The 144,179-nt window shown below is 39.7% G+C and overlaps 2 protein-coding genes across 4 annotated transcripts; one reads left to right on the top strand and one right to left on the bottom strand.

Annotated features, from left to right (window-relative positions):
• Positions 1 to 25,668: 25,668 nt before the first annotated feature.
• On the bottom strand, positions 25,669 to 121,566 carry KDM5B (lysine demethylase 5B). 3 transcript variants are annotated; one of them, XM_037825031.1, is made up of 27 exons: positions 121,173 to 121,566; positions 81,579 to 81,656; positions 78,216 to 78,338; positions 77,336 to 77,506; positions 74,895 to 75,029; positions 72,983 to 73,079; positions 69,461 to 69,570; positions 68,319 to 68,477; positions 66,918 to 67,037; positions 61,333 to 61,491; positions 60,178 to 60,359; positions 54,782 to 54,944; positions 52,589 to 52,708; positions 51,509 to 51,703; positions 48,718 to 48,899; positions 48,438 to 48,562; positions 47,375 to 47,525; positions 47,099 to 47,213; positions 46,420 to 46,775; positions 45,155 to 45,293; positions 38,242 to 38,421; positions 37,457 to 37,615; positions 32,095 to 32,580; positions 30,429 to 30,540; positions 29,467 to 29,621; positions 28,036 to 28,356; positions 25,669 to 27,504 (listed from the first exon to the last, which is right to left on the bottom strand). In XM_037825031.1, the coding sequence occupies exons 1-27, from the start codon at positions 121,374 to 121,376 to the stop codon at positions 27,367 to 27,369; spliced, it is 4,635 nt and encodes a 1,544-aa protein (XP_037680959.1). In that variant the 5' UTR covers positions 121,377 to 121,566; the 3' UTR covers positions 25,669 to 27,366. The 3 variants fall into 3 exon arrangements, with proteins under 3 accessions (XP_037680959.1, XP_037680960.1, XP_037680961.1); XM_037825032.1 differs by lacking the exon at positions 38,242 to 38,421 and having other exon boundaries at positions 121,173 to 121,555; XM_037825033.1 differs by lacking the exons at positions 25,669 to 27,504; positions 29,467 to 29,621 and having other exon boundaries at positions 28,223 to 28,356; positions 121,173 to 121,555.
• A 6,785-nt stretch (positions 121,567 to 128,351) lies between these two features.
• LOC119511702 (alpha-1,3-mannosyl-glycoprotein 4-beta-N-acetylglucosaminyltransferase-like protein MGAT4E) lies at positions 128,352 to 134,019 on the top strand. The gene is made up of 3 exons (XM_037806210.1): positions 128,352 to 128,522; positions 131,357 to 131,525; positions 132,869 to 134,019. The coding sequence occupies exons 1-3, from the start codon at positions 128,352 to 128,354 to the stop codon at positions 134,017 to 134,019; spliced, it is 1,491 nt and encodes a 496-aa protein (XP_037662138.1).
• The last annotated feature ends 10,160 nt before the right edge of the window (positions 134,020 to 144,179 follow it).

The raw sequence follows: 144,179 nt of genomic DNA, 5'->3' as shown, positions 1-144,179 counted from the left end.
TGTAGACTAAGACAAGCTTTAGAAACATTAGATGGTCTCATGAGTTGGTTTTGCCTTGATTGCTGTTGAGTTGGTTGCTTGCTATGAATTCTTGAGAAGTTACTTTCCCTCCCTGAGCCTCAGCCATTTCATCTGTAAAATAAAGCTTGCTCTGCTCAGAGTTTTAAAAAGTTTCTTGAAGCCTCAAAACCCTTTCTTTAAACAGAAACTTAAGTGGAACCTCCATATGCAAGACAGATAATGGCAGAGTTGATCTGGTGAAGGTGGGGGGGGGGGGGGCAGGGCGGCTGCAGCTCTCCCCGGACTGGCCTCTCTCCCTACCCAGGCAGCCATGGAAGGGGCCTCACTCCTGGAGGCCACCTGGATGCTAGTGGGCCAGGTGCTCTCTGAGGCTCCCCCAACCCTGCCTGTGCGTCATCTCTGGGCCAATTTGTTCCATGCAGGCTGCCCAGGAAGGTTGACAGTCGACCCTGGATATCTGAGACATAGTAAATGCCCCTAAGTTCTGCCCTGAGCAGCAAACCCCTGAGAAGCCTGGAGCTCCCAGGGGAGCGTTCACCACATGCCCAGCACCAAGCTGGGCTTTACCTTGGACAGTGGGTTCTCAAAACTTTATGGTACCAAGACTCCTTTACTGAGGATCCTCCAAAAAAGTGTTTGCTTAGTGGGTTACATCTATCAATATTTATTGTATTAGGAATTAAAACAGACGTATTTATTTGTTTGTTTAACATTAACAAAAACAAACCCAGTACATGTTTTTCAGTTTGCTAAAGCTGCCGGAATGCAATATACCAGAAATGGGTTGGCTTTTACGATAGGAATTTATTAGTTTACAAATTTACAGTTCCAAGGTCATGGAAGTTTCCAAATTAAGGCATCAAGAAGATCTGAGGAAAGGCAGCTGGCATTCAGGGCTCCTCTGTCACATAGGAACATACATAGTGACATCTGCTGATTTCCCAGCTTCTGGTTTCAAAATGGCTCTCTCAGCTCCTGTGGGTCCTCCTTGCTTTTCCAGCGGGCAAACTGGATTACATCTCTTAGCTTCTCCGAGCTCTCTCCAAAATATCTCTGCCTTTATCCTCTCAGAGAGGACTTCCGCAAGGGGATTAAAGCCCACCTTGAATGCGGGGCCACATCTCCATGGAAGCAACCTAATCAAAAGGTCCCACCCACACTAGGTCTACCCTCACAGGATTGGATTAAAAGAACATAGGCTTTTATGGGGGTACATAACAGATTCAAACCAACACACATGCTAACACAAACAACATATTTTTTATAAAAAGTAACTCGTTTCCAAAACAAAAAAACCTAGTAAGAAGAGTGACATTGTTTTACATTCTCATAAATCTCTTCAATGTCTGATTTACTAGAAAACTGGCTGGGTTCTCACAGCTGCTTCTGCGTTTGATCTGCTGCAATAGTTGTTTCAACTTCAGTATGAAAGAAAATCCAGCCTCGTGCAGATACAGAGTTGGAAAAGGGAGGAATATTTTAGTAGCCTTTTCTGATTGTTGTGGATATTCTTCTTTGATAGAACAGCAAAACTTTGATAAGTGGTAGTTTTTAAAGGTGAGTTGCAATGTGGACTCTGAAACTGTACATGGAATGAATCTTTTACCCCGTGCATCATTTTGTAATACCATACACTTATCATTTGAAAAATATTGGTTCACTGAGTTGCACAGACTTTCCAAATGTTGACAAGTTTCATTACACTATATCTACTATTAATATTTCCACTGATCTCATCAGAAGTCTTTCTCATGGTAATAGATGAGTTTTCCAAACTCTAATTTTTGTTTGAAAGCCTGAATCATATCATTGGCAACAAATACCATCAGTTGCTTCCCTTGAAGTGACAGCCTCCCTTAGTTCATTTTTGCAAAAATGTCTGCCCAGTCTGAATAACTATAGTTTGTCTGTCAGACTGTCTTTTCAGCAAAAATGGAGTTCCATGAAAAAAGTGGCTGGTTCATCTCACAATTCACACAGCTGCACAGGTGCTTTCCTTGAGAAACTCAGTACTTCAGGATGCATACTTCGCGTTGCATCATGCAGAATGTTTAAAAGCTGTGCACTTCTCTTTGTTGCTCCGATATGGCCCTCTCTCTCTAATGAAGCCATCTGGGTGGGTGATCTTGCTGCCCTCCCCGCTATGTGAGGCCTGACTCCCAGGGGTGTAAATCTCCCTGGCAACGCAGGATATGACTCCCAGGGATGAATCTGGACCCAGCATCATGGGATTGAGACCATCTTCTTGACCACAAGGGGGATGCAAAATGAAACGAAATAAAGCTTCAGTGGCTGAGAGATTTCAAATGGAGTTGCAAGGTCACTCTGGTGGACATTCTTACACGTTATATAGATAACACTTTCTAGGTTTTAATATATTGGAATAGCTAGAAGTAAATACCTGAAACTACCAAACTCCAACCCAGTAGCCTTGACTCTTGAAGATGAGTGTATAACAATGTAGCTTACAAGGGGTGACAGTGAGATTGTGAAAACCCTGTGGATCGCACTCCCTTTATCCAGCGTATGGATGGATGAGTAGAAACATGGGGACAAAACCTAAGGAAAAATAGTGTGGGATGGGGGGGGTGGGGTGATTTGGATGTTCTTTTTTATTTTTATTTTTTATTCTCATTCTGATTCTTTCTGGTGTAAGGAAAATGTTCAAAAATAGATCGGGGTGATGAATGCACAGCTATAAGATGGTGCTGTGAACAGTTGATTGTACTCCATGGATGACTGTATGGTATGTGATTATATCTCAATAAAACTGAATTAAAAAAAAAGCTGTGCACTTGAGTTGAGACTGAATAACATTTATCATCTTTGCTGCCTCACCAAAGATATTTTTAAGTGAAACTGGCAGTTAGTTAGTTAGTTAGTTGTTAGTTAGTTAATTTAGCTCGTGTTCAGTAGGAAGAATACCCTGACTACTAGTACAGTTTGGCGCTCTGCATTATTTCATGTGAAGCCACTACTGGTTTTACATGCTATTGTTTTAGTACTGTCACTCCCAAAACAATGAAAGTGACAAATAACCTCTTAGTATTATTATGAGCACAGTTTTGACCTCATGGGCGCCCCCTGCCCAGGAGAAATTCTAGGAGACTCCCAGGGATCTGCAGCCCACACTTTGAGAAGTGCTGTCCTAGGACAGCTCGTGTAATCTTCTCAAAGGCCATGTCCCTTGTGTGCTATGATCTGTATTTTCAGATGAGAGCCCTGAAGCTCAGAAAGTCTAAGTAACTAGCCCAGGGACACCTAGGCAGGAAGTGGCAGATACTTAGGCTGTCCGACTCCCCACCGCCAGCATGCTGTTTCACCTCTGCTGTGGGGTGTGGACCCATGGGGGTGACGGACAACACCTCTCCCTTTTCCCCAGCGCCCCAGGGGAAGTCTGAGGACACCTCCTACTCTCTGCAGAGGTGAGGACCTTGGCTTCTGTTCCTGTCTGCCCCCTGTGCGCCCCTGATGCCCCCCACTGGCAGGAGACCTGACAGGGTGGGGGCCAGGCCATTCTGGAAAGCCCCAGACTTCTGGGGCTGGGCTGCCAACTGCAGGCTCAATCCTCTCTTCTTTTTTCTCCCTTAGCGGCAGCAGCCTAAGACACAGTTGCCAGCATCAAAGAGCTAATCCAACTTCTCAGCTGTGCTTCCCCCTCGCCTGCTGCAATGCCGGGATTGATTTGGAACCAGGGCAGCCTTATTAAAGTGATGCCTGTTCCTCCTTCTGGGAGAGTCCAACTGAGAGGGAGCCCCTCCCCCCTAATTAATTCCATGCTTCCTGCTAACAGCAATCCTAGTCACAGCCCACCCCGATGCTTCCTGGGATTTACCTCTGGCTTTTCTTGGCTCCTGGTGGTGAGGCTGGATTTCACCCTCCAGGTCTTCTTCCCTTCAGGATCCCAGAGCACTTAGCCAGGAAGTTTTGGCTCATCCCCCCTACACTTCTCGGATGAGAATCGGCGACCCCTCTCCCCTTCTCCTTTGCAGGCGTCTAATCTCACGCTCCCATCACTGGGCCTGTGACTTTGGTCCATCTGTAGCTGGCACAGTTGGGGATCCATGGCTGACAGTGGAAATGGGGAGCCAGGCAGCCCCAAGGAGGATGGAGATTAAGAACTGTGTGTCTGCTAAATACGCTTCTCTCCAGATAAACACAGGATGAAAGGCAAGGGAGGTCTCGGATCTCCACCACTCTTTGCCCAAACCCACTCTCCAGGATATCTTCTGTGCTGCCTTGCAAGCCCTCCTCCCCTCTAGGATTTAAGCTGTAGCAGACAATGGTAAGGTCAGGCATCAGAAAGAACTTCCTTTCTAGAAACAGTGTGAAATCTGCTCCCCCAATATATTTTCAAAGTAAGAAGGACACTTCCAGTACCTCTAGACAGTTAGCTCAGACCAGAAGCAATGGTGAAGAAAACATGTTTGTCTCGAACCTTCTAGCCTCCAAGGAGCTGGGGCTGTCTGGGGAGGGGCTGGGCCCAGAGCCCTGGCTGACCTCAGGAAGTCATTTCTCCTCTGAAGGGGGACAAAGAGTCCTCACCCAGGCCCAACCCCACACATCCCCACCTGGCTTGACCCCCACTAATCACACATCCCACCTCATTTGACTTCAGAAGAAACTGAACCTAGGAGTGGGAGTTAGAAAGGAGAGGAAAAAGAAGGGAGAGAACAGGAGGTTGGGGGGAGATATGAGGGTACATGATATTCTCTCTTTAAGTTTCCCCACAGCTGAGCAGGGAGCCAGAAAAACCCTTCTCCCTTAAGCCTCTCCCTCTTGGCTTCAATTACCACCACTCTAAACCACCACCCACCAAGCTACCTGTGTCTGGTCCCGTCCATGCTAAAGAGGCTTGCAAAAGGCCCAGGGTGAGCGTCTATAGTTTTGCCTCAGTCACCTCCTGCATTCGTGATGGGGTGCTGGGCCTCGCCCCCTCTTACATCACCTCCAGGTCATCCCCACAGTCTACTTGGGTTTACAAAGGGTTAAGCTCCTCCCAGCCCCACCCCCTCCTAGTCTATGAGCCCCCCTCTTCCCATCCCTCCATTCACTTCTGTTTTCCCATCTCCCTAGTGCCATGCCCATAGTTACAACCACTTATACTTGATATTAAGATGCATGAAGTAGTAATGGGTGAATTCCACCTCTAATTGCAATATTCCCTAATTGCTAAATTCCAGAGCCATTGCATCAACTCAGTTATGGAAGCCCTGCCAGGGAGGAGTCCCTGCTCTATTCAGAGCCATTTTGCCCTCACAAATGCCTCAAGGGAGCCTCCCTGACTCCCTGTCCAGCCACTGTCCTCTCTTGGTCCCAGACTGTCCACTGACGAGGCCCTTGGGCTCCCCAGTTTCCCTGCAGGGGGAAGGGAGGACATGAATAAGGCTCCACCTCCTGAGGAAAACCTGGTCCTGGCAGGCAGCCATCCTGGGCCAGGGCACCTGGGGGCCCCGCTACCCTGAGCCATCGTGAATGCTCCCAGCTGGGGAGCTCTCTGCTGGGTATTGGGGGGCCCAGGAGAGGAGAAAGAATCCTACGTCCTGCTTTGGAGGAGCTCCCAGCCTGATGGGGGAGACATTCCTGGGGCCTTTTACAGAGTAGGTGCTTAGTCCATCTGAATGGAGAGTGGGAGGAAAAGGAAGAAGAAAGAAGAAGAGCCAGACGGATTAGTGTGCTTTGGTTCAGACCGTGTTTGGTCTATACTTGACCCGCCATGTGAAGGTTCAATTCTGGGCTCTGAGTCCCATGAGGATCTGACTTCTCAAGCCTGGACTCTTGGAAGAAGAGAAGCAGTCAGACACCAACTAGATCCCATTTCCCTCTGCCTGTGCAAGAGGCTGCCCCTCCCCACCCACAATCCCAACACACACAATATACATGCACACGCACAAATAAATGCATGTGCCCCTAGGTCCTGGTGCCACTAGGATACAGAAGAATCACTTGATGACCAAAATGGGAATGTGCAGAGGTTCCGGGTACAGATGACATCAGCATTCCATTACAGATAAGGTGCCAGTCCCAGGGCAGATCCAGTCCAGTGCCCATCATTTGCTCTGGTTCACCCAGCATGCCTTCTCCTGCCCTCATGGAGAGTCCAAGAAAATCCAACACCCAGGAGGGAGAGCTGATTCAATTTCTCCGTGAGAACACTGCCTAATATCTTCAAAATCTGCTGCTTGATTGCAACCACCCAGTCTCTTGCTTATACTCAAAGCATTAATGACCTCCTCCCTGAGGGCCCTGGATGGTGATCGCTGGCTCCATACTGAAGGTAAGCTGGTGAGAAAGTGGGAGGGGGAGGGGGGTTTGGGTGGAGAGGAAAAATACTGACTGATCAGCTACAGTGGCCTGGAAAGCCCCCCAGAGCACCTTCGATCTGGGTCTGAGAGCTTGAGCTGGCCCTTTGGTGGTGTGAGATCTGGGAGAAGCCATGTAACTTCTCTACACTTTTGCCTCTGCATTGTGGAAAGGGGAGCGTGAATGCCGCTCTAAGACCTCATGGTGGTGTGAGGGCCACAGTGAGGAGAGGCGTGGATGACCTTTCTGAACTGTTTTATCAAGGATGGGGGGTGGGAGGTGTTGGGGGGCTGCTTGAGAAAAGGAGCAGACACAGCGGGCAGTGATGACAAGGGCTGCTTGGAACTTAGATTTGGCTCGGAGTTGATCCTGCATTCTCCACGTGATGCACAATTTATGCCGGCTACACTTTTTCTTACACCAACAGCAAAAGCTGAAATCCTGAGTCCCCCAGAGAAAGTGATCCAAAAAGGCCTCTCCTGACTTTACAAAGCAGTCACCCCCTCCTCCTTTCTTAGCCCTGACCCCCAGATTTGGAGGCTGCTTGTTGGCACCAAACACCCTGAAGCAGTTTCCCTGGCCCTAGCAATTCATATTGTGCTTTCCTAGGAGGCAAGACTGGGAAGGGTCACCAGTGACCAAGCTCCCCACCCTGACATCCAGCCAAACTGTCTCTTGACCGGACAGGTAGGGAACTCTGTCCTAGTCTGGAAATTATCCAGGGAGAATGCTTTTACAAGGTCTCTTGACTACTCTATTTGGGAAGTCCTTCTTGATGTCTACTTTCAGAACTTCTTGCTGAAATTCAACCCTCTTTAGGGGAGCGGGTGACAGCTGGTGCTCAACCGCAGTCCAGACTCACACTGACTGTCCAGTTCCTGGGCCAGGATCCTCTTCTACCATCACTGGCTACTTCTCTGAAGTCTTAGTTTCATGTAAGACGAAGCCTAGCTGGGGCAAAGCTTCCCCAGAAATTAAGCTTTAGCAAGAGACGACTTGCTAGGCATAAAGAAGAACTTCCCAAAAGTCAAAGGGCTGAAATACTGGCATGGCCACCAAGAAAGTTACAGCTGCTCCTTACCCTGAGTTTTTAAGAAAAACAGAGGTGGCAAATGCTACCACTGTTCTAAACACTTGACAGGAATTAACTCATTTAATCCTCACTAAAAACTACCTATGGCTTAGATAAGACTTCTAGCTCCATTCTGCAGATGGGGAAACTGAGGAACAGTCAGAGTAAGTGGCAGAACCAGGATGAACCCAGGCAGTCTGGCTTCATGACTATACTGCCTCCTAGAAAAAAAATTTTTTTCTAGATAGTTCTCCAATGAAATTATATTATTCATCATAGGCTTCCTAATCCCATGAGAACCTAGAAAGAATGAACCCCAGCTTCTCTGCCCTGGCTTCTCTGACCAAGTGGAGGATGAATAATCAATTTGTAACCTGTACGGGGTGTATTCATTTGGGGAAATTAGAATTACAGCTGTCCAACTATTTGTTAGTAATACTAACAGTTATAATTTATTGTGGGGTAGGTATTGTGTTTCATGTCTAGTAGGTATTGTGTTTTACAGGTAAGAATCTCCAGACTCAGTTACCGTATTGTTTGTTTGCTCTTGAAGCATGTTATCTGTCTTCATAATACTTGTAGTTATTTGTGCAAATATTGGTTTAATCTTGTGTCGTCCCCTAGACTGCAAGTGCCATGAGGGAAGGAGGCAGGTCTGTTTTGTTCCCAAACTGAATCTCTGTTGCCTACCTAGCATAGCTGCTGGCACACAGTAGGTTCTCAAAAACCAGTAGTTGAATGAATATGGAAACTGTTGCTCAAGTTAAGCTACTTGTGTAGATCTACTGAAATTCAGGCTCCACAAGGGCAGGGATTTTTGTCTGTTGTGTTCACAGTGACTAGAACAGTCCTGGCACACAGTAGATGCTTGCTAATAAACACATGTTGCCTAAATGAATGAATAAGGTCACACACTTTGTCATTAGTGGCCTGGGGCTTAGAACCCAGGCCTGCCTGGCTCCTGGCCTCTATGCTTGGCTGCTTCCTATTTTAATTGCTACACTTCTACTGAGCTCATACCCTCTACCCCTCCCTCTTGCTTGCCATTCCAGTTTTCCTTAAAGAGTATGCCCATCATCCTAGACCTTCTGTACTGTCTGGCTCAAAAAAGCAAACACAACTCTGGCTAGAACCTGCCTAGATCAGGAAAGCCCAAATATAGAAGCCCAAAGCCAAGTGAAACAGCCTTTCTACTCATCCACAGCCTTCGATTATCCATGAGGACGCCCCTGTCCAGGGAAGGATGAGCCACTCTTTCAACCCAGTGAGCCCACAACTTCTTCCCCCATCCATCCTCATTGCCCTTCTCACAACCCTGCTCCCAGTCCACCCACTGCACCTCCATCTACTCTCCCTCTCTGTCATCAGCTCTATGGGAAAAAGAGAAGACCCAGTCAAGATATGGCAAAGTCTGGGTAGGGGCAGAAGGGGCTCTTCAAGGTCAGGTTTGCCTAGGAGCCAGGGGGTATTGGGTACACCTTGCCCCCAGGGCTTGGAGAGGGCAGGGTAGGGGCTTCTCAACCATCTCCAAAGCCTACCCCACCCCCAGGTCTCTGCAGTGCCAGGGACAGCCCGGTCACACCTGCCTGGAAGCTGATTGAGAGGGACAGGGGTTGAATGACCTCCAGCTGCAGTATGAGGTCAGCCCCAACTCCAAACAGGGTCTCCCTGTCCCTGCCATGTACTTCCCTTCAATGAGGTACATGCTTTGCCCAAGGATAAAACCAATTCCAATCATAAGATGAAAACAGTTGCAAGCTTTCCAAGGGGGAAAATGTAATGCTTACAAACACCAACACTGTTCTTTCTCTTCCCCTGGTCTGTTCTGTGAGTATCAAGCCCCAAAGCTGAAACAGTAAAAACTATGCTTGCCAGGGAAGGGTTTGGCACACACCCCACCCTCACCCCTAAAAGAAAGTTGCCTGTTCTGCTGAACAAACAGACTCACAACCAAGTGGTCTGGTCTCTCTTTCTCCTGGGGACAGTGGGACAGAAAATTTGTGTGTCTAGAGGCCCTTCCCTCCCCCAGCTACCCAACTCCACTTTGGGCAAAGTGGTGAGAATCAAGCCCAAGATATCCCCAGAAAAAGCCAAACCACCCCCCACCAGGAGAGTCCTAGAGGATGAGGCTGAACAATCTGATGAGGAGACAAGCAACGCAGAGGGAGAGAAGCCCAGGAGTGGGAGTTCAGCTAGCATTGGTCATTCCCCAGCAGCATGGGGAGGAGAACAGTTGGGGCTGGGATCCCCGGGCCTGGCTGCAGTGTGCCTGGCATGGACCCCTGACGCTGACTCACCCCTAGGGCACTGACACAGGCTGCAGCCTGCAGTGTCTGCCAGGCCACCGCTCACAGGCTGTCACGCACGTCCCACTGCATCAGAGCTGCCCTGCCTCCTCCCACTTGCCCCTTTGGCCCAGGCTGAGGGGCATTGGGCCTGGTTAATTCTTTTCTCCCCACACCTCTGTCAGTCACAGAGATGTTTCTTGCAGCTCAGATGCTGGCCCTGGACCTAAGCAGGGGGAGATGGCTGGAAGGATTATGGGCTGCCTGCTCCTCATTGTCCATCCCCTCTGATAAAGAACCTGCATTATCAAGAACTGGATGGGCTGGGATGGGGACAATCTAATACATATGGGAGACTCCCTGCAGGGCAGTGGTAGTAGAGCAGGAGGAAGGGTACCTTCCTGTTCTCCAGGTCAGACCCCAGTCCACATTCCTGGCTTTCTGCAGGCCCCCAGATCCTAAGGATCTCCTTGTCCTCATGCCCACCCCGTTCCAATCTGGGCCTGCCCACCCCAACCAGCCTCTGCCCTTCTCTCCCCACTGCTGGCCCCCAGCCTTTGCCCCTGCAGTGCCCCCCTCCTGGGCCAACTCCGCTCTGTCCTTACACTCCCCTTCTTTTTGCTGCCATGGGGAAAAGCAGTGGAGAGCACTTCATTCTTTACCTTACAAGGAATGGGGGTTGGGGGTTTCTGCAGAGGGGGAGATGGGGCCCTGGCAGCCAGCATGCACACCATGGGCTGGGGGTGTTATGGCAGCACCTGTGGAATGTGGGAATGGAAAGGGGGGAAGGAGAAAGGAAAATTGGGGGTGGGGAGGGGGTGGGTAGGCCTAAGTTAATGGGATGGGGAAGGAGAAAGCTCCTCTCTTTTGAGTTAAAAAATACAAACCCTGTGCCCTGACACAAAAGAATGGGGAACCCTAAATGGGAAAAGTAAAGTCCAGAAAGGGAATGTGGGTTGTCTGCATCCCCCAAATCTAGATGCCTGGGGCTGGGAACAAGGGCTGAAGCAGACACGGGAGGTCCTAGGACGTGCTGAGTCATGAGATTTGGAGATAGACGACAGGTGCTTCTATCTCCCTCTCACGTCCTGGTCCCAGCTCCTTTTGGCCCTCGTTTCCGGATAACCCCTGTCCACTGTCTCCCCACCCTCTCCTTGATCCAGAGTCTCTGTCCCCGGAACCCGCGACCCCTTCCCTCTCACGACGGCGGGGTCTGGGGGTTCCCGAAACCTAAGGGGGGACAAAAGAATCTCCGCTGACGAACCCTCGGGCGGACCGGAGGGGGGCGAGTCGCGAGTGGGGCGCATCCCGGATATTGGGAAGGAAGGGTGGGGGCGCAGAGCCCGAGGGTGCAGGGGACATCGGCCCACCCCTCTCCTCTGCAGTCCATCACCATGAGACCCAGGCAGGAAATTGCCCTCACCCCCTCCCCAATCCAGCTGAGGACACGATTCCTCCGCCCCGCCCCGGGGTCTGGCTTCCCGAAACGAACCTTCCATCTGGACCCGTCCAAACTCCTCCAAAGGACGGTGCGAGCGCTCGGCCTCCTTGCCCTCAAACTTACCGGACCCAACCTACCTCCCAGGAGCCAGATCCCACCTCGTGACCTCTCGACTCAGTAGCAGAAAACCCGCCCAGGGAAGAGAAACTTTGGAGGGGGAGGTCGGTGCCCCCCACGGGCCGGGATGCGGACTTACCCGGGAGCGACCCGGCGGAGGCAGGAGAGATCCCCGGCCCCCGAGGTGAGGGGGCGTCTGGTTGCAAGGACGCGGCGTTGGCTGCGGTTTAACAGGGGCGTCTGTTGCCCGCCGGGGCCGGGAGTCCCCGCTCCGCCTCTGCCCCAACTCGGCTTCGAAGTGTCTTTGCCGCAAGACTTGCTGAGCTTGGCAGTCTGCGCCGAGGCGGCGGGGGTGGGGCCTGGTCAATGGGCGAGAGCGGCGAGCGCTGCAGTGAGGGGAGGAGACCCAGCCGGCGGGCGCGCGAGGGCGGCACCGGGAGGGGGGCGCAGGGCGGCGGAGGCCGACCTGCCCTGCAGGGACCCTCCTAGACTCGCAGCGCCTCCGCCTCCTGCTCAAGGTCACGGCTGCTGCGCCTCATCTTCCCCACCCGAAATGGACGGTCTCTCTTGAGCCAGCTTCCTCTCCCCAAGCTTCCTAACCCGCTGCAGTCCAAGGCTAAATTTTGGGCTTCCCCCATAGCCGTTTCGGTTTCCCTGAATTCCTCCCTCACTGCCCCCTTCTACAACCCCCAAAAGGCCGCCTCTACCTATAGCTGTCACCTGGATGGTGGGGGCTTCTGAATCTAAAGAGTTGGTGAGGAAGAGGAAGCTCCTTGTGAGAAGATCAAGGTGACTGGGGGCCTATGAGAATGGAGCAGGTGGGTGGGAGCAGCAAGGAACTTGGGAAGAAGGACCTGGAAGGAGGTGGTGAGAAACTACTATTTATTAAATGACAGGGACCTTTCCACGTGCTAGCTTGCTTAATGTTTAGGACATCCATTGAAGGAGGCTATGTGGGCAGTTTGCGAATGGGGAGGCAGTCCCTGTATGGTACATTGGGCCAAAGATCCATATACAGTTAAGTGGTGGCACTGAGGAAGAGCTTGGGGAGAAAGAGGAAGGCTGCAAGCATGAAGTGGAGCCCTTCCTGATCTACCCGGGAGTTGCCAGGGCAGTAAGAGTAGAGGACACAGACAGTGTGAATGTTGCATAAAAATTCCTTACATCATGGCCCTCTCTCTCTAGCTAAGCCAACTTGAAAGGTGAAATCACTGCCCTCCCCCCTACGTGGGATCAGACACCCAGGGAAGTGAATCTCCCTGGCAACGTGGAATATGACTCCCGGGGAGGAATGTAGACCCGGCATCGTGGGATGGAGAACATCTTCTTGACCAAAAGGGGGATGTGAAAGGAAATGAAATAAGCTTCAGTGGCAGAGAGATTCCAAAACGAGCCGAGAGATCACTCTGGTGGGCACTCTTACGCACACTTTAGACAACCTTTTTTAGGTTCTAAAGAATTGGGGTAGCTGGTGGTGGATACCTGAAACTATTAAACTACAACCCAGAACCCGTGAATCTCGAAGACAGTTGTATAAAAATGTAGCTTATGAGGGGTGACAGTGGGATTGGGAATGCCATAAGGACCAAACTCCACTTTGTCTAGTTTATGGATCGATGTGTAGAAAAGTAGGGGAAGCAAACAAACAGACAAAGGTACCTAGTGTTCTTTTTTACTTCAATTGCTCTTTTTCACTCTAATTATTATTCTTGTTATTTTTGTGTGTGTGCTAATGAAGGTGTCAGGGATTGATTTAGGTGATGAATGTACAACTATGTAATGGTACTGTAAACAATCGAAAGTACAATTTGTTTTGTATGACTGCGTGGTATGTGAATATATCTCAATAAAATGATGATTAAAAAAAAAAAAATTCCTTACATCACAACTTGAATATCCACTTGAACTTTTGGAGTCAACTTTTATAAAAGGACTGTAGCATCCTGTCTCTCTCCTCGATACTTATTTGCTGAGTGAGTGAGTAAGTGAAAGACTAAGTGCAAAGTGAGGGGATGAAAAGAGAAGTGGGATTTCAGGGTTTGGGGGAGAGAAGAGGCAGTAGAGGGGGCTTTTTCAGATCATTCTACAAATAACACCAGGTAGACCTCAGAGACCATCCCCAGCCTGCTTGCCACAAAGCAAGGGGGCAAGTGGCTGCCACCTCAGTGGCTGTCATGAAAGAGGGAAAGACCTCCAGGGACTTCTAAATGACCTAAAGCTGTGCCCACAGCTCCTGAGGCACAAGGCCATGCCCACTCACCCTGCATAGCAGGGTAACCAGGGACAGAGGAGGAAGTGGGGCATGTACGAGGAATGAAACTAGAGCTGATGACAGTTGTCAGTCTGCCCTTCACATTCAAAGAGGGGGCCCCAGCCCCACCCTTAGCTGGGTGTATCCCAGGGCTCCTTGCTTCACTATGTGACCGGCCCTCTTCTGTTTGCTCCTTCCCCTTCTACCATCTGCTGCCAGACAATGGGCCAGAGACAGGGCTGCAGCCTCCATGCACAGAACAGAGCTAAGCCAACTGGCCTGATGCATTTAACTCTTCCATGGCAGCTGGCCCAACTGCCCCCATTGGCATCAAAAGTTTGTGTCAATCTGGTGCCCCAACTTCTCCTAAGCACACCTGGGAACCCAAGGTTAGAGAAAGCCAGTCTCCCTTCTCAGAAACTATTCAGTTAATGCTGTAATTTGGTTAAATGAAGAATGTGGTGCCTCTGGCTACAGCTTTAATGTTCTTTTAATTCTTCAGGGGCAGTAGTGTCTGGGTTATAAAACTAATCAGGAGCTAAGCATCCCTTGTGCTTATTTCCCCAGGCTTTTGGAGCTGGGAGGGGAAAGAATGGAAAAAGACATCCACCCCTCCACACCCAGGCAATTATTAGATACTTCGCTTTTCAATTATTTGTCATTTTTAAAAGATGAGCCCTTATGTAGTCAGACCATCATTAACTGAATTTCATGCCCATCTTGGGCATCGGGGCAATCCCTCCGCCTCCATACAAGATCATTTTGAACCATTAAGGTGGGGGAGGGCTGCGTATTTAATTTTGAGAGTTCTCCAGGGAAAAATATTCTACAGCTTCCTTGATTACATTGTTTCCTTACTTTTTACCGAAGACAGTGCTTCTTGGGAGTTTTCCCTCCTTGGGTTTTTGTTTGTTTGTTTGTTATATGTAGAAGAGAGAAGAGAGCAGGGAACCCTGGCACCTTACCCTCATCCCAGCTCTTTCTCTGGACTGAAAGCCTCTATTCCCCTCCCCTGCCTGCTGTTGGTCTTCTCTTACTTAAATAAGTCCATTTGTGTCCATCTGCACTTACAGGTCTAAGTTCGTAGCACTTGAATTTGTTCCCCCTCTGTCCTAGTGAGCTCTTTGTCCTCACAAAGCTTTTCAAAGCTCTGCTGTTGTCATTAGAGCAAATAGAAAGATTGGGGACTGAGAACACTCAGACTGACAACACCACAGGTCCTGGGCAGCCTCTGCTTTCTCTTGACACACACATAGACACAAAGCTCACTCACAAAGCTGTGGTTCCCAGCCTCCCACCCCTACACCCATCCATATCACTCTTCTGGAGCAATTAGTATTGTCTCTGACAATTACGCAAAGAATGGTTAAACTCTCCTCTGAAGCACACTTGCTTTACTGATTGTAATTGAGTAAATTGTTTTAAAAACCATATGTGTCAGATATTTGCACACTGATGTTCACAGCAGCATTGTTCACAATTTCCAAGAGATGGAAACAATCCAAATGTCCTTTAACAGATGAGTGGATAAACAAAATGTGGTATATACATTTGATGGAATACTATGTAGCAGTAAGAAGGAATGAGGTCATGAAACATATGACAACACGGATGAACCTTGAAGACATAATGCTGAGTGAAATAAGCCAGACACAAAAGGAGAGATATTGTTTGTTACCACTAATGTTAAATAAGGGTCTTATAATGTAAATGTAAAATGAAGGGTCTTATAATGTAGAATATAGGGGACCTAGAAATAGAAGCTAACGAAGGGGGAATGATAAGCTAATATGTACAGATATGATAATGAGAGTGAACTTAATGGTATGGGAATGGTCAGATGTGACTATGATTTGTTAATGTGATTATAAGTATCAGTGACATATCAAAAGCAAACATGTTCATAAATGGTTGTTTAAAGGCATGTAACCCACAGATTAGCACCACAAACCTGCAGCTGATAAGAGCTCCAGGAGGTTTTATGTTGTTATAATTGTTTAAAGTTGAGAGTGATGATTGTACAATGAAGTGAAGCTAATGTAAGAAACTGACCATTTATCTTGGGATAGAATATATATTAAGTGAAATTAGAAACCCACTACTCAATAAATCAGGCATTTAAGGTTTGCTCTTGTGAAACTTAGGGCTGTAAATGGGAGGCTAAGCTTTCCTATAATTATGCCTAAGAGGCACCTCCAGGGAACCTCTTTTGTTTCTCAGATGTGGGCTTTCTCTCTTTAAGCCCAACTCAGCAAATAAATTCACTAACTTCCCCCTCTCCCCCAACAAGGGACATGACTTCCAGGGGAATGAATGAATGAATCTCCCTGGCGACGTGGGACATGACTCCCAGGAATAAGCCTGGCCCTGGCAGTGAGGGATTGAAAATGCCTACTTGACCAAAAGGGGAAAAAAGAAAGGTAACAAGCTGATGTCACAGTGGCTGAGAGATCCCAAATAGAATCGAGAGTCTATCCAGGAGGTTTCTCTTATGTAAGCTCCAGCTAGACATCCCAAATGGCCACAGTATGCCAGGCCCTTACCGAAAGTAGTCCCCAGTACCTAGGTTGCTTCCTGAGATTCTATAAAAGATGCACTCACTAAGTTTTATCTCTCAAAAACTGAAATCCACCAGAGTGCTCGTATGCCAGACAAGTCCTAAAACCCAGAGGCAACAGCCCTCTTTAAGAACAACAATCAGATGCAGCCTCCTTCCCCATAAAGTTGACACCCTCTTTCATTATGAACAAGTTAGGGTGGTCACCCCTGAAGATGGAGAAAGAGATTGAGAAAAAGGGGTAGCAACAAGATAAAATTTAACAAATGTCTATGAATACTGAAACCATATATATATCAGATCCCAGGAACTAGAAAATATCAGGGGAACTTGATCTTTTTACATTCTTCTATCCTCTAACTTGTCTAATTTTTTTATTTTTTTCCTTCTTGGAGCCAAAGGAAATGATAACCTAAAATGTCAGAGCAGAGTATTCCTCCTTCCCCAACTAAGCATCAGTGACAGTTTTATGTCCCAGGTTAACTACTCTGAGCCTTAGTTTTCACCTCTCTAATAGAGGAGAGGGTTCTTCCAGATTATTCTGCTCAATGTCAAAACTTCCCTCTCCCCCAGCCACCCCACCCCCCCACCCCGGTCTTTACACTCTTTTGGTGATTCCTAGAATGACAAGATGTAGATGCAGGACAGTGCTTGCCTTCTTTGCAGAGGGCAACTGTAGGCTCTGAAGCTATCCATCACTGAGGAGATGAAACGCAAGTCAGTTGAAACACACTTTCTGAATAATTAACCCTGGCCCTTTAATGTCCCTGCATCCATTAAAAACTCTCCATAATTGGGGAGCATCACAGAACTGGCCTTTGTGATGTTCCTAGACACGAGCACAGAAGCCACAGCAGAAGACATCTGGGGAAGAAGCTCTAGGATTGATATACTCCTTGTTTGGTGCCCAGGCCCATCTGCATCCTTCTCTGGGCCTCAGGAGCAGATCCAAAACAAAATCTCTTACACTTCAGGTTCACTTATGGGCCCATCATCTATTCAGTCAACAAAAATTTACCACCATCTGGGATATTGTCTGTCAGGCACCCTGCTAGGTGATACAGACACGAACAGTTCCTCCCCTCAGGGAGTTCATAACCTAGTTGGGAGAGACACACATGGAAACAGACAGTAACCATACAGGGACTGAATCGTGACGAGTATAGGCTGCCATGGGCACCTGAAGAGAGAGCTGCTAACTCAACCTGGTAGGAGGGCGGGAAACAATGGCAGCTTCCCTGAGGAAATATCCTTTCAACTGCCTCAAGAGGAAGGGCTGGTTTTCCAGCTAGGCAGTGAGGAGGAGAGCATTCCAGGCAGAGAGAATGGTCACAGGATAGAAGTATACAGTGCATTCACTGAAGAGCTTAAGCTTGGAGTCAGCAAGCTTGTGGGACCTTGGCATGTTGTTTCTTAACCTCTCTGAGCCTCACTTTCCTTATCTTTTCAATAGAGATTGTTGTGAAGATTAAATAATATGTTTATAAACACTAAGCAGGGCCTGCCAAATATCATTATGCTTAGGGGAATGAAAATAGCTCCACAGGGCTCGAGTGGAGGGCGGGTTTGGGGGTTAGTGGAAAATGAGAGAGGCAGAGGCAAGATCATGAAAGATCTGTAGGACAGGCTGTTGGGATTTCCTTCAAGAAGGCAATGAAAATCATCAAAGGAATCTAAGTTCCAAGAGGAACTTAATCAAATTTAAATTAAAAAAAAAAAAAACAAAAACAGGCTCATCCAGAGCTGGGTTAGAGGTCCTATAAAATCCCTTCTCCTAACTTCTCCAAGAGAGCCACATAGTTTAGCGCTCACCAGGTTGGGCCCTGAAGCCACCAGATGGCCCGGGTTCAAACCTCAGCTCACCTCTCACCTGCTGAGTCTTTGGGCCAGCTAGTTCATTTCATGGGAACGTGGTGAGGATTAGCTGAGGTCATCTAAGTACCCAGCCCAGTGCCTGACACTCAGTGAGTGCTCAGTTAGTGCTGCATATTACAACACTTAATTATTTCTAGCTCCAGAAGGCCAGTAAGTTGAATAATGATTCTCCATATCATTCGCCCCAGAAGTTGAATGACTTTAGCAGTGAGTCTAGAAGCCATGGGATTAGCTGCCAAACTCTTCACACTCAGCCTATATCTTGACAGGGGTAAGTTCAACAAAGGATTGAACAGCCTGAGCCAGATACCACCCTGGGACATTGCATTGTGCCTGGCCTCCCTTTTGGGTGGAAGGTAGTTGTATGTGTTCAGCTTAGACCCACAAAGGACATGGGCCTGTTGAGTCTTTCATCCAGGTGTGGAGCCTCTGCCCACTTAAAATACTGCCACAGGAGCAGTTTACCTTGGCTGGTCTGCCCGATGCTGTAGTTACTTCCATTTCCCGGGCAGGCCAGTGACCTTGAGATTTTCACTTTTGCCTATGCAGTCCCCATCACTAAAGGTTTTGGTTTTCTTGTTTCAACTTGCTCTTGTTGCCAATAACACAATGAATGTGCCTGGCCTCAATCCCAACTCAGGTATCTGTCACAGAGTGACTTTGCTAATGGTGGGTGGAGGTGTGGGACAGGAGCTGTCACTCCCTACCCCCAGCAGGCCCCTGAGGCAGCAGACATCAGAACCTTATAAGGCAGCCGAAATGTATTTCCAACTTGATTGAATTACTCAAACCAGTTTAGGGGGAAAAAAAATAAATTCCCTCAGTTCTTAAAAAAAAAAAAAAAGCTTCTATAAGCTTCACCCAATTGGCAGTGGGAAAAAAGCCACAGCCTCTAGGGGTGTCATCAGCTACTTTGAGGCATGTTTTGGAATGGTTTGCTGCTTTGGGGAGCTGCATATCCAGAGGCTAGTCTCAAGGGTATTTAGAGGTCTTTCATCTGTTTTTAAGGGCCCAGACTCTGAACCAGACTGTCTGAGTTTGAATCCTAGCTCCTCTATGTACCAGCTGGATGGCTTTAGGTCTTCACTTCTCTGAATTTTATTTCCTGATCTATAAAATAGACATGTACCTACTCACTGGGATGTTGTGAAGATTAAATGGATTACTACATGCAAAGCATTCAGAACAGTTCCTCACACATACAGAATGTTGTGTTGGCTTTTATTATTCCTGTTATGTTCTTTGCTCGCAATGCCTTTTTCCTCAACCTGCCCTAGACGCACTTCTTGTTCTTGCTACACTGAGGGTTCCTGAAGGGGCTGAGCATAGATTCCTGGGACTATTTCCCTGGCTCTTCTCTTAAGGACAGGCAGAGAATTTGTACCTTGCCTCAATATTCAAGAGTGTCACTTTCCAAGGACAAGGCCTGTCCTTATGCAGATGAACAATTTGGAGTCAATGCTCCTGACTCAACTTAGGTGGTGCTTTAGGGAACTGCCATTTTGCAGGGAGGGGGTTGTTGAGGGGAAACTAAGGACAAAATGCCCCTAGGGGATCTGGCAAACCAGCCTTATTTTAAATACACTAGGGCTCTACCCTCAGCTAGGCCATATGGCCAGTTTTTCAATGACCTAGTTAGTGTCAACTTAAATGTTCACCTTTCTAAAATTGCCTCTCTCTTCTCTGGTTCCATTACAATTTGTACATGCTCGCTAGAACAAGAAACTGAAAAGATGTGTTCACACAGTTCCCTTCCACACTAAACTTTTGAGCTCTTTGAGTACATTGTCTATGTTCTATACATTCCTGAATCTATAAAACATAGTGCAGGGCTGAGAACATAAGAGGTGCTCAATATGCTGCGCACGTAATTGGGATCATCATTAGCTTATGGATTGGCTGTCTTGGGTAGAATGAGAAACCAAAGCCTGATTTCCAATTTTAAGTCTATAACCCAAACTGGTGCAGGAGCTGAGGAGAATCTTACCAACCTTCCCTGAAACAGCATGAGAACTGAAAAACTTTGAGGGATTTAACCTTGCAGAAGACAGATCTCCTTAGGCCAGGTCTGCACAGAGGGAAAGAAATGGGGAGTGACTTTGGCTGTCTTAAGTCTATTACCTACCAAAACTATGGGGGAAAGCAGCTCAAATCTTAGTCTTCTACTGCCCTCTTCTGTTGCTTATTGGAAGTTCTTGAGAAACACTGACCTGCTTATTTCAAGCTAAGAATAGCAATTAAGGGCACAACTTTGCATCAACATGCCAGTCCTCCACCCCCATCTACAGGGAAATATTAACTCACAAGTATTATAAGGATTAAATAAAATATGTAAAGCCCTTATAATAATGTCTGGCAGTTAGTGGTATACAAGTGGCTTTACAAAAATACTTCATGAGGTGACAGAAATCACGGATGGGAAAAGCTTGGCCCATGTTTTAACAGGACACAGGTTTCAGCTCTGCTCAACTATTGGCTATGAGCTTTATATAAGTAGTATCCATATCCCAGATCAAGTCCAACATCCTCCAGGACTGCTTTAGTCTGTAAGCCATCTAAGAGTGCCTGTGGCTGCTTCTCCAAAGGCTTAGCCATTCTGGACTCACAAATCCCTCAAGTAATATGTGCAAATTTTTCTCTGAATCTTCATTCAAAGATAGTGGCTCCGGGAAAAGGAATTAACAGTGACGTTTCCAATCAGCACTCCTCAGTTCTCTGATTAAAAGAACAGCCTCTCCCTGTGGTCATCACATAAATTGTAATGCCTGCCCCAAAAGAGCTTTTACCCCTTTTCTCTACGCTACTCATATTCCTTGAATCTATAATTCTATTCAAAGACAGAGGTTGGGGAGAGGCAAACTGCAGACCCAAAGGCTTTCTCTGCTAGACAGGGCTGGGGCTTTGCCCCCCCTTAATAATCTTCAGATTGCCTAAGCACACTCTTAATTTGTTCCCCACCTTCTGGCCAACATAAACGGGGGGACCCACGTTAAAATGGCAAAAGGATGCATGGCACTTTTGGGAACTAAATGGTGCTATCTGGTGGCCAAGTGTGGAATTGCCTTAAATCTGGTAGTGGCTCAGGAACAAGTGCTGAATGAACTCAGTGGAAAATAAGACAGTTGGGCTGAGAGCTTGCATACTCGGGCAAACTTCTTCGAACTCTCTTTCACTTTGCTGTGGTGTCTAGACACTGCTTCCTCTTGATTCAGTAAGTCCCACTCCAAGTTGTTCACTCTTGCTCCTTGAAGTTTATTGAGGGCCAGGGGCAGGATGTGGAGAGGGATGGAAATGTAGTTTCCAGAGCACGGAAATTCATGTGGGCACTCATGTCCATGTGACCTCTGCTAGACAATCTCCAGGGCATGATAGGATGAGGGACTCTGTATCCAGGATCTGCCTCATGTTGAAATTGCCTAACTGAAGATACACAGGGTGGCCCTCAACAAAACACAGCTGTGACTCCATCTTGGGGTGTGCTAAGGCCAGCGTAATTACGGCACACACCAAGGTACTGACCACGTGTTCTCAGTTTCCAAAGGGAAAACAGTGATTGAGGCATTTTGCCCATTTGGGGTGATCACTTCAGACCTAACTATGGCTGCTAAGTTTCGAGATATCGCTAGACAATAAAAGCACCTCACAACCAGGGCCACAAACTTTAGACAATATTTCTCCACTCTACTTCCCTGCTGCCTGGGGGGAAGAGGAAGGTAGAAGCAGGGACAGAGGGATGAAGCAGGTTTTCAATTCTTTGAAACCTGAGGAAAGCCACAGATAAGGAGCCATGAAGCAAACAGAGTAATAGGCTCTCCCTTAGAATAAGGTTAAGACCCAGATCAGTTTCACTGAATTCCAAAGTCCGTGTATCCTAGTGACTGGCTACGTCAAGTTACTTAATCTCTTTAGTTTTCACACCTGTGAAATTGGACTACATGATGTCCACTTTGAAGGGTCATTCTAAGGAACAGTGTCCATAATAGGTAGTTACTCAACATTAAAGATTAAAAAATCAAAATTCCAAGTGTGCCATAACTGGTTGGTGGGTGAGGATAGCTATGGAGTAACTTTAACAGCAGCAAGATATTCAAGTGACTTCAAACCCAGTAGATACATTTTTTTAACCAATTCAATTAACCTAAGTGCTAGATTCTTTCTGTAAAATGTACTGGTAATTTTGACCTGCTAAGCACTTGTGGCTAGCTCTCTTCTGCTCTCACCTATTGAGTGCTGTTCCAGTTGTATGCTTGATAAACTGTCATAGTAATTATGTTTCAATTGACTATTAGAAAAATGACGACAAGTGTAAATAGAGTTGTTTTTATGAAAACCACACTGAACTGCTAAGAAAAAATTCTTATCAGGGTGAAACTCTTATTAAAAAGATCAGAGAATGAACATATACCTCGAGTTCTAAAATCACATTGCTTCACAATGTCTGCATTCTTTATCTACTTTAAAGAAACCCAACTGAAATTCATCAATAATGCATTATAGTTGTAAAAGGCAGCCCTTACCATGAAACTGTATTCTCAATTTTAGTTTATTAAATGAATGTATTTAGTTTAAAATCAAATATATCTTTTCTTCTGCTTTAACTGCCTTTTTAACTGTTGAATTACCTCCCTTAATCATATACAAATGGGGTTTTCTTCTTTTGTCTATGTTCATACTAGAATTATGGTCAACGAAAAAAATTTGGCAGGGGCAGACAGAAAAGTAAATGGTTCAAACTGTACCCCTCTCTAATCTCTAGATAGGGAAGATGCTAGGAGCTAGATTTCAAGTGGGTGTGTCTTTGGGTGTGTTTTAAATAGAGTAAATAACTTGTTTCCTTTTCAGAAAGGCAACTTTTTAACTTCCCTATTTTCCCATCCAACAGGATGCAGGAATAGTCCTTTGGCCTCCACTCACCTGTAAGAGATCAAATGACCTCACCATCTATTCCATTCCACAATCACAATGTAGGTTTATCCTGAAAATAAAAACATACCAAACTTAAAATATCCCCAGCCCTTCATCCTTGTCATTAACCCGGAACCAAAACAGGAAGCTGGATTTGCTGTTGACAGTTGGCTTTAAATGTTCCATTTACATGAAAAAAATGTAAAGGTGCATTCCTCTGTAAGCAATCTTGAAACATGAAAATCTGTTTTACTTTAGATAAATTTGGAGGCAGATGTGAAACATACACTTTACAAATTAATTCTTTATACCTTGGAAATGAATTTACAATAGTATTGTACGCAAGTTCCTACTTTATACAATTTCTTTTTTAGGCAGCTTTTTAATCACATTTCTATTACACGTTACACATGGAACCTCTCAGAGGAAGCTGAGAAGCTTAAAGGAGCCACATACAAGGGAGTAGTGACAGAGAAATGAAGGGGGTGAAGCCATAATTCTGGTGCTTTGGAGTCACTGGGCTTTAAGGAAGGACCCCTGATCTTCATGGAGCTAAAGGCTGATAATGGGATCATCATTGCTTTCCTCAGCTCTTCTTCCCAACAGGCAACCTCAGAAGGGGATTGTATTTTCTGCATCGTGTCAAGGAAAAGCCCATTTAAATTATGGGAATTATAGGCTGACCTAGCATATATATATATACAGTCAGTCTGCTGCTAAATGAACGACCACGACCAGCTCTGGCTTAATGCTTGGCAATGAGCAACGATTTAAAAATTTTTTTTGTCCATACAACTAATGCAAACTATGGACTATAGTTAACCATAATATTTTTTCATCAATCGTAACAAAGGTACCGTATCAATGCTAAGTGTCAGTAATAGTGGAGTATAAAGGGTATGGGATTTTTCTTTTTGTTCTCAAAGTGTGGTGATGAATGCACAACTCTGTGATTATACCAAGAGCCACTGATTGTACACTTTGTATGGATTGTGTGTGTGAATAAAATAGTTAAAAAAAAAAACAAAACACTAAGTATCAATAGAAAAGTTTTTTTTTGTTTGTTTTGTTTTTTAAGTAAATTACAGTTGCCAGGAACTGGGAGTGGATGGGATGGAGAATGACTGCTAATGGGTACAAGGTTTCTTTTTGGGGTGATGAAAATGTTCTAAAGTTAGATTATGGTGAGGGTTGTACAACTCCATAAATAAACTAAAAACTCATTTATTTAAATTGTATACTTTGAATGGGTGAACTTTATGGTACGTAAATTAAACTACTAAAGAATGAAAAAAAATTGTTTAATTCTATCTCCTGTTACAGATATGTATCATTTATAATCCATCCCAGTCTGCATTTATTGACAGGGAAACTAGGCAGGAGTGAGCCCAGCGAAACAACCATGGGCACCAACACCAGTCAAGCCTGCTTTAAGCCAGAAGTAGGTCTTAAATGGACTGCTAAATAGCCACCAAAATAAGTGGGGAAAAAAAAAAGAAGAGGCAGAAACCTGTTACAAAAGGGCCATGAGAGAACAATGATTGGTAGGACTCCTCCTTCCAGGTAGGAGTCCACTCTCTTCTTATCCTGCATTAATACCCAGAGGATCTATTCCTTTTTATGGTGGGATATAATGGCCATTTGGGTGTATCTCAGACCTTCTGCCAAAATACACAGTCCAAAAGCCTGAAGTTCTCATTTTCTTAATCTCTGCATGGCAGAATGAAGCAGATAAATTCAGGTTTTGACCAACCTCCACCGCCACAGGTGCCACTTCTGGTTTTAGGTTAACCTTGGGATAGAAAAATGAGTCCCCAGGACACAGAAATGAAGCTGAGAAGAGGTCAACCTCCTTTACAGTTAGTCCAAATTACACATTCTCCAGACTGGAGGCTACGTACAAGTGAGCCCTTTTGTACATAAATCCCCCAGTCTGATCTGAAAGGAAAACACACAAAGTCACTGAGGTGAGGTGGGAGTACTCTTTATCCACTCTTTGGTGCCAAGTTCACCAGATTCTTTACCCACTGACCCTCCTGGCTCAGATGCTAATCTAATACAGCTCCTCTTCCTCTCTCCCACCTCATATACCTGCAGGACTACTAAGACAGAAAACTGAAGTGTCAGTTTCTCTGTGTTTATCTTCTTTCCTCCGAAGTTCAGAAGTTTCTCCAGAGTACAGGCCAGCTTCACAACGAACACACAAAACCTGGTTTTAGATGACAACACTCTCGTTTAGGGTACAAAACAGAAAGTAAATGTATCTTTGTATGTTTACAGCATATAAGGTAGGAAGAATACTACAGGAGACTGGAAGACAAAGCTCAGGCTTTGTCATTCATTTACTAACAGCAACATTTTGGAAAACTGATACCCGCTTTAACTTTGGGATCATCACATGTAAAAACATGAGTGGTTCTCACCTGGAGAGCAAGTGGTTCAAATACACACATGCCTGCCCTTCCCCACTCACCAGAGATGTGGTCCTACCACACAAAGGTTGCTATTCGTGAGGTACTGTGTACAAAGTGCAGACTAAAAAGAAAAATCTATTATGAGGGGTGGTGCATGCTAGAAGGGCAAAGGTTCTAAAGGAAAAGGATTTATTCTAGAGGCAGTGTCCCCTTTAAGCTTACTTTCTCAGTGGAAGATGAGGACTGGGACAGTTGGCATCTTGTCCAATGTCAGGAGGTTCTAAGAATTTGGATACTAAAAAAGGCGAAACCACTATTTTTCCAGACTGTACTCTGGAGACTATATTCTTCTTTCTTGGTCCCCAAGCCCCAATAATACAAGGAGAAACATGACAACAACTGTGGGAAAACTGCAGACAACTGGGAGTCATTCTTAAAGAAATTTAATTATTTGAATTGCATAAAAGGGGATAGTACATTTAAATCTCTGCTACACCACAAACTGCTACTTTTGTTTTTGCTGTTGTTGTTTATTTCATTAAAAATCCACTACTTCTCCCATCTTCAGGTTTATGGCTATAGAATGTGGGGGAAACATATATTAAGAACAGAATAGAAAAAAGTAAGCAAGAGTCCATTCTGTTCACCAGAAAGCCTTCTCCACAGCAGAACAGAGCCCTTTAAAAAGAAAAGGAGGGAATAAAAGATATGGGCTATTCACACCTAGCAAAGATAGCTCGAGTTAGAAAGAGATAGGAAAAGACATTAGGAAGGCAGATCCTGGGTTTTCACGAGTTTCCTCTCAACCCATACTTTCCCAGTCCTCTGTGAGGATGTCTTCATTAGATTTCCTTGTGACACCTAAACTTAAACCAGTTTCCCTGTCAATACAAACATAAAAAAGGTATCCTTCTCACAGGACTGATCTGAGGATTGGAGTACTTTGCCAACACCCCAAGAAAGCTTATTAAAAAACAGCATGGCTTTAAAAGGGAGGTTCTATTCTTTGAAGACTGAGGTGTTCTTTAGTGGGGGCTGGAGGCCTAGCTCACCAAACAAAGTGGGATACAACAGAAGAATCCCCTAATGTTGTTTGTAGGCTGGCACCCATTGCTACTGCAGCGTGGATGGGGGAAGGCAATAGCGAGCAATCCCCTCGGCTCTGAGAAGCCCAGAAGGTAGAGGGGCAGAAGAAGCTGTAGTCTAGTGGCTCTAAATAACCAGCATTTAATGTTACATTATTATGACCAAGGATTTATTCCACACTATAAACTGCAACATTTGATACAAGCTACCAAGAAAGGAAAAAAAAAAAAAAAAAAAAAGAAGGAAGGAAAAAAAAGAAAAGAAAAGAAAAAAAGGTGAGGGAAGAAGGAGGGGACAGGGAGAAAGCCAAAATACAGCTGTAGCAATTACTTACAGAGCAGTCTCTTTTATACATCACTAGTTCATCAGTGACACTAGAAACTAGATATTTGCATTCTGTACATCAACCAAATGCTAAAGCACCAACACACTGTTCAAAGTTTTGTTTTGTTTTGCTTTTTAATTCCAGCCACTGAAACCAGACATAGAAGTTATTGCTCAGATAAATAAACCTAGTCTATTAGGGAAAAAAAAAAAAAAAAGGTGGATAAAGAAGGAAACAAACAAAAACCCCAAAAGTGAAAAACTTAAGTTCCCCAATGCGGTAACAGAGTAAACAAGAGAGATTCCTCAAATGAGGATTTACTGGAATTCTGGTGCCTTTCTGGGCACTGAAACTGAGTTGGACTCTTAAGCCGGTAAATCCCAGACAGAGGTAAGATTTCAATGCTGTACATGAAAAGGTGCAAGCTTCAATGCCTTCTAAATTGGTGGAAACCCCTGCAAAAAACAGTCAGTGTTTCAAACCTCAACAACCACAAACAGCTCTTAAGGAAAAAAATACAAAAGTGTCAAAAAATTTTTTAGTTGTTTTTTCTTTTTTTCAAAGAGTTCTGGAAAAATGATCCCATAAGGAATAGAAATAGCACCGTTTACAGGCTGGTTTGAATACCAGTCCTGTAGCTTTGCTGAGAAATTGAAGAAATCTTCTTGGTTGGAGTCCTGAATTACAATAAGTGGGAGTGTTTGTTTTTGTTTTTTACTTTCGGTTTGGTGCGTCCTTCACAGTACAGCGCACACAGATGTAGTCTTCTTTCTCTGCCATCTCTGGAGAAACACCAACACAGACCTGATGAAACCACTGATTGCAGCTGCCATCACACTGGACCCAGTCCACCTGGTTACAAAGAGCAGGGAGATGGGGTTTTCAGAGGAAAAAATGTGATTCAAAATTGGGCAGGCCAGCCTCAAGATATTCAGGCCGTATACCACTAACTGTCCCACCATTGGGACCTCTGGCAAAACAGCTAAGCCAAATGAGTGTAGCTGGTTCACCAGCCAAAGCAACCGAGTCAAAGCCATTCTTCAAGTCATGACTGCTTTGGCGTTAAGACAGCGCCGCCCTGTGATAAGTAAGCAAAAGGGCATTACATCAGCATCCCTCCCACCTTCTTAGTTAGCGCCGGGACGGTGAAAGCTGGAGGAGCAAGAAAAGGAAAAAGGGAAGAACAAGAGTTTCTTCAAGAAAAGGGAGGAGACCCAGGATCGATGGTAAGAGCAGAGGTATCAGTGGGGGGAGGGCTGAGCAATCCACTCAGATCAGCTCAAGCAGATAAGCAGAAGAGAAAGACCCAGCGAGATGAGGTCTAGCTTACAGGGTTTCTGAGTTAAGGGAAATCACGTCCTCTATGGCCCAAACCTCACTGACCTCATCTCCTTCTGGCTGCAGGCAGCTCACAGCTGGGCAGATGGCATCTTCATCCTCAGAGTCTTCCTGTTCAGAATAGGATGTATCTGAGGGCAGGGAATGAGTTTCAGCAGAACGGGCTAACTCATAGCTATGCTCTCTCTCTAACTTGAAATTGTTCATGTCCTTGGGATGGCTCAGTTTGATTTTCTTCTTTTTGGGGGTCCGCATTCTTTTAACTCGATCCCACCGCTCACTGGACAGGCCCTCTCTTTCCAGGCGTCTTTTCAGCTTTCTCTCAAGACTGTTGATTCCATCTCGCTTCCCTCGGCAGCAGTCATTCTGGGTAGAAGATGGGCAAATTCAATTTTAGCTTTCAGTTTGCCTACTACTTAAACTAGTGACTCTAAAGAGAAAACACTGTATATTAGAAACCAGATCACCCCCTACCAATATTGAAAAAATACACAGGACAAAGGAAGTGTTAAAGACACGATCAGCCTTCATTAGCCAACCAGCACCAGGAGATGGAGAAACGTTCAAAAAGATTTTCCTTTCCACCAAATCCATGAGTGACTGACTGCTATCAAGTTTCTATCTGGATGTTAATGTTTATGATTTGACCTACAGGCTCCTAAGGGACCACACTACTGCCTTCCTTCTTTAAGGAGTAGGGTGCATTCATTGAACACAGTTAATAATGGTCCTATACCATTTGGGACCATAGTGAGAAATAAAATTCTAAATGACAGTATCAGCCCTGATACTATCTTTACTGAGATTCTTCCCTAATATGGCCTCAGATCTTAGTAAGTTTCAATCCTGACTGTACTTTCAACAGGCCTTAAATGTTACAGTTCAATTAGTTCACTAGCAGGAAGAAGTAGCAGCTTCCTTAACTCTGAAACAGGACATTACATAGTATTCTTTTAAGTAAGGCAGCACTCAAAATGAGCCATCTTCATTCTAATTATCAAGTGTGTACACCAAATGTCTTACTGGGTTGGGAAGAGTAAAATAAAGCATTTGTTAAATGTTGATTCCAGACGTATCTTTGATTTTTTAAGGTGTTATCCCAAAAGGCCTTTCCAGCCATGATTACATTAACATCTCTATAGTATAGTACTCCCATCTTAAAGGAGAAAAATAATCCCATTTCTAGCCATTGACACAGGAAAAATGAAAAGAAGCAAATTTTGCGAAAAAGGAAAAGAAAATTCACACAGCAACTTATAATAGGACCAAAATCCAGGCTATGAGCTCAAACTATAGCAGATGATGCCTGGTGCCTATCTTCTCACTGGTATCAGGGGTTGTGAGGCAGGGCGTTTTACAGTCTTTTCTGTATCTAAGATACCATCTCATTCACCCCACTATTTAGATGGAATGACAGAAGAAAGCATACAGTCCCAGTCAGACTCTGCCTTTCTCAGCAGCTTCTTAGACACCTACCTTATCACTGCTGGATCTAACTAGTGAGCTCTGGTCACTTTGCTGAGCAGGACTTGGCTTTGCAAGTAAAGTCTGGTAAAGTTCCTGAATTTCAGGAAGTGAAACCTGGAGCAACTGGGCTTCCATCAATAGTTCATTCACTTCTGGACTAATGCCTGTTAAACACCAGACCAAATCAAAATTATGACAACACCAACTTTTAACAAAGGTGAGATAAGTGGAAGAAGGCTTGTCCCTCATACTGCTACCACCCTCTCCTTTTAAAATTAAATTCAGTTGAAGCCAGATTCATGTAATGTGCCTAAAGCCACAATATAACAAAACAGAGGCAAAACTAGATTTCCTAACTGTTCCTGATTACTAGGGAAGTACTAATTCCACACAGAATCCCTTCTTCACTTATATTACCAATGCAGAAGAGATAGTACCTCTGCCTTGATGGCTTTTAATAGGAAGCACAGAAACTCTTTGATAGCCCAGGGCAGGGGGATAAGCTGAGTGGATCAAGTAGCTACAGCATTACTAGACATACGCTGATAATGCTCCAGCTGCAGCATTAGGCCAGAATTCATGTGGTAGTCACTGATAGATAGGAACAGGAGAAAAAGAGGTAAATTTCAAACATGGATTACCTTTAAGATCCTCCACAAGTCTCCTAAGTAATATAGCAACAAGGGAGCCCATGACTTAGCATCTGACCTGAAAGCTTGGTATTAAATTATGAGTTGGCACAGGGATTAATTCTTTCATTCCTAAAAGCAAGGGACATAAAGCCTTCCTCTCTGTTTCCTTTGCATTTAGAAACCTTCAAATTAGACCCCTCCCCAACCTTGCAAATACATAGTAACCTATATCCGAAATTATAGGATAAAGGTGTTTTTTATGGTACCTGATCACTTATAACAAAAACCTAGTGCAAAATTCCTTGTTCCAGCCCTTCAAAATAATTTAAAAATACAAACCATGGAGAGGGATACAACTTCGTCCAGTAGAAAAGGGAGAGTGCAAATATGAGGTTCTGTTGTCCCAGTCATCAGGCAAGGAAAAGGATGTTGTGCCAGTAGGTTGAGATACCTAATGCAAGGAAAACATTCTGCAGTAGTAAGGCTTTTTCAGGATTAAAAATACTCCCACCAGTCTAATGAAAGTAGTTTGTGTTGTCAGGCAGGCAACCAGGAAATAGAAAAGACCTGAGTTTCCAAAACTGAAAGGAGCCTCTGGCATTTAGACCTTACCAGATCAACTCAGATATCCCCCTAAGACCAGCCTTTATTAATCTTCCTGGTTTTTCTTGAACTGATTTCAGAGAAGTGAAAGAAAGCCTTTGGAAGTAAGTCACTTTCTCTATGTGAAAACAGATCATCCAGCCTTTTATCCCTATGTAATTGTCCTCATTAAAAAGTATAACACAATGAACAAAGATACAGACACCTTTGAGTAAACCAATTTGAGGAACTGCCAGAACCCAAACCTTGATTTGTAACTCCTTTTCCAATGACAACACTTGGGGAAACTTGTCTAAGGGAAACCGAAGCCTTGCAGTCTCTTGCAGATTGTAACTAAGTTACAAATCAGGTTATACACCCACCTCCCTACCTTCCTCTGTGCCCCTTGAAGGAGCTAGAGAGAATTCTCCTTTAACACAAGTTAGTAAATAACAGCTGTGCCCTTTTCCTTTAATACTAAAGGTAAACTCCTAGCACATCCAGAACACAAATGCCTCAAGTGCATGATGCCAAATAGCCACAACTCATCTATGCAACAAATATTTAATTGATCATCTGCTGTGGCAGATCCTACATTCCAGAAGCCTGGAAAGAAAAAAACAAAAAAGGAACCAAATATGACAGAGACCAATATTTTTATCCTTATCTCTGATCTGCTGAACACTTAACTGATATTATTAATGTGTCTCTGTTCCTATAGAACAAGCAGCTGTGGTATCTGATAAAGAAATCGGTATTAGATTTTTAAGTTATCTGGTTAACTTTATATAAGGATTGAATACTGCCTGCCTGGCTGTACTTTTCTGATGTCTTCACATTCTTTTCCTGCAGCTATCTTCTATAGAAGAGGACAGAAAATTCTCCCTATTCCAGTGATGGTCATAAGAATCTGGCTTTTGGTAGAAAGATTATGGATGGCATGAAAACCCATAGCCTTTCTCCTCTGAAGCAACACAGTGCTCAAACACTTCCAAAAATTACTCTTCCTTAAAGGGCAGATGAGAGACAGAAGGCAGGAAGTACTTTCCCTTTAACTCAGTGACTTAAGATGAAAGCAAGCAACGACAAAAAAATTTTTATCGAGCAAAAATTTTAAAAATACATGTGTACACACAAATACATATGTAAAAATGTTAAATATCTGGGTTAACACCAAAATATTTTATGTATTATTTGAAACGGTCTATCTGTTCTATAGAAACAGAGTGCCTAGGAAACAACTTCTGACCATAAGATCAGAGGAAATGAAAATAACAGGGTAGATATATATTACCCTTGAAATAGGAAGCTATAGAGTGAGAGCTGGTAACAGTAAAGTGATCACCAAGGGAATACCCACACCAGAGGTACAGGTACAGAGCTATGCAAATTCCAATACCAGCAAAGAAACATTCAGACTCACCTTATTTGTCTCTGACACCTGTCCTGCTGAGGCTTGCCATCTGCTAATTAACAGTCCTGATCCTACTCGATCTTGCACAAATTTTAGATTCCCTGATGAAAGCAGTTGCTGAGTTCTGTGTTGCCAGTTCACGGTTCTTTCAATCATATATCGAAGTGCATCTCCCTCAGGAAGGCGAACTCGGATACGCTGCAAGGAGGCCAGCAGGGGAAGAATTTTCTCTAACGGAGGTTTCTCTGACCTCCGACAATGGGGACAAAGCCAGACTCGGGGGCCTTGGGAAATATTCGGTGCTGCCACACAGCTAGTGTGGAAAGCATCTCTGCAGAGTTCACACTGGATCATAGGAGCAGCTGGAGCCTTCTGACATAGGCAGACTTTCATCTCCACATCTTGGACAGGCGACAACAATTTACCTTCATTGGCAAGTCTGAGAGACTGTAAGGCTTCCATTTCCCTTAGACGAGCTTCCCCAAGTGTTGTCATCTGAAAAGGAGTTACAAATCAAGGATAAGGACATAGAGAACCCAGCCTTCCCCTAAAACTCAATGGTCCTAGCATTTAAGAGGATGGGCTGCAGAGTAGATCACCTGCATTCAAATCCTGGCTCTGCCTCACACTAAACTATGTGACCACAGGCAATATACTCTACTTGGCTAAATTTCCTCAAGTATAAAATAGAGATAATTACAGTGCACACCTCACAGGGCTGTGATGATGATCAAATGAGAGATGTGAGACAGAACATAGAACATTCTGCCTGGCACATGGTGAACACTTAAATGTGAACAATTACTTAACACATACCACTTAAAATTTTTTTTATTGTAGTAACATGTACAAAACATAAAATTTCTCATTTTATCCACTTTTGTATGTACAATCATTGGGATTACTTATATTCAAAACATTACCAAAACATTCCCATCACCCCAAAAAGAAAATCTGGACCAATTAAGCATTAATAACTCCTCATTCCCTCCTTGCCCCTGGTAAATTCTAGTTTACTTGCTGTCTCCACGAATCTGCATATTCTAGGTATTTCATATTAAGTGAAATCATACAATATCTGTCTTTTTATGTATGGCTTATTTCCCTAAACATGATATCTTCAAGGTTCATATCTGTGTAGTTGCATGTATCATTATTTTTAAGTCTGAATAATATTCCACTTTTTGCAGAATATTTCACATTTTGCTTATGCATTCATCAGCTGATAGAATTTGGGTTGCTTCTCCTTTTTGGCTACTGTAAATAGTGCTGTTGTTATGAATGCCAGTGTACAAATACCATTCGAGTCCCTACTTTAAGTTCATTTGGGTATATACCTAGAAATGGAGTTGACAGATCATATGGTAATTCTACTGTTAACTTTTTGAGGAACCACTGAACTGTTTTCCACATTGGCCATACAATTTTACTTTCTCACCAAAAATGTGCAAGAGTTCCTATTTCTCTGCATCCTCACCAATACCTGTCATATATGTATATATTTTAATAACGGCCATTCTAGTTGATGTGAAGTGGTATCTCACTGAGGTTTTTATTTGCATTTCTCTAATGGCTAATGATGTTGAGGATCTTTTCATGCAGTTATTTGGCCATCTGGCTATCTTCTTTGGAGAAATGTCTATTCATGTCCTTTGCCCATCTTTTAATAGGGTGGTTTGTTTTTCTGTTGTTAAATTTTGTAGGAGTTATCTATTCTAAATATTAAACCTTTATCAAAAATGTGGTTTCCAAATATTTTCTCTTATTCTATAGGTTGTCTTTTCACTTTCTTGATAATGTCCTTTGATGCACGAAACTAAATTTTGCGAAGTCCAATTCATCTACAAGTTTTATGGCATTGGTGCTTATATTTAGGACATTAATCCATTTTGAGCTAATTTTTATATATGGGCAGGATGCAGGGGTCCACTTTCTTTTGCATGTAGATATCTAGTTTTCCCAGCACCATTTGTTGAAAAGACTGTTCTTTCCCATTGAGTGGACTTGGCATCCTTGTCAAAAACCAACTGGCCAAAGGTATGAAGTTTTATTTTCAAACTCTCAATTCAATTCCATTGGTCTGTGTCCACCCTTGCGCCAATACCACAGTGTTTTGATTGCTGTAGCTTTGCAGAACATTTTGAAATCAGGAATTATGAGTCCGGCAATTTTAATCTTCTTTTTCAAGATGGTTTTGGCTACTTGGGGTCTCTTGCCCTTCTGCATGAATTTGTTGGTTTTCATTTCTGTCAAGAAGGCTATTGGAATTTTGAGTGGGATTGAGGTGAAAACATAAATCACTTTGGATAGTATTGACATCTTAATGATATTAAGTATTCTGATCCAAGAACATGGGGTTTTTCCATTTATTTAGGTCTTCTTTAATTTCTTTTAGTTTTCCATATACAAACCCTTTAAATAAATTTAATTATTTAATTAAATAAATTAATCCTTGGTTAAATTTATTCCTAGATATTTTATTCCTTTAGTTGCTATTATAAATGGAATTTTCTTGATTTCCTTTTTTAATTGCTGGTGAGACTAGAAACACTACTGATTTTTGGATGTTGATTTTGTACCCACCTTTTGAATTTGTCTAGCAGCTTTCTTGTAGATTCTTGGGGATTTTCTATACATAGTACAATGTCATCTGAGAATCCTTTCAATTGGGATTATTTTATTTCTTTTTATTGCCTAACTGCTCTGGTTAGAACTCTAATATAATATTGAATAATATAATGTTGAATAATGACAGTGGGCATCCTTGTCTGGTTCTTAATCTTAAAGGGCAAGTTTTCAGTCTTTCACCATTGAGTATGATGGTAGCTGTGGGTTTTCATATATGCCCTTTATCACATTAGGTATAGTCAGAAAACTATTCCTAGTTTTCTAAGTCTTTTTTATTAAGAAGGTGTGCTGGATTTAGTCAAATGTCTTTTCTGTGTCAACTGAGATGATCATGTGGTTTTTAACTTCTGTTCTATAAATGTGATATATTAAATTAATTGACTTTATTATGTTGAACCACTGTTTCACATGTAGGATAAATCCCACTTGATCATGATGTATAATTCTTTTCATGTTCTGTTTGATTTGCATGTATTTTCGTGAGGATTTTTGCATTTGTATTCATTCACAAGAAATACTGGTCTGCAATTTTCTTTTTTGTGCGGTATCCTTAACCTGGCTTTGGTATTGGGGTGTTGCTGGCCTCGTAGCATTTTAGGAAACAGAACCCTACTCTGTGAATTTTTTTTTAAGAGTTTGAGCAAGAATAGTGTTAATTCTTCTCAGAATGTTTGGAAGAACTCCCCTGTGAAGTCATGTGGTCCTAGGCTTTTCTTTGTTGGATAGTTTTTGATTACTGATTCTCTTTACTAGCTATTGGTCTGTTGAGATCAGTTTCTTCTTGAGTCAGCTTCGTTTGTGTGTTTCTAGGAATTCGTCCATTTCACCTAGGTTATCTAATTTGTTGGCATACAGTTGTTCACAGCATCCTCTTACAGTCCTTTTAATTTCTGGGGTGGGGGGAATTGGTAGCAATGACTCCCCTTTTATTTCTGATTTTAGTTATTTGCATACTCTTTTTTTATCAGTCTACCTAAAGATCTGCAATTTTATTGATCTTTTCAAAGAATCAACTTTTCCCTCATTAACGCTATTGTTTTTCTATTCTTTATTTCATTTCTCTCCACTCTAATATTTATTATTTCCTTTCTTCTGCTCAATTTGGGTTTAGTGTGCTCTTCTTTTTTTAGTCCCACTGGGTATAAGGCTAGGTTACTGATTTGAGATCTTTCTTCTTTTATAATGTAAGCGCATTTACAGCTACAAATTTCTATCTGAGCACTGCCTTTGCTACAACCAATGTTTTGGGTAGACAGTGTTTTAGTTTTCATTTATCTCGAGATATTTTCTAATTTCCCTTGTGATTTTCTTTGATCCACTGGTTGTTTAAGAGTAAACTGCTTAATTTCCACCTAACTGCAAATTTTCCAGTTCTCCTTCTGTTACTGGTATCTAGCTTCATTCAATTGTGGTTGGAGAAGATAATTTGTATGATATCAGTATTTAAACTTTATTGAGATGTGTTTTGTAACCTAACATATAAGCTTATCCTAGAGAATGATCCATGTGCACTTGAGAAGAATATGTACTCTGTTGTCGTTGGATAAAGTGTTCTATACATATCTTTCAGGTCTAGTTGGGCATATCACTTCTTAAAAGTCCAACTTCCCTGCACATTTATCTCCTAATAATTCACTTATCTCGAAACATACAGGCTATTCACCCTCCATGTATGCAAAGTTCTGAGGTTCTCCATTTGTTGTTCAGTTCCATCAGCTTTTGTGTCCTTCTAAAAAGGTACGTTAGGCAGACAAAGTCCCAACAGCAGCCACTATGCAGCAGCAATCTAAATCTTTCAATGTTAAGTGTGCTGCACACAGCAATGCAGACAATAAAACAGGATCCTTCATGAAAAAATTAAATAGTAACCACTTTACCAGACTTTTCTTACACTCACACAAGCTATTAAATAAGATCATCAGGGCAAAGGTAAAAGTAAGTAATCTGTAAAGTCTCTCTTTGTAAAGAAAGCCAAGTTACAGGAAAGTGCACAGTTCAGTTAAACCTCTATGAATGACTTGAAAACACATATACACACATGTAGAATCACCTTTATAGTAAAAAGCTGAAGTAATTCTGAACACATTTCTGAATACTGTTTATAAACTGTCAATAAATGGAACTTTTTTACATGAACAGATTAAGCATCTACTATATACAAGGTATCCAATACATAAATAAGTCCAGGCATTACAAGTTTACTCATTGTGCACACATGAAATAAAAGCAGAGTTTAAAGGTGGCAAATTCGAATCATTAGCCATGTCAGACTTGGCCACTACCACCTCAAATTTAATGTCCAGCTTCTGTGGCTAGTTTCCCCAAGGAAAGCATCAACAGAGCTTACCAAATGCAGGTCATGCTCAAATAAGGATCCAATACACAATTTCAAGTATATTTCTTATTGTAAATTGGTAAGCTGGTATTGCAGTTTCACATTATCTGTTAGCCTTGATCTCCTTAGTCAACATCCCTGGATCAACCCATGGGCAATGACAAGACAAGAGTTTCTGAACCTCCAAGATTCAGACTGGAAGGCTTTCCCTGGCTCTTATGCACCTCTGTGTATCTTCTGTTCAAAACCATTATGTTTAACAATTTTCAGAAAATTTATTTGATAAAATTGGGTAAATTTTAAAGTCTGCCTTCCCAATATTCTTGTAAACAAGGAAGAGTTAGAAATTATCCTTCTCAACAACAGAGAAAGTAGAGGGGCAGGGGGGGAGAGGTGTCTACTACGTACAGCTGAAGCAGTCTCTTTGCTCTCAGTTAAAGCTCTCTCCAGGTCACTTAGACTCTCTAATTTGGTGGTTCTCTTTTTTCCACTTGGCAAGGGCTCCTTTAACTTTCTCTGTTTCCTCTTCAATCCCAAAGGGCCAATATCACATCGAGGACACAGCACCTAAAATGGAACAAAGCAAAACCATTTGTAAAACGGATTACTTGAAATCATTTATTTGAAAGCATTTATGGAGTAACAAAACAAAAGCCTAAGTGGTAGAAAGGATATACATTTCTTAATAGCTAACATTTTCTTAGAAACATGCAGCCCTGTGGCCAAGAGACTTCCCTTAAAAAAAAAAAAGATAGAAAAAAAGTTCTTAAAGAGGATTTTAGTTTCCAGATTCAATTAATAAGTAAAAATGTGATATATGCCTATTCTACTCATGATGCACAACCAATATCAGTTTATCAGAAAATGGAAAGTGCAGCTAGAGTGCTTTATGAGAGATAGGATGGGTAAGATCATTTACCAGTTTGGTTAGTGAAGCATAGCCAAGGTTAAAAGTTCAATTTCAACACAGGTTGAGGAGCATCACACAATAAGAAAAAATGCTAAAGGTACCCAGAGAACATTTAAAGGTTGCTTCACCAGAAGCTTAGAAGTATTTCCTTGGCTCTAATGGAAAAATAACTACAGAACATAGATCAATCACTGATGTCATCTTTGTATGTGATGCGCTGCGCTGCATATTTTACCAAGCTAGGATATCTAAGGTCTGATGGATGCACTGGTTGTAAACTTACCTCTAAGAGAGAATATGGAGAATTCTCAGTCAAGAATGTATTAGCGGCACATTCTTTCCAAACCTGAACCTCAGCTACTAGTGACTCCAGTCTTGGTAAAGAATTCAGATGTACTGGGATAGATCGGCCCCGTGCAACGAGTTCTATAAGTGTGTCTAACACTGGGACACGTCCTCCAGCCTAATAAATTAAGAAAAATTATAACAATTTAGAAAGAAAAAAATAATGACTATGTAAAAGTCAGAAAAAGCACAGATCAGATTGGGCCTACTCCATGATTTCAACTATGTTAAATCCACAGATGTAGACAAAATCTGCCAGCTGACCAAATGGTCATAGGGGTTGGGTAAGGGTGATATTTGCTCATTTATTCAATAAATACTTAAGAGACCCTAGTTTGTGCTGTTTTAAGGATAAAATGATAATTATGACATATACTGTTGTTTCTTTGTTCTGACTATTTACACCCTTCTATATTCACTTGTCACTTGATTGCTACAAATAGTCTGGAAAAAAAAATTCATCAGAAATGGAGATTTGTAATTAACTCAAGATTCATACTGACTTACATAAAGAAAAGCAATGAAACAGTACTTATCTCCAACCCACTATCCAATGATGTATTACAATAATTTGGATACTCAGTATAAATTATTCATTAAACTAAAATGTGTCGAAGAAGCCCACTGGTTCTCAAACTTTAACATGCGTAAGAATAATCTGGAATGCTTATTTAAACAGTTTCCTGGGCCTCATTCCCCAGATATTCTGATTCATTAGGTCAGGACAGGGTCCATGAATTTGTATTTCAAATAAGTTCCTAGGTGATGATGCTACTGACACTAATGCTGCTGGGTCTGGGGATGACAATTTGAGAACCACCAAGACACCCAAACTGGAAGGAAGAATAAAAGCATTATGCTATTGGGGGTGGGGACAGCAGGGGAAAGCAAAGGCTTGTGCTAATACAATGATAAATCTTAACACTGCTAATGGTAAATTATCCAGATACGTCTTCTGATGTGACACAGTATGAAACACATTATAATCCGAAGTTTTGATGTATTCCAGCTAAAAATGTTTAACTTCAAATCATCAAGGCTTTAAAATAACTTCCAAATTGTAGGAAACACAAGGATTAGAACACACCACAAAGAAATAACCATGCAAATCCTGAAGGTGGAAGATACCACAAGACAACTGTTCTAAGGGTGGGGGTGGGGGTGGGGGAGGGGCTATATAACCAATTAGTTGCAACACGTGGTCCTAGACTGGACAAACAACTATAAGTGATCTTAGGAACAACTGAGAAAAACTGAATATGAACTGGGTAGACCGATATCCACTACTTTTAATTTTTGTTACTTTAAGATTAAAACTGTTAGGGCATGCAAGCCCTGCCCCAACCAAGATAGCACAGTGAGACACTTCAGGGTTCCTCACCTCAGGAGCTTTGAATAACCAGCAAGAACTGGCAGAAACATTCTTTTTCAAAGCTCCAGAAAAACAGTTAAAGGGCTACAGTAATAGCAAATGAAAAAAACAAAAAAAAAGACCCCTTAAAAGCAGTAATTTTGTGGTACCCTGCTGGCCCCGCCCCACCCCTCACTGGCTCATCGTGGAGGCAGCCTGTGCTCCCAGTGCGGATCCCTGGTAACCCTCGTGCACATATTGGGAGCATGTGTGTCTGCCACAATCTGTCTGGTGGTGGCCTGAGGGACTTGCCGTCCCAACACACTCCTGTGGCTCATGTAGCTCTCCAACAGGACATTGTGGAGAGCAGTCAAGTCATGTGCCTGGGTTAACAGATTGTCAGCTGTAGCACATACAATGCAGTGCCCGGGACCATGAGGAAACTGTTCTTGAGAAAGAAAGGATATTTCTATCTGTGTAAATGGGGTGATTCCTAGGATCACAGGTGCATGCTCAAGACAAGGCACATGCACAGAAAGGCCCCTAAGCTTTGGCCTCAAGCTATTCTCTAAACTCATTTTTATCAATAAATTCTGAAGGAGAACACTCCCACAGGCTAATCTGCAAAGACTAAGAGAGGTGTTCTCCTTTTTCCTTTTTTTTTGATAGCCCTGGCATTCAAAGTCATTCAAAGCCGTAACACTAAATGGATACAAGCTTAAGGAACAGATGCCTCCGAGTCTAACTGCAGTGATAATATGTTAAAATATGACAATATTCAGGATTCAACAAAAGATTACAAAATGTACAAACAGGAAGCAATGGCCCAGAAAAAGGAGAAAATGAAGGCATTAGGAACCAGATGAGGACTAGACTTGAGACATATCAAACTTTTTAAAAAATGGTCCTAAATATGCTCAAAGAGCTAAAGGAAAAACATGGACAAAGAGCTAAATGAAATCAGGGAAATGATGAACACAAAAAGAATAACAATAGAGATAGCAAGTATGAAAAGGAACCAAACAGAGCTGCATACCACAGTAACAGGAATTTAAAATTCCCTAAAGGAGTATGACAGCAGATTGGAGGTGGCAGAAGAATCAGTGAACTTGAAGCTAAGACAATTAAATCATCCAGTCTGGGGCCCAGAAAGAAGAAGAAAAAGAAAGTATATCAATACACATATTATGGGAGTCCCAGATGAAGAAGAAAAAGAAAGAGGCTGAAAAAATATTCAAAGAAATAATGGCAGAAAACTCCCCAAATTTAAGGAAAGACATGAATATACACATCCAAGATGTTCAACAAACTCCAAACAGGACAAATCCAAATGGACCTAAGCCACATTGTTATATACCATGTAGTAAATATAAAGAGAATTCTAAAAGCAACAAGAAAGAAGCAATTTGCCACATACAATTAGTCTCAATAAGATTAAGAGCCAATTTCTCACTGGAAACCATGGAGGCAAAAGCAGTGGGATGACATATTTCAAGTACTGAAAGCAAAAAAAAAAAAAAGCCAATCAAGAATTCTATATCTGGCAAAACTGCCTCTCAAAATGAGGAAGAGATTAAGACATTCTGAGATAAACAAAAGCTGAGGGAATTTGTCACTACTAGACCAGCCCTACAGGAGATGCTAAAGAGAGTTGTGCAAGCTTAAAGGAAAGGACAATATATAACATAGCTGCATAAAGAAATCAAGATTTTTGGTGAGGTTAATGACATAAGCAAATATAAATGTCAGTACTATTGTTATTTCTGATTTGCAACCCCACTTTTTACTTCCTACAGATCTAAAGGGCAACTGCATAAAAATGTAATGATTAATCAGTGGTTTTGGATTCAACGCATAAACATGTAATTTGTGTCAAAAACCACATAAAGGTGAGGAGAGAAAGAAGAGTATTTGAATGTAATTTGTGTGTACTATTGAAGTTAAGTTGGTATCAAAGCAAACAAGAGTATTACAGATTTAGGAGGTTAAATTTAAGCTCTATGATAACTACAAAGAAAATGTCAGAGGATATGCAAGTTCATAGAGACTGAAATTAGAATACGAGTAGCCAGGGGTTAAGGACAGGAGGAATGGGGAGTTAATGCATAATGAGTATAGGGTTTCTGTTTGGAGAAATGGGGAAGTTTTGTAAAGGGAGGCAGTAATGGTGCCACAAATTTGTGAATGTGATAATCCCACTGAATGGTATGTTAGGGAGTGGTTGAGATGGGAAAGTTTATGTGGTATATTTGTTTCCACAATTAAAAAAAAAAAAAAAAAGTAAGAGCAACTAAAAGACATGACAATTAAATGCAAAACTTGATCCTGGATGGGATCTAATAAGGCAGGAGAAAAGGCTCAAAAGGACATTATTGAAAATGTACAGTGTTCCCATTTGGAATGATGGAAATGTTTTGTTGTTGGATGGTGGTGATGGTAGCATAATATTGTGACCATAATTAACAGCACTGAAATATATATCTGAATGTGGTTAAAAGGGGGAAATGTTGGGTTGCATATATGGAAATAGAATAAATTTTTTTTTAAAGTCCATGGAACTGCATTACACAAACAGTGAACCCTAAATTAAACCATAGACTATAATTAATAGTACAATTATAAAAATGTGCTTTCACCAATTTAACAATGTACCACACCAATGCAAAGTGTTAATAATAAGGCAGTATAAGGAATGCTGTATTTTATGCATGATTTTCTATAAACCCACAACTTCTCTTAAGAAAAAAAATTGGAATGTGGACTGTAAGCTTTGTATCAATGTTAAATTTATAGAACTTGATAACTGCACTTAAGGAAGTTATACAATGAATAAACATGGTAGCAGTAATTGTTCAAGGAGCACTTATGATGTATACAACCTACACTCAAGTGTTCGGAAAATGCATTGTTAAATAGATGTACATAAAATTAGATAAACAGATTTAAGAAAGAAAAAGAAGGAAAAAAACAAAAGGAAGGAAGAAGGGCAAATGTGGCAAAATGTTAAAATTGGTGGATCTGGGTATCTGGGTGGTTAGGGGTATGGGGTTTGTATTATCTCTATAATAGTTAAAAGTTTGAAAGTATTTCAAAATAAAAAGTTAAAAAAACTGTTAGGGTATAAATGTTCTGCCGAACACTTAAAATGAATAAATGACTCAAAATTATACGCTATTTCTATATATTCAATTAAGAAATATACAGAGTGCTTGCTATGTATAAACCAGAACTCTGGATAACATTTTAAAATAAATTATCCAATATGAAGTGGTTCCTTATTGTTAATCATATATATTAGTCCTTAAATACATTATGCAAATAAAGGCTAAGCTAGTATTTCAAAAATGGCGCAAAATTTGCTTTCTGCCCTTATGGACACTGTTCCAAACACAGTACTAAGTAGCACATAAGTACTAAATATAAAGGGAGCCAACCTATATCCAAATGTCCTCTCTTTTTGATTTCACATGTTAGTCTCTCCTTATTGCAATAACTTTACCTTCTGGACTGCTACCAATTATCGAGTGAAAAGGGGGACCATGAGGGTGTAGGAAAACTAATCACTACAGTTCCAACAATGATTGACAAGCACCTGAATCTAAAACTCACATTAAGGAATTTTACTTACACAGTAAATGCCTTCCTTAGTTTTTCTTTGGTTAGCCTTAATTATGTAATCTCCTCAAATAATGTAACTTCTCTTCCCTATATACTAAACAGATGGCCAGATGTTTGATTATGAACATCTGTACTGAACTGTCCTGACATTTCTTGTTAGGAACTGTCTAATTAGCACCACTTAAAATCACACAAATATTCAGAAAATCAAATCTTTCATTTCTAGAATCTGATGGCCTCCACAAAACCAAAATTGAGACCCGAGAACAGTATACATTTTTAAAAACATAGCCTATTAAATAGTTCACAGATCTTGTTTCTCACTGAGTCCACAAGACCTGTTGGTTTTAAATGACTAAAGAGGTAAATGAAGACTCCCCACCACCATTTTCTTCTTTTAAACCTATAGGCAAGACAGTGAGGATAACACCTAGCATAGAGCCACAAATACTTGGTGATAATTCTCAAGGAAATTTTTTTGTTTTGTTGCATTTCTTCAATAGGGTTGCAGGGGGCACTTTTATTTAAGTCACTACTGGTGAAAATTCTGTGCCTTTGGGTCTGATTTGGCCATGCAGTCATATAACTAGATTCACTGAATCTGCTACTCTTGATTGCCTAAACTCCCAACCTTGTTCACTGCCAACAAAGTTCCACAAGGCAATCATACTTATCAAGGATCAGAAACTACACCTCCTCTTACAAGTCCATTTTTAGCCTTTTCTTCAATCCTAACCACGGGTTTATTCAAATTTGCAAGGGAGGTTCACCAGCTCCCAGAAAAAGTTGATTGACGAAAGTACGATTTGTTTTGTATGACTGCGTGGTATATGAATATATCTCAATAAAATGAAGATTAAAAAAAAAAAAAAAAGACATAATGCTGAGCAAAATAAGCCAGGCACAAAAAGAGAGATATTGTATGTTACCGCTAATGTGAATTCTGTGAAAAATGTACAATGTTTTATACTGTAGAATGTAGGGGACCTAGAGATACCAATTAGTGGAGGGGGAATGATAATCTAATAAGAACAGATAAACTATGGAGGGTAATCTCAATGTTATGGGAATGTTCAGGAATGATTATGGTTTGTAAACTTTCTTGGATATAGTAAGATCATGTTGGAAGCAATAGAGTTATTTTAGGTTTTTTTTTTTTCTCTTATTCCTTTGTTTTCTTAGGGGTTGTTAATTTTCTTGGGGTATGGTAGGAACACGTTGGAAGCAATGTAGTTATTTTAGATTATTTGTTTTTCTTACTCCTCTGTTTGGACATGGTTTATTAATTTTCTTGGGGTATGGTAGGAACATATTGGAAGCAAAGTAGTTATTTTAGGTTATTTGTTTTCCTTAATCCATTGCTTTGATTGAAATGTTGTGGGGTTTTTTTGGTTGTTGTTTGCCTGTTTGTTTTTAATTTTTTGATAAACAAAGTTAAAAAATTGAAAAAAAAATCAGTAGAAAAATGGGAGTAAAAACTAAATGACAAATAGGGTGGGATGGGGGGATGGTTTGGGTATTCTCTTTTCACTTTTATTTTTTATTCTTATTCTGATTCTTTCTGATGTAAGGAAAATGTTCAAAAATAGATTGTGGTGATGAACGCATAACTATATGATCATACTGTGAACAGTTGATTGTATACCATGGATGACTGTATGGTTTGTGAATATATTTCAATAAAACTGAATTAAAAAAAAAAAAAAAAGTTGATTGAACTGTCTAAACTTTAAGTAAGTATATCTAAATAAGGCTCGGAGAATTAGTAAACCCCTATGTACTGAATCTGTGGACTGAGATCCAACATATTATCCTTTATAGCTTTTCATGTATTAGTTATTATCGATGCATTTATACATTAAGTCATTTCTTTTTAAACTACCTGCAGGGCCTCTACATCCCGAAGCCAGTCTCTGGCTCTCTGCACTGAGTCTTTCAGAGCCACACCATTGGGCAGATACGCAGGGATCTCTTCAATTTCTTTCACTGCTGTAGCAAGGCTGTTCAGTGAATGCCGTGGTCTATGAAAATTAAACATAAAAAGCACTTAGCATTTTATATGATGGTTCATTTTTCTTATGGTTACTAGAATGACCAAAGAAAAAAAACAAAAAACAAAAAACAAAACCGTTTCAGAGGAAATTCAGTATGTTAATTCTTTTCAAATGGCACTGACTAGATGTCAAATTAACTTGTTTCAAATGGCCACGTAAGACTTAAAAGCATCTAAAACAAAAAAGCAAATGACTCAGTGAAGCATTTAAGTTCCACTCATTCCTGATTTTATGATGGTATTAACCACATACTTCCATTTGTAGAAGGTAACTTGGTAACAGAAAATCCCCTCTATGCTAAAGCTAGACACACTGTCAAGGCTCATAGTTTCACTATGAAAGTTTTAACTCACCAGAATATCAACAAGCCCAATGCACAGAACCAAAAAATTCTGCACTCCTTGCTCAATGACCACTATTTTGAGATTATAAAAGAACATCTATAGCTTAGATATTTTTTGTGATTATAAAGAACATCTATAACCTAAATTTTTTTGTGCTTTATGTTGTCAATTGCATCAATTGACAGAACGCCAGATTAGGAAATGGCTTTGTTCTCTTCTCCCTCACAGCCAGCCTGTGTCCAATCAAATCTCTCAAATCTCGATGAGGAACCTTGAATTACAAGGTAGAATAAGCAACAGCACAAACATATACTCCTTCTCCTGCTGGGAATTATCTGTACTATCTTTACAGAACTGTGCAAGTTAACTCTCTGATATTTTCTCTTTAAGACCCCCTAGACCATCATATGTTACCTGTGGGTTTAAACCATTCCACTTATTTGTAAAACTTTTCCACTCTCAAAGATAGTATTACCTGGGTCCAGAGAAATTTCATTAAACCAATTCTAGAGGCATGTCCATTTGAATCCTTCATTTCATAATCAGTAAATTAAGAAAAAATTAATATTCCACATTCCAAAGCTGCCCTAAATATTTCAGGTATTTCTACATGTATATGATAAATATACAACTGCAGCTAATGTTTATTGAACACTTGCTATGTGCTAATCACTGTGCTCTATGCTTTTAAGATGGATATATATTATCCAACTTTCCCCCAAGGGAGAGATGTGAGCTTGCTTTTTCACCTGGCTTTGAGGAGACTCTTCGCTTTGTCATCCCAGTGTTCTGACACAGTGAGCAGTTCTTGCAGCCGGGCCATAGCTTTCTCCACTGCTGAATATGGGGCCAGCCCCACTCCTAGGTCTATGAGACGTCTCATATCATCTAAAGTAAGGGAGCTAGGATCTAGGCAAGCTTGCTGCACCTCTTCCAACCAACGGGCCTGCTCAAGGCGAATACGCATCTCAGCAAGCTGAGGAAGTTCAACATCAAATTCAAAGCTGATGTCTAGCAAGTCCTGCAGCTCAGCAGCACTGGGCATTTCCTCAGAGAGTAGTTTCTGGCTATGCTGTTGGAAATCCTCCACACGATTCAAGAGGTCCTAAAAAATACAGGTTGCTGCTTTGATCAAAACAGTATTTCAGTAATTGGCTTCTTTCATATTCAGAATCTTTAACGCATATTCAATGTGGTCTTCTCCCATCTCACCTGATTTTAGTAATAATATGGGTAAAATGAGGGAATACACAAGCCAACTGACTGCTGCGGACCTGTTATAATCTCTTTACACACATGCAAACCACTCAATGTGGTAAACCATTCAATGTGTTTTAAAACACTTGAAAATAAATGTAAAATTAACCAAAGACTACTTACTCCTGTCAACTGAGTTTATTTATAAAATAAGGGATTACCAATGGTTACCTTTAACAATGGTGTTTGACTGAGGACACATGGAAGAGCATACAGCTGTGTCACAAACTGTCGGAGCTCATTCACTGTCAACTGATTTTGGGATTTTCCTCCACCAGATCGATATCTATAAATACAAAGGTCCAAGGAAGAAGTCTTTTGAGAACATATATAAGCATCACTCCCAGGTTCCAATGCCTCAGGGATCCAGAAGTAAAGCTAGATTCAAAAAAGGTTTCCAGGTTTAGCCAACCGAGTCCAAACTCAAATAGTCAGAAGTATACATACCTAGTTTGCCTTTTGCCGTTAAGCAACTGCTGTGCAACAGAGGCACACTTCTCTGCATCCTGAGTGACTAAGCGCAGGTGACGCAAAAGATCATTGTCTGGGAATTTCTTCATTTCAGATTCTTCAATTAAAGCCTTAAAGCTGACAAGGCCTAGGAATAAAGAAAAAGTCATTTTTTTCTGTAATCACTTTGCTTTATTACTACTGGTATGAAATACAAAGAGGGCGTTTGTTTTTGTCAATTCTTATCTATAAATAAGAAATCTTAAATACAATGTTTAAGATCATTAATACATTTGTTCATTTGATTTTTTTTCTGTGGGGAGAGGAGCAGGAGGGTAATAAACATGTGTACCTGGAGTTAAACCTCACTATGGGAATAAGACCTGAAATGTCTATGACATACAAAATGGAAAACAAATACTTGTGAAAACAAAGCAAATACAAATTCTTAGTGAGGCTTGAACCTGTATTTTATTTTGCAGTTGGGAGGTAATTAGTTTGCTCAGAAGTAGTGATAATGCTCCCTTCCCCTAAATGAAAGAATAGAGTTATTCTGTTGGGCAACAGAAGGGAGAGCAAGTAAAAACTTTGAAAGAGATGGGAAGAGAAGTAGTAACTGACTTTCAAAGGTAATTACAGGTGACAGAGACCTTAACTTTGACTAGAACTACGAAGTAATAAACCAACAATCCAGAGAGTCCTAATTTAATGTTCATGCTGCCTCTGTCCCCAGATAGTTAAAAAAAAAATTATAAAAAAGCTTTTCTAAGATTCCATACAAAATGTGAAATGTGTTAGTTTCTGAGACAAAGAGGTATAAGAAGATTTCATTAAATAAACTATCTTGAACAATGATATACAAAAGATTTCACTCTGTTGTACGGATGTCTGCCTCATTTTTCCTTCTTTGCTAATGCTCTATAACCTGGCTTGACAGGGACTAGCCAAGAACTAGATGAGGTTATTTCAAGTAATCTGTTTATTGATGACTTTAAGTTGGCTACATTAAAGTCAGCCCCAATTTGTCAATCACCGAGTCACGCTTTTCTATACCACATACTTTTCTTCTTGTTGATCTTTGCCTCCAAAGCTTCATTCACATTCAAGGCCCATTCATTGTACGATTCTGCTCGAAGCTTCAATGCATTCATCATGGGGTAGAGATCATCCAGAGTATATCTATACCTGGAAACAGAATAGCAGACTTAGCTTTGATATATGTGTATGGGGAAAACTGGATTTTTTATACTTAAATCTCAGCCTGCCTGGAACAGGGATGTCACTGAACCTTTACTATGGATTCAGTATTTTCCACAGGAGAAACAATTCTTCCCACTTACCGCAGTTTATATTTATAAGGAAGACAGGAACACAATTCTTTCACATGATGCAGGCAAACAAGCAAACCAGGTTTACAAGAACAGGAGATGGCAGACATGAAGCACGTAGTTTTGCATTTTATACACTGACGCTCATCATCTGGCAACAGTTCAAAATCCATTCTTTCCGAATCAATCACTCCCTACAATAAAGTGTACACATTAGAGGCCTCCAAAGGATTAAATAATCTACCAGCCCCCAAGACAAATGTGCAATAGCTGAGTTTCAAAAAATATAGCCAAAATAAGGAGTAGAGTATATGATTAAAAGTGCATGTAATACAAAGTAACAATGACCTAGCAAATAAGGGCAAGTTCATCTACTTTCACTTGCCTAGGGAGAATGCCTTTGTAAAATTTTCTCCTTTTTGGACAAGGTAAGGTCTTACATTTGGCCATTTTGATCTAAATATGAAAACAATTATTAAAATATATACTAAACTATAAAACTACTGAGATCAGTTGTCTATTCTACTCCAAATTGGCATGGTACATATTTTAGATATGGATAAGAGCAAAGGAAATATATAGTCTTTCTACTTCTGAGGAACTGTTAAAGCCCTATATAGGGCCCTAGGTTAAGATTACTAAAGAATCTATAAAAAGAACAAAAATAAATAAAAAGGAAAGAAAATGAGAAAAGTGGAAACAATTAACATAGGGATGACTGAGGTTGGGAAGATGCTGGGTGGTCTCTTAGACTTTTACATAAAAAGCTGTTTGAAGGGATATCATTCCCTGAAATGGTCAGAAAATTTGTGCAATAAGAAAGACTAAAATCATAATAAAGCATTTTCTAAAAGAAAGGATGTCAAGAAAAGTAGAGGAACTAGAAATCAAAATGGAGGAATCAAGAAAAGTAGAGAAAAATTTCTCCTTAAGGTCTTGAATCAACAAATTTCAACTACAGTTTATACTACCTGACATCTACAGGGCCTTCTTGGTATATACCTTTTGTCATTCAGAGATCACCTTCTACCACCTTTTCTCTTTATCCAGAACTGGATCTAAATCCAACCTGGAGAACTCTAGACGTTGAATACTCAGTTTATGAACCATCAGGCTCCTCTGTTTTTCTCTTTTATCCTGTATTTTAACCTTTTGACCATTTCACTTCCTGTCAATTCTAAGGACCAATAAAGACAAGGAAAGAAAGGAAAATACTAATGAACAGATTTTGGTTTTAATCTGGGATAATGAAAAAGGACTTCATGATGGAGATAGTTGAAACTTTTGTTTAAAATGAGATTAAGGACTATCTCCATAGATTTTAGTTGTGATGTAATCTTGTAGTTCACAAATTTTAATCTTTAAATATCCACATCTGGAAAAAAAATTATTTTCCCAAGTACCAAAAATGAGCTACCATTATTGGTATAAGACTTTGGTAAGTCACTTAAACCCTCTGTTTAAGGTGGGTAGGGTAAACTGCTGATGATCCAAAAAGGGCTCCAGAGAGCCAACATTCTAGGATTCTACCCAAAGAGGACTATTTAAAATAAATCAAGGTGACGCTCTTCACAGATTATATGATTGTCCCCAAAGAACCTACAAAACTAGTACTATTAAGTGAATTAAGCAAGGTTGTAGGATAAAAAGTCAATCATTTCTAAATACTAGCGATAACAATTGGAAATTAAAAATTTTAAAACAGTACCAAATTGTACCATTTACAATAGTACCAAAAAAGCATGAAAGATGTTGTTCTAAATCCAAGAAAACATGTACAAGAGCTGTATGCTGAAATCTACAAAATACCAGTGAAAGAAAACAAGACTTAAATAAATGGTTCTTGCATTGTAAGACTCACTATTGTTAAGGTATTACTTTACAGATTCAATGCAATCCCAACAACATTTTGGGCTATAAATAAAAAACTCACCCTAAAATTTATATGGAAAAATAAAGGAACTAAAACAGCCAAAACACAATTCTGAAAAAGAACACACTACCTGATTTCAAGACTTCCTACAAAGCTACAGTCATCAAGACCATGTGGTACTAGCAAAGGGATAGCTGATGGAATAGAAATAGAATCCAGATATATTTATATGGTGAACTGATTTTCAACAAAGATGCCTAGGCAATTCAATGGAGAAAGGACAGTCTTTTTAAGAAATGGTGCTGGAACAACGACATCCACATGCAAAAAAATGAACCCCAACCCATATCTTGCAGCACATACAAAAAATCACTTGAAATGGGTCAAAGACCTAAATGTAGAAAGTAAAACTATGAAATTCTAGAAGAATATACAGGAGAAATATACTGAGTAACTTTGGGTTAAGCAAAGATTTCTAAGATAGTACACCAAAAAACATGGCAATGAATGAAAGAAAAACTGGACTTCATCAAAATTAAAAACTTCTGCTCTTTGAAAGACATTGTTAAGAGAATGAAAAAACAAGGTGACAGACTGGGAGAAAATATTAGCAGAACATTTATCTGATAGAAGACTGGTATCCAGAATATATAAATAATTCTTATGACAACATAATTTCAAAAAATGGGCACAAGATTTGAATGAACACTTCAGCCAAAGATATATGAGTGGCAAATAAAAAGATGATCAAGATATTCAATATCAGTATTAGGGAAATGCAAAGTAAAACTAGGAGATATTACTACACACCTATTAGAATGGCCTTAATAAAACAGGCCAAGAATTGAATTCTAAAAATGTTATTAAAGTGCTTAAAACTTTTCTAAGTAATACCCAATTACATGCAATTGGGACTCCAAGAAACCTTACCAATTTACGGACAGTTTCCCTTAAGGCTTTCTCATCTTCAATCATAATGGCCATGTCTTTCTGAACAGTTGAAGCCACTACAACATCTAATACATCAGCCTTGGAAGCCATCTTGCAAATCATCTCATCGTGGGAAAACACACAGTAACGATGAAGCAAGCGATAATGCTCCACACACTGTCTGCCTAATGGTAGCTGTGTCAAAAGACAGAAGGAAATATATGACATTCATTCTTTTCCTTTCTATTTCCAAGTACTTCTGACCTTTATTATCAAATTGGTAAATATCACATATATCATTCCCAAAGCCAGACTCTTAAGATTCCTAAGCCAGGCCCCGGGACTTTTTATCTTTGCATCTCAAAATCTGGCATACTAAAAATTGGAAAGTGGTTGAAAAATACAATGTACTAACAATGTATTATTGTCCCCCAAAACGTGGAATCTACTCCAAGTAAATTAGTGCCTTCCAATTTATCTAACTGGAAATATGAATTTACACATTTCCTGAAACAAGTCTGCTGAACTGGTATGGTCAATCTAAGGGAATACTTCAAAAGAAGTAATAATAATAATACAACAGAAAGTATGGATACAGCTAGTACAGTCAGTATTTACCGTCACACATTCTTAAACATTCTTTTTAGATGAATGAGAAGTATTAATAACAAAAAACACTCAACCTTAAAACTAAAACCAAATGTAGAAATGAAACCAAATGTATCATTAATTATAAAATTGCTATGTGATAGATAATTTAAGCAGGTATAAACCAAACTGAAACTGTTACCAGTTTGCAACAGAGCTTGAGCTAATATGTAAATCAACAGATTCCTTTCTTCATCAAGATTTGTCAGCTAATCTAAGCAGTGTGCTTAGCTAGTACATGCTTGATCTACAATGTGGTCCAAGGGCCTTACCTTGTTAAGGACTGGCAATAAACAATTTGTAGACGCAGCCCTTTGAGTAGTCCTTGTTTAATAGACTATATGCATGACAATTTTTAAAGCATTACATACTATTTCCCCAGGGAAAAAAACCAATAAATTTGAAAAGGTTTGCTAAGTTGTAATTACATACCCAATCAACAGTACAGAAGTTAACAGCCTCAGCAAAATTGAAACCTTGGTTAAAACCACTGTGGTAGGCTCGTGGAAATGTAATCACAAACTCCCCAGCACACTGATTAGTTCGGTAAACCTAGGGACACAGAAATTGGAAATTTTTGAGGTTCTTAAACAGTGACATCCTCACTAAAGCAAACCTGAACATAAAACTATCTGACAATTCTTCAGAAAAGGCAGCTTTCTGCCAATTAAGAGACTCAGAAAAAGAAAAAAAAAAAAAAAAGCTACAGTAAAGTATCACCTAAGCTACTCACTTCTGCCACAAGATGGAGCTGTACTTCAGAGTACAGTTGATTAGTACCTGAACAGAAAACAAGGTTCACACTACAAAAGTCTGGATACATCCAGGATCAGAATATATCTTTCTAAACATAGTTATAATGAGGATTATCCCAATGTAATATCATTTCTCCAAAAGAGGATTTCCCAATATCAATTAAAGGAATTCCACTATTTCAAGAAAATCGTATAGAACGCCTCCTAATTTGGACCTCATATTTAACTCACATCATTCCTTCTTGCCACCACCAATCCTATCCCAAAACCACCTATACTGCTCCAGGCACATAAGTCCTCACACTAAATTTGCCATTGTATATCACACCTCTACGTCAGTGATCCTCCAAAGTGAGGTCCCAGCATCAACATCAGCTGGGAAATGCAAATTCCCAAGCCCAGCAGAATCAGAAACTTTGGAGATGGGGCCCAGCCATCTGTATTGTAACAAGCCCTCCAGAGGTTCTGATACAGGTTAAAGTTTGGAGATCACTGCCCTCCACATGAGCACTATTCCTTTTACATGGAATACTTCCTCTCTCCCCCAATTCTTTGCCAAATACACTTTTTATCTTCTAAGTCCAGATGTCACATCACTTATGGGCCCATTTCTAACTCTCCAATAGAATTAATGGATCATGCTCCTTTTGACACGACTGTCAAACCAAAGCACCTGTCCATTTACCTGAATAAACATTATCTATTTTCTCCCTTAAATTGTAAGCCACTGAATGCACAGTTTCATTCATCAATCTCTGCAGGTCCAGAATCTAGCCCCACACGGTCTGGTCAATATTAAAGAACCACAGCCAAAAGTCTAATTTAGAACTGGTTATTCTTATCAAGTGAGAAGGGGCAAAGTACAAAAGAAAAAAGTAGAAAATACCAACGATAAGGTGGTGTTTTCACATTTATTGGTCTTTATGTTCTAAGCTAAGACCCACACCTGATTTATGATCCCTCAAGGAAATGTCCTTTATGTCTGCCTCCATTTTACTAGGCTACAAACACAAAATAAAAAAATTTAAGTCATAACAAGATCAAGAATTCACATGTCAATGCTCTAAATGTACCATATACATAAATTTAGATAATTTAAATTAATTAAGATAATTAATTTAGGCAGATTCAACTTTATACATCACAATCAGAAATCCCAAAAATACCTGCAGTTTTCCCCAAAAGGAAGTCAGTATACAAAAGTATCATTTCATATAGCAACCTCAGAGAAAAGATCACCAAGAGAATCTTACAGTCTAGAGAGGGAAGCCTGAAATACAACCTCAAAAGCCTAAAATAAATTTAATTGCAAAACAAGCTTAATTGGAGTTGGGAACATAATACAGCTGAGATCTACCAAGCATGATATTTTGGTTCATCAGACAAAATTAAATTCATGTAGATTCAATAAATTTAAAATAATTTTTTAAACTAGGGGCAGGGTGTGCAGGATTCTGACAACAGAGTTTAGACCTAATTGTAACAGAATCTAGCAATTTTCACATTAAACTAATTTATAATGACAGTATAAGTTTTGTTCTATTGAGGGGCTGAAGTTGCACAAAAATTATAGTTTAGAAATTATTAGTAGTGATGGTTACACAATCTTATGATAATACTAAAAACTACTGAAACATAGTAGGAAGCTAGTTACTAGCTGCAACAAATTAGTTCTTATGGTGTCTGAGGATGAAGTCCCACTGGTTTGATGCAACTTAAGTTAAGAAATTGCACCAAACAGCTGTCTCTGCTATCAAGTTGTATGATGGGAAATGCATAACCAAATCAATGTCATGAAAAAGTGAGTAATAGGGACAAAGAGAAGTGATGAAATAAACATGACTGGGAGGAGGATTAACCCAGAACCTACAGGCACTTCATGAGTCATTAGAGTATTGGGATTCATGATGGTCACGAGCTGATGGAGAAGATCTGGCTGGGACACAAAGAGCTCTGGAGCCAGTTTCTTCATGACATTTTCTAGCTGCTCAGCTGCATACCCTGGGACTCCATACCAGGTTTTTGGTTCACCCCTGGAAATAGATGGTAGAAATAAATCAATCTGCAACACCAACACAAACAAAATGATTAACCAGTTCATATTTTTCAGATCCTGCTTATAAAACTATGCTACAAAGGCATGTTCAAATCCGAAGAAGTATTGTTAGAAATGTGATCTGAACATATGTAATGCACTTCCCCCCTTCAAGTACGAAGTTTAAATATAAGACTTTCAGTCTGAAGTCCCACCATCTCACCCCTCCCATTTTTAATCTGCAGATACATATAACTTCCAAGAATATATGGTATCAAGTCAGCTATAGGTATGTGGTTACCACAATTTCCTACAGAAATTGAAAGGTGATGGGGACTCTTTCTTTTCCCTTGTCCATTTTGACAGCTGAGGTTAAATCAAACATTAATAAAGCAATTAGCATTTCTAAAGAGTTTATTTTTCAAAGCACTTTACACTGTCAACCAATTAATCTGTAACATCCCTGTGAGGTACGGTAAGTATAATCATCATTTTACAGCTGGGAGCAATTGCCTAGGGAAGCAGAACCAATGCTATACATATATATGCCAACTCCCTCTTTCTTGTGGTATATCCTCTAATTCCTTATCTTCAAACATTTTTGTACTCAGAAAAGCAAGGGAAATAGAAGGGAGGAAACAGACATGAAAGAAGAAATGGCTTTGACTGAAGAATTTAAAAAGTAAAGAGGTCCACACATACACATACACACACACACAAATGATGAGGCCCACTTTAATATGTTTAGGATTTCAGTCCCAACAAAAGAGAAGCTAGTAGTCACAAAGCTTGTGACTCCCAAAGGTGTAGTTCAACTACCACTGCCATCAAATGGGACTTTCCATAGTAAAAGCAATGCCTAAGGGGCAAGTCACCAAGAAGAAATAACAATCATAAATACCTATACCCGTAATCAAGGTGCCCCAATGTACATGAGGCAAACACTGGCAAAACTTAAGGGAGTAATAGATGTCTCTACAATAATACTGGGAGACTTTAACACACCACTTTCTTCAATAGGTAGAACATCTAAACAGAGGATCAGTAGGGAAACAGAGGATCAGTAGGGAAACAGAGGATCAGTAGGGAAACAGAGAAACTGAATAATAAGATAAATAAACTAGACCAAACAGAAATATATAGAACACTGCACCCCCAAACAGCAGATATACATTCTTCTCAAGTGCTCATGGAACATCTTCCAGGATAGACCATAAGCTGGGGTACAAAACAGGCCTTAGTAAACTTAAAAACATTGAAATTATACAAAGCACTTTCTCTGATCATAATGGGATGAGGCTGCAAATCAGTAACAACCAGAGAACCATGAATGTCACAAACACACAGAAGTTAAACAACATGCTCTTAAACAATCAGTGGTGTTTCTCTACACTAGTAATGAGCTCTCCAAGGAGGTAATCAAGAAAAAAGACCCATCTATAATAGCCAACTAAAAGAATCAAATATCTAGGAATAAATTTAACCAAGGATGTAAAGAACCTATATGCAGACAACTACAAAACATTGCTAAAAGAAATCAAAGAAGTCCTAAATAAATGGAAAGACATTCTTTGTTCATGGATTGGAAGGATAAATGTCAGTAAGATGTCAATTCTACACAAATTGATCTACAGATTCAATGCAATACCAATCAAAATTCTAACAGCATACTTTGCAGAAATGGAAAAAGCTATTTATCAAACTTATTTGGAAAGGCAAGGGGCCTCAAATAGCCAAAAACATCTTGAAGAAGAATTAAGTGGGAACCCCACACTTTCTGACTTTAAAGCATATTATAAAATCATGGTGGTCAAAACAGCACAATACTGGTATATAGACAGACATAACGATCAACGGCATAGAACTGCGAGTTCAGAAATACACCCTCATATCTATGGTCAATTGATTTTTTTCACAAGAATTCCAAGTCCATTCAACTGGGACAGAACAGTCTCTTCAATAAATGGTGCTGGGACAATTGGATATCCATATCCAAAAGAATGAAACAGGACCCCATCTCACACTCACACCCTATACAAAAATTAATTCAAAATGGATCAAAGACCTAAATATAAGAACCAGTAACATAAAACTCCTAGAAGAAAACGTGAGGAAACATCGTCAAGATCTAGCAATAGGCAGTAGTTTCTTAGACCTTACACCCAAAGCACAAGCAATGAAAGAAAGAAAAAAAAAAAAGATAAATGGGACCTCCTCCTCAAAACTGAATACTTCTGTGCTTCAAAGAACATTGTCAAAAGGGTGAAAAGGCAGCTAACTCAACGGGAGAAAATATGTGGAAACCACATATAAGAGTTTGATATCCAGAATATATAAAGAAATAATAAAAAGACAACAATAAAAAGCAAACGATCCAATTAAAAAATGGGCAAAAGACTTGAATGGACACTTTTCCAAAGAGTAAATACAAATGGCTAAAAAGCACATGAAAAGATGCCCAACGTCACTTAACTAGTAGAGAAATACAAATCAGAACCGCAATTAGATATTACTTCATACTTACTAGAATGGCAACTATTAAAAAAACTAGAAAACTACAAGTGTTGGAGAGGATATGGAGAAATAGGAAAACTTATTCGCTGCTGGTGGGAATTAATCCATTTTGAATTAATTTTTGTATAGGGTGTAAGTGTGAGATAGGGGTCCTGCTGCTGGGAAGACAATTTGGTGATGTTCATAGCAGCATTATTCACAATTGCCAAAAGATGGAAGCAACCCAAGTGTCCATCAACAGATGAAGGAATGGATAAACAAAATGTGGTATATAAATACAATGGAATATTATTCAGCTATTAAAAGGAATGAAGTCTTGATGCATATGAAAACATGGATGAACCTTGAGGACATTATGCTGTGTGAAATAAGCAAGACACAAAAGGACAAATATTGTATGACCTTACTGATATGAACTAATGTAAACTCACAGATGCAAAATCTAGAGTATAAGTTACGAGGATATAGAAATGAGGCTCAAGAATGGGGACTGGTTGCTTGACGTGTGCAGAATGTTTAGGTCAAACAAACGTCTGGAAATGGAGAGAGGTGACAGTAGCACATTATTCCAGTATAATTAACAGTGCTGAATTGTGGGTGAATGTGGTGAAAAGGGAAAATTTAGTCGTGTATGTCACTAGAAGGAAAGCTGGAGGTTAAAACATGAGAATGTATAAGATAGTGAATCTTGTGGTAGAAGATATGACTGTGATTAACTGTACAAATATAAAAAAATTCTTTCATGAATTAGAATAAATATATGAAACTATTACAAGGAGTTAATAATAGAGGGGTATATGGGGAAAAAATGTACCTGTTGCAAACTATGGACTATAGTTAACAGTAATATCTTAATATTCTTTCATTATGCCAGTTTGGATATTATTATGTGCCCCCAAAATCCATATTCTTTAATGCAATCTTGTGGGGACAGATTTACTCATCTTTCTGATTAGAGTATGACCTCTTGATTGAATGTTTCCATGGAGATTTGACCCCGCCCATTCAGGGTAGGTCTTGATTTACTGGAGTCCTTTAAAGGGAGCTTGGACAGAGAGCAGAGAGATGAAAATGCCCTGGGATATGCTAAGCCAGGAGACCCAGATGCTTGCTGATGCTTCTGAGATGCTAGCCCAGAGTTTGCTCCAGAGAAGCTAAGAGAGCACAAAACACCCCAAAGGCAGCTGAGAGAGACTTTTTGAGAGACACTTGGGAACTGACGCTTAAAAAATGCTTGGAGATGCGGACAGAAGGATGCTTGGAGATGCATTTTGGAGAAAGTCATTTTGAAACACAACCTGGGAGCAGAAGAACAGCCATGTCAGCCACATGCCTGCTGACAGAGGGGTTCCAGATGTCATCAGCCGTTCTTCAGTGAAGGTATCATCCTGTTGATGCCTTACTTGGGACACTTTTATGCCCTTAGGACTGTAAATTTGTAACCAAATAAACCCCCTTTATAAAAGCCAATCCAAATCTCACTGGCAACGTGGGACATGACTCCCAGGGATGAGTTGGAACCCAACACTGGGGGTTGAAAGCCTTCTTGACCAAAAGGGAGAAGAAAAATTAGAGAAATTAAACAAAGTTTCAGTGGCTGAGAGACTTCAAATAGAGTTGAGAGGTCATTCTAGAGGTTATTCTTATGCATCATACAGATACCCCTTTTTAGTTTTTGTGTATTATTATAGCTAGAAGGAAATACCTCAAACTGTTGAACTGCAGTCCAGTAGCCTTGATTCTTGAAGATGACTGTACAACTATATAGCTTATATAGTGTGACTGTGCGACTGTAAAAGCTTTATGGCTCACACTCCATTTTTCCAGTGTATAGACAGATGAGTAGAAAAATGAGGACAAAAAAGTAAATGAAGAATGGGGGGATGGGATGTTTTAGGTGTTCTTTTTGTACTTTTATTTTTATTTTAAATTGTTATTTTCTTTTGGAGTAATGAAAATTTTCAAAAATTGATTGTGGTAACAAATGCACAACTATATGATGATACTGTGAACAACTAATTGTACAGTTTAGTTGATTGCATGATATGTGACTACATCTCAATAAAATTGTGTGGGGAAAAGAAGCCATTTCTGGTATTTTGCATAATGGCAGCATTAGCAAACCAGAACATTTGTCAACAGTAACAAATGTAGCAACATCAATACCAGGGGTCAATAATAGGGGTGATAAAGGATATGGGATGTTTTCGGTTTTCTTTTTATTTCTTTTTCTGGAGTAATGAAATTGTTCTAAAATTGATCATGATCATGAGTGCACAACTATGTGATGATATTGTGAGCCACTGATTGTATATTTCAGATGGATTGTGTGGTATGTGAATATATCTCAACAAAATTGCATTAAAAAAAACAAAGCAATGTTTAGTGCTTTTTAAGCTTTCTATGAGTAGAGATGTCTTTAACAATCTGCTAAAAGCCACCTACCCTCTACCCAGAAACATGTATTACTTGAAAAATAATGTGTGTGCAATTTCAGAAGCTTCATGGACTTTCTAGGACTACTTTAAGAGCAACTGTCTTAACTTGTTAGGATTCACTTCAATAGAAATGAGAAACCTTAAGGAAAAACCATAGCTTACTATTCTGTAGACACACTGTATCTGAGATGAAAACAAAAAGTTTCCTACACAGTTTGTGTACTATCCATAAATACTATTTGAAATTTCTCTCCATAAATACTATTTGAAATTTCTCACCAGTGCAGATAGTTAATCGAATAGCTCCAGTGGTCTTCAATATGCCAACAGAATGAAGAAAAGCACATTCCTACATACAACCAAGGAAGTTTCATGCCACATATATCAGCAGTTATGTGAGCAAGGACAGACTGCTCCATCACTGGCATATTATTTAAATTCCAGCCACTATCAAGATATTCCTAAAAATGAGACAAAAATTATAAAAGTATAAAGGTTTAGTTATAATACGCTAACATTTAAGAACGATTGCTTCAAAACGCTGGCTAAAAATAGTCTCTTTCAACATAAAAAGATGGGAAGTATGGGGTAGGCAAGGACCACTATGCTGCCTCCCCTGATACTATGTTAGTTTGCCTAGTTTTGAGCTTCATACAAATGAACTCATGAAGTATATACTCCTGTGTCTGTCTTTTTTGGATATAGAAGAGTATACTTTTGAGTCCATTTACAGAGTTGAAAAATAATACGGTGTTAAAGGTCAGGATAACGGTTATCCTGAGGGAGGGAGAGTAGCAAAGGGGAAAGGGCAAAAGGGACTTCTTGGGTGCTGGTAATATTCTATTTCTGGGTCTAGCACTAGTTACAGGAGCGTGTTCAGTTTGTGAAAATTCATCTATACCTATGATTACGCATTTTTCTGTAGGTATGTTAAAATATAAAAAAAAAGGTTGCTAAAAATATCAAGATATGAATAGAAATCTTCCTAGGAGTTTGCTGGTGGGGAAATTCAAAGATAAATATGGTCCAATCTGTCAGGGTTTTTTGGTTTGCCCACCCCCCCACTCCCCCCACGCTCCAGGAGACATGAATGTTATAGAATCTGAAGGCAAAGGGAGGTAAGTTATTTTCTGACTTCACAACAATGTAGTGGCAGGGCTGAGACTAACTGTTCTATGGACTCTTTCTACTTTTCTTGAAATCAATAAAAATCTGGTAAGTAAAGTTGTGCTGAAAATAATCATAAATTACTTCAAGCCAACCTAATAGAATTAGCACTTCAATTTCTAAGCTACCTATATATGGGCTTTTATTTTTGTTTTTTTTTTTTGCAGTAAAACTGCTATTAATCCAGTATTATGCCCTTTAGATCAAGGATATACTTTAAATGTTAATCTTTCCTCAAAATAAAAGTGCCTCACAGCCTGAGCCTACCTCTTCCTCGGGTGAAAGTCTGATTTTCCCATCTCGGACAGGAAAGCCACTGCCAAATTCCTTTGAGGCAATATCAGCTCCATATTCCACTGTGACATCCTCTTCAATAGTGCTGACCAGTCGCCAAAATTCTTTCTCAACCAGCTCTGTGGGAACCATCTGGAAACAAAACAAAGAGAAGAAATGAATTTTCTCAGAAACAAACTGCCTGTGACCGATCTGACTAGAGGAGCCAAGGGTGATGGGAAACAGAAGCTAGCACCCTAAGGAAAAATTGTGTCCATAATGTTCAACAATTTATCCCAGGCAATTCTAAGAAGAATTTTATACACAACAGTAAGAACTGATTAAGCTATCATGATCCTTTATTATCAATTTGGGCAATATTGTAAAAGGAAGCTAAGGAAAGGAAAATATTGATAGGACTGGAGATGTATTGATAGGACTGGAGATGTTTTTGTGTTTTGACAAATGGAGTACACAACTTGGTTGACTACCGTATGGTAAGAATAGCTGTGATGTGAACGATGCTTTATACTCTGAGATGCTTTCAAACATACTGCCTGTTTATCCTTTCTTTCTCTTCTCTAGACCTTGATGAGCACAACATAGGCAATCATTATAACAAAGACAAGGTGCAGAATAAAAACAAAAAGAGCAATTACATTGCAGTAACATGCCCTAGTTTAAAGAGCCACCAAACTGAGTGTCTGATTCTTGACACCTAGAGACCTACCCAAGATGGTGGCATAGAGAGGAGTGGAAGCCAAGTAGTCCCCCTGGAACAACTGAAAAAAACCAGGAACAACTAGTAAATAAGCCGGAATAACTGTGAGGAGACAATCGTGACCGTCCACTCATCATGCACCAACCTGAATTGGGAGGAATGCCCGAGAGCACGCCATAAAATCTGTAAGTAAAAACTGTGGATCTGGACCTCCGGAAGATGGCGGTTACAAGAGACAGGACGAAAAAACACCTCTGTGAAAAATACTAGATAAAAGCCAGAAAGTCACCCAGAACACCAGTTCCAGTGATGTGCCAGCTGGAGAAGGACTGCTAATCCACGGGGACCATGTACTTGGTGGAGCTGGGAGTCTGCATTCTGAAACGAGTGAGTGAGCCTGCTGAATATCCGGCAGCCACACTGCGGTGTGGAGAAACCATGGGTTGGCATTTGGAGTCAGACTAGTTTTTTTTAAAAAACCCAAAAGCGCCTGCAGATACGGCACTGAGAACCGCACAGGGAAGCGCGGCAGGAACGGTGTCTCCACTACCTGTGAGTATGCCTCAGTACCTGGCTTGGACGGTAGCCTTTCATGCACCCGCTGCTAACTGTCTCAGAGCGAGGAAGGCAAAAGTTAGCCAAAAGGGGAAAAAAACCACACCCCTTGCAGCCATCTTCCCGGGGGGTTGGGAATGCTCCTGTCCGGCGCCACTGGCACCGGAGCCGGAGGAACAGCCCAGAGCTGCGCCAAAAAAACCCAGGGCTACAAGAAGTGTTTCCAGCATCACGTGCACACACTATTGGGCATGCACAATAGCCTTTCGCACACCACAGCTAACTGCCCCAGAGCTAGGAAGGCAGAGCCGTGTGAAAAGGGGGAAATTAACACACCCCATTCAGCCAACCTTTCAGCAGGCTGGGAATGCCCCTACATGGCCTGGAGGTCCAGAACTTCCCCCGAGGGCCGGCGCGCATTTGTGACGTAGCACAGCCTTCCCTCAGCAGAGGCCCTAGAAAGACACGGCTTGGAAGAGGGACCCACTTGGAAATCTCAGGGACCATACGCCAATACCAAGGCCTTGTGGGTCAGTGGCAGAGACAATCTGTGGCAAGACTGAGCTGGAGGTTTAGACTCTTGCAACAGCCTTAAATCTCCAGGAACACCTGGGTGATTTGATTGTTAGAGCCACCCTTGCTCCCTAACCGCTCAGACACAAACCCCACATTCAGGGCAGACAGCACCAAATACACATGCAAAACTGGTGCACCAACTGGACCCCACAAGAATCAGACCCCCACAAACCACAAAGACAAAGTTGGGGAGATCTGGCTTGGAGGGAATAGGTGGCTTGCAGGCGTCACCGGCTGATTAGTTAGAGAAAGTATACTCCACCAAGCTGTAGATCTGACAAATTAGAGATCAGTGTTTTTTTATATCCGGAAAGAACCCTATCGAGTAAAGCAAATACCAAGAGGCCAAAAACAACAGAAAATCTTAAAGCATATGATAAAACCAGATGATACGGAGAACCCAAACCCAAACATCCAAATCAAAAGATCAGAAGAGACACAGTTCTTGGAGCAATTAATCAAAGAACTAAAGACAAACAACAAGAACATGGCACAGGATAAAAAGGACATGAAGAAGAGCATGGCACAGGATATAAAAGACATGAAGAAGAGTCTAGAAGAGCATAAAGAAGAAATTGCAAGAGGAAATAAAAAAATAGATGATCTTATGGAAATAAAAGAAACTGTCAACCAAATTAAAGATTCTGGATTCTCATAGTACAAGACTAGAGGAAGCCGAACAATGAATCAGTGACCTGGAGTACGACAAAATGGTAAATGAAAGAACAAAAGAAAGAATGGGGAAAAAAAATCGAAAAAATCGAAATGGACCTCAGGGATATGACAGATAAAATAAAACATCCAAATATAAGACTCATTGGTGTCCCAGAAGGGGAAGAGAAGAGTAAAGGTCTAGAAAGAGGTTTCAAAGAAATTGTTGGGGAAAATTTCCCAAACCTTCTAAACAACATAAATACACAAAGCATAAATGCCCAGTGAACTCCAAACAGAATAAATCCAAAGAGGGAGCAAGTTCTGAAAGCAGCAAGAGAAAAGCAATTCACCAAATACAAAGGAAAAAACATAAGACCAAGTAGTGACTACTCTGCAACCACCATGGAGGTGAAAGGCAGTGGCACGACATATTTAAAATTCTAAGAGAGAAAAACTGCCAACCAAGAATTCTTTATCCAGCAAAGCTCTCCTTCAAATTTGAGGGAGAGCTTAAATTTTTCAAAGACAAACAAATGCTGAGAGATTTTGCTAATAAAAGACCTGCCCTACTTGAGATACTAAAGGAGCCCTATGACAGAGAAACAAAGAAAGGAGAGACATGGAGAAAGGTTCGTAATATTAGATGAAGATGCCTTTTTTAAGCCATATAGTGACCACTGAATATAAGTCTGGCTTTATCATCACAGTCATCGTAAGACATAACCCTATATTAAATTATTTTTTAATTCTGTATTTCAGAAAGGAATGAACAGACATTGCAGAATGGTGACATTATGAAGGAGAAAACATATTTGATATTGCATCCTATTCCATGCTACCATTTCTTTATTTCAAATGGATAACTCAGGTTTATTGTATGGCATTCTTTCTGAAACACTAGAAGTCAAAAGATGAAGATACTTGCCCCACTTTTCTGACTTGCTGATTGTAAATGTGGTCATCTCACTTAACTTGTAAGATGACTCTTAGTTTCCTAACTGATAAAAAAGGAATTAGACTAAGAATAACTAAAAACTATTAAATTTAAGTCTGAAAATACAGACTTCTTTTGCAAATCCAAAGGAATACTCTTATACTTTTTGAGACCATTGAAAAATGTGTATTCTCAATTATGTTTTATTGGTCGGTGTAGATTAGATGCCATTGTCTGGAGATAGGCATGAGATATATAGAGCAAAGGAATATAGGGAGCAGTGTTGGTGAAAATGTGTATTTATATATGGAGAGACATTTGTTACTGTAGTCATTGAACCACTAAATTTAAGTGGCAATTATTAACTTCTATTTCATACACTGAAACAAGAGCACTAATTGTGGACCCAAGATTTGCTATTTATTGCATTGTTAATGGAAAACACTGGACCATTTTCGCTTCTCAGTTCAGATGGAGTTCAGATGGAGGGTTTCTGATCCCTAAGCTTGTATGGTTTACAGTGAGAATTCCTATAAATAAAACAAAATTATCTCAATGCATTCAGTTCCTTGGTTTAGATGAAAATAATTTGAATAGCAAGGGTTATGTGTAGGCATGTTTGTAAATATACAAAGGAGGAAGAAGGGGAAGTATTGATCTGTATTCTGATTTATTATGCAACCAAGGTATGGTGAGAATAATGCAACAATATCCTCATCTGTAAAATTTATAACAAGGCCACTATCTTGTGATATCAAATAAGATGACTATAAATATCTGAGAATTTAACACTATTCTGAAACTTTAAAAAAAAATAATAGAGGGGCATATAGGGAAAAAATATACCTATTGCAAACTATTTACAGTTAGTAGTATTTTAATGTTCTTTCATCAACAGTAACAAATGTACTATACCAATACTATGAGTCAACAATGGAGTGGGGGTACTTAGGGGTATGGGAGGATTTGAGTTTCCTTTTTTTTTGGTCTATATTTCTTTTCTGGAGTAATGAAAATGTTCTAAAAATTGAAAAAAAAAAATTAATTGTGGTGATGAATGCATAGCTGTACGATGGTACCGGGGACTATTGATTGATTGTACACTTTGGATCTTTGGATAATTGTATGGCATGTGAACAATCTCAATAAATAAAAAATAAAAAGAAATAAAAAAATCCCTTGTTAATCTGATATGAGCCAGGGGCAGGTAACTAAATACCTATTCCGTAATGTCCTCATCTAAGTAAAATAAAAAGTTAAACACAGATAGACAGGGGACATGAAGAAAGAAGTTATATACAAGTCACCAGAATTGGTCAAACAAACATACAGGGAAATATAATGCATTAGGGGTTAAAAGAACAGAAAATTCAAACGGAGTATAAGTTTAAGTCCATTAAATAAGCAAACATTCTAAATAACATTAATAGCTAATGTTAGTGAGGTGAGGGAAAAACAGGTCCCCTAATACACTGCTGGGGTCACATAATTGATAACAATTGTTAGGGTGGGAGAATAATGGATAAATACTCTCATGTGACCTCACCAATTATCCCAACAAAATGATCTAACTAAAGAGATCTATCTACATGCACAAAGTGATTGCTATAGCACTTCTTTAGCGGAGAGAAAAACCACAGCTTAAATATTCAGAAGTATGGAAACTATTTAATTTTTATATTCTCACTTTACAGAATATTAAATGCTGAATTAAACATGCCTGTGCTTCTTTGTGAACAAAAGGAGAATTAAAAATGGTTCTATCCTGAAGTTTGCAATAGTAACCTATGCTTATGTAATACCATATAATAAATGTATTCCCAAAGCATCACACATTGTAGAAACTCAATAAATTTTGTGATGTTTTCTTTAAATGAGATTTGTTGAGCTAAAAGGATTGCTGGTGGTTTTCTTTATTGGCATTCTGCTACTGTTGCTGTACCACTTTAAATCCTTAGATGAAAAGTGAGAATGCATTTTAAAATATTACATAATATGAATACTGCTAAACAAATGAAAGATCTCATTGTGCATGATAATGACTTTATCAGAGGTAGACATCAACTCAAATTTGCTTTTAGATATAATTCTCTTCAAAAGTTATTAAAATCCTACATCAAGCAGTACATAAATACATACATGGACTGGCATGTTGAAGTAATCAGATTTGAATGCATCCGCCATTTCCCCAAAAGTACGAAGGGTGTAGTCTCTGGCTGCTTGTTCAAAGCCAAAAGCTTCTTGTGGCTTACTACACTCCTGGAAAAAAAAATATATCTCTTATTCCAGGTGACAGTTGAAAACGGCAAGTATATCTGTTCAATCACTAAACCAAGGGATTAAAAAAAACAGGTTTTGTTAATTTATTTATTCTACTTCTATGTTGTGTACATTAGAAAAAATTAACTGGCCTGCAGAATGGGGTTGTCCTACTGAGCAAATGAAAAATTAGTCTATTTTAACAACCACGACTTAGAGTAATTTAAATATTTGTAAAGAGGCAGCCTAAAGACCCTACTTCCTACCAGGATCAAATAATGTTTCCAATACTGGAAATGATGGAAATCATGTCCTTTGAGAGTTAAAATTATAAAATCAATACACAATGGATCAGAACAAAGATAAATGACTTGATGGAAACAGAATGGCTCTAGACCAGCAATATTTGATTAAAACCTAATAATGTCATTGAAAGCAAAAAATGAGAGGTAAAGAGGCAATATAAGCTGCACTAGCTTGGTGAATCAATGGATTTGAATATTTTGGGCACACTGACCAAGTCATCCCTATTATGAGAAATTATTTATTTCATTCAACACTCACGCCCCCACGCCAGGCCTAATAACCTTCCCTTGAGGAAGCCCTATATTGCAACATGGCTGCATGGAGAACAAAACCTTTATATCTAAGCTGTACAATATGAACATCCTTTCTATATATATATTCCAACCTTAGTATAAAGGTAATAGACCAATTGCTCCATAAAATATAATACTCATAAAGGTGATGGCAAAATCTTAATTTTTAGATTTTATCTATGATACAATGCATGATTAAAAATATCAATAGGACTTCATAAAAATATCAATAGGACTTCATAAAAATGTCTACATTATATTTATAAATGAAAAAGGTCTACTAAAATTTCATATGTAGTATAATTCCATTCGTTTTAAAATGCCTATTATGAATTTTTTAAAGTCTAGATGAATATACATCAAAATATTGATAATGGTTATCTATGTATTATGAAATCATATATCCATTTTTTAAGTTCAGTGTTTTTAAGGATTTTCTTTCTATGAAGAACATGCAATTCCTTTTATAATGGGAAAAAAACAAAGTAGTGTAGCTATTACAATTTTTTTCCTGCCTATTACCTATTCATGTAGCTGTGAAAATCACAAGACCTCCTTCTTATTCTGGTTCATTCCAGTTTTTGCCATAGTCCTTATTATTATCCACTGTCAAATCTAAACCTAAAGTCAAAGAACAACTGCTCTAAAATTTTCTAATGCTTCCTCTGCCATCAATTCTTACCTGAGCCAAACACTTAGGACACCTCCAGTCACCCTTGGGAACATCATGGAGAGGAGGGATCAAGCAAAAAGTATGGTAACTGTCATCACAGCCATCACACAAGAGAAGCCGGTCCTCATCGTTGCCACTGCCACACAAAAGGCAAACATACAGATCTACCTGCAGCAATGAAAATAAGAACAGAATATAGGACATGAGCTTTACTATTTGATTTTAGGAAATTCTGAGAATGAAATACATTTGAGGCATAATCTAGACTCTTTAGCATGCTTCAAATGAAAAGGTTTCATCTTCTATAGGGGCTATTTCAAATGAAAATTACCACTTTAAGTTCTAATTAAAGGGTCATGTTTAGGAAGTTTCCCAAATGCCCAGTGACAGAGCAGTTATTACCAAATAACAGAAAGCTGAGAAATTCAACTAAACAGAGATTTTCACTTTTTCAGTTTATTTATTGTAGCAAATAAAAGCATGGGTTTTCTGATTGGATTTTCCCTTGATGGGGAAGGTGGGTAATATTCGTGAAGAGAACATTCAATTCTTGCTACTCATTTCAAATTACCAGATAAAAAGCACTGTTGTCAGGCTGTAACACAGAGCTCTCAGAAGGGGACAGGGTAGAAGGGCAATCAGATCCTCTATAATACGTACAAGCTTTACTTTGAACAGCATCACCAACACCCCAAGCCTCCAGATGTTATGTCCTCCCCTATCCCACCCCCACTTCTTCCTTTCTTCCTCTTACTGCCTGGGAAGCTGAAAAACCTAACTTGATTTTTGATCTAGCCTCAGTTCATCTGGAGGTGGATTAATGATTTATGACCAATTGGGTAGGTATACTGATCCACCTCATCATTATTCGGTGCTACATGGTATGTACGTCAGAAAAAAATGGCTGTCAATCTTCCTAACTGGTACTACCATTCTCATAATGGATTCATACATTTCTTCACTTATAAACTGATACTACACACTAACTTGAAAAGGTTTCTTCATTGTCAGACACTAAACTAGCCAATCATCCTGAGTAAGAAACAAAAATAAATACTTCGGGGTAAAATAGTTTATGAAAAATAAGGAAAGAAAGGAGGGAAGCAAGAAGGAAAGGAAAGGAGAAAAGATAAGAAAGATGTCAATCTCACAGCATTGGTGGTTTTTTTAGATCGACTCTTGGGCTTTTCCTTCTCATTTTCTAAAAAATACTCTTTCTTCTCAATGGGTTCTTGCTTGATGGTGCTCTTCATCTCTTTCTCTGTAGGAGGCAATCCAAAGTTAACTCTTTCTGTACTGAGTTTTTCTCTGCTTCCTCCTTCCTTAAAGCACACAATGAACACAAACATAATCATGCTGCTGCTTCTCATCTTAGCAGCAGTAGCACCCAGTGTTACTATGTTCAAGAATGCAGTGCTGATTAACAATAAAACGCAAACTTTATGGTGATAGTATTCACAATTCGCTAAGGGCAAATCAACTGATGAACAGATTGATGAACTATGGTTATACATACAATGGAATATTGAGCAACTACAAGAAGGAATGAAGTTCTAAGGTATGCAACTACATGAATGGACCTTGAGGACAGTATGATGAGTGAAATAAACCAGAAATGAAAAGAAAAACATTATAATGCCTCATGAATATGGACTAAATATAATGGGCAAACTCTGAGAAATGAGTCAGAGAGCATAGGTTATCAGGGGAAAGCTTATAGTAAAGTTTCCTAGATTGTAAGCTTTTGTATCAAACTGCATCTATTCCTGAGTTGTAATGGTTATTTCTAAATTCTGAGATGCTGAGCTCTTTGAATATAACCTGGTTGGTCCCTGAAACTTTGGGTATCTGTGTGACACTTGAGACTCAGAGCCAGAGTCCAGCAGCTATGAATGTCAGCACTACCCCAAACAGCAAATATTAAAAGAGTCTGAAAAAAAAGATCAGACTTCAATTAGAGATGTGAATGAAATGGACTTGGTTAGGACTAAGGTAAATCAGACTAAACGGTAAAGGATGATATTGACAGTGTTTTTAAAACTTCAACTTCTGCATGAGACCAAAGGAAGAGATGTTTATTAGGTGCAAAATCTGTATTTTCTGTAGCACAGTATACAATTTAACTTGCATGGTCAGTTTATTCAAATGACATAATTACATAGAACACTGCATAGAATAGGGAGTGAAATCTGTTTGGTTCGTACAGGTTAGTGTGAAGCCCCAATACATCCCAAAATGTACATCTCTACATTTTTGGCAGAGAATAAAAATGTATTTGCAAAGCCCCCTTGAGGAACTGGGGAAAATGTGGAAATATTAAATCTCCCCACCTGGGGAATCACTGATATTCTCACAAACATAGGGTGCTACCAATTTAGAAGGTCAAGCCCTTGATCTTGGGGCTTGCCCTTATGAAGTTTGTTAATGCACAGGAGAGGCTAAGCCTACTTAAAATTGTGACTAAGAGTCACCCCCAGAGAACCTCTTTTGTTGCTCAGATGTGGCCTCTCTAAGTCAACTCTGCAGGTAAACTCACAGCCCTCTTCCCAACGTGGGACATGACTCTCAGGGGTATAAATTTCCCTGGCAACATGGGACATGACTCGCGGGGATGAGCTTGGCCCTGGTTATCATGGGATTTAGAAAGACTTCTTTGTCCAATAAGCACATAAAAAGATGCTCAACCTCATTAGCCATAAAAAGGAATAAAGTTTTGATTCATGCAACATGGATGAATCTTGAAGACATCAAGTTGAGGGGAAATAAACAGACACAAAAGGATTAATATTGTGTGATCTCAGTGATATGACATAATTAGAAAAATCAAATTCATGGAATCAGAAATTAGAATACAGGTTACCAGGGGCCAGGGTGGGAGTAGGGAATTGGGAGTTAATGCTTAATTGGTGCAAAGTTCCTGTTTGGCGTGATAGAAAAGTTTTGGTAATTGATAGTGGTGATGGTAGCAAAACACTGAATTATGTATCTGAATGTTGTTCAAAGGCTGCATAAATGTTACTAGAATAAAAATTTTAAAAATCAAAAAAAAAAAAAAAAAAAAGGAAAGACTTCTTGGACCAAAAGGGAGAAGAGAAATGAAACAAAGTTTCAATGGCTAGCAGATTTCAAATGGAGTTGAGAGGTCATCCTGTAGATTATACTTATCCATTATATAAATATCCCTTTTTAGTCTTTAGCGTATTAGAATAGCTAGAAGGAAATACCTGAAACTGTTGAACTGCAATCCAGTAGCTCTGATTCTTGAGGACGACTGTATAACTATATAGCTTATATGGTGTGACCATATGATTGTGAAAACCTAGTGGCTCACATGCCCTTTATCCAGTGTATGGACAGATGAGTAGAAAAATGGGGACAAAAAAGTAAATCAATAATAGATGTTTTGGGTGTTCTTTTTAACTTTTCTTTCTTTTTTTCTTTTTTGGAGTAATGAAAATGCTTAAAAACTGATTGTGGTGATGAATGCACAATATATGATAACACTATGAACAATTTATTGTACACTTTGAATGACTGTATGGTATGTGAATATATCTCAGTAAGACTGCAGGGGGAAAAAGGCAAACTCTAACATCACTGAAATTCCAAGTTGTGGAAGAAAGAAGCATGGAAGGTAGATACTTCTGGAGATCTTGCTCAGGTTCGTCTGCTTTTAAAACAGGAGCTGATACATAGTCCTCTCAAAAGACAAAGTATATTGATGAAAGCAAGTTCCTTTCTTAATTATGACTGTGAGCCTGACAACTCACCAACTGCATCTCCTCCACATTATGCATTATGCCTCTATGTTTTAAGATTAATTAATCTTCCCAACTTTCCGGTTCCAAAGTCTGAGGTTTTTGGCTATAAAACACAGTACCCAAGACCTAAATTATACCAACTCTTAAAAGTTACATTGTAACTCTTAAAAGTCACATTAGCTATCAGTTATCAGTGTGATAGGCACTGTGCTAACTGTTTTGCATGAAGTATTTAATACTTCACAACAAACCCAGTTCAAAGATACGAAAACTGACACGAAAAGAAGTCAAGAAACATGTCTATAGTCATACAATAGTCAGTGGTTGAGCTAGGATTCACATTCAGCTCTGTATTTTTAAAAATCCACTTTCCAGTACATTGTATGTTGCCTCACTAGTCCATAAGAGACTATTTTAATTACACCTTCCTTTTTATGTGCCTGTTGATATAGGATTTCTTTTAAGAGAATCCCAAGCCTACCTGTCAGTGACCTACATTAACAGACAGCCAGGCAAGCAACCATCAACTAAAATTCAGACTTAGAAAGCATGTCTGCCTGCCAAGTCTGAAATAAATCTAAGACATTCAGTCAAAAGAACCTATGTTTTTCACCAATTACTTCTTTTCAATGAATGCTATGGAAGCAAATTGCAAAGTTTCAACTTTGAATGTGGAAACTAAACCATGTTCCTACTATACATTTATTCATCTGTTTCTCACTCCTACTGGTCAGTTAACTATGAGGATAAGGACACTGATATATTAAGACTTTTTCTAAACCCAGGCCAGTGTAGTGTGTAATGTTGCCCTAATGGCCAGGGGGGTTGCCCTTATATAGACTTAATTAACAAATGAATAAATATTTGTACTTATTTTTTTATTTATTTTCTATTCATGCATAACTTTCTTACCATTTTCACATTTTGGAGTTGGACAACCCATTCGACGTCTCAGATTATGAGTTCTGGCTTCTGGTGTCTCTTCGGGTTCTATTTTAATATTCATGGCCTAAAAAATATTTTTCACACATGAATATTCCCTTTAAAAAGAAATTTTCTTTAAAAATCTAACTGGAATCTCGAAGTGACTATACTTTTATAGGTGGTCCCTATTAATAGGATATCAAAACATACTCTCCCTTTGGAGGGTTCTCATCCTTAAAAATATTGTTATATAAGGAATGGATAAGGAATCTTAGAAATTCTCCACATTGATAGGTCAAAAAAAAAAAAAAAAAAAAACAAGGAAAAGTCAAAGGATCAGGAAAAAATTATGAGAAACAGTGTTACTACCCAGATTAGGAACAATGCATTTTCCTTATCTTATGCTCTATTCAATCATCATTAAACCAAATCCTCAACAGATAAATATAATTTCATTAGCGTACACGAGTTTGCTGGCCTCTTCCGAGGACTACCAGTATTTATGGAAAACTTCAGCTTCCACAATGATTTTCTAGTAATCCTTTTAGTAAATCCTTACTATAAACTACTATCTAACACTGTTAAAATAACTGTTAAGACTCTCCTCAAACAATCTCAGTTTGCTTGTTTCTTGAAGTGCTGTAACTTACTTGTAAAGTAATGAACAAGTTTTGTGTCTGTAACACTGAAGTGTTTGTGGAACTAAACGGTATCATTTTTGCCCACATTCATTCACATATTGCGAACTCACTGCTGACGATTTCCTGCATGGGCAATACCACCCCCATTCTGTGCCATCAAGGCAGACGCTAACCTAAGCATCCACAGCACCATGGCATGTCTTATAAATACACTAGAAGATCAAGAATATGCTCAAACAAAATCTGATTCTTATATTAATGAACTTAATTTAAGCATGCTTATAGATTTTAAATAACTATTTTCCTATTCAAGGGTAGTCTCCTTTCAGAAAAATAAAGTCACTAAATTTTTTCCTACCTCCAACTTACCTAAGTAAACACCAATTCTCTTAACTACCCATTTCCTCAGAAAACACAATGGCTAATTTTTTTTTTTTTCATCTTTACCAATAATGATTAAAAAGCCAAAGACTGATTGAGAAGCCCAATTAATGCCATATAAAGCTTCCAAGCCTTTTATGTTTCCTATATATTATCTGAATCCTAAAATTCACATGCCCATCTGGCTAGGCAGGACTCCAAAACTGTCACACTTCTCTATGGTACCAGGATAACTGGTAAAATACTCTTTTCTTTTTCCCAGAGGAAACCTCTCAGAGCAGAAAAGTCTTAAATTAAACTATCACTCTTATCAGTCTTTCACCCCTCCTTGATTTTCCCTCATGTTTCACTTTCATTTCATCTTATTTATTCAATGCCCCCACCATGCTGCCCAATTCTCCTCTAGCTTAGCATAAATATTTGCCACTGATTCCAAACTCTTTTTCAGAAAGTCTGAAAAAAATAGATATCACTGTCTTCTAACCTCTCTTAAAAAACAGTTCTTTCAGCAAATATCTGCCCATCTTCACACTTCCTAACCTTAATCTCCAATAAAAACCACCTAACTTTATGAAAATACCTGGGCAATCTAAATGGCATCACAAAGAACTCCAATTCTTCCTGACCATTAACAATTAAGCAGTCCCTAAGCAGCTGACTGTCCAGGGAGCACAAACCTAGAATGAGTTCTTCAATTCCTTACCCCTTTGAAGGTACAATTCCCCCAGTGTAAAACCTAGACTACACACAGCATCCCTTTGTGAGGTTAACAACGTTCAAAACTATGAGGAGAATATGTATGAGAGAAATCCAACGTCAGAAAGACATTAGTACTAGAGCGCAACGATTCTGTCTGATCAACCTCACGAAGCTCTCACCTCTGCTCTCATGCGTTTTGCTCTTCGGGCAGGAGGACATGTTTCAGAGGGCTGCACAGACTGCCTCTGGGGAATATCATGGGGTTTATATTCCTTGTCCTTTGTGTCTGTGGTCAGGTTTGGCTTCTGCAGACACTAGAAAGAAAACAAATTATACTGATGAATTTTCACCTTTACTATTAGGGAATTTCATTGTATTTTTACAAGGTACAGTTTACATTTATTTATACTGAAAACATGTCCACAATTTTAAAAATCTAAACATAAAGACAAGTCTGCAGTTACCAAACATATATAAATAACTATAGGTACAATAGCTTTAAAGTTTTTTTAAATGGGTGAATGGTGTTGTTTTGATCTATTTAATCATTGATATCATCAGGTTACAACGGGCCACAGCAGGCTCAAGGCACTCCCAATGAGCCAGTTTTAATTATTCATGCTTACAACTGTCAATTAACTAAAGGTCCAAACTGTTAGAAAAGCTCTCTAAAGATCTCGCTAATAATTTTCCATATTAGAATATTTTGTTGGGATAAAAATCCCACATCAGGAGTAAAAAAAAAAAAAAAGGGAATCCAATAGGTTTTTCCAGATTTTACAACCCTGAAATTTTAGACATACTTAGCAATGTTCTGATCTCAACATTTCACTATGAAACTACACTGCCTCTCTAAGTATATAGATGTTTGGAAAATGTTCCAACTCCCAAAACAGGTAGCTCTCTCTGTGCCCTTATTCACTGTAACTTCCACATTGAGATGTGAAGAATTCATGAAGAGAAAACTAATCTATGTGGATGTGCTGGTTTGTATATATTATGTCCCCCAGAAGAAAGCCATGTTCTTTAATGCAATCTTGTGGGGGCAGACATATTAGTGTTGATTAGGTTGGAACCTTCTGATTGTTTCCATGGAGATGTGACCCACCCGACTGAGTGACACCTTTGATTAGGGTTTGACCTCTTAATTGAATGTTTCCATGGAAATGTGGTCACACCCATTCAGGGTGGGTCCTGATTAGTTCACTGGAGTACTACAAAAAGAGCTCACAAAAAGAGGGACCTCAGGGCAACTGAGAGTGACATTTTGAAGAGAAGCTGCAACTAAGAGAGGACAAAACACTTCAAGAGCAACATTTTGGAGAACGCCATTTTGAAATGCAACCTGGGAGCAAGTGGACACCCAGCCACATGCCTTCCAAGCTAACAGAGGTTTTCCAGATGCCAATGGCCATCCTTCAGTGAAGGTACCCTATTGTTGATGCCTTACCATGGACACTTTATGGCTTTAAGACTGTAACTTTGTAACTAAATAAATCCCCTTTATAAAAGCCAATCCATTTCTGGTGTTTTGCAAAATGGCAGCATTAGTAAACCAGAACTGTGGGCAACTCTAGATTTGACTATAAACAAAGATATAAAAGTTCCATATACAATGTTCTAAATAATTTCATACTCATGCCCATCCCCATTAAACACTCATACAATGTACATATTAAAAAAAACCTTTCTGGATATCAAATTGGTCATTTTTTTCCTATGCTAAAAAGAATACTCACCTGGAAGGAAGAAGGGAAGGAGGAAAGAACTCAATGCTACGAAACCTATAGCACTTAAGCATTAGAGATGGTATATCTACAATATTAAGAGTGTTTTGATTAATGGTTTACCCTCTGAAACCATGTTATTATCTTCCTACCAGTAACAATTCTTAAAATTATAGGGCTCAATGCTGTAATCTTAAAATAACTCAAAGGGTGTAAATGGATTATGACATTCCTCTTTCTACCAAGACCTGGATATAAGTGGGAAATTTGTTATAGTTTTATTTTATTTTAATTAGAATGAAAGTTTTTATCTGAATAAATTGACATATAAATACAGTTTTGTGTAAAGAAACAAACACAGGAAATATTAAAAAAGAAGGACCCATTAGTTACACAGTGTTATTAAGTTTCCCATCCTTTACCAGTATCAACATTTTATCTGAAAATCTCCTTGGATATCTCAACTGGCAAAAGAAAGCAGGTAGGCAAGTTATTTCACAGGTTGTACCTTCATGTGACAAGCAGAAATAAGCTTTAAATAGGAATTAAATGCAAAAACAAAGGCCATTAAAGTAGATAATAATCTACTCCTCCCCGTTGAAAAAAAGAAATACCTGTGGGGAAGCCGATTCATATTTCAGCCTTTGACTGCAGAAAGGTATTTCTCTACAATCTTATTCATTCCCTCCCCACCACCACCACCACCCCACAAAAAAAACCTGTAAGTATGACCACTCTCAAAACAGAACAAAAACACTGGAATAAAAATCTACAAAACAAGGCCTTCTAAACAACTTCTTCCAAACATTAACAAGGCCTTTTTACTCCCCCTAGAAGACACTGTACAAATAAGCAGTAAAATAAAACAGGTTACAGCTAGCCACAATACTCACCCTCAAACTATCCCCAGACAGAAATAAGTTGTAGGGGTTGAGGATTCGTTCATAATGCCCTCTGATGTGTGAGCCCACAGCTTTGCCAGGAGCAAATCCCATCTTGGTAGCAATTTTGGTCCATTTTCTATCCTTGCAAACAATTGCAAATCCACCTTCTTCTGCTACTAACTGTTAAATAAAATAGCAAAAGAAATTAGAAACACCTATATAAAAATCACTTCTAAATTCCCTCATGCCTAGGTATGACTCCAGGAACAAAATGCTCTTGCCCATGGCTATCCAAGTGTTGGAAATCTTTTAAAATACATTTCCCACATCAAAAGAAAAAAATGCTATAATGCACTATTAATTTTAAGTTAGAAAATTAAAATATATCTTTTTATGGCATAGTCTCCAAAATTTTTGTCCCCCAAAAGGCTTCTTCTCACTTCTCCAAAACAGTCAAGATTTTCTGGAAAAATTAGGTTAACAATCAAATCTCTAATATAAAGAAAGGGCTCTAGTACTTGGTCCTACCCTGTAACCCTTAAGGTATCCATAAACTAAGGAGTAGAAAACATGGCAGCCTGCTTTGGTTGGGATTGAATTATGACTAGCCTTGCTAGCTTAATCTCTCCCAAGTCTCAATTTCCTTACCTGTAATAAAATGGAAGGAAATAATTACTGGATTATTGTGAAGTTTAAAAATGACAAAAAGCAAGAGTTAATCAAGATATCCCACAAGATAAGGCTTCAAGACCTAACAAGTAAATCCTGGTCCTCTTATCACTCATTGAAGGGAGACTCTCATTTTACATTTAACACAATAACTAAGTTTCTTTTTAAAGAAAAGAAGATCAAATTAATTTTGTCAAGAAAATGGTCATTAATCCTTTACCTTATTAAGCTGAAACAAGTCTAAGATCTTCCTCTCCACATGTGGAATTTTCAGAGTACTTCCCTGTAACTCCCAATACTTTGCAATCTGGTCCAAGAAATTCAATTTTACACGAGTTTGAGCCTAAAGACAAAATACTGAATTTTAACCTCACTTAGCTTATTTTACAGCTTCTGCCTATTACCTACCCATGCGATATTTTCATTCTTAAAATACTTAAGTCAATACCATTTCTGAATTCAAACAAAAATATATAAAATAAGGCTGGCTAAATAACCAAATATACATTAGCTCAAAAAAAATTTAATTCAGCCCTAACATGCCAGGCAATGCAATGAGTTAAATACTCAGCAAACCCTCCCATTAACAGACAGGCACTCTCAAGCCTTCATTCAAAGGGAGTACTATAAGCACATTTCACGTTATTGGTTAAAATTGTACAAGTAAGCTTCTATATACCAACTTGTTCTTTTTATGATTGGGTATTTTAAAGGCACAAATTTTCTTATTTGCACAAATCTAAAAAGAGATTTACAAAAGTTATTCTGATTTTCATAAGCTTTGCTATTCCAAAGACAATAGAAAATAAAGAAAACACTCAAGTGCCATTTCGTTAACAGATTAGTACTGTCTTCTACAGGACATTTTAGAAATTGTCCTTTTTCTTTCCCCTCCTTGTAAAATATAAGTCTGACAGTATTGAAAGCTTTATTTTGTACCAGAACAAAACTGAGATCAATATTCAGATGTTCCTGCCCACCTTGCCTGAGCCCGCCCCTAGCCAGTGGTTCTCCACGCACCCAGCATCCAGCGAGAGTCGCAGCGCGCCGACGGAGCGGACATGGGCAAAGCAATGGTGGCCAGGCTCGGACTGGGGCTGCTGCTTCTGGCGCTGCTCTTACCCACGCAGATTTATTCAAATCAAACAACTGCCATAACACTTTCAAGTAACTCCACCCAGAGTACCTCGGCTGCCCCAAGTACAACTAATGTCACCACCCCAGGAGGTGGTGCCCTGCAGTCTACAGCCAGCCTCCTCGTGATCTCACTCTCCCTTTTACATCTTTACTGCTAAGAGACTCAGGTCAAGAAACATCTATGCTTTCCCATCTTCTGAACCCAACCCAAATGGCATCTGAAGTCCAGTGTGGCAAGGAGAAAACAGGTCTTCATCGAATCTACTGGTTCTACACCTTATTGATACAGAAAATGTTGAGAATCCCAAATTTGACTGGTTTGAAGAACATGTGAAGGATTTGACTAGATGATGAAGGCCAATATTAATTCTGCTGGAGTTTTATGTAAAAGACAAAGACAGACAACATCCAAAATGAAGAGAGGATTTCCTTAAATGTGACTTAAGAAATATGGACACTTAAAACTCTACCTTGAAAAACAAATAGATTTTCTCTTACCTAGAGAGAAGCAATGGGGTGTGGAATGGAGATTCAGTTTTCATTTGGTACATTAAATATATAGGGCCATGAAATGATTAGGTAACATAAAAGCTTCCATGATTCTATTTATGTGTACATTAGAAGGAACCTCCAGGTGTTACTGTAAATTCTACATGTACTGTTTCACCAATACTAATTTAATGCTGATAAGCACTAGATAAAAGTTTTACATTGTTAAGCTATCACTGTTCTCTTGGGAACTGAACTCTTTTATTTCTGAGGCTTTGGATTTGACACTGTATTTGACTTTTTATGTAGTAATTGACATGTGCCAGTGCAATGATGTATTGGAATCTACCCCCCAGTGCAAGCATAATGAATAAATCTTGCTTATACACTTGTAAAATCAAATGGTAGGCATTTCCCATCACATTCCCATCCACCAACAGCACCAGATTCATTTAGCTAAACTGATTCCAAAGAGTAGAAGTACATTGACCTCAACCAATTTCAAAATGCTGCATTTTTGTTTCTGCATATATTGAATACTTTTTACAATTTAATAAGTGGTCTGTTTTGGAAGAAAAATTGACAGGTCTTAAAATTTAAAAGGCAAATGTGAAGGAGCCAAAAGTAAATAATGTAAATCCAGTATTTGGGAAGTGAGGACTGGAACCTATCCTGCATTAAATTCACAAAAACTTTTATACTCTTTCTGTAAATACTTTTTTTAACTTTATGAATCAGAGTAGCCACATTTGGAACACTTTCTGTATCAGTTAATATTTTTTAGACAGTTAGAACTTGGTCCTAAGCCTAAAGTTGGCTTGATTCTGGAAAGTAAATCTTTTACAACTGCCTCAATGCACAGAAACCTTTTTAAAAATAGATACCCTATGAAGTTTTTGTTCGCATGGTCACACACTGATGCTTTGATGTTCCAGTATCTAATATGGCCACAGTAGTCTTGACAGCCAGTCATTTTTTACCCCCTCTAGAATCCTACGTGGGAACAACCAGATCCAACAAGCTACCGTGTGTGTGAATGAACACTCCCTTTTGCTCTATATGTGAATGCTATACATCTGTTTTGGATTGTATATTGTGTTTGTGTATTTATGCTTTGATTCATAGTAACTTCTCATGTTATGGAATTGATTTGCATTGAACACAAACTGTAAATAAAAAATGGCTGAAAGAGCAAAAAAAAAAAAAAAAATATTCAGATGTTCCCAAACACATCCCAAGACCTCAAGTTAGTGGCCTTCTCTTCTTTCAAGTCTAAGTACCAACAAATTTTTTCCATTTTTAACCTAATTAAAGCTTACATATATTGGATGCTACCATGAAGGTCCAGAGAAATCCACTGAACAGATAGCCAATTTAAGTTTGGAATGTTTAGTTTACTATAGAAAAACAAAATAAAATATACTGAAATCAGATTAGTAGAACATTAATGGAAACAACCTACTTCCATCCATACCCCAAGCCTTAACCAACACCCTGTACTTTAGGCTTTCAGTGGCTTAGGGCTGAAGAAACTACATGTTCTCTAAAGAATCCCCTCTTTGGGGAATTTTCCACTCCTCCTTGGGGAACTAAAGGGTATTATTCAATCCAACTGAAGCTATTTATTTGGAAGGAGAACAGAGCTGGAGAATTGTTCTCCATTGGATGGTCTTCAAAGTAGATTCTTTCAAAACCTAAATTCTAGAGGTAACTGTTGCCTAAATCTATAAGGATTTAGATTAATAAGCCAAAATACAATGACTGACCAAAATCAGCATTTAAATGAAACCTGGTTTGCTGCAAAGGCCTTATTGCCATTTGTTTTACCATGAATATCAAGTATTGGCCATATTTCTATGTAAGTCAGCGTTCCCTGAAACCACAAGATTAGAAGAAATCCTCTGCAAAGAGAACCCCTCTGGAATACAAGCAACTATAACAGTAGCTAGAACATTACCTCCAATTCATTCAGCCTCTGAATACGTGGAGTAAAGTGAAGTTTATCAACATCACATGCAAATGGTGGCTGCCAATCCTGGGGGAGAAGCAAAAATTCTTTCTTAGAAGAATGAAAGTTCTTTATTAGAAGAATTGTATTCTTAGACATTTTAAAAATTGCTTTAAAATTAAAACCCAGATTAAGTAAAGGTATGTGTTATCTCTAACCAGTACAACAAAATGGAACATAGGGTTGTAGTTTCTTAATATTTTTCTCACCCGAACTGCAGAATATATATGACCACCCTTCCCCAAATAAAAGACACATTCCACTCACACACCCCTCCCGGAACCCTGCTCACTAATTCATGTCACTGAGCTTCATTCAACCTCTGTTGAAAGATGCATGATTTAGGTGAAGAAGACTCTGACTTCACTATTCCTATAGATGTATCTCTCTTTTTGCAAAATAGCTAAAGTCATGTCAAATTATTTACAGAACACATGAATACAATTAATTGCAGTATTAGGTAAGAAAAATACAATTTATAACATTAAATATTATATAACATTTTAAAATGCTAGATTTACAAATTGTTCATACCAATCAATAAAAAAGACTAACAAGTTTACAGGAAAAAATGGCAAATGATATTAACAGAAGGGGGAAAATAGGCAATCATAAAAAAGACTGATGCTCAACCTCACTGAAAATGTGAGAAATATATATGATACCATATTTTGTTTTCACCTACCAGATTGGCAAAGGTTGAAAAGATGTATACCACCAGTATTACCAGTATCTACCCTAATGGTAGATTAGTAAAACATTTTTGGAGGACAATTAGGAAGCATCATATTTTTAAAGGCATGTGCCCTCTGATCAATCAAACTTTCTCTGGTAAGAATTTACCCTACAAATGTTACAATTGTCAAAAGAACACCAAGATACATGCACAAGAAAATTAACCGCATAACAGCTGAAACATAAAACCTAAATATCGTCAATGGAGAATAAGCTAAATAAACGTTACTACATAGGTAAATAACAATAAAATCCTTCCTTCCTTCCTTTCATCCTTCCTCCCCCCCTCCCTCCCTTTCAGTTAGTTCCTGGTATTCAGGGAAAGCTCAGTCATAACACTAACCGGATATAAAACATAAGGAACAGGCGCCTGAGAGTCTAAATTCCAATGATAACACTTCCAGGTTTCAACACAAGACTATAAAATGTAAAAAAACAGAAAGTAATGGCCCAAGCAAAGAAGATGAAATCATTAGAAATCATCAATGAAGGCTACCAGACCCGAAACATACCAGACACTAAAAATGTGGTCCTGACACTATGATCAAAGAGCTAAGGAAAACATGGACAGAAAACTAAAGGATTTGAGGAAAACCAGAGATAAACACAAAGTGAATATCAATAGAGAGATGGAAATTACAAAAAAGGAACCAAACAGAGCTGAAGAGACCACACTAAAAGAAATTAAAAATCCCCTAGAAGGGTTCAACAGCAGATTGGAGCTGGCAGAAGAAAGAATCAGTGAACTTGAAAACAAGAATTGAAATCATCTAGTCTGAGAAGCAGAAAGAAGAAAGAAGAAAAGTGAACAGAGCCTGAGGAATCTATAGGATACCATCAAGCATGTTCAATATTTGAACATTGTGGGAGCCCCAGAAGAAGAAAAAGAAAAGAGGGCAGAGAGAATATTCAAAGAAATAATGGCTGAAAACTTCCCAAATTTAAAAGACATGAATACACACATCCAATACACTTGATGATCTCCAAACAAGATAAACTCAAATATATCCACACTGTGCCATATTAGCATTTAACTGTCAAATAACAAAGATAAAGAGAAATTTCTGAAAGTCTAAAGAGAGAAGCAATATGTCACATAGAAGAGAGCCTCAATAAGATTAAAGGCCAATTTCTAATTGGAAACCACGGAGGTAAGAAGTCAATGGGATGACATTTAAAGTACTGAAAGCAAAAAAATGCCAACCAAGAAGTCTATATCCAGCTAAATTCTTTCAAAAATGAGGGAAAGATTAAGACATGCCCAGATAAACAAAAGCTGAGGGAGTTCATCACCACTAGACTGTCCCTACAAGAGATGCAAAAGGAAGTTCAGCAGGTTCAAAGGAAAGGACAATAGACATATAATAGATGGAAGCCACAGGAAGAAAAGGTCTCCAGTAAGGGTAACAAAATGCGTAAACATTAATGTCAATACTGTTGTATTTTTTACTTGTAACTCGATCTTTTACCTCCTTAGGGTCTAAAATGCAAATGCAGAATGAATGAAAAACCAGTCGTTTTGGATTCATAATGGAAAAACATGTCATTTATGACAAGAAATACAGAAAGGTGGGGGGAAAGAAGAAAACAGTTGTGTATACTGTAGAAGTTAAGTTGGTATCAAAGTATTACAAATTTAGACCAACTATAATGTACAACTCTGAGAACTGAATCTCAGAGCACAGCGTATCAGGGAAATGCTTACTGTAATAGTCTCTAGATTGTAGGCTCTTACAGCAGTCACATCATTCCTGAGTTGTAATGGTTATCTCTAAATCCTGAGATGCTGAGCTCCTTATGTATACCCTGGTTGGCTTCTGAAACTTTGGGTATCTGTGTGGCACATAAGACCCAGAGCTAGAACCTGGCAGCTATGAATGTCAGTATTACCCCATATGGCAACTGATGACTTTAATTAGAGATATGAATGAAGAGGCTCTGTTTAGGACAGACTGGGTTTTAAAACTACAACTTACGTGTGAAACCAAGGGAGATGTTTATCTGGTGCATGATCTATATTTTCTGTAGCACACAAGATAATTTAACTTGTATTATCAGGTACAGGGAGTGGTGAATGGGAAGTGGGATTTGATGAGTTTGTACAGGCTGGGGTGAAATCCCAACACATCCCAGAGTGATATGGGCAGAGAGTATAAGTGTATTTGTGGGGGGCCCCGGAGGAGCTGGGAAGAAATGCAGAAGTGTTGGACTTCCCCACCTGGGCTATTGCTGATTTTCCCTGCAAACATTGAGGACTGACAATTTAGTGGGCCGAGCCCTCGATCTGGGGGCTTTCCCCTGTGAGGCTAGTTGCTGCAAGGGAAAGGCTAAGTCCACCTATAATTGTGCCTAAGAGTCACCCCACCAGAGAGCCTCTTTGTTGCTCAGATGTGCCACCCCCCCCCCCCCCCAAGCCCAATCGGCAGGCGAACTCACTGCCTTCCCCCCTACATGGGACGTGACTCTCAGGGGTGTGAATGCCCTGGCAATGTTGGAAATGACTCCTGGAGATGAGCCTGGACCCAGCACTGTGGGACTGAGAGGATCTTCTTGACCAGAAGGGGGAGGAGAGATGAAAAATATAAGGTTCCAGTGGCTGAGAGATTTCAAATGGAGTCAAGGGGTCACTCTGGAGGGCATTCTTATGTGCTATAGATATCACCTTTTAGTCTTTGGTGTGTTGGAATGTCTAGAGGGAAATACCTGGGGCTGTGGAGCTGCAACCCAGTGACCTTGATTCTTGAAGACAATTGTATAACTATGTAGCCTGCACACTGTGACTGTGTGACCGTGAAAACCTTATGGTTCGCACTCCCTTTATCCAGTGTATGGACAGATGAGTAGAAAAATGGGTATAAAAATTAGATGAAGATTAGGGTGGGAAGGAGGGGATGGAAAGATTTAGGTGTTCTTTTTTGCTTTTATTTTTTATTTTGGAGTAAGGAAAAGGTTCAAAAATTGATTCTGGTGATGATCGTACAACTGTATGATGGTGCTGTGAATAAATGATTGTATACTGCGGATGACTGTAGGGTGTGTGAATATATCTCAAACTGTATTAAAAAAAGTAAATGAACAATGGGGGAAGGAAGAGAATGGGATGTTCTGGGTGCTCTTTTTTATTTTAATTTTAATTTTATTCTTTGGAGTAATGAAAATGTTCAAAGTGTGATTGTGGTGGTGAAAACACAAATATATGATGATACTGTAAACAGGTGATTATACACTTTGAATGATTATATGTTACGTGATTATATCTCAATAAAATTGCATTAAAAAAGTATTACAGATTTAGGATGTTAAATTTAAGCTCCACAGTAACTACAAAGAAAACATCAGAGAATATGAACACTCATAGAGACAAAAGTAGAGTACAGGTTACCAAGGGTAGTAGGCAAGGCGATGGGGAGTTAATACATAGCGGGTATAAGGTTTCTGTTTGGGGAGATGGTAAAGTTTTAGTAATAGATGGTGGTAATGGTACCGCAACATTGTGAATGTGATTAATCCCACTGAATGGTATGTTTGGAAATGGCTGAGATTAGAAAGTTTATATTGTATGTTTCCATAATTAAAAATAATAATTAAAAAGGTATTGTCAGCTAAAGAGAGGAAAACAACGAAATGCAGTACATGATTGTGGACAGGATCTAATAAGGCAGGAAAAAAGGCTAAAAAGAACATTACTGAGATATATGAAGAAACTGGAATATGGACTATAAAATGGTATGCTTGGGAGTGGCTGAGATGGGAAAGTTTACGTTGTATATATTTCCATAATTAAAAAAATTTTTTAAAAAGGTATTATCAACTAAAGAGAGGATGACAATGAAATGCAATATATGATACTGGACAGGAACTAATAAGGCAGGAGAAAAGGCTCAAAAGAACATTATTGGGACATATGAAAAAATTGGAATATTGATTGTAAGCGAACTTGATAACTGCACTTAAAGTGGTTATACAAGTGAAATCCTTATTCTTAGGAAATGAACATGGTAGTAATGTGTTCGAGGAGTGTGATGTATACAAACTACACTTAAATGTTTAGAAAATACGTAGATAGATCCCTCTAAACAGATAAATAGACAGAGATGAAGATACAGTAAATGTTGAAAAATATTAAAAACTGGATCTGGGTATCTTGGTGGGGGAACATTGGACTTCACTGTATGGGTTCTGTGTTAATTTTGCAATTGTCCTGAACATCTAAAAGTTAAAATAAAGGTTATTTTTAAACAGATTACAAGCTGGTACAAAACTATATATACTACCATATCAAGAAAAAAAAGAAATAAAGAAAATAGCAGTATTAGCAGTTAACTGTTAATTACAGAAATTACAGATAAGGCCTTAAAGTGTTTCCTTAATGCTGTCACACTGCCTTTTCAACAATTACGGCTATCGTTTACAATCTCAGTTAAAGACACAGGATGCTTTTTGATTTAAAAAAAAAACAAAAACAAAAACAAAAAAAAACTACTCTAGCCAAGGTAAAAAAGATTAAAGTCTGAGTTATTTTTGCATAGCTCAATAACTAAAGACAAAGAAAAAAACATACTTAACTGTACAAAACCCAGTGTAGTAGAGCAAAATTACACTGCTTCTTAATATTCTATAACAGGCTAACAGGAAGCTTTTTATTGCTTAAAGATTTGCTCTCTAATACCTTACAAAAGCAGCTGGCCTTCTGAAATGCACTTTGGTTAAAGACCAAAAACGTTAACAAATAAATGGTCAAATGTTTAGTCTTAACCCACTATCCAAATGGCCTGAAAATTTCATAAGCTAAGACTGAGAGGTTAAAAATAATGCCATCTCCTGACTGGTTAGACAATATGCCCTCTAATCCCAGACTCAATGATACAGAATTAATTTCATGATCTCAAAAGTCTACAGATTAAAGTTCTGCAAAATGAGGTGAGCATAATTTTATGTATTTATATACTGTGTATGTATTTTGTTTATCATAGCCTGAAACTTTTTCAAATAAAATGAATCCTAAAAATGAAGCATCAAAAGGAAAACAGTAAAAGTCTGTCCCTGAGGAAGCTGACATGGATATAATAGGCTTAAAACTAAATGGTTTCAGAAGGTCATTCTTTCATTAAAAGCATATCACTTGCAGCAACCGTCTCCTAGTTACAAAGAATGAAGAGAAAAAGGAATAAATGTTATTCACTTTTGAGACCTTCATTGTCAGCTGCAAAGCTCTACTCCAATAAAAGAATTACATATTATTCAGAAGAGTTACTGTCATATTAAAACTAAGATATCTTTGGCAAAGTCTGGCCTCATTGGGCCATGACTTTTAAATGGGGGGTGGGGAGGATTAAGGAAGGAAGACAAGGGACCATAATGAAGGCTCTAAGACTAGAAAAATTTTATATAGGAAAATAATCACCAAGTAGCCAAATCAACAACCAAAATCTCCACTTAGAAACATTTTTATAATTTTTATTTGGTATTTAAGTATCTTAAAGGCCTATGGGACCTTATTAACTATCATTTATTTTTTTTAAAAAAGCAAAACTTTAGCCCTATCAATAAAACTGATCATAAATCATATTTTTCTAACATAAAATTATTTCCATACTAACTAGATGTTATAAAAGTTGGCAGATTGTAAGAAGTCCCATATACATTCCTGCTGAGATTTTTTTCCTTTACTTTTAAAATAAAAAGTCCAACAACTGTATTATTAAAAATCTCAATTATTTTCCTTAGCACTAAAAAATGTACTCCTTGGGAACGCAATTAAGAAGTTGAGATTTCAAAATCCTCAGGAGAGGCCTGAAAAACATCAGGTAAACATTTTCCTTAGTCCCAGCACTAACTTAGCAACAACTTAAAAGCACATGTAACTAAGATAAGTGTTTCAAAGACAAAATCAGTGTGAGAATAACTTTCAAAGGACGCTAAGGATTTTTCAAAATAGTCTATGAAAACTCACTCTGTAAATGATCCACCTTTAGCATCCACACTTAACATATCAAAATTCTGTTTTAATCTTTCTAATTATAGAAGGGCTGTCATCATTTTGAGATCTGACGATTAGCAAAATGAGAAAGTATACCCTCTATGGAGGCTCTGCAAGTTGGTTCTCTACTCCCTGCAGACAAAACCAATTAAAGATCAGTGTCAAAAGCACATTCTTGTTAGTTTACAAAGAATAACATTAACTAAGGGCTAGAGCAGTTTAAAAATTGTTCATATTCTATCAAACCCAGCCATCATAGAATAAATGTGCTGACAAGATTTCAAACCAATGCCAGCAGAACTAAGTCCAGTTTTGCGAACACACTGTTTCCAGGTTATCAACATTAAAACAAAACTTCAGTGCAAATTTGAGGATCCAAAAAAAGAAATTTTTCCTAGTTGAGTATTAAGGCAAGTTAGGAAACCTTTCAAGCAAGGCATTTGACAAGATTTATCAACCTTAATAAAGATCTGATTAACCCATATACGGAACACAACTTTAAAACTACTTTCTCTTTAACTTAATGATTTCATGTCAATTAAGATGTCCTTAAAACCCTTGCATGAATCTAAAAGTTACAACCAGGTACATCTCAGGCACTACAAATCCCTCTTAAATAGACAAGCAGAGTTACTATTTATGAGCCCCTTCCACAGAATCCAATTTCTAGTCACTGATAGGTGTCTATCAGGAAAAAATATAATACTATGCAGACAAAGGACTGCATTTAGTGTCTTCCAAAACAGAAATAGAATAAAGTAGATAATGTTGCTGCTACCCCTCCCTTCCCTTCTTACTTCCCTCAGGGAAGCTTGGCACCAACCACCATAAACCTTAATTAGCCACCCATGTGTTCAAAGGTTGTTTAAGACCTCCCATCCTTAGTGAGCCACTTTCAAAAAACAAAAACAAAACAACACAAAACCTTTATTTGGGATTTTCTTTTTAGACTATGGAAGGAACCACTCTTAGCTTAAAAATCAGAGGCTCTTAAATTTTAAATTCTTAAAATACAGAATTGAGTGTATGTGGATTTTTAACACTAGGGTGTCAAAGGGAATCTATGACCTTAAAAACAAACAAAAAGGTCCTGAATATTTTTAAATTCCCAGATTTTTCTCAGGATATGTCTGGCTGTCATAAACAAATTTTAGCACCTTCTTTAAGTTCTTATTTCAGTACCCCAATCTGCTTTCTTTCAACCCCTTCTCCCTGTACTTAATCAAGACATTATAATAGATCAGAAATACATTTGTCAGAATGCCAGTAAGAGTATAGGACAAAAAAGAGCAATGCACTGAAAGTCAGAAGACCTGAATTTGTGTTTGGGTCCTTTCCTTCACCACCACTTAAGGGACCTCAACTTCTCCATTTGAAAGTATGAACAATAGCTACCTTTTAAAACTATGGTGAAAATTGTGATTAATTTTAATTGTAAAGCAAAAGTATTATCATTACATTGCTCTTACCATTCAAATATAATTTTCCTCTAGCAAAAAAATCACTGCCACCTCAATTTTCAAGGTGAAATCTGATATCTAAGTTTTACTTTTAAAGACCTATCCTTCCAGCCTAACTCTAGTTAGCATCCAGTTGCCAACTAGCACCTTTCATCACAGCAATTTCAACACAGGTTAAAGGGTTCTCCTGGTTTCACCCCCCCCCTTATTTCTCCAATGCTCATTTTTCAAGCACACTGACACCATTTACTTTTTTGCTTGTACAGTATAACAGAGGTTAAAGAGGAAAGGCTCTAGGTCACCGCCTGGGTTCAAATCCTGGCCATAATGTGACTTTGTACACTTAATCTCCCTGTACCTTAGGTACATGTAAAAAGGGATAATTGTGAGACTTAAATAAAATAATAGCAGTAAAGCCCTTGAGAGGCGCCTGGTATTTACAACGTAAATCTTCAAAAAGTGTTAGTTATTATTAGGAAATGTTCATGTTGCAAAGCTTTAGTTCCCAGGAGACCTAATGTGACCTTGCCTTTTAAAGTAGGAAAATATACTGTCAGATTTCCCTGCTTAAAGAGCTTCTTCTAAGGTTGTTTTACCAGTTGAAGTCAGTTAGAAGCAGATAACAAAGGATCTGCTGCAAGAGAAGCTGCTGGGGTGGCAGCAGATTTCAATTTCTGAACTGTTAAAGATAACGTTTAAGTGGTCAAGCCTATGGTTCAATGGTAGCTATATTTTACATTAACCCTGCCATTTCCCTCTGCATCCATTATACAAAACTTCCTAACTTCATGTTCTCTTATTGGATCAAAAGCAAAGCAACAGAACAGGTTTAAAATATTTTTTCTAAAATAAAAGTAATCTTTATTATTGAATGTTTAGAAAACACACTTGAAGAAGAAAAAATCAGCCAAATCCCAGAGAAAACCTATTATATTTTGGTACATGTCTTCCAGGTTTTTTCTTCTGCTTATTTCATAATTAAAAAAAACACACACTCACAAATTTATATTGCCTTTTAGTTAGTGTACTGTGAAAATATTTCACTGTATTGACAATTATAAAATTCCTTATTGTTGGACATTTAAGTTATTTCCCTTACTTTCCAATGTTATTCAATATTAAAAACAAAACATTCACAGTTAATAGGAAGCTAATTTTGTTTTGGCCTCAATCAATGGTCATATTTTACATAACCCAGTTCCAGAAAAAAGAAATCAACTTGATCATAGCAGCTGAAGGATTCCTTTAAAGAATTAATCTGACTCTGCAGACAGACAGATACCAGCTGCATACAGGTATGAAAATGGCTTTTAAGGAGGAATTAAAATTGAAACTATCTTCATAGAACAGTATCATAGGTGTTCAATAAAAGTTATTGAACAAGTAAAACTTCTAATTAGGAAAGTTAATTTAAAATGTCTCTATAAAGCTGAAAATAAAAAGTGTAATACTGAAAGTCTGACTGCTAAAAACCTTGCCAGTGAAGAAAATTTGGTGACCAAACTTCAAAAACAAAGAGAACAAGAATAGTTTAGTAAAATGCAGCATGCTCCTTTATTTAGATATGATAGCTGGATAGGTAGAAAATACTCAATATAATTATTTAGCTGGAAAAATGCTTAGTATGGTCTTCAACAGCCAACAGAGGAAAAAAAACTATTAAGATCACTTCATGCAAGCAGCCGTGAGTTATTCTAAGCATAAAAAGCCGTGGTTAAAATAACTTGCTGTTGCTCTAATCTCAACAACAAAAAAACTTACTCTGTTCCCAGAAACTTTCCCAGTATTGCCTGCAGGAAAATGCAAGGTATATCACCATATGGGCTGATGGCCACTGCCTTTTTCTTGAAAAACAAGCCTGAATGAGGTGAGGACTTTAAGATAACAGGAGCAGCTTTCTCCTATTTTTTTCCCCTTCTGCCTTCTTCCAGATTCTGGTCATTTCTTTGCCTGTTTTGGATTATAAAAGCCAAACAACTGTCTTACTCTGAACTTGCCTTGGAAAGCTTTCTTTTCTTCCTCCAGTTCCTTGTTGATGCATCTTTAATAAACTCACCTTCTCACCAAAGCAGAGAGACTTGTTTCTCTGATGTGCGGGATGAGGCGGGCCTGACTACTTAGGACCATGTTTTCTAACGGTAACAATTTGGGTAATTAAGTCGATTAAGATTCATAATGTAGCAATGGGTTTACACTAGTTAAGGTGATACAAAATTTAAGCAGCTTTAACAAAGGTCTACGAATACTACATATATATTTTTAGATGCTGGGGTGTAGGAATAGCTGGAAGGAGGTAAATGACATGTGGAACAGTAACCTATATCATCCTTTGAAATTTGCTCTATAGCTATTCATTGAATTGTGTTTTGAAAGTCTTCACCTTTCTGTATATACCCTATATTGCACAACAAGGAAAGAACTGAAACTGTGGAAATGTAACCCATAACAATTTTTGAAATTACAATATAACTGCTTGTTGAGCTGCACACAGAAAGTTAACACCTTTCTGTACACACGTAATATTTTACAATAATGGAAATAGCATGATATTCTTTGAAATTTGCTCTCTACTTGTTCAATCGCACTTTGAAAGTTATCACTCTTATGTATACATGTTAATGTTCACAATTTAAAAAATGCATAAAAAAAAAACCTTTGGCAACTTTAATGTTTAAATCTTTCCATAGACAACTGTAAATAATCTGCAAGACTGCCACCTTAATTAAAAAACAAAAAAACAAAACAAAACAAAACAAAAAAACCTGTTGCCCACAACCCTTCTTACAATAAAGAAAAACATCAAATTCTAATAGTGGGGCATCCTACAAAATACCTCACCAGTACTCTTCTTCAAAACTGTCAAGGTCATCAAAAATAAAAAAGGTATGAGAAACTGCCATAACCAAGCGGAGCCTAAAAAGACATGACATCTAAATGTAATGTGGTATCCTGGATAGGATCCTGAAACAAAAAAAAGACATCAGGTAAAAACTAAGGAAACGTCAATGAAGTATAGAGGTTAATAATAATGTTTCAATATTGTTCACTAATTGTTAACAAATGTATCATCCTAAAGTAAGATGTTAATAATAGGGAAAATTGGGTGAGGCGGTATATTATGGAGATTCTGTGTACTATCCTCAGTTTTTCCATCAATCTAAAACTGCTAAAAAAAAAAAAAAAGGCTATTTTTTAAAAATCAGTTGAATCAGTTTTCAATGTCTTAGGTTCCAAATTTCTCTGATCCCAAAATAGAAAGCTCTCAAAAAGCAACATGATCCCCTTGAGGAGCTGGTGGAGAATGCAGGGGGGTATTCTGCTTCCCCACCTCGATGGTTGCTGATGTGCTCACAGACATAGGGGACTGGTAGTTTGATGGGCTGAGCCCTCTACCACAGGAATGGCCCTTGGGAAGACTGTTGCTGCAAAGGAGAGACTAGGCCTCCCTATAATTGTGCCTAAGAGCCTCCTCTTGAATGCCTCTTTGTTGCTCAGATGTGGCCCTCTCTCTCTAGCTAAGCCAAGTCAGCAGGTGAAATCACTGCCCTCCCCACTATGTGGGATCTGACACCCAGGGGAGTGAATCTCCCTGGCAACGTGGAATACAACTCCCAGGGAGGAATTTAGACCCGGCATCGTGGGATGGAGAACATCTTCTTGACCAAAAGGGGGAAAAGAAAGGAAATGAAATAAGCTTCAGTGGCAGAGAGATTCCAAAAGGAGCCAAGAGATCACTCTGGTGGGCACTCTTATGCACAATATAGACAACCCTTTTTAGGTTCTAATGAATTGGAATAGCTAGCAGTAAATACCTGAAACTATCAAACTACAACCCAGAACTCATGAATCTTGAAGACGATTGTATAAAAATGTAGCTTATGAAGGGTGACAATGTGATTGGGAAAGCCATAAGGACCACACTCCCCTTGTCTAGTTTATGGATGGATGAGTAGAAAAATGAGGGAAGGAAAAACAAAACAAAACAAAACAAAAGGCACGCGGTGTTCTTTTTTAATTGCTCTTTTTCACTTTAATTTTTATTATTTGTGTGTGTGTGGTAATGAAAATGTCAAAAATTAATTTTGGTGATGAATGCACAACTATATAATCGTACCATAAACAACTGAATGTATGCTTTGCTTTGTATGACTGCATGGTATGTAAATATATCTCAATAAAATGAATTTAAAAAAAAAAGCAATATGAACTATATCTGATTATAAAATTTTAAAAACTAATAAAATGACAAAATGAGCCCAAAAAAGGCTCAATTCAACATGCCAGTTGTTATTGGTTATATGGAAAAATTTGCCCTTTAAACACTTCTAAATTTTTATTTCATAGAAGCAAAAAAAGATAGGTGAATAATCAGAATTTTTACTGAATTCTCTACTGGTTTTGTTACCTCTTCAAAGGATGAGCACGCAAATGACAAATAGAATCTTCTTGCTCACGGATCCTAGATTTATTCCTATTGAGGAAAGCCTTTGCAGAAGTTTCTCTTTTTGCTACTGCAACAATTTTTTGACCTTATAACATCTTTAAGTTCTTAAAAATTGAGGGACTCAAAGTTTATCTATTTTCATCATATTAGAATTTAAAACTGAGACATTTCAAAAATATTACTTCACTTAAGAACAAAATAGTGAGAAGACTTGCATTGTTTTATTTTGAAAATTCTTAATGCCTTGCTTAATAAAATCAGCTGATTTTCTATCACCTTCTGCAATCACTTGAAATATGTTGTTCTGGTTAAAATACAGGAAGAAAATCTGGCCTTATACAAATATTTAATTGAAAAGATGAAGTTATCATGCACCTGCTAAAAGGTCTTGGGAACTCTCCAGGGGTCCTTGGCCCACACTATGGAAACAACTGCCCTACTAGATCCTCTACACATCTCCCTGCCCAATCTGTGCCTCCAAAAAACTGTCCATACAGATTAAAGCAGACCCCAAGTATTTTCTCCCTTCACAAAGATTTTGTTATCTATTTATGTAATCCCCACATTTTTGAGAAAAAGTAAACCTGATCCAACCAAATATTCCCCAAAGTGTCACCAACAAAAAGATCATGAAAAATACCACCAATCATCTGCAAATACCCATACACATTTTACAAGTTTCAATGTGGTAACATACATACAACACAAATTTTTCCATTTTAACCACCTTCAAATATACAATTCAGTGGTATTAATACATTCACTATGTTGTGCTACCATCCATTACTCTATGATTTTGCATATTCTAGTTATTTCACATAAGTGGAATCATATGATATTTGTCCTGTTGTACCTGACTTATTGCACTGAGCATGATGTCTTCGAGGTTATAGAGTATATCAGAATATATTATAGAAAAATATCAGGACTTCATTCCTTTTTACAGTTGAGCAATACTCCATTGTATGCATATACATTTTTGTTTATCTGATCATTCATTGGTGAACACTTGGGTTGCTTCACCTTATGGCTACTGTGAATAATGCTGCTATGAATACTGGTACAAATATCTATTCTTCAGGGTATATAATTAGAAGTGGTACTGCTGAGTCATATGGTATTCTATACATAATTATCTGAGGGACTACCAAACTTTTCCACAGTGGCTGCATCATCTTAAATTCCCACCAACAATGCATGACAGTTACTATTTCTTTGCAACATTGCCACATTTTTAATTTACTTTTTTCTTTTACTAATAGCCATTATAGTGAATGTGAAGTAGTATCTCACTAAGGTTTTGATTTGTGTTTTCCAAATGACTAATGATGTTGATTGGGTTGTTCGTCATTTTTTTTTGTTGAATTGTAGTTCTTTCTATATTCTAAGTATTTTCTCCATTCTGTTGCTTGTATTTTCACTTTCATGATAATGTTCTTTGATGCAGCAAAGCTTTAAATTGTGATGGGAATCCAAATGAACTATTTATCTTTTTCTTTTTCAACTTTGGTTATTCACGTTTTTGGTGTGAAGTCTAAGAATCCACTGCCTAAAAAAAGGACCTGAAGATATTCCCCTATTTCTTCTAAGAGTTTTAAGGCTTAACCTCTAATTTTTAGGTCATTGATCCATTTTGAGTTCATTTTCTATGTGGATATCCACATACAATTTTTTTAAGAGACTGTTTTTCCCCACTGACTGAACTTGGTAACCTTGTCAAAAATCAATTGGCAGTAAAGGAGAGGCTAAACCTGCTTATAATTGTGCCTAAGAGTGTCTCCCTGAGTACCTCTTTGTTGCTCAGATATGGCCCTCTCTCTCTAGCAGATGAACTCACTGCTCTTCCCCCTACATGGGACCTGACTCCCAGGGGTGTAAGTCTCCTTGGCAATGCAGGATATGACTCCCTGGGATGAATCTGGACCCAGCAACAAGGGACTGAGAACATCTTCTTGACCAAAAGAGGAATGTGAAATGAAACGAAATAAAGTTTCACTAGCTGAGAGTTTTCAAATGGAGTCAAAAAGTCACTCTGGTGCACAGTCTTATGCACTATACAGATAACCCTTTTTAGGTTTTAATGTATTGAAATAGCTAGAAGTAAATACCTGAAACTATCAAACTGCAACCCAGTAGCCTTGACTCTTGAAGATGATTGCATAACAATGTAGATTACAAGGGGTGACAGTGTGATTGGGAAAACCTGGTAGATTGCACTCCCTTTATCCAATGTATAGATGGATGAATAGAAAAATGGGGGGAAAACCTAAAAGAAAAATAGGGTGGGGATGCAGGGGGATTTGGATGTTTTTTTTTACTTTTATTTTTTATTCTTATTCCTATCCTTTCTGGTGTAAGGAAAAAGTTCAAAAATAGACTGGGATGATGAATGCGCAACTATATGATAGTACTATGAACACTTGATTGTACACTGTTCTGGTTTGCTAATGCTACAGTTTTGCAAAATACCAGAAATGGATTGGCTTTTATAAAGGGGGTTTATTTAGTTACAAAGTTACAGTCTTAAGGCCATGAAGTGTCCAAGGTAAGGCTTCAACAATCAGGTAACTTCACTGGAGAAAGGCCATTGGCATCCAGAAAATCTGTTACCTGGGAAGGCACGTGGCTGGCGTCTGCTTCCTCCCAGGTTGCATTTCAAAATGGCATTCTCCAAAATGTTGCTCTTGGGGTGTTTTGTTCTCTCTTAGCTGCAGCTCCTCATCAAAATGTCACTCTCAGTTGCTCTCCAAATGTCACTCTTAGTTGCTCTGTGTCTGGGCCTGTGTGGCTCTTTTTAAAGTACTCCAGTGATCCAATAAAGACCCACCTTGAATTGGTGGGGCAACACTTTCATAGAAATAATCCAATGGAAGGTCTTGCCCACAGTTGATTAAGTCATACCTCCTGAAAACACTGAACAAACAGGTTCCAACCAAATCAACATTAATACATCTGCCCCCACAAGACTGCATCAAAATAATGGCATTTTGGGGGATACAATACATCCAAACTGGCACATTCCACCCCCTGGACCCCAAAATGGCATGATCTTTACATACACAAAATACATTCATCACATCACAATATCACAAAAGCTTAAAATCATTTCAGTAATAATAGGTGAGTACAAGATCCCATCAAAATCAGTTACAGGCATGATCTGCCCTAAAGCAAAACTCCCCCTTCTATCTGTGGACCTGTGAAACTCAGAACAAGTTGTCTGCTTCTAATATACAAAGGAGGGACAGTCATAGGATAAACATTCCCATTGCCTTAAAGAAAAACTGAAAGGAAAACAGGGTTAACAGGACCAAAACAGTTCCTAAAACCTGCAGGGCAAACTTCATTAGATTATAAAGTCTGAGAGTCATTTATAGAATGATGTTTTATCCTTGGTGCTTCAGAGGGTGGGAGTCCAACCCTTTCTAAGGGCCTTTATGGCAGCCCCTTTCTCTCCAAATGCTGGGGTGAGTGCGCCAACATTGGGGACACCACCTTCTTCTCAGCCCCACCATCCTCAAGCATGGGGTGCCACCCAGACTCTGCCTCTCCAAGGCAGAAGCTCTTCCCTCTCCAAATAGTGAGGTGGCAGCCAGGTTCTCCCCAATCCCTAGGAAATGTGCTCCACCCCTCTCTGGGGCCTGGAGTGGCAGTACTTTTCCTAAGCTATCAAGGCGGAAAGACCACACTCTGCCTCTGGGGCAAACTCACCCTTTCCACGTGCATGGACCACTCCACTCTCCCAGCCCAAGACCTCTTGACTCTAGACCTCAACCTCCATGGCTCTGTCTTTGAAGAAATTTTTCCTTCAATTTGTTCCTTCTGCATCCCATCCAGTCCAAACCGGCAGTGGCTCAGTCTATACAGATTTCACAAAAATTCTGTAGGCTTGGCATGCGGTTTACATCGGACAATAGGACTTTCTACAAATCCTTTCTAGATAACTCCATCTCCAATCCTGGCTTGTACTGAAATGGCGGTTGGGTTCCACGTTTGGTTAAATCCTCACATGGGGTTGCAGCCTCTGGATTTCACTTTCTGGAAGCCCCAACTTTTCCAAACTACCAGTTTCTCATTTCTTCATACCCAAGAGTTCATTTCTCAGCTCACCTCTGCCCTGTCACATTTTACTATAAGCTGCAAAGAGAAGCCTGGCTATATCCTCTACACGTAGTCTGGAGATCTCCTCAGCTAAGTATTCCAGTTTGTTGCTTTCAAATTCTGCCTTCCATCAACACCGGGACTCAATTTTGCCGAATTCTCTGCCACTTTAAAACAAGGATCGTCTTCCTTCCAGTTTGCAGCAACACATTCATCATTTCTGCTCAAGGCCTCATCAAAGTATCTTTAGAGTCCATATTTCTACCAACAGTCTCTTCAAAGCAGTCTAGGCCTTTTCTATCAAACTCCTCACAATTTTTCCAGAATCCTCCCCTTATCCATTTAAAAAGCCATTCCAACATGTTTGGTATTTGCAAGTTCAGCAGCACCCCACTTCTCTGGTACCAAAATCTGTTCTGGTTTGCTAATACTGCTGCTTTTGCATAACACCAGAAATGGACTGGCTTTTATAAAGGGGGTTTATTTGGTTACAAAGTTACAGTCTTAAGGCCATAAAGTGTCCACGGTATGGCATTAACCATAGGGTACCTTCACTGAAGGATGGCCACTGGCATCCAGAAAACAAGGCATGTGGCTGGCATCCACTTGTTGCCAGGTTGCGTTTCAAAATGGCAGTCTCCAAAATGTTGCTCTTGGGGTGTTTTGTCCTCCCTTAGCTGCAGCTCCTCTTCAACATGTCACTCTCAGTTGCTCTCTCTTGGCTGAAGCTCTGAGCTCCTTCTGTCTGAGCACTTACATAGGGCTCTAGTAAATGAATCAAGGCCTAGGCTGAATGGGCAGGGCCATGCCTCCATGGAAATTATCTAATCAGAGTTATCACCTACAGTTGGGTGGATCCCATCTCCATGGAAACAACCTAATCTAAAGGCTCCAACTTAATCAACATTAATACGTCTGCCACCACAAGATTGCATCAAAGAATACGGCTTTTTATGGGGGACATAACATATACAAACCGGCACATTCACCATGGATGATTGTACGGTATGTGAAGGTATCTCAATAAAACTGCATTAAAAAAAAATCAATTGGCAGTGACCAGATCAAGATGGCAAAGTGAGAAGCTTTAAGACACTGTTGCCCCACTGAAACTCTGAAATAGCAAGAACTGGCAGAAACATCTTTCTCAGAGATCCAGAAAATAGTTAAAGGATTGCAGTAACAAGGCAAGCATTGAATCAAGAAAAAGGCAACTTAAAAGCAATAGACTCTACCCATGCCCTTCCTGGGCCCCTTTCTGGCTAAGCAGAGCTGGCCAATACTCCCAGTGCAGGTCCCTGGATCTCATTCTGGAAGGAGCAGAGTAAACCTTGTGAGTATACTGGCAGCATGTATGTGTGGCCCAGTCCCTCTGGTGGTGGCCTGAGGGACTGAACCGGGACAACTGTCACAGATTGCCATCCTAGAACTTGCCCTGAATATAGAAGGTAGTTCAGAGATCTACTGTAGTATGCTATGGGAAAACAGTCAAGTTGTGGCTGCCTAGGGCAAGGGATTGTTGGCTGTGGAACATATACTGCAATGCCCAGTTCTGTGAGGAAACTGTTTCCTAGGGAAAAGAACACATTCATATGTGTATACATAGGGAATTCCTAGGGCCACGCAGGAATGTCCAAGGCAAGAATCATAAGCAGGAAGGATAATGCAGGCCCCTACACTTTGCCTCAAACAGTTCTCTAAACTCAGTGTATGGATAAGCTCTGAAAGAGAACACTCCCACGGTTCAATCTGCAAAGATTTGGAAAGGTGCTTTCTTCCCCCCACACACACACTTTTTTTTTTCTTTTTAGTTCCTGGCATTCAAGGAGAGCTCAGTAATAAAAACCATCCGGATACAAGCTTAAGGCACAGATGTTTCAGAGTCTAAATTCCAGTGATAACACATTAAAATATAAAAATGTCCAGGTTTCAACACAAGACTATACAGAATATACAAAGAGAGAGGAAGCAATGGCCCAGGCAAAGGAGAAGATGAAGCAATAGAAAATGTCAATGAGGAAGTCATATCAGTTAAAGACTTTAAGAAATGTCCTAAAGAGGCTCAAAGAGCTAAAGAAAAACACAGACAATAGAAGGAACATGGACAAAGGAAATCAGGAAAATGAAAGATGAACACAAAGAGAATATCATTATAGAGACAGAAATGATGAAAAGAAACAAAAAAAGCTGAAGGCCACAGTAACAGAAATTTAAAATTCCCTAGAGGGGTTCAACAGCAGATTGGAGCTCACAGAAGAACTCGTAAACTTGAAGATAAAACAAATAAAATCATCCAGTCTGAGGGGCAGAAAGAGAAAAGTGAACAGAACCTGAGGAACCTTTAGGATAACATCAAGCATACCAATATACATATTATGGAAGTCCCAGAAGGAGAAGAAAGAAAGGAGCAGAGAAATATTCAAGGAAATAATGGCTGAAAACCCCCCAAGTTTAAAAAAGGACTCTGCTCAACGAACTTCAAACAGGATAAACCAATACCATACCACGTTATAATTAAAGTGTCGAATGTCAAAGACAGAGAAAATTCGGAAAGCCACAAGAGAGAAGCAACGTGTTACATACAAGGGAGCCTCAATGATTTTGAGTGCCACCTTCTCATTGGAAGCCAGTGAAGGCAAGAAGATAGCGGGGTGACATATTTAAAGTACTGAAAGCAAAAAACCACCAACCAAGAATTCTATATCTGGAAAAACTGTCTAGGAATGGGGTAGGGATAGGGAAGAGGGAATTAAGGTTTAAAATATAGAGTTTCCATTTGGGATGATGGAGAAGTTTTGGTAATGGATGATAGTGATAGCAGAACAACACTGTGAACTTATTTAACAGCACTAAATTATATAGTTAAATGTGGTTAAAAGAGGAAATTTTAGATTCGTACAATATGCCAGTTTGAATATATTGTGTCCCCCAAACGCCATTATCTTTGACGTAATCTTGTGTGGGTAGACGTTATCAGTGTTGATTAGATTGTAATTCTTTGAGTGTTTCTTTGAAATGCGCCCCACCCAGCTGTGGGTGATGACTCTGATTGGATAATTTCCATGGAGGTGTTGCTCCGCCCATTCGAGGTGGATCTAAGTTGATCAGTGGACCCATATAAATGAGCTGATATAACAGAAGGAACACAGTGCAGTCCAGCTGTGAGTGATGTTTTTGAAGAGGAGCTACAGCCAAGAGGGACACTTTGAAGAAAGCACAGGAGCTGCAGATGAGAGACAGTTTGAAGACGGCCATGGAAAACAGACTCTCGCTTCAGAGAAGCTGAGAGAGGACAAATATCCCAAGTGCAACTAAGAGTGACATTTTTGAGGAACTGCAGCCTAGAGAGAAACATCCTGGGAGAAATCTATTTTGAAACCAGAACTCTGGAGCAGACACCAGCCATGTGCCTTCCCAGCTAACAGAGGTTTTCCGGACACCATTGGCCATCCTCCAGGGAAGGTACTCAACTGCTGATATGTTACCTTGGACACTTTATGGCCTTAAGACAGTAACTATGCAACCAAATAAATCCCCTTTTATAAAAGCCAGTCCATCTCTGGTGTTTTGCATTTCAGCAGCATTAGCAAACTAGAACATACGTATGTTACTAGAATACAATTTTTAAAAATCCATGGAACTCACTAAGCTGATTTTACAGAAACTTAAAACCTCCAGAGTGTTCCTATGCCAGATAAGTCCCCAAACCCAGAGGCACTCTCTCTAAGCCACCTTGGCAGGTGGATTCGCTGTCCTCCCCTCTACATGGGACATGACTCCCAGGAATGTAAATGTACCTGGGAAGGTGAGACATGACTCCTGGCAATAAGCCTGGACCTAGCATGGGATTGAAAATGCCTTCTTGACCAAAAAGGGGAAGAAAAATGAAACAAAGTAACATTTCAGTGGCTGAGAGATTTCAAATGGAATAAAGAGGTCATTCTGGAGGTTAATCTTACACATTATATAGATATCCCTTTTTAGTTTTTAGCATATTAGAACAGCTAGAAGGAAACACCTGAAACTGCTGAACTGCAACCCAGTAGCCTTGATTCTTAAAGACGATTGTATAACTACATAGCTTATAGGGTATGACTGTGTGATTGTGAAAACCTTGTGGCTCACATGCCCTTTATCCAATATACAGACAGACAAGTAGAAAAAGGGAGACAAAAAGTAAATGAATAATAGGGATGGGATGGGATGTTTTGAGTGTTCTTTTTTTTAAGTTTTATTTTTATTATTTTTATTTTTATTACATTTTGGGGGGTTATGAAAATGTTAAAAAATTGTCTGTCACATGTAGCTTACAAGGGGTGACAGTGTGACTGTGAAAACCCTGTGGATCACACTTCCTTTATCCAGTGTATGGATGGATGAGAAGAAAAATGGGGACAAAACCCAAATGAAAAACAGGATGGATGGGGGGGTGTGATTTGGGTGTTATTTTTATTTTTTATTCTGATTCTGATTCTTTCTGGTGCATGCAAAATGTTCAAAAATAGATTGAGGTGATGAATGCACAACTATAAGATGATACTGTGAAGAACTGATTGTACCCCATGGATGATTGCATGGTATGTTAATATATCTCAATAAAACTGAATTTAAAAAAACTGACTGTCGTGTTGAATGTACAAATATATGACGATACTGTGAACAACTGATTGTACACTTAAAAAAAACAAAATCCAGAGGCAACAGCCTCCTCAAGAACATCAAACAGACACAACCCCTTTCACCACGTCAACATCCCTTTTCAATATGACAAGTTAGGGTGGTCACTGCCCAGATATCCTCTGCCCAGTGATCAAATGAGAGGGAGGGGTAGCAACAGACAAGATAGGATTTAGCAAAGGATTATGAGTACCGAATTTTTATAAATTTTTTTTTTTTTTTTTTTTTTTTTTTTTTTTTTTTTTTAGTTTCTAGGGCATTAGAATAGCTAGAAGGAAATAACTGACCTATAACCCATAACACTCTTTGAAAACTGCTCTATGGCTACATGTTAAATAATACTTTGTAATTTATACCTTTATGTATATATATTTCACAATAAGGAAATAACTGAAATTGTGAAACCGTAACCCATAACCTTCTTTGAAATTTGCTCTCTAGCTACTTGTCAAATCGTACTTTAAAAGTTATCAATTTTCTGAATCTATACTTCATAATAAAAAATGTAAAAAAAAAAACAAAAAACCATGGAACTACACAACACAGTGTATCCTAAGTTAAACCATGACTATAGTTAATAGTACAATTGTAAAAATGTGTTTTCATCAATTGTAACAAATGTACCACAATAATGCAAGGTGTTAATAATTGGGTGGTATGTGGGAATCTTGTACATGATTGTTCTGTAAATCCACAACTTCTCTAAATAAAAAAAAAAAAGCGGGAGAAATTAAAACATTCCCAAAGAAACAAAAGCAGAGGAAGCTGGTCACCACTAGACTGGCCCTATAAGAGATAGATGCTAAAGGAAGTTCTGCAGGTTGGAAGGAAAGGACACTAGATAATAGATCAAAGCTGTGGAAGAAATAAAGATCTATGGCAAGGGTAGCAACAGAGGTCAATATGAAATGCCGGTACTATGGTATCTTTGATTTGTAACTCTACTTTTGACTTCCTACAGAATCTAAAAGGCAAACGCATAAAATATAATGAGAGAAATAAATGGCTTTGGACTCATAATGTGTAAACATAATTTGTGACAAGAACTACAGAAATGTGGGGAGTCAGTGGGGTATAGGAACATAGTTTGTATATACTATTAAAGTTAAGTTGGTATCAAAGCAAACAAGAGTAGTACAGATTTAGGATGTTAAATTAAGCCCCCTGGTAACTACTACAAAGAGAGAATATGCAAAGACAGAAATTAGAGTATGGTTACCAGGGGTGGGGGCAGGGAGAATGGGGAGTTAATGCATGATGGTGTAGGGTTTGTTTGGGGAAATGGGAAAGTTTTAATAATGGAAGGTAATGAGGGTACTAAAACACTGTAAATGTCATTAATCCCCTGAATGGTATGCTGGGGAGTGGTCGAGATGGGAAAGTTTATGTTGTATATATGTTCCCACAACTAAAAAAAAAATTATAAAGCAATTAAAGGCAATATATGATCCTAGATGGTATCTAACAAGAGAGGGGAGAAGGCTCAAAAGAACATTATTGGAACATATGTAAAAATTAGAATACTCATTGTAAGCTTTTTATCAATGTTAAATTTCTCAAATTTGATAACTGCACTTAAGGTGGATACATAAGTGAACACTCTTGTTCTTAGGAAATGCACATGACACTATTAAGTGTTCAAGAAGCATGATGCACACAACTTAAACTGAAGTGTATGGAAAATGGATTGACAAACAGATAGATGGATGGATAGACAGGTGGACTATCCAGGGGAATATCAATAGATTTACAGACTTAGGATAGATAGAATGATACGGGAAATGTGGCAAAAAGTTAAAACTGGCTACAGGAATAGAAGTATGGAATTTCCTGTATGGGGTTTGTTTTACTTTTCAAACTATCCTGTAAGTATGAAATTATTTCAAAATTAAAAGTTTTAAAATTAACAATAAAACAAACAAACAAAAAAAACTACATGCTATCTAGAAATAAACCCATATATTTATGGTCAACTGACTGTTGGCAAAGGTGCCAAACAATTCAATGGGAAAAGAATAGTCTTTTCAATAAATGGTGCTGGGTCAACACATGCAAACCTTACCTCACAGCATATACAAAAATTAATTCAAACTGGACCAAAGATCTAAATGTAAGAACTAAAACTATAAAATCTTAGAAGGAAATATAAGCATAAATCTTCATGACCTTGGCTTAGGCAATAGTTTCTTAGATAATCTAACACCAAAGAGCAAGCAACCAAAGAACAAATAAACAACCCCATCAAAATTAAAAACTTGTGCGTTTCAAAGGACATCATCAAAAAACTTGACAGTCCACAGAATGACAGAAAATATTTTATAAGTATCTAGTATCCAGAATACATAAAGAACTCTTACACTCAACAATAAAAAGCCAAATAACTCAACTTAAAAAGGCAAAGGATTTCAACAGACATTTCTCCAACAAAGATATACAAATGGCCAACAAGCCCCTGAAAAGACAGATTATTAGACATTAGAGAACTACAAATAAAAATCATGATGAGATTCCACTTCATACCCACCAGGATGGCAATAAAAAAGACAGACAAAAACAAGTGTTGGTGAGAATTGGAAAAAATATAATGACAAAAAAAGAGACATGCCATGGTATTTACTTTCTAAGCATTAGTTTTTAATAAAACTTGACAATTAATAGCCTAAATTTGTAGGGCCTCCAAATTACTTAAATTTATTATTGTCAAAACCATGAAAAATATTATATGGCTTTCTCATGGATCCTGCTTCCCAAACCTCAAAGGTGTCTGTTCAGGCCACTTTATAGGAACTAACTAAATATTATCTTGTTTACAAACAATAGACTGTATCACGAGAAACTGAACTCTCCCCAAAATTTCCCTAATAAACTTCTACCAAAGTCACCTACTGGAGTGATTCATACAAGTTTTTGGTACATTCCCAAAGTCTTAACAGGCCTGTAATAAAACATCCTTTTAATATTCCTCAAGAAGGATTCTAAAAAGACTAAATCCCTAGAACAAGTCACCTTCTAGTCAAGCAGACTGACATCATAGTATGGGGCCAGTCATGAAAAGTTAACAGGAAACTATTCTTTCTTTCAGATCATTCATAGACACTTATGGTACTGAAGTCACTGAACAGCATCAGAAGAAATGTCAGAACCTTCTCCTCTGCAGCAATTATAATTGGTGCAAATATTACTTTGGTATGCCTACACCACAGCATGTTAAGATCAACTACCTATACTGCTAGTTTTTTCCTCAAGGAACTTATTTAATAAGCAATTTTGAATCTTTTCTTTCTTTCAAACCTAGGATCATAGTATGGAAAAGAATTTCTAGCAGAAAACTGAAGCTACCAAGGTTAAGGAAAGATTACATACTCACTTCAGAAAGATTCCAATAATGATATGTATGTGTATGAAGGGTTCAGGGTTAAAAAAGAGGTTGGACTCTGCCCCCTCAACATTCCCCCAGCAACACCCGAACCTACTTGGGCGCCAAGGGCAAGGGAAGTTAAACATCCCACACCCTAACTTTAAGGCAACTGTTAAGGCCTCATTAGATCTGTAAACACATGCTTTACCTTTAGTCCTCTACAAACCGGTCACTCCTGGAGACTGAAAGTCAGGGTCAGGATAGGGACAATAATGGGAGTAAAAATCAGTCTGTTAACTCAGAGGAAATTCTGAAAGATTACTAAATCTCCAAATCTTTGTTGTGGTTGATGTTCCATCCAAAAACACATTTGCTATTGTATTGAAAAAGAAATGTAAAATGAAGGCTACATACGTTTCACCTGATATAAATATTTAACAAATATTTAGCCCTGCTGCCATTAATGATAAGCCTAATATTAAAAGCTGATATAATTTAAAAATATGTATGATCCCTACTAGCCACTATTTGAAGTAAAAAACTGAAGCTTAAACCTCAACTGGAATTGCTATGATTGTTAAGTATTTACAAGGTAAAACCTGCCAGTCTTCTCAATATACTATAATTCTGACCAAACTTCAAGTTCAGCTTTCCTGTTTGAAAAAGAAAATAATGTACTAATACACAGCCATGCTCAATTTAGGATGGCAGATAAATCTAATCTCCAAAGATCTTAAAATAAATTTAGCCTATGATACATCTCAGGCCATGATGTATGCTACTGTAGTAGTTAGTACTATTGACTGCTTTATCCTTTAACATTTATTTGCCAAATTCCAAAATAAATTTGAATTGAAAAATAACCTACTTTATCCTAAAATATGAGAAAGTTGCAGCCTAATGAAACCAGTCCTCATCTGAATGGCTGCCTGATCACTGGGATACACTCTATAAAAACTATGCAAGTATCTGCCTTTTCAGGTATAAAATAAGGGATTTTGCAAGCTGTGTCTAGAGTTGAGACTTAAGAAATCATTATCATTATCATGAAGACACATATAAGTCTGAAATACTCTCAACAAACCTGCTTTTTTCCCACTGACTTCCCAACACTGTACTTTCTGGTGCCTCCAACTAGATTCTCTTCCTTAAGTTTCTGAGGGTCCTATCATGCCCCTCATTATTTTCCATCCCACCTGATCAGGTGTGATAAAGCCTTCCCAAACATCCCAGGCAGCCCTCTCTCCCCTTATTCTACCCACCTCCATAACCTAATCTAGTATTTTCAACCACTCTCTATATAATTTCTATTCCTTGCACACATCATACTACATACTCTACTTGCATATCTCTTTTACCATTAGACTATGTGTTCCTTTAAGCAGAGGCTGTTTCATTTCTGAAATCCTAGAAGCTTAACACAAGGCCTGCCACTTATTGACATTTCAATAAATGAATTGAATCCACAACCAACTCCAAGGACCCAATTCATTTATTTCTTCCTTCATCAGAGTTGATAAAAAGGATTCCATAGTTTTCTGTAATAAAGTCCTTCAACTGAGAATTTCAGCCATCAATTCAAAGTCAACAGGTAGGAAAATTATTTATATACACACAGACAATACCAAATGGTACCTCAATAAACCTAACTTTAAGGAAAAAACCTAACTAGTGCTTTTGTATCATATATGTGCAGCTTACTATTTGTATTTATTTCTCTGCAGTTACTGGTACTAATACCTTCCCACCATTTTACTCCCTGCCCCAAAAAGCATGTGTTAGAGGGGGTGTGTCAGTTTGGATGTATTATGTCCCCCAAAACTCCATGTTCTTTAATGCAATCTTATGGGGGTAAAGGTATTAGCGTTGATTAGGTTGGAACCTATTGTTTCCATGGAGATGTGACTCAATCAACTGTGGGCAAGACCTCTGATTCGATAACTTTGATGGAGGTGCTACCCCACCCATTCAGGGTGGGTCTTAAATAAAGCACTGGAGCCATATAAAATAGCTGACAAACAGAAGGAACTCAGTGCAACTGCAGCCAAGAGATACACTTCGAAGAACATACAGGAGCTGAGAGTAGAGATGGAACACAATCTGGGCTCAGCAGATGCCAGTGACCTGCCTTCCCAACTAACAGAGGTTTTCCAGATACCATTGGCCTTCCTTTGGTGAATTTATACTTGTGTTGATGCCTTCTTTTGGACATTTTCATGGCCTTCAAACTGTAACTTTGTAACCAAATAAACTCCCTTTATAAAAGCCAGTCCATTTCTGGTACTTCGTGTAATGGCAGCATTAGCAAACTAGAACAGAGAGCTAGGGGAAGGAAGAGAGAGAAAACCTACACTCTGTGCCAGTTTGAATATATTGTGTTCCCCAAATGCCATTATCTTTGATGTAATCTTGTGTGGGCAGACGTTATCAGTGTTGATTAGACTGTAATTCTTTGAGTGTTTATTTGGAATGTGCCCCACTCAGCCGTGGGTGATGACTCTGATTGGATAATTTCCACGGAGGTGTTGCTCCGCCCATTCAGGGTGGGTCTAAGTTGATCAGTGGAGCCATACAAATGAGCTGACATAACAGAAGGAACTCAGTGCAGCTGAGAGTGAACTTCTGAAGAGGAGCTGCAGCCAAGAGGGACACTTTGAAGAAAGCCCAGGAGCTGCAGATGAGAGAGAGTTTGAAGACGGCTGTTGAAAGCAGACTCTTGCTCCAAAGAAGCTAAGAGAGGACAAATGCCCCAAGAGCAATTAAGAGTGACAGTTTTGAAGAGCTGAAGCCTAGAGAGGAATGTCCTGGGAGAAAGCCATTTTGAAATCAGAACTTTGGAGCAGACACCAGCCACATGCCTTCCCAGCTAACAGAGATTTCCCGGACGCCATTGGCCATCCTCCAGTGAAGGTACCCGATTGCTGATGTGTTACCTTGGACACTTTATGGCTTTAAGACTGTAACTGTGTAACCACATTAACTCCCCTTTATAAAAGCCAGTCCATCTCTGGTGTTTTGCATTCCGGCAGCATTAGCAAACTAGAACACTCTCCTTCCCAAAAAGTCAGTGAGGGGAGATGAAAGAGATAGGTAGGCTAAGTTCCTGGGTTCTATAAAGGGAGCCACTGTATACTGGAAGAACACTGAACTTGAGAGTAAAAAGCCATGATTTGGAATACCCAATTTGTCCTTTATAAGCTGTCACCTTAGACAAGTCATTTAGGTTCTCTGAGGCTGTTTCCTTATCTATAATGCAAATCTAATACCTACGTTAGCAGCAAGAACTAACAAAAATGTTTTTTGCTAAACCTATCAGAAAAAAAGATAGCCACGGTTACCAACAAGGATAGAAAGAGCATAAGCAAAAAAGAATAAGATTCATAATTTTCAAAGTAATTTCCCATTATTCATTCTTGTCATCACAATCGTATCATTACTATGGTTATAAGAGGCAATATAAATAGTGGTTAAGAACACTAACTCTAGAGTTGCACTGCCTAGTAACTTCCCACTTTACTAGTCATGTGACCCTGGGCAATAGTTACTTACTTCTTTGGGTCTCACCACATAAAGCAGGACTGGGTTATTATTCCCATTTTATAGGGGATAACAGATTAAACAGGTTAAGAGATTAATGCTTTGGAGAAACAAAGAAAGTTCTGAAGGCTCTGAATTTACAGTCAGGAACCTCTTAAGGCTAGCAGCTCAAAGATAACACGTAAATAATGGAACACAGCCCAAAAGCCACATATGCTTTGACTTCTAGACTAATATGCTTTCCACTAAATCTCTATTCTCTACAAGTTTTCATTTCCTAGTTAGCTAATATCACCCCCCAAAAATAAAGTATCTTGGAAACCTGGATCAAATTCTAAACCCTCTTCCCTCTTTCAATGAGCAACTATCTTATGTAATAAGTCAGGTCTTTTTTTTTTTTTTTAAAGCAGTTTTATAGAGATACAGTCATATACCATACAATCCATCCAAAGTTTACAGTCAATGGCTTTTAGTGTATTCAGTGTGGTGTATTTATCATCACAATCAATTTTAGAACATTTTCATTACTCCAAAAAGAAAAACCCATACCCCTTCCCTCTATCCATCCCAATCCCTACACAACCACTAATCTGTCTTTATAAATTTATTTATATTTATATTTTATATAAATGGAATCATACAATATGTAGTACTTTTGTGTCTGGTGTCTTCCCTTTTTTTTTTTTTTTAATTAGAGAAATTGCAGGTTTACAGAAAAGTCATGTAAAAAATACAATGTTCCCATATACCCACCCTGTTGTTAACATTTTGCAATAGTGTGATACCTTTGTTACAACTGATGAAAGAATATTAAAATAGTACTAGTAACTACAATCCATAGTTTACATTATGTATATTTTTCCCCATATGCCACCCTATTATTAACACCTTGTATTAGTGCCGTACATTTGTTATAATTCATGAAGGAACATTCTTAAATTTGTATTATTAACCCCAGTCTACCATCCACAACAGGGTTCATGGTGTTATACGGTCCCGTGTTTTGTCTTCTAGCTGTCGTTCTAACAACATACACAACCCAAAATTTCCCCTTACAACATTCACATACATAATTCAGCACTGTTAATTACACTCACAATAATGTGCTACTATCAACCACCATGCATTTCCAAACCTTTACAAGCAACCTAAATAGAAATTCTGTACAAATTAAGCATCAGCTCCCAATTCTCTACCCCCAGTCTATCTCCTGGTAACGTATAGTCTAGACTCTAACTATATGAGTTTGCTTATTATAATTAGTTCGTATCAGTGAGATCATACAGTATTTGTCCTTTTGTGTCTGACTTATTTCACTCGGCATAATGTCCTTAAGGTTCATCCGTGTTCTCACATGCATCAGGGCTTCATCCCTTTTTACAGCTGAATAATATTCTATCATATGTATATAAGACATTGTTTATCCATTCATCAGTTGTTGGACACTTGGGTTGCTTCTAACTTTGGGCAATAATGCCACTATGAACATCGGTATACAAATATCTGCTCAACTCCCTGCTTTCAATTCTTCTGGGAATATACCTAGTAGCAGTATTGCTGGTTCATATGGAAATTCTGTATTTAGCTTCCTGTGGAACTGCCAAACTGTCTTCCGCAGCAGCTGAACAAGCCAGATATATTTTACAAATGGAAGATGGGAAAAGCAACAAGGTTAGTGGTGAAAAAAGTAGTTACGGAGGAATCCAGAAGAATGGGCTGCCATCAAGCACAATTTTAAAAAATCCCAAATCCATACCCTCTACAAATTCCTGGAGCCAGCCTCCCATTGGAAAATCTGGTGGCTATTCTCAATTTGTGCAAAATGCATCATAATATTGGATGAGAGCCTCTCTAGGAGAGGGAAAAAGATTAGAATACCTGGAATTTTACAAGGTGGGAGCTATACTCCAGAAATCCTCTCATCATAGCCCTCTCCTACCTGCCAAAAAGACATTTCCCACATCTTCATTTCCATCCTCTTCAGCTCCTGTCCCACAAATAAAAAGATACCACAGCACAAATCTTAAGAGCTCCTATCCTCCCCATCTCTTTCCTCCAAGTCAAAATATGGCAAAGATGAGATATTACCATCTGGTTTAAATATCACCAAATGATGAGCTGGTATAACCACACAGAAAACTGGTAGAATCTTGCCTTAAAGACCTTGTAATTATGCGGGTTGATAGGGATTTGTTCTTTGTTTCCGGAGTTATGTGATTGGAGAAAAATGGTAATATTTTTTCATGTCAGCCTATAATATGTATGCCTCATAGGAGCACATACTCAATAAAAGCTCCAAGCAAGAGCTCAAAATACACTAAAGCTGAGACTGGTCAAGGAGGTGAGATGGCAAGAATTAGCAAAGGATTGCACAAAAATGAGCCCAGCGCCACACAAGGAACATAGCTGCGGAGAGAGAAATCTTAGCTAGCTACCTGCTCACAACTAAAATACTCAGCACTTAAAGATTTCAAACTCCATATAGACACCATTGGGAAGAGTTTCGATACATCTAAAAAGCAACATTATTTTGACCAAATTGCTTGAATCACAATTTAAAAAGTTATCTTGGAAATAAAGTATATATGGGTGCCCCTAAGAGGCAATGTTATGAGGTCCAATAATAGAAGAAGTATTTGAACAAGAAATGGGGAATCTAAATTTGTACAGGATTATACAGGGGTTCTAATCAACTTTTTTTTTTTTTTTAAATGCTTGCTTAATTGTTAGTAAAGAATCTTACTCGATAATGTGATTTTTTTTTTTTAAACCAAAATAAACCTTATCCCTGCCACCTCTTCTGCTTTTCTCCCCACTTCACAAGTAGGATAACTGTAGAAATATTAAAGACATTCTACTACCCAGGGGAGTGAATCTCCCTGGCAACGTGGAATATGACTCCCAGGGAGGAATGTAGACCTGGCATCGTGGGATGGAAAACATCTTCTTGACCAAAAGGGGGATGTGAAAGGAAATGAAATAAGCTTCAGTAGCAGAGAGATTCCAAAAGGAGCCGAGAGGTCACTCTGGTGGGCACTCTTACGCACAATTTAGACAACCCTTTTTATGTTCTAAAGAATTGGGGTAGCTGGTGGTGGATACCTGAAACTATCAAACTACAACCCAGAACCCATGAATCTCGAAGACAATTGTATAAAAATGTAGCTTATGAGGGGTGACAATGGGATTGGGAAAGCCATAAGGACCACACTCCACTTTGTCTAGTTTATGGATGGATGAGTAGAAAAATAGGGGAAGGAAACAAACAAACAAACAGACAAAGGTACCCAGTGTTCTTTTTCATTTCAATTGCTCTTTTTCACTTTAATTATTATTCTTATTATTTGTGTGTGTGTGCTAATGAAGGTGTCAGGGATTGATTTAGGTGATAAATGTACAACTATGTAATGGTACTGTGAACAATCGAATGTACGATTTGTTTTGTATGACTGCGTGGTATGTGAATATATCTCAATAAAATGAAGATTAAAAATAAATAAATAAATAAAGACAGTCTACTGATCCATACTATCAGGCAAGAACTGGGATTATTTAAATTATCTGTTAGACAGAATACAATGCTATCCATTCACAGGGCTTCCACAGTATCACAGTCATCTCATACTAGAGGAAATTAAAACAATTTTTAAACAATTCTTAACCCGATGCTCACAAATACAAACTCCTGCCTGTGTATGCATACCACACAAGACACACATACACATCTAGACCTGTAAATTTTCTGAAATAATTTATACCAGCTCTACATGAAATTTTTTTTAATCTAATTTTTTTTAAAGATCCAGGTACAGAAAAGGTTCATCTAAACCAATAGAAGGATTACCTTCTGCATATTCTGGTTTTGATGCTGGCCTTTTGCCTTTTCAAGTTTCACTTTTTAAAAAATCCCTTCACTGCGGGGGAAAATGAGGGACATTCATTTGGCACTAACCTTCTCTCTCTAAACCTCTCCCCAGACTCTTCTTAGCAATGCACAAATAAAGCTTTGGGATTTAAGCTTTTTGCAATCCATCAGTTAATTAATCTGGACAGCAGCCCTAGGTCAGTGTCAGATCCCCTTATAGCAGAGGAGAAGGCATACATCGGAGTAAAATGACTTTGTCCAAGGTCACGATGGGATTAGATTCAAGACTGCCCACTTCTTTGAAAAAATCTGGAACAGTATCCCCTCCTGTCCTCCTTTATGTAATAGAGAAACTGGCTTTTAAAAACTATTAAAATACACATACGTATATTTGAAAATAGTGAAAATGGGAAATTTTAGCTTATATATGATACCAGAATAAAAATTTTGAAAAACCACAGAACTCTATCTATAACACAAACAGTGAAACCTAATGTAAACTATGGACTACAATAATAGTATAATTATAATAATATGTTTCATTAATTCTAAGAAAAGCACCACATTAAAACAAAGTGTTAATAATAGGAAAAACTGTGTGGGGGATGCATATATGGAACTTTGCACTTTCAGCATAATTTTTCTGCAAACCTTTCTCTATTAAAAAATAGAAAAAAAAATTACACATACCTGCCCTACCGCGTGATAAACCTCATTTTTATCCCCCCCAAAAAAAACACTTCTTAACTTTGACAGCATTTTACAACGCATTGCCTAGTGAAATTGACTTTTCAAGTTCTAAAAAACCATTCATTATGTGGTCTTCTGCCTGGTCTTGTTTAACTAGCCTCCTATCTGAGAAATGAACGGAATGGGAATCCCTTAGATTTTAAGGGGTTATTTATAGAAAATATTTTTAAATGACCTAATTTTTAAATTGTCCATTTGGAAGAAAATATTTGCTACCACATAAACTTTGATTAACAATTCTGTTGAAAAAGAAACAGCAACATCAATGTTCTAATTCAACTGTACTATTCTTCGCAGAAATGTAAATCTCACAACCTAACTAACCAACAACTCGTTAAGACCTTTCTGATTCCCACTTCCTGAAAAGTCTGTTTCCAGAAAGGAATTGCCTACTATTTCTTGGTTACTCCTGATTCCAAGCTCTGTTCTGTCAAGCTAGATACCCAATCTGACCAAAAGGCTCCTTTCTAAGAGAAAGGTTGAGATAAAGTCTGGCAAATGAGAGAGAGAAAGAGAGAGAGGGAAAGGGAGAGGGAGAGTGCACGCACGTACATGCCAGCAGAGAGTGGAACAATACTGGCAGAGAATGCCCTCCACCCACCGCCCACTCCCAAATTTCTGTGTGCCATGAGGTGGCCTGAAGATAGGCAAATTTCTTCACAGGTTCCAACATAAGTATAACAATATAACAAAGTCACTGTCTAAAATTGAGAAATACAGTCCCCACCTTTATTGGGCAAAGTGACCATCACTCACTGAAGGTTAGAAAGCTCACTCTTAATTGCCCAAATCTCTCACTCATACCCGAATAAGACAAAAGCTAATCCTAACTAATCTCCACAGTGGAGGTCACAAGTCTGCTCTCAACCCCAATCTTGTATTCCTGCTTTCTACTGTCTTATTATATACAGGAACTGAAAACTAAAGAGACTATTCCCTACACTTTTGTATATGCTTGAAAATTTTCATAATAATTTTTTTTTTACTTGTTGGTGGCTCTGGCAGAAGAAAGTATTAGTTAGTCTTTAGGTCCAGAAAGAAACAAAAAATAGATGAACAGATGGTATGGCTCAAGGCTGTGTCTAAAGGCATATACGGCAATGGTGCTTTAACAGGAATGATCTACCATTTAAGATTTGAATGTTTAAATCAACAAGGGGGGGGGAGGACTTAAAAGGAATGCTTTTAGTAAAATTCCACATTCTTGGTTCCAAATTTCTTACAATTATGTAACAGAAATGTCTCACTGCCCTACAGGAAGCTTTTCCTCATTGGTATGCTCCATAAAATTAAACTCATCTTAATAGTTAATGACAAAAAAAAGGAACATTTTTGGAAAAATTTGGGGAGGTGTACATAGTTAACATGTCATTAAATTTTTCTCTTTAATTCTGTTTTAAGACATAGCAGTTAATAAATGTTTAAGAAATCCCTATTAGGTTGCAAACAATTCTCATATCTAAAACAAATTCCTCAACTCAGATATTTTAAATCCAGTTATTAGTTTCTCAAACTTAAAAATAATCAAAAGATAAGGGGAGTACATCAGGGAAATAGTTTTTCCAAGGTATCATCTCACTCATCCATCTACCCCAAATGAACCTGTCAACAGGCAGGTCTTCTTCAAGTGCCCCAAACTAAATTTCAGAAAATATAGCCCCTCTAGTTCCCAACATTTATTCCAACTAATTTTAATTTTTGTTTGAGGTTGGTAATGACCTTCTACACCTAAAACAGGTATATAAGTATGTTCTCCGAGAATATCTAATTCTCTTAGAAAAAGAAAAATCACAGAAGAACTACCTCAACACAAGCAGAAAGGACTGCACAAGGAGGAAAACAAAGTCTTCTTAGGTTAGGGGTTTTTCACACCTATAAATGGCATTTGGAAAGAGGTACATAGCAGGTTTCTATACCTCCATATCAGGAACCCAATTAGCACTTTGATTTCTATAGCATGGGCTCTCTCTTATCCTTTTCTATAGCCAACTGTAATGTGGTCCAAATTAAGACAACTGTGAGAGGTTACAAGGGTCTGCAAAAAGATCCCATTACAGCCCATAAACCAGATTCAAATTTTTTTTTACTGAAATAGTTTATAATGATATTTTTTGCCCTTTAAAAGAAAATTCTCTCACTGGCAGATTTCTGCCTGCCTATCTTCAAATGTCCTAAATATCCTGAACTTATCCCCCAAATTAAACAAACAAGTTTAACACTAATCAATTAACCAGAAACTCTAAGTCCAGTTCAACAGATCATGAAGAAAAGTACCTTAAAGACAAAGAATGAAATTAAGAGTTAATAATTTTCTCCAATTTTTTATCAGTCTTCCATTAATGAAAGAATTTAAAATTCTGCTTCCATATAGAACATTAACACTTTCCAAAGGCAATTCTCTAATCTATTTTGCTCTATAAAATGGTTCAGAATGCATGTTTTAAAAAAACAAATCTGATAAACATAGGTAAGGAATTTAATTTTTTAGCAAGGGTATGGGTGCAAATCTTTCGCTGCTTCATACATGTATAAAACAACTCAGATTCCATCCTAAAAATGTATTTTGTTTATTAAATTCATAGCAGTTATAACTAGATATATATATGGCTCTATAAACACCCATTCATAGACTACCACAAATGAAGTTTTTGTTTTAAGGAAGACAATTGCAAACTTGAACTGTAGGACTTAATTCAGCCTCCTATCAAGTAAGAAATAAAATGATGATTTTCTCCTAGGAAGTAGAGTCCTAAATTTGTCTGAAAAAAGTAGTTATACTACTTGTTAAATTGTACTTTGAAAGTTGTATTTAAAAAAAGCAATGGGATTCAGGCAAAATAAAAGTAGTTACAAATGGACATGGGGTTCTTTGGGGGTTGATAAAAATGCTCTAAAATTGATTGCAGTGATAGCTGCAAAATTCTGTATACTAAATACCACTGAATTGTATATTCAAATGGAAAAATTATATAACACATGAATTTTTTTTCTCAATAAAACTTATTTTTTTTTAAAAGCTATAAATTCTTCCTTCACTCAAGGATATTTCCATTGATAAGTCATTTCTCCAAATGGCTTAAGATGGCCAAAAAATCACCACAACTAGAGAAAGATTTTGTACAACCAAAGAAATTGGGAAAACAACAGAAAGAGGGTTAGGCCAAAGTTAAACCCAGAATTACAGACAATGATAAGCTGAAAGAAGAGTAAATGCTATCATTAATACCTCTTCTATACAAAGAAAGCCTAAAATGTGTATTTAAGTTCCTTCCTGTTGTGTAAAGGTGGAACCAGCAGGCTCACTCAAAGATGCTGACTATATTAAAACACTTAAAGGCACTTTCACACTTTGGCTCTAAATTTGAAGGGATCAAACTAGTGACCACAGAAAGTATAAAAGTTGGGAAGAAATGTGTCTTCTGTGCCATCTGGAGTTTGATTTAAATCTCTGACTTTCAGACACTTGCCAAAGAAGAAATTTGTGGAATCCACCTATCTATGGCCAAATGTTAGATGTTTGAGGGCAAGAAAGTAAGTTATTAAAGCCATCAAATATATTCCAATCAAACTTGGGAGACTCAAAAATATTTACTGAGCAGCCAACTATGTTTTTGCTCAATAGTTACAACCCTAAAATTAATCATTTCCAAATACCACAAAGTGACCCAATTTATCCTTAAACAGACATAAGTATATTGAAAAGGAAATGAAAAATCTGCATTTTAAAGGTAACAAAACTAGAAAAGTGACAATTGTAGATTAAAATATTATCCTATGTATTTGATGTAATTTGAAGCAAAGGTTTATTTTTCTCTCTAAATTTTTGATTCAGGATTTAAGTAGTCATCCTGATTTATTACCTTTGATCATATTTTCTAATTTTATCTTCCCAAATTTCTGTGAATTTCGGGTAGGACTCCCAGATATAAAATTAATTTAAACACTCCGTTAAACAACCAAAGTTCTCAGAAGCCAAGCAGCTTAGGACCCTCATTGAGAAAGCAGTTATAAACTGAAACTATGTAAATACCATAATTAAAGATACAAAAATAAGAAAAGGAAACAGAAATGCTTTAGAATTCTTCCTTTCTCTTCCTACAAGTAAAATACCTATAGCCTCAATGCCTCTTTTAATCTAGTCACTTGTGTTCCAAAAACTCAGTGAACAAAACTCATCTAGAAACACGGGTATTATATATTTAGCTATCCTCATGAAAAATATTTCATACCTCTTGAAGGGTTTTTTGGTTGCTGTATTTCAACTATATGAAACCACTTGTTCACAGTTAGCTTTCCTAAAACAAAAAAAAAAAAAACAGTTTCTAAAACAAAGACTGTTTACATCTCTTAAGAAGCCTTTGTTCCAATAAGACCCCTCTTCAAGAGGTACAACTTCTGAAAAGATTTCCCTTTTTGTGGTTACAATACTCCGCAAACTCTTTCCATTTGGCATAGGAGTTTGCTAAACAAAGGAAGAGGCAAGCCCCCTCCACACAAAGGCAGTCTCCAAACAGAGCACTGGTTATTTTTGTAGATTGTTTGTGCCTCTTTAGCACCTTTCCCAGGCTGTTCTATGTAGTATTCTCAACACAAAATGGTGGCCATCATGTCTGACATTCAGAGAGGGAAAAGGGAATACAACCAAACATTTTGCAAAGCTTACTATTAATATGCTAGCCAAGACAGGGAGATAGGTAGCCAAACCTAACCAATGCAACACTATCTTTTCCAGGAAAGGACCCCATAAAAGGTAAAGAATAAGAAAGCAAGATAAAGGGTTTACCCCAGCCCTAGTACACCACAATACCAACATGGAGGACAACTCCCAGGAACCAGATTCTTCATATTTAGATTAACAAGAACTTACTCAAGTTGCCTAATTTCTGAGTAAAATCTCATTTGTGCAAATATAACTAAATTGCTAAATGTTTTAAACATAACCTATTCTTCAAGAATTAAAACCTTGGGTCAAACCAGTCACGGTTAGCTAACTTCTGCAGGCCTCTTTGCACTCTAAATTTACTTCCCTCAAGCAAGAAGATTCAACCTTGTCCACCTGAGAAATCTATTTTTTAAACGTTTCCCCATACTAGGTGGCCAGTTATTTTCTGAAACATATTATTTCATCACCATTTTAAAACTCCCTCAAGAAAAACGATTTAAAGTATGGTGTCCTTGTTTTAATTTGGGGGGTAGGGAGGTGGGCGCGATAAGGACGACTTATTCAGGCATCTCCCTCAAAATAGTCTTCCAAAACAGAAATGATTGCATACAGCATCCTCGTAACTCAAAATGTCATTACAAAGTTCAAGGTTAATGGGAGAAAGGGATTTAAGGGGGCTCTTCCTCCACTTTTTGGGGGGGAAGTGGGGGTGGGGGAGAAGAGCAGGGAGAAGATTCTTTAACAGCAGGAAAGGCAGTTAAACCTCCTTCCCAACGGTCTCAGCCGGTCCAACCGTCATTTAGCCCAACTCGGACTTAGACGATCCCAAAAGGTGGGCAAAAATAGGGGTGTAGGAGCGCACCTAGTCAGCCTCAACGAACCTTGGAGCCGTTAAGAATGATTTCAGAAACACCCCGCCCCTCACACACCACCCCCAGGTCCAGGAGCTTTAGACAAGGTCTGGGGAGAGCTGAGTTGGTGATTGCATTTCAGTTCCCGGAGACTGGGGGACAGGAAAAATTAGCATTAAATCTTCGGAAGTCTTCTCTTCTGACATCTTGCCCCACAAACGCAGCCTCGTCCCCACTCCATCCACACCTCACCAACACAGCCCAGGCCTCCCTCGGGAAGTCGAGCGATTGGGCCAGAGTCGGGGTGTAAGAACCCACGGGGGCGCGAGTGGGCATCGGGGCCCATCGCTGTCTGCTCTGCCCTCCACCGCCCCAAAAGTGCCCTCCAGACACTTACGCCCCCAATATATGCGCTCCGGGGCCAGATCCACGGCTCCTCCCCCGCCCTCCAGCAGCGCTGGACGCTCCCTCCTCGACCCCGACCCGGGGGGCACCAGGAGACCCAGGGACGAAGGGATGGAGGGTGCCCTGGTCTGGAGGGTGGGGCGCCCAGGTGAGGGCCGCTCCGGGCCGACGCCGCCACCACACAAAGGACCAGGGGCTCCCGCCGCCATATTGAAAACTTTCCTCCTCGCACGACAACTCGCAACTCCCCCACCCCCACCCCATCACACACCCCCGCACCCCCTGGGAGGAGGCGAGGACCAGCCTGCGACGCCTGGCCGAGCCCAGAGCCCTCCCTCCCTGCCCGCGCCTCCGCCTGGCTCTGGGAAAAAACACCCCCGCGACCATCCTCCGTCCCCTGCCACCACTCTATCCGGAACCGAACTCGAACCCCCGGGCCGGGCCGCACAGCCGCCGCCGGAGCCCCGCGTCGACCAGGCCCTGCCGGTCGCAGCACCAAACCACCCCCCGCTCTTCCACTCTGCTTATCGCCCACCCTGAAGAAGCCCCGGTCTCGCCGCCCTGCCTCAACTCCGACCCTCTGGGCCGCCCCAAACTTGCCGCGGCCTCCTAGGCGACCCTGCTCCCCATCACCCGCGCCTCGGGCCTCCCCGGCTCCGCGCGTCCTCGCTCCCTCCCCAAGCCGCGAGCAGGATCCGGGGTGCTGGCGTGACTCACCGGTGGCGGCCGCACCTTACAGATCCCAGTCTGCTCGGCTATGGGCCGGATCTTGTGGATGAAAGCGAAGGGGTCCGCAAACTCTTCCCAGCTGGGTTCGAAGACAGGGCACTCGGGGGGAGGCAGGAACTCGCCCAGCGGGCCCGGGCCCCCGAGGGGCAGCGCCGGGCGCGGGCCCGGGGGCAGTGCGGTGGCCGGCTCCATCACGGACAGGGCAAGGAGAGGATGGGCTCCGAGACCGCGGCTGCGAGTTCCACTCGGTCGGAGACCTCGGCAGACGAGGATTGGACGGCAGCAAGTCCAACTCGTACTAGCAACGGCAGCACCTTGGGCTTCTTCAGCCTTCCTCCGACGATGTCTTGCCACTACCCACGCCGTGCGCCTCCGCCGCCACGGCGAGGAAAAAGAGTTCCACCCCCCGTGCCGAGCTCCCCGCCCCGCCCCCAAACCGGGCGGGGCCGGGGCCTTCCGCCTGGCGAAGTAGTTTATTCTTACAGTTAAGCTGAGCCAACATTTATGCACAATTTACTACGTGCCAGAGAACCTGCCCTTGAGGAGTTAATAATCTGGTGGAGAGGATCAGACACATGAAATCGATCGTTTTAATCATGTCAATACACTGTGGTAGGTGCGATAATAGACAGTAAAACCCGGGAAAGAACGGAAGGAGTACTGGGAAACGAGGATTTTCCACGTAGAGGGAACAGCTTGAACCTAGCAGCACGGACATGAAAAAATAATAGCAATGATAATAATAATAGCCAACACTATGAGCGCTTGCATATTCTAGACACTGTTCTGAATGCTTTGCATTAGTCATTTAATTTACAAGACCAACTTAGGAAGTAGGTGCTCTTACTTCCATTTTACAAGTAAAGAAAGAAGCACAGATCGATTAAGTAATCTGCCCAAATTCACACAGCTAACAAGTGATGGAGACTTAGGTATTGGGAGGTAGAGGTGTTGCAGGGAAAAAGAGGGTCCATAAGCAACATGACAAGGTTGGCTTTGAGAGAAGCAAAAGACTATTGCAATAATCCAGATGAGAAATAATGGGTCCTAAATTAAGGCAGGGGTGCTATTGACTGGGAGAAAGGGATTCAAATGTAGGATATAAAATTAGGATGAAGTGATAAGATTGGGGAGGGGTAGTGAGCAGATACCAGCCTTGACATTGCTGTATTACATAAGCAATGAAACATCAGCCTGGAAAGGAAGATAATGTGTTTATTTCTGGATATGTTGAGTTTCAGGTGTCTGGGGTGCAGACAACTGGAGATGTCCCACAGGCTGAAGGATATAAACTGAAGGGGAGAGATCAGAACTGGAGATATACATTTAGGGGTTATTAGTATATGGGTGATAGTAAGAGCTATTGTTTATCTAGCTCATTGAGTCTTTGCAACAATCCTATGGGGTACATACTGCTATTATCCTCATTTTAGCTCTCCCGCCAGGAAGGCAGTGGAATCCCAGAGAATAAGTAACTTTAAGAGTTAAGAACACTTTGAGGCTGCTTATTTGGAGTGTAGGACTTCAACACTGAAAACTCTTTTATCCAGAAAGCAGCTAAAACCTTGGAAGAACTCTTTGCCCAGGCCTCCTTAGGAAGAATCATCAGTCCTAGGCCTGCTTTCAGATTCACTTAGAGGAAAGAAGTCTCATATACTTAAAGATTCTTCACTTACTTTTTCAAGTCTCCTCTTCAATAAGCTCTTCCCAGAGTTACCTGATACCCCCTCCCCCTCAAAAAAAAAAAAAAAAAAGTTCAGAAAGGTACTCTGAGAAGGCAGTCTTTTTCTTAGCTCTAGTAGTTTGAGACCTGATTAAGTCTTTCTCTGCTTCCCACTGCAATGGACACTCAAGCCAAGGGGAAGCTGGCATCCTATTAGAGAAAAAGTAATCATCAGTGTAAGAGAGATAGCAAATCAGAGTAAAATGTTAATGGTAGAATCTAGGTGGTGGATATACAAGAATTTACTGCAAAATGCTTTTAACTTTTCTAAATGTTTTAAACTTTCTCATAATAAAATATTGGGGAGAAAAATCATCATTGTTGCTTTTTGCCGTGGACGCTCTGGGCTTTTGAGAGTCTTGATGGAGTTGATTTCCTGTCATGTGCTCTCTCCTAGCAGAGCGTTACAACTATTTTCACCCTTAATGTTTGTATCCTACAATCCAGATAGGTGTAACATTGCTAAAAATTCTAGACATGTGTGAGTTATGACTATTATTTAATTGGGGTGGCACAGGAGGAACAAGCCTAAGAAAATGTTTCCCAATTCTCCACTGTGTCCTAGGACTCCCTCACGTTCCCAACTCCAGAGGTCTTCGCGTCCCGCTTCCTCCATTTCCGGTAGTGATCCTAAGTGATGAGATTCTGTTGCTCCTAGATTAGGCAGCAGCTGTTGGCTCCCCACGGGCATGATGTGACGTTGAGGAAGGGGGGCGGTTGCCAGGGCAGTGAGGGGAACCTAGGGACCGAGACAGCTCTCCCGCCGGGCAGAAGACGTTTCCCCTTGCCCTTTATGATGTGTGTTTACATGGGCGGAGGGATCCCTCTCCAGCTGACAGCCACACCGCGGCCGGCTCTTCTTTTTTTAAAGAGCCTAGCCACAGGCGGTGATTGGCCGCGGCCGGGGCCGCACCAGCCTCCGGGGGCGGGGCCCCGGCCGCATTGTCTCGTCTGGGGCCGGCTGGAAGCCCCAGAGGCCGGACCTGGGCAACCCCGGTCTGGAGGTGCCCGGGTGGTTCTCCTAGAAGACTGGGCGCGAGGCCTGGGCGGGAGGCCTGGGCTGTGTCAGGTTCGGGTTCCCGGGGGAGAGCGGGGCTGGAACCCAGGCAGCCGAAGCGGAACCAAGCCCCGCTCGGAGTGCCACGTCTCCAAGTTCCCCCTCCTTACTCTTGGACAACACTCCGCCCCGACCCGGGCCTCCGTTCCCCAAACCACCCCCATTTTGGCAGCCCCAGATACTTTGGACGCATTCCTAGGGGTCTCCATCTTCCTCTGGCCTGCCCAGCCTCCAGATCTCACTCCTCAAACCTGCCCGACCCCAACTCCGGACCGACGCCCCCAGATCTGCAGCCTCGACCCTAGATTCGCCCGCCTGGTGATGAGGCGCTCCCCGCGCTCCTTCCGGCCGCCGCGATGGAAGACCACGCTCCTAGGTTCCAAACTGGGGGAGCGACTTCCTCCCCACCATTCCCTGCGCGCCGCTCCGGCCTGGGCCCCAGCATGAGGGGGGCAGGTCCAGTTCTCCAGCTGCCGGGAGGGGGTGGCGGCCCGCGCAGCACGTAGCGCACGTGTTGGGCCCGCTCCCCACCCCCTCCGTCGCCGCCTCGGATAACTTTCCAGGGCTCTGGGTGTCGGCGGTGCCCCTCCCTTCCGCCTTGACCTCCGGCCTCTGCGCCTTCCTAGTGCTGCGTCCCTTCCAACATCACCCTTCCCTTCCGGGCCCTGTTGATCCACCTTTCTCTTTCTCCTTTCCTCCAGTTTCCCCAACACGCGGCTTTCCCTCGGCCTCTTCACAATCTCTACTCCTTATCTCTCCAACTCAGTGTCATCTCTCCCCACCACCTCGTGCACTGGAATGTTTGGCGTCGGGTGTCCCTTGTGGAAACACACAAACCTTTAGGGTCTCAAGATGAGCTGTAGCCTTTTTGACCTTCTGGTTTTATTTATTTTGTGCACTCCCACTATGTCTTGCTACTACTCTCCATTACTGTACTTAGAACTCGCCATTTACCTTATTTCCACGTGCCTCTCCCACCAGACTGTAAACCCCTCGAGGGAAGGAGTAATGTCTCTAGCCCTGGCACCAGGCAGGTAGATGCTCTACAAATATTTGTTGAAGGGGAGGGGAAATGGCCTTGAATTTCTGTAGCCCAGACTGGCTGAGAGTGGAGCTTTGGGCAGCAAAAAAAGAAGAAATCAGCCTGCCCAGTTGAAGCAGGAAGGGATCACACAACAGATCAGGCTTGGAGAGTTTGGGGATCCCACCCAATGAGTGGGCACCACAACTGAGATAAACCTCTGTCCTGCCCTATTCCCTTGCCCTGCTCATTTCTTTGCAACCAGCAACCTCTCTTCCTATGCTCTGTGCTGTACTGGTCTCCTGTGGGATTTCTGTGCTTTCTTTTCTGTCCCACTCCCAGCTGTGGGGGCTGACCTTGGGGATCAGCCCACACAATGACAAGAGTCTCCATTCTGGGCTTCTGCCCCTGGGAAGCTGTATCTGTGGCTGGAGAGTTGCCTGGTAACTAAATACCTCTTCCTCCTCCCTATCTCTTCTTCCTCTCCAGCCCAGAATCCCTTCCCTTCTGATCCAGCCCAGGGGGATCCAGGGTAACTGCAACTTCAGTCCTGGGCTTTGGTTTACTTGGGGGTGGAGCCCAGAAGTTTCCACCTGTGTCTGGGCCTCCCCACAGAGCCTCCAACCAGGCACTGGCAAATGGAACATTCCCACGGTGCTGCCAGCCCTGTCCGTGGGGGTGGGAAAGAACAGAGTTACCCACACCAGGACTTCAGGGTGTATTTCCTCCCGTTCCGGTTGGGCCACTTTAGGAGCCCTGGACTCCCAAGGAATAATCTTGTGCCACTGAGAGAAGCTGAGAGGCAGAGAGGGAAACCCAGGTTACCTCTTCATTCTGCAGCAGCCACCACCACCTCTAACTCAGGTCCCTGGGCTGAGCGGCCCCTCCCAGCATGTACTCAGGCTTTGGATATCTGGAATGTTTGGAATTTTCTGTATCTGGGATGATAAAGTCTTCTAATAGGATGAAAACAGCTGCAACACTATGTTAGAACTTAACAGATTACTACAGGTGCACCCACCAAACCCAACTGAAATTCAGTATTTAACAAAATCATGTTGAATGTCCAGCACAGGGTCTGACACACCAAATGCTAAATGCTAATTCTCTTTCTTCTTTCCCCTGGCCATGTGTGTGGAAGAGAGGCAGCAGTATGTGAACGACTAGAAACACTACAGTAACATGAATAAGATGGGGTCACAGGCTGGAAGGAATTCACTCTCTTGGACAGATCAGCCCTGTGAAGTAGGTAGACATAATTGTCACCATTTTCCACATGGAGAAGTTGAGATTCAGAAACTTTAATTAGCCAAAGCCACACAGATAATAGCAGAGCTAGGACTAGACTCTTGATCCTAGTGCCTTTTTCTTCCCCAAACCATAGCTGACTTCCCTAAAGCTGAGGAAAGGGACATAGAAGCCCCATCTCAGATCTTACCACCAGCTGCCCCTTAACCTGCCAAAATCACCTCTTCTCTCCCCTGTAAGCCAGAGTGGCATCAAACTTTTTTGACTGATCTACAGTACTTTTGTTTGCATGCCAACAAAAGTTTCACAAAATACCTACCTTTATACAATGACGCCTTTAAATGCTAGTTGAGATGAGACTCATTAAGTTGGTTTTGTTACCCAGTAATGGACTGTGACCCTCAGTTTGAAAAATACTGCTTAGAGGTTAGCTTTTCCGGCTGTTTGGGTGGATTTCAAGATACAGATCAAGAAAATACAGTAGTGAGTTTTCCCTACTCATACCCATATACTCTTGAATTTCAGCCACTGCCCTTTTCTCCCCCAAGGCATCCTCTAAGTTCCCCCAGAAAACTGTCTACATCACTACAAAATCAGTAAAAAAAAATCTCTTATCTCTTCAGTTTGGTTTTCGCTATTTATTATTTACTTCTGACATCTACTTCATTGCCCGCAGCCCTTCAACCCCAGGGATTACTTTGTACCCCATCTTTTTAGCACCTTATTCCATAGAGTTGCCCATTGTAAGACCTGGATCTTGAATGGAGTTTTCAAGTCTCCCAAGACCTGACTTAGAGCAGAGGTCAAAAACTCAAATGCCTACACAGACAGGTAAATGAATGAAGTAAGCCGGTGTCTGTGGAGAAGTGGGAAGGCTTATCCAGCTACTGGGGGTGATTATTCACTACCCAGATCAGGGTTGCAGGAAGTTTCAATTTTTCACGAAAAGCCAAAAAAATCTAATTTTTGTTGTTTTTTTAATGCGAGCTTTCCCACTTTTTAAATATTCAATATTCAATCGAATTTTTAAGAAACGCTGTATGGGCCAACCCAACGTGCTTGTGGTCAGAGATGTGTTCTGCATGGAGCCACCCAGAGAGGCTAATGAGATGATGCACTTTCGGCCTTTCAAAAGGAACAATGGTTGCCAAGGGAGCCCCAGCTGGGAGGTGCCCTGAGAGAAATGCTGGAAAGGAGGTGAGCTTCTGTCCCATCGCCAGCCTGAGTTTCTGGTTCCAGCTCCTAGGTTTAAAGGAGAACTCTGCCTTCCAGTTAAGTCTGGAGCCCACACCCAGAACATACAGAGGCCACAAGCATAGTGTTGTACATGGCCTGCCCCTAATTGCAACGTTGGTGAGGGACCTGGGGGGTGTCAGGGCTTTTTATTATTTATTTCCCCCTCTCCCTCTATATTTTGCCTCTTCTACAGCCCTCAGAGAGGCCAAGATGCAGAAAGGTTCTCAGAGTGCTGTGCATCTGTTTAAGAATACAAAAGATAAAAATTCAGGTGGGGGTATAAGAATAAGGGGAAAGGGTCCTCTTAAGTCTGAGGTGAAAGAAAGCAGTACTGCTTTCCATGGTTGAACATGGTAGTTGTTCCTTCTGATAAAAGAACTAACATTTATTGAGTGGGTGCTCCATGCCAGGCATTTTTGTATGAATGAAATCTTTTAATACTCATCAGAACTCTTGATAGGTGCCATCATTTCTTTCTTTTTATAGAGGAAGTGCTGAGTTTCAGAGAGGTTAAGTCATTTACTCAAGGTCACATGGCCAATAAGTTTAACAGAACCAGATTCTAGCCCAGGCTGTTGAGTCCAGGATCTGAGCTCTTAACCGTCACTCTTATGTTGCCCTTCTCTGCTCAGTCCTCCTGGCACTGTGTCCCCACAGTGCATGATAATTAGTCAGTGAATTAATAAATACTTGTTGAGCACATTCTTGCATCAGGTACTATGCAAAGTACTTTAGATATAGCATTGAATAAAAGTCCCTGATCTCTAAGAGCTTATAGTCTAGCCTAGTGGTAACAGACAGACAATAAAGATATAAATGAGTAAGACAGTTTCTGGTAGTAATAAAATGCTGAGGGAAATACAGCAGTAATGGGGGGACGTGATGGGAGCGGTAGTGAAAGGCTACTTTAGCCACGGTGATCTGAGGCGGGAAAGAGAACATTTGCGCTCAGATTTGAATGATAGGAAGGAGATGGCTATGCAAAAATCTATAGGGGAGAGCTCTAAGGCGAGGAATATCATATGCAAAGACCCTGAGTCAAGAAGCAACTTGGTAGGTTCAAGGTACCCCAAGAAAAGCCCCTGAAGCTGGAACCTAAAGAACGAGGGAGAGTGGGAAGTGAGAAGAAGTCAAAGAGGCAGGCAAAGGACCAGATAAGGCAGGACCTTACAGGCCATGGTAAGAAGTTTGGATTTCATCTTATTTGCAGTGGGGAGCCACTGAGAATTGTAGTCAGGGAAGGGATACCATTTGATTTACAATTTAAAAAATTTCTCTGACTTCCATGCAGAGAATACACTGCAGGAGGACAAGGTGGGGGCAAGAGACCGGATAGAAGGTAATTACATAGTCCTGGCAGAAGATGGTGACTTGGACTAACGTAAAAGAAGAGATGGTAAAAAGGGATCATATTCTGAATAAATTTTGGAGGAAAAGGTAACAACTAAATGAATTGAATGTGGAGTGTTGAGAAAGAGGAATCAAGGATGACTCCTAGATTTTTCCCCTGAGTAACTGGGCAAAGGATGGTGCTATTTATTGTGATGGAGAAAACCTGGGGAGGAAAAGATGTGGGAGGTAGGGGGAGTCTATAGTTCTATTTCTGCTGTATTAAAGTTGAGATACCTCTTATTCATCACCCAAATGGAGATGTTGAATAGCAAGGGAATTCAGAGCTCAGGATAGGGGTCAGGGTTGGAGATAAGATGTGGAAGTTACCAGTTTGTGTGTGTGTGTGTGTGTGTGTGTGTGTGTGTGTGTGTGTGTGTGTAATTAAGGCCTGGGACTGGATCAGATCTCCTAGGGAAAGTGTGTAGGAAGAGAAGAGAGCCAAGAGCAGAGCCCTAGGACACTCCTCATTTATAGGTTGGGAGGAGTATGAACCAGGATAGAAAACAGAGAAGGTATGGTCAGTGAGGCAAGAGTGATATCAGGGAAGAAAGTGTTTCAAGGAGGAGGCAGTGGTCAACCATCAAAAGCTGCAGAAAGGTTGAGTAAGATGATAACGAGAATGTGAAATGAAGAAGTGATAATAAGGGAGTTTTGCTATGCAGGATTGCAGAATAATGAGGCAGAAATTGGGGAGAACATGAATTCAGGGAAGGATTTCGTTTTTTGTTGTGGGTTTTTTTTTTTTTTTTTTCTACTGGGAGATAATTCAGCTCCTGTTCATAGTGGTGGGAATAGTTCTGTAGAGATGGAGAAATGGATAATGCCGAAGAAAACGAGGATAATTGCGGGAATAAAGAAACTTGAGAAGACGAGAGGACATGGGAGTCAGAGCATGAATGTCAGAGGGCCAGAGAGAAGGAGAGAACTTGGGAAAGATGCATGGAAGTGGCGGACATGGTGGTGAGGAGCTTGGGTAGTTCTGAGTATCTGTGTTCTCTGTTAAAAGATACTGATGCTGGTCTTTAGGATGAATAATAATAAATAGCTACCAAATGATTAAGCACTTACATATCACACATAAGCCCCATACTTGTGTACCTCTGATGATAAGTGAGTAGGTGGTTAGGACACCAGACCAGCATCACAGAGGGAGTTTAGCTCAAGGGTAGACAACTGGGAAGACCTCAGTTTATTTGCCCTGGCCTCACCCTCTTTGTTCATTTCTCCAAGAATGACTGCTCCTCATCACCCCAACTCCTCTTAATCTTTTTCTCTCTCCTGCCTCCTTCAGAAGGCTGTTGAATTCAGATAGCTAAATGAGGGCAGTCCCCCCAAAGGTAACTGGTAAACTACACAGGAGGTATAGGAGGGGATCGGAGCTATGCCTGTGGTGTTGACATCCTTTAAACTGTGATTGTGGAAGCCTTTTTATAAGTGTATGTATCTGTGTTTTTATGTTCTAGAGAAAAGAAGACTATTTCATTTTTCGTTGTCTGAACCACCTATGTGACTAAAAGATTTTGCTTAAGGAAACCAGGTAAGAAAGTTTAATCTGTAAAACCTTATTACAATATACAAATTTGATTTTCATAACTCTTTTCAAAAAACTAAGTGGGAAAGGGAGGGAGGCCTGTTAACCTCTACCAAAACACTAAACTGGCAGGGATCCATGAAAATGGGAGAGATTGGAGAATATTATGGTCTCAGGGGCATAGAAATGACTGAAATTTCTAAAATTTCTTTCCTTTTGTGTACTAAAAATGCAGGGAAAGAAACAAGAGCAGGTAACAAAGCATATTAAAGCCTTTCCTCTGATAATCTAGAAACAATCAGAGAAACCAATTCTCACCAGAGAAGACACTATCAGAGGAATTGAGTAGCATTCAAGCACTTTTGATGCTGAACTGGCCTGAATTCCAATAACCCAACATTCATGAAAGGATTTTTTACTTTAAGTTAACAGAATCATGCTCTAATTAATATCTGTATAAAAGATTAAAGGTTGGAATAAATTATTGGTATCCATTATTTTATAAAAGTAAGAAAGAAACCAAATTGCATAGCACTTAACATTTCAAGTTCAGCTATTTTAATGAATAGTTTGATTTTTGTTTTAAAAAGTGGGGAGAGGAGGGTGTGACCACCTGTTCTCAGATAAATTGGCCTCATCACTAAAGCCCCAACTGACCCTCATCCTTCTGAGTAGAAGAAACTTTGGGAAAGCAGAATCTTCAAAAATAAATCTATAAAATGAAGACAGCAAAGGTTGCCAAAGGACATCTTACTTCCTTAGGCAGGGAATAGGTCTATATTCCATCAGGTTCACCATTCATGGAAAAAAAAAAAGGCAGGCTTGAGAAATAAGTTAACAATGATAATGAGGAAGGATAGAATATGGGGCCCAAGGGTAGCGTTCCAGAGGACAAAAAGGAAGTTCTAGATATGCATGGGATGGAGAAGGTCGGCCAGCTGTACATGTTGACTTTTTCCCATAGGAACCATATCCCAATGCAGAGACCATGCGGTGTTCCATCAGGCGCTACTTCATAACCTCACTGGGCATCATATTCCTGTGGTTTTTCATCACTTTGAGAGTCCCCAGCAAGATGGAAGATAACAAAAAAGTGATGGCTATCAAACACCAAGTAGCAACTCTTGCTGTCAGTTTGGGAATTAGGACTGTAGGGTGGAAGTGGTGTAGACAGGCTGATTCTCAAAAACACTTAGGCTTTCCTTCCTCCAGTACCTTTCCTCCTGAGAGCCGGAAGTACCAAAGGGAGTTGGGGCATGTCCCTAGGCCCATTGGTTCATAAAAAAGCTGTTTTGTTTTGTTTTGTTTTGTTTTCCTTCCTTATTTGTTAAAGTAGAGAAGAGAGCAAATACTGCTTGAGCCCTGGATTCTGTGGCCAATGGCCAGACATCCTGAGAATGTCCTGGGCTTAAGGAGAATGATCCATTACACTTCTTTTCCTGTAAAAACTTATGGGAAGCCAGTAGGCCAAATTCTGTTCTTTTTATAAAAGAAGGAACATGTTTTGCCTTTGCCAATGCTCCAGGAAACCAGATACAGAAGCAGAGAGGTCCTGAGATCACTAGAAGACTGGCAGAATCTTAGCTTCAAATATATTAAAAAAATCCAGCAGAGGAGAAAAAGTGAGTGCCAAGGAAGGGAATGGGGTATCCCAGGGGAAGGAAGGACATCCAGAGAGGTAAGGAAGGTAGGAGGGAAAGAAGAAAGGGGAAGGAGAAAAGGCAGACTGTGCCCAGGAATATCTGAATACTCTCCACCAGGACAGGGGTATGAAGAAGAAGGAGGGAAAAGATAAAGTTGGTTATGATAGAAAGGGGGAATCACTGAATTTGGATTAGAAAGGGTCTTGGAGTCTCAAAGTGCAACTCCCTTGTTTTTATGGATCAGGAACTAAGCTCAGGGGTGAGGGGACTTGCTCAAGGTCAGACAATCAGTGGCAGAACTAGGAACAAGAACCTTGGGCTACTGACTTCCATGAGAAGTGCTTTTGCTAATCTACCTTCTTTAAAGGAGAGCTTTGGGAAGATGAGCTATATAAAACCAAAAAGAATTATAATAATAATAATAACTAATTATTTATTGAACACTTAAATGCAGTTCTAGGTTCAAAGAAAACTTGGAGGGACCCACAGGGACTCAGGATCACCTAAGTTAGTACTTTGCAAACTTTAACATGCACACAAATCACCTGGTGATATTGTTAAAATGCAGATTCTGATTCACTTGGTCTGAGGTGGGGCCTGAGATTCTGCATTTCTAATAAGCTTCTAGATGAGGCCCATGCCCTGGTCTAGGAACCTCACTTTTAGTGTCCAGGTCCTAAATATCCCCTCTGCTTAAGGAGGAATAGATGAGAAATAGGAGAGGAAAGAAAGGAAGAGAGAAGCTCTCAAGTAGTGTCCCAATCCCTAACCTTGGTGACAATTGTCATCACTACTACACACTGACAATTGTTCCCTATTTTACCTCTCCACAGCATGGCTGACAGTGGGGATCTCTTCCATACAACGACCAGACAGAAGCAGCCTCTCAAACACACTGATCTCCCTGTTCCGTGCTTCCTCTAGAGCTGAGAAGAAACATTTCACAGTTCTGGTCCATCTGGCAGATTCTGACCTCACCTGGCTCAGAGAAACCATTGAACATATTTCAAGCCTCTTCAGTTCACAGATCTTGGCAGGGCAGTTGTTACTGATCCATGCTCCGTCTGATGCTTACCCCACTGTGGATGGTATCAGGGACGATGCCTATCATGGGGTATTCTATCCCAAGCAGAATGTGGATCATGCCTTTCTCATGAGCTTTGCCACAAACCTCTCTGATTACTTCCTGTTAATAGAGGACAATGTCTTTTGTGCCCCCAACTTTGTCACCCACATTCATTGGAAGGTGACCACCATGAAGTCCAACTCATGGGCACTACTAGAATTCTCTAATATGGGCTTCCTTGGCAAACTCTTCCACAGCAGGGACCTCCCACTCCTGGCCCATTTCATCCTCCTCTTTTATGAGGAGAAACCCCTTGACAGGCTGATCCCTCATTTTCGTACCCTCCTGGTCCAGGAAAAAACAATCCTTTGCAGACCTTTTCTCTTCTACCACAGGGTCTTCTCCTCCACCTTTGGTGATAAACAGAAGGCCAAAGCAGTGAAGAAAAAGGACCCTGACAGTCCTCACAACCCACCTGGAACCATTTTCACTGATATGAAGGTTTTTGATATCCACTTCCCTTGGGAGGCCTACACTCTGGATGAGACATTCTTTTGGACATACAATGTTAGTGTTGGGAACCACCTGACAGTGATTTTGAACTATCCAGTGAACTTGAGAAGAGTGCAAGTGATGACAGGCTCTATCATAGGTGGGGAATATGCCCTTGAGAAGGGGCAAGTGGAGTTGGGCTATGACCCTGAGGGGATGCCCCAACACTGTACCAGCTTCACCATTCTGGACCATCTCTTAGAAGGACAGATGGATCGAGAGATAGCACTGAAACATATGGGGTCCAGCGTGAGCTGTGTGAGGCTGGTGGTGAAAGCCAGTCAAATTGGTGGTCTCATGATCAGGCATATCTACCTCTGGGAGGAAAAGCCAAAAATAAGCCCAGAGTTGAAGATAAATCAATAAGGATGTGAAAAAATTAAAATCTTGAAGCTATTTCATTACAGCCTATATGGATACCTGATAATGGGGATGCAATAGAATGAAGGGCAGAGAGAAAAGACTTTTCAGCATTCTTTTGGTGCCCAACAAGATGTTAGGAGACTATTCCTTCTTTTTTCTACCAAACAAGCACCTCTCCTAGGATATATTTTGCTGGGGCAAACATAGCTTAGCCCAATTTGGAGAAAGACTTTGGCCACTCCCAGAATCTTCAGATTCCTGGGATTCTGGAATCTGCACAAATACAGGGCATTTGTATGTGTTTTGTGTGTGCATGCACACTTATATGTCCACACCATAATCAGGGGTGGGGGTGAGGTGTAATGTGATAATAGGAAAGTGAGGACATTTTGCTTCTATCTATATCCCAAGTGCATGTCTAGGTGTAAGAAAATCATGGGAGTCCCTAGAATCAGCATCACAAGAGGCCAAGGAAGGGACTCTCCTTAGAAGTTGAACTCCTTGAAGTACAGGGAAGTAGCGGATGGACTGAGGGTAATAAAACTATTCCCTTAACTCTGCTATCCTTTTACATTCTTTCATTGTGTCAATCTATCTCCCTCATTTCCTCACCAACAAACGTGGGCCTAAGGTTTATAACTAAAGCTTGTACTTTCTCATCAGCAACTCACTCCTTAATTCCCCCATGGGCTTCTACATCCAAAATACTACTAAAACTATTTTCCCTAGATGTAATGACAAAAATACTCAAAAGCTAATGTAATCTATATATTTTTAAATACAATGACATTTTCCAGATTTCTTTCTCCTTTACTTTGCACCAATACCCAATACTAACATGTCTTCATCTTGAGAATATATATTTCCTTGACTTAAGGGATTCATTCATTCATTAGATACTTTTTAAAATAAATTTTTTATTGGAAGTTGTAGGTTTACAGAGAAATCATACAGAAAATACAGAGTTCCCATATACCCACCCTATTATTAACACTCTGCATTACTGTACCTTTGTTACAATTGGTGAAAATATTATTATAATTGAACTATTAATTATAGTCCATAATTTACATCAGGGTTCACGGTGTTGTACACTCATATGTTGTTGTTGTTTATTCTAGTAATATTTAACCTAAAATTTCTATTTTTAAACATAATATATAATTCAGTGGTGTTAATTTCATTCACAATATTGTGCTGCCATCACCAACATACATTACCAAAACATTTCCATCACCCCAAACAGAAACTCTGTACTAATTAAGCATTGACTCCCCATTCCCTACCACCACCCCAGACCTGATAAAACTGTATTTTAGTTTCTGACTCTAAGAATTTTCTTCTAATTATTTCATATCAATGATATCAGCAATATTTGTCCTTCTGTCTGCTTTACTTCACCCAACAAAATGTCTTCAATATTCATCCATGTTGTCACTTGTATCAGAACTTCATACCTTCTAATGGCTGAATAATATTCCATTGTATGTATATACCGTATTTTGCTTATCCATTCATCTGTTGATGGGCACTTGGGTTGTTTTCATATTTTGGCAATTGTGAATAATACTGCTGTGAACATGAGTGTGCATATCTGAGGCCCTGCTTCCAATCCTTTTGGGTATATACCTAGCAGTGGGATTGCTGGGTCATATGGTAGTTCTATACTTAACTTTCTGAGGAACCAACAAACTGTTTTTCATAGCAGCTGCACCATTTTACATTCCCACCAACAATGAGCAAGTGTTCCTATTCCTCACATCCTCCCAAAAACTTATTATTTACCATTTTTAAAGAGTTTCTCTTTTATTGTTGATTTGAAGGATTTCTTTATATATTTTAGGAACTGAACTCTCTATCAGATAGATGGTGTGCCAGTTTGAATGTATTATGTCCCCCAAAACGCCATTATCTTTGATGCATTCTTGTGTGGGCAGATGTAGCAGTGTTGATTAGATTCTAATTCTTCAAGCGTTTCCATGGAGATGCAAACCACCCAACTGTGGGTGATGACTCTGACTCTGACTGGATAGTTTCTGTGGAGGTGTGGCTCCGCCCATTCAGCATGGGCCTTGATTAGTTTACTACACAAGCTCAGACAGAAGGAGCAAGCTTGCTACAGGAATGAAGAATGCACAGGAGCTGGGAGAGGAACTGCAGTTTACAGAGACATTTTGGAGACGGCCTTTGAAAGCAGACTTTTGCTCTGGAGAAGCTAAGAGAGGACAAATGCCCCAAGAGCAACTGAGAGGGACATTTTGGAGAGAAGCTGAAACCTAGAGAGGAACGTCCTGGGAGAAAGCCATTTTGAAACCAGAACTCTGGAGCAGACGCCAGCCACATGCCTTCCCAACTAACAGAGGTTTTCCGGACACCATTGGCCATCCTCCAGTGAAAGTATCCAAATGTTGATGACTTACCTTGGACACATTATGGCCTTAAGACTGTAACTGTGTAACCAAATGAACCCCCTTTTATAGAAGCCAATCCGTTTCTGGTGTTTTGCATTCCAGCAGCATGAGCAAAGTAGAACAGGTGGTGTTTCAGTTTGCTAAAGCTGCTGGAATGCAATATACCAGAAATGGATTGGCTTTGACAATGGGGGTTTATTAGGTCACAAATTTACAGTTCTAAGGCCATGAGAATGTCCCAACTAAAAGAATAGGATCATGTCATCTGAAAATAGGACAATTTTTACATTTTCCTTTCTAATATGGATGACTTTTATTTTTCTTGCCTAATTGCTCTGGCTAGATATTCCACTACAATGTTGAGTAATATTGTCTTGTTCCCTATCTTTTTCCTGATCTTAGAGAAAAAGCTTTCAGTCTTTCACCTTTGAGAATGATGCTAGCATGTTAGCAGCGGGTGTCTTATATATGCTCCTTATCATGTTGAGGAGGTTTCCTTATATTCCTACTTTTCTAAGTGTTTTTTATCAAGATGGAGTGCTGGACTAAGTCAAATGCTTTTCAGCCTCAATTGAGATGACTGTATGTTTTTCTTTCCTTCATTCTATTAATGCTGTGCATTACATTTTTTATTATGTTGAACCATACTTACATATGTGAGATAAATCCCACTTGATTTAATTCTCGTATAATTCTTTTACTGTGTTGTTGGATTCAGTTTGCTAGTATTCTGTTGGGATTTTTGCTTCTATATTCATAAAGAATATTGACACAAATTTCTTTTCTTGTGGTATCATTAACTGGCTTTGGCATTAGGCTGATGTTGGCTTCATAAAATGAGTTAGGAGTGTTCCCTCCTCTTAGCAATTCTTTGGAAGTTTTTGAACAGGATATGTGTAAATTCTTCTTGGAATGTTTGGTAAAATTCACTGTGAAGCCATCTGGTTCTGGGCTTTTCTTTATTAGGGGTTTCTTCATTGCTAATCACTTGGTTTACTTGTTATTGGCCTGTTGAAATCTTCTGTGTCTTCTTGAGTCAGAGTACATGGTTTGTATGTTTCTAGGAAGTTGTCCATGTCATCTAGGTTATCACTTAGCATGCAGTTATCCAAAGTGTACAATCAGTTGTTCACAGTACCATCATATAGCTGTGCATTCATCTTCACAATCAATTTTTGAACATTTTCATTACACCAAAAAAAAAAAGGATAAAAATAAAAGTAAAAAAGAACACCCAAAATATCCCACACCCTCCAATCACACCCTATTATTCATTTAACTTTTGTCCCCATGTTTCTACTCATCTGACCATACACTGGATAAAGGAAGTGTGAGCCACACAGTTTTCACAATCCCCAAGTGATTTTAATATGATGTCAAGGTTGAGAATTATTACTGTAAATAGGAATTTTTTAGGTATGATTTTTAAATTCAATTTTATTGAGATATATTCACAAACTATACAGTAATCCACAGTGTACAATTATTGTCCATTTCATCTAGGTTATCTGATGTGTTGGCATAAAATTGTTCATAGTATCACCTTATAATCCCTTTTATTCCTGTGGACTCTGTAGTAATGTCCTGCTTTCATTTCTTCTTTTTAAATTCAATTTTATTGAGATATATTCACATACCATACAATCATCCAAAGTGTACACTCAGTTGTTCACAGTAACATTATATAGTTGTGCATTCATCACCACAATTTTTGAAAATTTTTATTACCACACACATACAAAAATAAGACTAAAAATTTAAAAAGAATACCCAAAATATCCCATACCTTCATCCTTCCCTATTAGTCATTTACTTTTTGTCCTCCTTTTTCTATTCATCTCTCCATACAGTGGATAAAGGGAGTGAGAGCCAAAAGGTTTTCACAGTCACATGGTCACACAGCATAAGCTATTGTATTAGTTAGGGTTCTCTAGGGAAACAGAATCAATGAGAGATATCTATGAATATAAGACTTATAAAAGTGAGTCATGCAACTGTGGGTATGCACGAGTCCAAATTCCATAGGGCAGGCAGCAAACTGGCAACTCCAATGAAGATGTTCAATGAACTCCTCAGGAAACGAACTGGCAACTTCGACGAACTCCTCAGGAAGTGAACTGGGATCTTTGACGAATGTGTTCAATGAACTCAGAAAACGAACTGGCAACTTTGATGAACTCCTCAGAAAATGCTTCGCTGTCAGCTGAAGAAGAAGTGAAGGTCCTCTATCTGTCTCACTTAAAAGTCTTCAACTGATTGATTGGATTAAATCCAGACAACTGCATTCTCTCATTGTGGAAGACATGCCCTTCGGTGAGTCATCAGTGACAGCTGTAGCCAATTGACTGATGATTTAATAAACCAGCCTATTGGTTTATTAACCAGTTACAAACATCATTTCAGCAATGGTTAGGCCTGTGCTTGCTTGACCAGACAGCTGGGTACCATCACCTGGCCAAGTTGACACATGAACCTAACCATCACAGCTATGTAGTTACACAATCATCTTCAAGAATAAAGGGAACTGGGTTGAAGTTTCCTTCTAGCTATTCCAATACATTAAAAACTAAAAGGGGATATCTAGATAATGCATAGAAAGAACCTCCAGAATGACCTCTAGACTACATTTGAAATCTGTCAGCCACTGAAACTATTTTGTTTCATTCCTCTTCCCCCTTTTGGTCCAAGAAGGCTTTCTCAAGCCAATGCCAGGGCCAAGCTCATCCCTGCAAGTCATGTTCCACATTGCCAGGGAGATTTACACTCCTGGGAGTTGTGTCCCATGTTGGGGGAAGGGCAGTGAGTTTACTTGCAGAGTTGGCTTAGAGAGAGAGGCCACATCTGAGCAACAAAACAGGTTCTCTAGGGGAGACACTTAGAGACAATTTTAAGTAGGCTTAACCTCTCCTTTGCAGTAACAAACTTCATAAGGGCAAGCCCCAAGATCGAGGGCTTAGCCTTCTAAATTGGTAGTCCCCAAAGCTTGTGAGAATATCATTAATTCCCCAAGTAGGGAAGTTTACTATTTCCTTCTGCCCTTCTCTCTTTCTCTTCCTTCTGGGAACCCCATAATGTGTATATGGGCATACTTGATGGGGTCCCATGAAATTCTTAGGTTTTTTCCACTTTTTAAAATTCTTTTTTTTTTTCTGCTCCTAAATCTGAATCATTTCAGTGGTTTTTCTTTGAGTTTACTGATTCTTTCTTCTGCCATCTCCAATCTGCAGTTGAAACCATCTAGAGAATATTTCATTTCACTTATTGTGGTCTTCAATTCCAGTATTTCTGTTTGCTTCCTTTAAAAAATTTTTCCTTATTGAAATTTTCATGTTCATTTATTGTTTTCCTGATATCCTTTAGTTCTTTGTCTATGTTTTCCTTTGCCCCTTTGAGCATATTGAGGATCATTTTTTTAAAGGCCATGTCTGGTATATCCACAGTCTGATGTTCTTTGTTGATGGTTCCTGATTTTTTTCTTGTTCTTTTGAATGGACCATCACTTCCTGTCTCTTTGTCTGATAATCTTTGTTGTACAATGTACATTTTAACTTTTTAAAGTTTTAACCCTGGAATTTAGGCTCTGGGCCCTCTGTTCCTTAAGTTTATATCCAGCTAATGATACGACAGAGATTTTCTTAAGTGCCAGGAGCTAACAAAAACAAACAAACCCAAGTGAAAAACACCTTTCATAGTCTGCAGATTGGCTCTGCATTGGCTGATGTTCTACCTCAGTATTTAGGCCTCTTATCAAGATCAACCCTAGGCAAATATGAAGTACAGGGTCCTCTCAGTCTTTTTGAGCCTGCTTCTTTTCCTGGACTTGCACTTGCTGTTGGCCTTAGGAATTCCTCCATTTAGATAATTCTAATGCCTCTCTACTCTCTAGGAAATAGACTTTCTCCCCTACCTGGTTGCTCTATTGTATGACTTAAAGCAGGTAATCCCTTGACCCAGGCCACTTTGACTTAATTGTTTCTTACCCTTCTTTAACTCTCTGTAAGCTGATTCTGCCTGCAGGGCAAATTATGGAAGGGCAAGCTGGAGATGCATTTTCCTGGTTCTGTCTTTCATGCTGCCACCAGATAGACTGGCCTGGACATCCAAGGCACCCCACTATGTGTATACTGGTTTCTGTGCTGTCTCTGGAACTAGGAAACATAATGGGAGCACAGGCTGACTCCACAATGTCCCAGGAAGAGGGTGGGAGAGGGGCCAGAAGTGTGCTACAAGTTTCTCCTAGCTATGTTAAAAACTGCGTTTTCGATTCAGCCATCACTCAGTTACTGCAACCCTTTAACTCTTTTCCTCAGTTTTGAGTAAGATAGGCCTGGCAGTTTTTGTTAGTTGCTCACAGATTATATGGGACAATGGCACCCTGAAGCATCTTACACCATCTTGGTCAACTGCAATCCATTCAAACATTAGATAATTTTTTGAGGTGCCTGTGATATGCCAGGTGCAAAAACAAACAAACAACAAACAAACAAACAAAAGCACCACTGTCTTTGAAGAGGTCTGATCAGGGGGAGGGATATAGACAAGTGTGTGTTAAGCATCATGATTGGATTAACTATATGTCCTTTGGAAGAAGAAAACTCTTTTCATTCTTAGAAGGAAAACATTTTGTAAGAGGTGACATCTAAACCTAGACTTGCCAGGTAGTTATGAAGATAGTTAGGTGATAGGGAAAGGGAAGAAAGAGAGAAAGGAGAAGAGAGAATATTCAAAGAAATAATTGCTGAAAACTTTTTCAATTTAATGGAGGACATGCATATACACATCCAAGATGTTCAACAAATTCCAAATAGGATAAAACCATATAGACCCATACTGCACCATGTTATAATCAAATTGCTAATGCTGCCATTATGCAAAATACCAGAAAAGGATTGACTTTTATAGAGGGGTTTATTTGGTTACAAAATTACAGTTTTAAGGCCATGAAGTGTCCAAGGTAAGGCATCAACAATAGGGTATCTTCACTGAAGGATGGCCAAAGGGGTCTGATAACCTCTGTTAGCTTGGAAGGCACGTGGCTGGATCTGCTTGCTCCCAGGTTGCATTTCAAAATGGCGTTCTCCAAAATGTCAGTGTCAGCTTCTAATGGCCATCTTCAAAATGTGTATCTCAGGTGCAGCAAAATCCTTCTGTCTGAACTCTTATATAGGGCTCTAGTAAACTAATCAAGGCCCATGCTGAATGGGAAAGGCTGTGCCTCCATGGAAATTATCTAATCAGAGTTATCACCCACAGTTGGGTGGGTCACACCTCCATGGAAACAACCTAATCCAAATGTTCCAACTTAATCAACACTAATACATCTGTCCCCACAAGACTGCATCAAAGAACATGGCTTTTTCTGGGGGATATAATATACACAAACCACTACAACTGCCAAAGATAAAAGAAATTCTGAAAGTTGCAAAAGAGAAGCAATCTGTCACATACAAAAGTGCCTCAATGAGATTAAGTGCCATTTTCTCATTGGAAACCATGGAAGAAAGAAGTAGTGGGAAGACATATTGAAAGCAGAAAGCAAAAAGTTGCCAACCAAAAATTCTATATCTGGCAAAACTGCATTTCAAAAATGAGGGAGACATTAGTACATTCCCAGATAATGATGAGGGAGTTCATCATCACTAGACAGACCCTACAAGAAATGCTAAATTAGGGAGTTCTGCAGGTTGAAAGGAAAGGACACTAGACAATTGACTGAAGTCGCATGAATAAATAAAGATCTCCAGTAAAGATAATTACATGGGTAGATATAAGTCCCACTACTGTTTTTTTGGTCTATAACTCCACTTTTTATGTCCTACAAGATCAAAAAGGCATATGCATAAAATGTAATGGTAAGTTAATGGTTTGGGGTTCATAATGTATAGATATGTTATTTGTGACAAGAATTACATAAAGGTGGGGGAATGGATGGGTATAAGAACATAGTTTATGTATGCTGTTGAAGTTAAGTTGATATCTATGCAAACTATATTGTTATGGATTTAAATTTAAGTCCCATGATAACCAGAAAGAACATATCAGAGAATATGCAAGCACACAGAGACAAAAAGACAAAAAGCAGAGTACTGATTTCCAAGGTTGTGGGTAGGTGTAATGGAGAGTTAATGTAAAATGAGTGTAAGATTTCTGTTTGGGGCAAAGGGAAATTTCTCATAATGGATGGGCAACACTGTGAATGTGATCCATTTCACTGAATGGTGTACTTGGGAGAAGTTGAGATGGGAAGATTTATGTTGTATGTATGTTTCAACATTTTTTTTAAAAAGAGATAATGACAATGAAATACCATATGTGATATAGATGGGATTTAAGAATGGAGGAGAGGAAGGCAGGGCTAGATGGTGGCATAGGGAGGTGTGGAATTTAGTTAGTCCCCTAGAGCAACTAGTAAATAGCCAGGAACAACTAGAAAATAGTCTGGAACAACTGATGGGTGTGTGCGCCAGTTTGTATACATTATGTCCCCCAGAAAATGCCATGTTCTTTGATGCAATCTTGTGGGGGCAGATGTATTAGTGTTGACTAGATTAGAATTTCTTGAGTGTTTCCATGGAGATGTGACTCAATCAACTGTGGGTGGGACCGTTCATTGCATTATTTCTATGGAGGTGTTGCCCCATTCAGGGTGAGTCTTTATGGGATCACTGGAGTACTTTAAAAGAGCCACCCCAGCCCAGACACAGAGCAGCTGTGAGTTACATTTTGGAGAGCAACTGAGAATGGCATTTTGAAGAGGAGCTGCAGCTAAGAAAGGACAAAATGCCCCAAGAGCAAAATTTTGGAGAACGCCACTTTGAAACAACCTGGGAACAAGCAGATACCAACCATGTGCCTTCCATGCTAACAGAGGTTTTCCAGACCCAGTGACCATCCTTCAGTGAAGGTACCCTATTGATGCTTTACCTTGGACACTTTATTGCATTCAGACTATAACTATGTTACAAAATAAACCCCCTTTATAAAAGCCCACCCATTTCTGGTGTTTTTCATTCTGGCAGCATTAGCAAACAGGAACAGGGGGACATCCGTGATTGGACAACATGTACACCAGTCAGGAATGGGTGGAATGACTGAGCTCACAGCATAGAACTGTAAGAAAAGCTGCCCAAAATGTGGAGCCGGTGCCCCTCCCCCAGCGGCACGGCAGGCTGAGTTGCAAAACTTTGTGGAAAAAAGCAGTCTCTGCTGGGAGCAAAATGTATCTTAACCAAGCCCCAATTTCAATTTTAATTAACAAATTTGGACTACTGAATACAGGCTATGAGCACAGATAAACCCAGAACAAGAAGGAAAGGGTACCACAGGTTTATCCTGGCAGAGAGGAAGTGGGGCTGATGGAAAAAAAATACATAAATAAAAACAGGCTTTTGGAGTCCACTGAGATCAGAATACTAGAAAAGGGCTGTGTCCCAAGAAAAGGGGCACATGGAACTGGGTACCAACTGCTGTTCTTGCCTGGTGAACTGGAGGGCTGGAGACTAGCTCTGAAAAAGGGACTTCTTGTTTTTCTCCTTTTTTCTCTCTCTCTCATTCTAAGTAGCTCATTTGAGAAAGCTTAAGGCATTTTCAATAGTCAGCTCTGACCCAGGCAAGGGTGGAGTTAATAGAGAGAGTCAAAGGAAAAAAACAAGTGTAGAACAATTCCCTAAGGGGATTATCTTCCATAGGAAAAGGAAGGGGGGCAAGACCCAGCTCAAATGGCTGCCCTCCCCCGGAGAACTCAGACCCCAG

Source organism: Choloepus didactylus, chromosome 2 (genome assembly GCF_015220235.1).
Source record: "Choloepus didactylus isolate mChoDid1 chromosome 2, mChoDid1.pri, whole genome shotgun sequence".
Taxonomy (NCBI): Eukaryota; Metazoa; Chordata; class Mammalia; order Pilosa; family Megalonychidae; genus Choloepus; species Choloepus didactylus.
This window is presented reverse-complemented; position numbering and strand designations above follow the sequence as displayed.

Coding starts and splice junctions, on each gene's coding strand:
- KDM5B (XM_037825031.1), bottom strand. CDS start 121,376: ATGGAGCCGGCCACCGCACTGCCCCCGGGCCCGCGCCCGGCGCTGCCC. Junction 77,507..78,215: donor ACTTGTTTCAGCTTAATAAG/GTAAAGGATTAA, acceptor TTTATTTAACAG/TTAGTAGCAGAAGAAGGTGG. Junction 68,478..69,460: donor CTAAAAAAACCACCAATGCT/GTGAGATTGACA, acceptor TCATTGCTGCAG/GTAGATCTGTATGTTTGCCT.
- LOC119511702 (XM_037806210.1), top strand. CDS start 128,352: ATGGGAGCGGTAGTGAAAGGCTACTTTAGCCACGGTGATCTGAGGCGG. Junction 128,523..131,356: donor CTGAGTCAAGAAGCAACTTG/GTAGGTTCAAGG, acceptor TTTTTCCCATAG/GAACCATATCCCAATGCAGA. Junction 131,526..132,868: donor AGTAGCAACTCTTGCTGTCA/GTTTGGGAATTA, acceptor ACCTCTCCACAG/CATGGCTGACAGTGGGGATC.